The 135,561-nt window shown below is 34.1% G+C and overlaps 5 protein-coding genes and 1 long non-coding RNA gene across 9 annotated transcripts; 3 read left to right on the top strand and 3 right to left on the bottom strand.

Annotated features, from left to right (window-relative positions):
* The first annotated feature begins 33,454 nt into the window (after positions 1-33,454).
* On the top strand, positions 33,455-35,833 carry LOC132057146 (uncharacterized). The gene is made up of 2 exons (XR_009415082.1): positions 33,455-33,797; positions 35,536-35,833. It is a non-coding gene; the product is annotated as an uncharacterized LOC132057146 (long non-coding RNA).
* A 1,070-nt stretch (positions 35,834-36,903) lies between these two features.
* On the bottom strand, positions 36,904-43,652 carry LOC132057145 (kinesin-like protein KIN-10B). The gene is given in 14 exon segments (XM_059449608.1): positions 36,904-37,185; positions 37,324-37,362; positions 37,451-37,513; positions 37,657-37,678; positions 37,775-37,821; positions 37,902-38,164; positions 39,007-39,103; positions 39,603-39,666; positions 39,742-40,052; positions 40,148-40,353; positions 40,447-40,857; positions 41,446-41,600; positions 41,720-41,977; positions 43,490-43,652. Coding segments are annotated over 13 exon segments (1,959 nt in total). The 5' UTR covers positions 41,956-41,977; positions 43,490-43,652; the 3' UTR covers positions 36,904-37,140.
* Positions 43,653-44,949: 1,297 nt separating this feature from the next.
* Positions 44,950-49,987, top strand: LOC132057144 (mitochondrial import inner membrane translocase subunit Tim9-like). Its single transcript, XM_059449607.1, has 2 exons — positions 44,950-45,136; positions 49,559-49,987. Exons 1-2 carry the CDS (start codon positions 45,042-45,044, stop codon positions 49,743-49,745), a joined length of 282 nt encoding a protein of 93 aa, XP_059305590.1. The 5' UTR covers positions 44,950-45,041; the 3' UTR covers positions 49,746-49,987.
* Positions 49,988-53,544: 3,557 nt separating this feature from the next.
* LOC132057143 (transcription factor MYB3R-5) lies at positions 53,545-60,973 on the top strand. The gene is made up of 8 exons (XM_059449606.1): positions 53,545-53,707; positions 55,186-55,237; positions 55,608-55,665; positions 57,047-57,141; positions 57,258-57,361; positions 57,753-57,881; positions 58,305-59,238; positions 60,512-60,973. The coding sequence occupies exons 1-8, from the start codon at positions 53,562-53,564 to the stop codon at positions 60,527-60,529; spliced, it is 1,536 nt and encodes a 511-aa protein (XP_059305589.1). The 5' UTR covers positions 53,545-53,561; the 3' UTR covers positions 60,530-60,973.
* A 1,103-nt stretch (positions 60,974-62,076) lies between these two features.
* Positions 62,077-87,401, bottom strand: LOC132057142 (E3 ubiquitin-protein ligase PRT6). Of its 4 annotated transcripts, none has more exons than XM_059449604.1 (20): positions 87,046-87,401; positions 78,178-79,287; positions 76,229-77,427; positions 75,966-76,106; positions 73,875-74,118; positions 73,063-73,770; positions 69,200-69,400; positions 68,407-69,071; positions 67,995-68,046; positions 67,269-67,896; positions 66,972-67,180; positions 66,317-66,855; positions 66,120-66,224; positions 65,968-66,034; positions 65,775-65,852; positions 64,243-64,311; positions 63,981-64,072; positions 63,241-63,334; positions 63,057-63,140; positions 62,077-62,446 (listed from the first exon to the last, which is right to left on the bottom strand). In XM_059449604.1, exons 1-17 carry the CDS (start codon positions 87,109-87,111, stop codon positions 64,001-64,003), a joined length of 6,153 nt encoding a protein of 2,050 aa, XP_059305587.1. In that variant the 5' UTR covers positions 87,112-87,401; the 3' UTR covers positions 62,077-62,446; positions 63,057-63,140; positions 63,241-63,334; positions 63,981-64,000. The 4 variants fall into 4 exon arrangements, with proteins under 4 accessions (XP_059305587.1, XP_059305588.1, XP_059305584.1 ...); XM_059449605.1 differs by having other exon boundaries at positions 63,254-63,334; XM_059449601.1 differs by lacking the exon at positions 63,981-64,072.
* Positions 87,402-103,478: 16,077 nt separating this feature from the next.
* Positions 103,479-108,492, bottom strand: LOC132057141 (transcription factor AS1-like). The gene is made up of 2 exons (XM_059449600.1): positions 108,424-108,492; positions 103,479-104,198 (listed from the first exon to the last, which is right to left on the bottom strand). Exons 1-2 carry the CDS (start codon positions 108,458-108,460, stop codon positions 103,816-103,818), a joined length of 420 nt encoding a protein of 139 aa, XP_059305583.1. The 5' UTR covers positions 108,461-108,492; the 3' UTR covers positions 103,479-103,815.
* Positions 108,493-135,561: the final 27,069 nt, after the last annotated feature.

Raw genomic sequence — 135,561 nt, 5'->3', positions numbered from 1 at the left:
TTCTAATTTCACGGTAGAAGTCAAATAACAAATTTTTTGTTGATTATTTAATTGAATTCAAACATAAAAGTCGATTAACATTTAGAAGATATTTTTGTCGTTTAACATTTAGCGAAAATTATTCGCCCTTTTAATACATGAAGATATAGATAAATAGTAAACGACAATTTTGTTTATTGTAGAGTCTTTTTGTTTAAACAAATAAAAAAAGAAAAGAGATAAACCTTTGTTTTTTTTCCGGCAAATAATAATTGACTGTCATCCGGTCTGCTTCATTCGTCGGTAATATGCTTGTTTCGTCCAATTTTCTGACAAATTTTTTTTTAACGGAAAGAGGAAACACGAGAAATTATCAAAAGAGGAGAATACATTGCCGATTGTTGATTTTAGCTATGCACTTACACGATTAGAGCAATTGATATAGACAAATCATCTTACTACGTCACAGTATTGATGTTAAACTATCTTATGGTAATCTCTTGTTCATTGGTTCTGACCCAGATAACAATTAATAAAAAATAATCTCTAATTATGTATAATTCATATATAATCAACTAAAAGAAATAAAGAAAAGCAGAAATAAGAACTAAGAAGACAAAAGTATCAAACCGGAAATAAGAACTAAGAAGACAAACGTATCAAAACTAAAATAAGAACTAAGAAGACATACAAGAAGCAGAAGAAGCTGTATGTTTTCAGTAAAGTATCCAAACTACTACTTAAATAGAATTGTAAAAAATCTTTTCCATATAAGGTAAAATTTTAATTTATTTAGAAGTACTAAATAATAAAATTTCTTACCAAAATTAAATAAGTAAAATTTTAGCTGATTAAAGAATCCTAAATATTAGGGAGTATTGTACACACGCAATAGTTTCGCATCAATGAGAACAAATTTTTAAAAATTATTTATGGTAGTGTTTTATTTTTTTGCTAACCAAAATATTTATGCTAGTGTTTATTTGTTTACTAACCAAAATATTTATGCTAGTGTTTATTTGTGTACTATAACAATCATGGAAGCATACTAAATTCTAATTGATTAGAAGTATAAAATAATAGAATTTTTTACCAAGATTAAATAAGTAAAATTTTCGGTGATTTCAAAGTTATAGGCACATAGTTCAAATAAGGAAAGGTTTAATAATCAAATTTTAATTGATTTTCAAATTCTAAATATTAGTAAAATTATTAAATGACTATTTTGTCTATTGCAGAATCTTTTAATGAGGACAAAATTTTTAATCAATATTTCTAAGGCCCTTCATGCTTTTAATATAGTAGCAAAAATTATTTGTGCTTTTAATACATGTAGATAGAGATAAATAGTAAACGACAATTTTGTTTATTGTAGAGTCTTTTTGTTTAAACAAATAAAAAAAGAAAAGAGATAAACCTTTGTTTTTCTTCGGCAAATAACAATTGACTGTCATCTGGCCTCCTCATTCGTCGGCAATATGCTTGTTTCGTCCAATTTTCTAATAAAAGAATTTCAACTGAAAGAGGAAACACGAGAAATTATCAAAAGAGGATAATACATTGCTAATTGTTGATTTTAGCTATGCACTTACACGATTAGAGTAATTGATATAGACAAATCAACTTACTACGTCACAGAGTTTCGAAATTCACAAACTGTGACTTCTATAATGAAGTGCAACATGTCAACACAAGTTTTGAAAGTATTGATGTTAAGCTATCTTATGATAATCTCTTGTTCATCGGTTCTGACCCCGATAATAATTAATAAAAAATAATCTCTAATTATGTATAATTCGTATATAATCAACTAAAAGAAATGAAGAAATGTAGAAATAAGAACTAAGAAGACAAACGTATCAAACCCGAAATAAGAACTAAGAAGACCAACGTATCAAAACCGAAATAAGAACTATACCTCACAGAGTTTCGAAATTCGCAAACTGTGACTTTTATAATGAAGTGCAACATGCCAACACAAGTTCTCAACGTATTGATGTTAAGCTATCTTATGATAATCTCTTGTTCATCAGTTCTGACCCCGATAACAATCAATAAAAAATAATCTCTAATTATGTATAATTCATATATAATCAACTAAAAGAAATAAAGAAAAGAAGAAATTAGAACTAAGAAGACAAACGTATCAAAACTAAAATGAGAACTAAGAAGACATACAAGAAGCGAAGAAGCTGTATATTTTCAGTAAAGTATCCAAACTACTACTTAAATAGAATTGTAGAAAATCATTTTTATATAAGGTAAAATTTTAATTTATTTAGAAGTACTAAATAATAGAATTTCTTAAAAATTTTAGCTGATTAAAGAATCCTAATACCCCGTTTTTCCATAGATACCAAAAAAAAAATTCACTTTTTTTTTTAAATTTTGGATTTGGAGTGGAGTTGGAGTTGTGTTTGGCCATAGTTTTTGAAATTGTAGTTTTTGATGAACTATAGTTGTAAAAAATTGAAAAAAGTGAAAAAAAATTTGAAAAACAATTTTTTCGAATTTTTGGTATTCCGGAATACAACTTCAAGTTGTATTTGGAATTCTCATGGCCAAACGCTGATTCCGAAAAAAGTGAAAAAAATTTCCGGAATAAAGTGAATAATTCTTATGGCCAAACGGGGGCTAAATATTAGGGAGTATTGTACACACGCAATACTTTCGCATCAATGAGAACAAATTTTTAAAAATTATTTATGATAGTGTTCTATTTTTTTACCAACCAAAATACTTATGCTAGTGTTTATTTGTTGTCACGACCCAATTTATGGGCTGTGCGGGCACCTACCGTATTACTATCTAGTAGGCGAACCCTTACCAACCAACCCAATATTAAATCCCATTTTTAATACTAGTAATGTAATTATCGATCACAACTGAAAATAAATATTCATAAGGACACTGTTATCAATACAAGAAAACTGAAAAGTTCCCGAGATCTAGTCTAGACAGGTACAAGAGCTCCTGTTAGACAAGAATAAAACCAAAATAAATGACATAGCCTCTTCCTGGTATGAGATGAGCAACGCTGTAGGAAGATGTCCGGAAATCCACTAAGAGACACTTCAAGTAATAACCTGCAACACGTCTACACCCAAAAAGGATGTAGCAAGAGTAGTATCAGTACACCACACGTACTAGTAAGCATAATAGGTCGACTAAGATTAGTTCACTCAGCACAATATAAAATCAACAAGATAAATGGATAAGTCAATGTACACTCTCAAGACTCCCAATATAGACAACTACACCGATACGATCTCACCTCTCTAACTCCTAGTTATTCCGGTTCCATTATTCACACAATAACACCGTAGCCCTGCTTCGAAATTCTTTTAGGGCCAAATAATTAGTCTTTATCTCCTCAATTCCATTAACGTCTACCCTTTTGTTATTAGCCCTAAAGTTTTCTATGCGGTTCACTCGCTACGATACGATGCATCCACGGAAACGTACTCAACACACTTTCACCAAACACTGTGACTCTCTAAATCCATCAAACTTAACATAGAAATTCTGGAACTCAGTAATTCATTCTTATGCCAACACCTTCATGCATGATCAGAAACCTTAGACAATTTAACACAATTATAGAAGATGCAAAATACAATTATAATAGAATGACAGCATATAAGTATGAGGATATGAAGGTATGTAATACAATGCAATGGCTCAATACACAAACTGTACATACATGCTAATTGGTGCCTTTTCCCAATAGTCATGACTTGCAGGGGACCCATGGTGTCCATGTACCACTCGCTTCGTAACTGACCTTGGACCACGAGCTCATAATCTGGGTCACATCCTCGCCCCCCGTCAAATGTGCCCATAATTGTCACGACCCATTTTAGGACCGCGCAGGCACCTACCTTTTCCACCTCGGTAGGCGAACCCTCTCATTGAATAACACATCAATTAATTAAAGACGATTCATTTAAACCAATAGATATTTAGAAATAACAACGGAACATCATAATATGATTAATAAACTCAAGTGTTTATGAGATTACAACAAATATAATGATTACAGACACGATCCAACTTTCCATGATCTGGTCTAGACTAGTACAAGAGCGACTAATAATTTCAGATTACCATTACATTCTAAGACTCAACCTCCATCCTGGAATGAAATGGGAGGAGGCCTTCCAAATAGGCACCGCACATTTCCGCTTCATATCACAATCAACCACCTGAAACAATCTACACCCCAAAAAGGGGTAAAGAAGTGCAATATCAGTACAATCCATGCGTACTGAGTAAGTATCATAGGCCGACAATGGTTAGAAACACATATCAGTAAAAGAATTCACAGATAAACATGATAACAACCCAATCAAGTCATACGTCTATCTACCATACACTGTACATCAATACCTTTTAATCATTAACTTCACCCCAAAAACCACCAGTCAATCTCACAACAATCTCGCAACTCACATATCATTAAATCGTTCATTTTAGTCTAGTAGTCAACTCATCATTAAGACACCCGTTATCCTACATCACATAGAGACCAAACATATAACTAATCTTATGGACGGTCTATGGGATACTTCAACAAGTTCAAGCAATAAATTCAGATCCAGGTACACGTCATTGCCTAAGTAAAGCATCTAATCCCAAATGTGCCAAGTCTGAATATATCAAGTTCGAATCCAACACCACAAGTACAACACCAAACATCTCAAAGTCAAATCATAATGTAATGCAATGCAATGCAATAATGTATGAATGCAATGCAATGCAATAGTGTATGAATGCAATGCAATGCCATGCAAATGTTGTGTATACATGTACTCCGGATGAAAATATCGACGTCTCGGTAGCACAACCCAGTGTGACTCACGAAGTCTAAGTGTCACCCGTCTCGTATCTTTGCCCAATAGACAGACAGGACCCCGGATATTTGCCCACGGGGGGTCTCACCGGCACCACTCTAGGGACCCGCGGAGTCCATGCACTATCAACGATTTCGGAACTAACATCGGATGTCGGCCGTGCAATCAATGATTCTGGAATGAACATCGGATATCAGTCATCTCACATCACTCAAGTAAAAGAGTTTCATCAAGTATCCATTTCACATAATCAACGATTCCGGAATGAACATCGGACATCGGCCATCTCACGTCGCTCAAGTAAAAGAGTTTTACCATTTTCATCAGTATTTCAACATGTATAATGAAAATGAGAGTAAGTGCAATGCATGTATCAACATCAACAATCCTGCTCAATATCACAAGTACCAACAGTGAGTATGCCAACAATATATCCGAATCACAAATACCAATAGTGAGTATGCCAACAATATATCCGAATCACAAATACCAACAGTGGTTATGCCAACATTATATCCGAATCACAAATACCAACCGTGGGTATTCCAATAATATCGTAATCAAGACGACACACAACAGGTTAATCAAATCGATATACATTATTACAACTTCCCTAAATCGCTTTTACTAGCTTAGAACAAGTGTTACACCTCGAAAAAATTTCATGTCGTTGTATGATAGCTAGACTAACACAGGGCAGAATGAATACGATGTTTTTATAAGTAAGAAAGGTTATTTAACGATTCTAATTAAGATTCCAAAGACGTTGGAAGTAAGAGGAGAAAGTTCCTTAAGGAAGGCAAAGTATATGTTGTGTTTTGGAAAAGTTTCGTAAAGTACCGAGCTAATGTTGACTTAATGATATATTAAAGAAGAGTTGTAACTCTCCTTAGATTGGTAATGAAGTGTTAAACAAGTGTCAAGAAGGTTCTATAAGGATTGCAGATCGAACAAACGACGGAAATAATTTCCGAGAGGTGGGGTTATACGACCGCTTATACGGTCCGTATAACATTATACGTTCCGTATAGGGGTCCGTATAACACCCAACAGGAAGATGTTTTCCATGATGGTGAACCACGGTCACTTATACGGACCGTATAAGTGTCCGTATAACACCCGTCATGGCCCCCTAGTCGGATCGTGACAAAAGTGGTATTAGAGCAGTTCAGTCCTAGGGTGTGTCTACGAGTCGTGTCTAGTAGAGTCTCGTTTATGGGTGTGAAGCGCGCCATATTTATAAACCAGAAGCTACGGGACATTTAGGAAAAATGACCATTCTTCTTCTTATTAGATCGTGCCATAGAGCCATGTTATAAGATTTTCTCCTCCCTAATTGTGCGTTATGATTTCAACAATCGGTAAAGAGAAAAGCTACCGCCGTCCAGAAGGGCAAGGCTATGACAGAAAGGCGGATAGAAGGAGAGCCACCAACGGACATAGAAGAAGGTGAATCACATAATGAGGCTCCATCTAACACCTCTCATACTCTACCTATTATAAAGGGACAAGAGGGGGCTTCAGTTCCAGCTCTTATGCCTACCGTTCCTCCACCAGGTGCTTCGGGTCAACAGATGACCGAAGTTATTCAGCTATTGACTCAGTTAGTTGCCGCACAGGGACAGCGGCAGAGTACTGGTCCAAGTGACAGGGCGACCAGCACTCGAGCCCGGGATTTTATGAGTTTAAACCCTTCAGAGTTTTTCGGGTCAAAGCCAGATGAAGACCCGCAAGGTTTTATTGACGAGATGTTGAGAACATTGAGAATTATTCATGCCTCCAAAACTGAATCTGTGGAATTGGCATCTTATAAACTGCAGGATGTAGCGGTTCTTTGGTATAATAATTGGATATCTTTAAGAAAAGAGAATGCATCTCCTCCAGTTTGGCAAGAATTTGTAGATGCCTTCATTCGTCATTATTTGCCACCCGAGGTTCGAACGACCCGTGCTAACAGGTTTCTGAATTTAAAATAAGGGAATATGAGTGCCTAGGAGTATAGCCTTCACTTTAATTCATTGACTAGATATGCTCCGATCATGGTGGCCGATATGGGTGATAGAGTGCATAGGTTTGTGAGAGGCTTAGGGCCACATTTGTTTAAAGATTGCTTGACAGCTTCATTGTAAGAGGGGATGGATATTTCTCATATTCAGGCCCATGCCCAAAATTTAAAAGAGCAGCAACATCCGCAAAGGGGCGAGCGTGATATTGATAGAGGGCAGAGTAAGAGGGCCAGATCTATGGGTGCCGGTAGCAACTATAGAGGGGGATTGAGGCAGTCATAATCTAGATATTCAGGCCAGTCGGCGACTAGCACACCCCCCCCCCCCCGTTTGCGGTGGTAGGAGATTTGACCGCTCCATTCATTCAGACGAGGTCGGAGTTCGAGGGTCTCGTGTTCCCGGCCTGGAGGTGATTATAGCCGATGAGACCACCGAGCCGCGATGCGTGCCCGGTGCGGTAAGTTACATTCTGGTCAGTGTCATCGAGGTTCAGACGCTTGCTATGCTTGTGGTCAGGTTGGGCATATGATGCGAGATTGTCCGTCACTGAGTGGTAGAGTTGGGGTTCAGCCCACAGGATCAGCGGTTGGTTCTTCTTCTGTGCGCCCGATAGGGCAGACTCCCGTATTCCAGCAGGTCGAGGTAGAGGCAGAGGGGGAGGGCCCAGTTTAAGTGGTACCCAACCTCGTATCTATGCTCTAGTCGGACGACAAGATCTTGAGTCCTCCCCGGATGTGGTTACAGGTATACTATCTATATTCTCTCATGAGGTTTATGCATTGATAGATCCGGTTTTCACGTTATCTTATATTACTCCTTACAATAATGGTCGTATTGGGGTGAAACCCGAGCCAATTAAACCTTTTGAGGTATCTACTCTGGTTGGTGATCCCGTGATAGCTAGAAAGTATACAAGAATTGTATAATTGTGGTATGTGATCGTCAGACTAAAGTTGATTTAGTTGAGCTGGAAATGCTAGATTTTGATGTGATTATGAGTATGGATCGGTTGGCCTCTTGTTATGCCAATGTCGATTGCCGAATGAAAGTAGTTCGATTTCAGTTTCCGGAAGAGCCCGTGCTTGAATGGAAAGGTAATACAGCATCTCCCAGAGGTAGGTTTATTTCCTACCTTAAGGCGAGAAAGATGATAGCTAAAGGCTACATTTATCACTTAGTTCGAGTTGATGATACCGAAGCAAAGCCACCAACTTTTCAATCTGTCCCGGTAGTGAATGAATTTCCGGATATATTTCCAGATGAGCTTCTCGGTCTTCCTCTAGAAAGAGAGATTGATTTTGCTATTGATGTATTGCCAGACACCAATCCTATTTCTATTCCTCCGTACCGAATAGCTCCTACAGAATTGAAAGATCTAAAGGCTCAATTAAAAGATTTGCTCGAGAAGGGATTTATTAGGCCCAGTTCATCATCGTGGGGAGCACCAGTCCTATTTGTGAGAAAGAAAGATGGTTCTTTATGAATGTGCATTGATTATAGGCAGCTGAATAAGGTGACGATAAAGAATAAATATCTGCTACCAAGAATTGATGATTTGTTTGACCAATTACAGGGTACCAAGTGGTTTTCCAAAATCAATCTAAGATCGGGTTATCATCAAGTGAGAGGCAAAGAAGAAGATATTCCCAAAACATCTTTCAGAACAAGATATGACCACTATGAATTTCGGGTAATGTCATTGGGTTAACAAATGCTCCAGCAGTGTTTATGAATTTGATGAATAATGTATTCAGGCCTCTCTTAGATTTGTTAGTGATTGTGTTCATTGATGATATTCTTGTGTACTCTCGGACAGAATCCGAGCATGCAAACCATTTACGCACTGTCCTTGGAATTCTTCGTACTTGTAAATTGTATGCAAAATTTTTAAAATGCGAATTTTGGTTGAATTCTGTGACTTTTCTGGGCCATGTTATTTCAACTGATGGCATTCGAGTTGATACTCAGAAAATTGAGGCTGTGAAGACTTGGCCAAGGCCCACAACACCTACAAAAGTCCGTAGTTTTCTGGGATTGGTAGGTTATTATAGAAGATTTATGGAAGGTTTTTCCTCTATTTCAGCACCATTGACAAAGCTAACTCAGAAAGCAGCGAAATTTCAATGGACTGATACTTGTGAACGCAGTTTCCAATAATTAAAGGATAGATTAACCCTACTGCCCGATCTTGACACTCCCGGAAGGGCCGATGGTTATGTTGTATATTGTGATGCCTGCGGTGTTGGGTTAGGATGTGTGTTAATGCAAGACGTGTAAAGTCATTGCCTATGCTTCCGTGCATTCTTGGAAACATGAGAAGAATTATCCGACCCATGACCTTGAGTTGGTAGCGGTTATTCATGCATTAAAGATGTGGAGACACTATTTGTATGGCGTTCATGTTTATATTTATACAAATCACAAGAGTCTCCAGCATATTTTCAAACAGAAGGAGTTGAATCTTCGACAGAGACGGTAGTTGAAATTATTGAAAGATTATGACGTGAGTATTTTATACCATCCTGGAAAGGCAAATGTAGTGGCTGATGCACTTAGCCTCAAATCAATGGGTAGCCTATGTGAGGTTCCCCCGGAGAAGAAAGAATTAATTCGTGAGCTCCACCAGCTAGCCAGCCTCGAAATTCGCCTAATTGACTCAGGCAGTGCAGAAATTGGTATTAATAATCCAATTGTTTCATCCTTAGATATGGAAGTGAAGGAATGTCAATATGAAGGTCCTCAGTTGAGCCACTATAGAGATACATTTCACGAGAAAGAGAAGTCTCCATTCGAAATTTCTATAGATGGAGTACTTAAATACCGAGACAGGCTATGTGTTCCAAATGTTGTGGAATTATGTCGTCGAATTCTAGAAGAAGCTCATTATTCTTAGTATTCTATTCATCCAGGGGCGACAAAGATGTACCACGATCTCAAGCTAATGTATTGGGGGGATGGAATGAAGAAAGACATAGCAGAATTTGTAGCTTAATGTCCAAATTACCAACAAGTGAAAATTGAACATCAAAAGCCAAGAGGGTTATTGCAAACGATAGAGATTCCAACCAGGAAATGGGAAGTGATCAACATGGATTTCATTGTAGGGTTACCTCGTTCCCAAAGCAAGTATGACTCCATATGGGTGATCGTGGACAGACTCACGACATTAGCTCATTTTCTTCCAGTCAGAACCACATACTCGGTAGAGGATTATGCAAGGTTGTACCTTAAGGAGATTGTGAGACTTCATGGAGTCCCGATATATATTATCACAGGTCGAGGGGCCCAATTTACAGCTAAATTCTGGAAGTCTTTCCAAGAAGGTTTGGGTACTCAGGTAAAGCTTAGTACAATATTTCATCCACAAACTGATGGGCAAGCCGAACGCACTATTCAGACCTTAGAAGATATGTTGCGGGCATGTGTGTTAGATTTTGGTGGTAGTTGGGATGACCACTTACCTCTTATTGAGTTTGCATACAACAACAGCTACCATGCCAGTATTCAAATGGCCCCGTATGAAGCTCTATATGGAAGAAAGTGTAGATCCCCAATTGGGTGGTTTGAAGTAGGAGAGGTACAACTAATAGGTCCTGAGTTGATTCAACAAGCGGTGGAAAATATCAAGGTTATTCGAGATCGGTTAGTGACAGCCCAAAGTCGCCAGAAGTCTTATGCGGACAACCGTCAGCGAGACTTAGAATTTCAAGTTGATTATTGGGTATTCCTGAAAGTATCACCAATAAAAGGCGTGATGAGTTTTGGTAAGAAAGGAAATTTGAGTCCTCGATACATTGGCCCTTACAAGATTGTCCACAAGATGGGTCAAGTAGCTTATGAATTGGACTTACCTTCGGAACTGGAATCAGTCCATCCATTTTTTCACGTGTCAATGCTACAAAAGTGTGTTGGAGATCCTACTAAGATCGTCATTAGGTAGATGATGTTCAAGTGACGAAAAAGTTGACCTATGAAGAGGTACCTATAGCCATACTAGATAGGCAAGTACGGAGACTTAGAAATAAAGAGGTAGCTTCAGTCAAAGTCTTATGGAGAAATAATAACCGAGAAGAGATGACTTGGGAAGTGGAAGAAAATATAAAGTCTAAGTACCCACACTTATTTCAACCCCCGGAAGAGATCCAAGATGAGACATCGACATTATGAGGTATGTATGATTTCTTTTCATGCTTTGGGTCGTGTGTGGCCATATTTTCTTGCCATTATGTTGTAGCCCTGTGAGGCATTATTATTGTGGGCTGTTGTGACAGGGTGGTAGAGCTATATTATAGGGGAAACTCTGGCGAAATTTTAGTAGAATCCCCGAGAACTTAACATTCGAGGACGAATGTTTTTAAAGGGGGGAAGAATGTTACACCTCGGAAAAATTTCATGTCGTCGTATGATAGCTAGACTAACACAGGGCAGAACGAATACAATGTTTCTATAAGTAAGAAAGGTTATTTAACGATTCTAATTAAGATTCCAAAGACGTTGGAAGTAAGAGGAGAAAGTTCCTTAAGGAAGGCAAAGTATATGTTGTGTTTTGGAAAAGTTCTGTAAAGTACCGAGGTAATGTTGACTTACTGATGTCTTAAAGAAGAGTTGTAACTCTCCTTAGATTGGTAATGAAGTGTTAAACAAGTGTCAAGAAGGTTCCATAAGGATTGGAAATCGAACGAACAACGAAAACAATTTCCGAGAGGTGGTGTTATACGACCGCTTATACGGTCCTTATAACATTATACGGTCCGTATAACACCCAACAGGAAGATATTTTCCATGATGGTGAACCATGGTCACTTATACGGACTGTACAATGTTATACGGACCGTATAAGTGTCCGTATAACACCCGTCATGGCCCCCTAGTCTGGTTGAGACAACAAGTAATCTCACCCTACACTCACAATCATTCGTCACAACTCAATCTAGAACTCAGTCACAATCGTTGGTGCATTTTATCCTTCCATTTATCAACTAGATCCACTATTGATGGCATAACACAAATAATCAAATATTACGGGAATTCTCATCATTAGACGCAGAAAATGGGTATCACCCGCTACTCCCAAGTCACATAAAATCCATCGATTTTCAAGAAAGCCACATCATACATCCTAAATAATCTACAGGCCATAAGCCCGAACACACAATCACACAATACCATCCTAGGATTCCATCCCAAATCTTCAATTCCTACACATGCATTCTCCGTTCCTTCTAATACACGAATATGGAAAACTAACAGGAGTCTACCGAAAAGGAAGCCACAACCTACCTGGCAGCCGAACAGGTGCCATGAACCCACATATTCGTCTCGTCCTTCGAAGCGTCGTCAAATGCTCAAACAACAGAAGTCTAGCCATATCCAAATACGGAGTTACAATCGATACGAACAAGACTCATTAACTTACTACTTATGAAGACTCTAGGAAGCCAAATTGATTTTAGAACTCAACTCAAGAAACCCATTTAAAGACCTATTAGATTCTAGGTGATTCTAAGGATTAAGAGAGGTTAAAGAACCAATAACAAGTTAGAGGAGTTACCTTCATGAAGAATCCTCTTGGAAACCCTAAAATTTGCCTCCACAAAGCTCTCCAACGAAAATAGAATAATGAATAGGGTTTTTGGGTCTCAAACTTATAAAGTAGGGTCAGTCTCAGTCAACACCGCTACAGCGGTCAAATGGCCGCCCCAGCGGCTGTGCAGACCGCTACGGCGATCTTGGCCAAAATACACACTACCGCTGCAGCGGCTAGGTCACATCGTCACCCCCCGTCAAATGTGTCTTCTCATATATATATATATATATACATGTTACTTTTAATGATCTATTATCAAGTAGTACCCCATATCCAACCCAACTCGACCATAAAACCAGGTAGTACAACTATTATTTACTCAAACTTTCCGCTCTATGCAGCATTCAATAAACACAAGCAAACATATGCAACGATGCTAATGAATAAACTCAATATCATGGAATTTTCCCTTGACGAGCGCAACACTATTGTGCCTTAGCTCCACTCACCTAATACAACCCTCTTATTGGCAAGGATGAACAACCCTACGAATATTGCAAATAACTCAACAATTTACTGCGAAAACTAAATATACCTCGGAATAATTACATTGACCTACGGGGTAACCTTCCTTAACAGCGACAAGTGATCTCTCCTTCAGTAACACACAGACATCAATAAACCTTAGAACTTAGTATCCATTTATACACTCGTCGTTACCCTAGTTACTATATATATACAACTTCCTTTAACGTATATGTAAATCCATCTGAACTCCATGTCTGAAGACCTAATCATGCTTTCTCCCGTCAATTCTACACGTATATACGACTTACTAATCAAAGTCTAACTCAAGTAAATCGTAACCTACCTCGATGATGAGCAGCTATTTGAACTTTCATGAAGTATCCACCCTCCTAGCTTTTATCCAAAATCCGTGAGAGATGATAATTGATGAAGAAGATGTGAAGAATGTTGGAGGAGAAGAGTCCTAGGGATAGACCCTTTTATTTTGCACCGAGAAGAAGATCAACGGAATCACCTAACGAATCGTCTGATACTAGATGAAGAGGTACCCCAGAAAGCAGGAATAGAGGAGGCACAGGCCTGCCATGAGAAGAAACCAAAGGCAATTAGTTCATCTTTGAATAGGTAGCCTGGTTAACCAGATGAAGATGTGAAGAATGTTGGAGGAGCCTCTTTTTTCTTGGTGTCAAGGGTTTTTCTTAATGTAAAACCTAGTAGCAGCCTTGAAGGGTCTTTTATTAAAAAGGAGGGTGAAATATAAAACTAAGTGGGGGAAAACGCGTTTACTGGTCTGCGATGTCCACTGTGGCGGACAAGGTGCTCGCTACGGCGAGACAGCTGAGGCGGTGCCCTGTTTGCTACGGTGAACCAAGCTTGCCCGGGCCCACGACTTTTAACTCTTTCCGAAACCTATTTTTTCAACTATTAATCATTTAAACACCCTATAGGGCTTATCTTTTAAGATTTTAGGGCTCGATTTGGTACGGGTTTGCGAAGTATTAAATAACGATCGGGCGGGTCGTTACATTTGTTTACTAACCAAAATATTTATGCTAGTGTTTATTTGTGTACTATAACAATCATGGAAGCATTCGAAATTCCAATTGATTAGAAGTAATAAATAATAGAATTTCTTACCAAGATTAAATAAGTAAAATTTTAGGTGATTTCAAAGTTATAGGTGCATAGTTCAAATAAGAAAAGGTTTAATAATAAATTTTTAATTGATTTTTAAATTCTAAATATTAGTAAGATTATTAAATGACTATTTTGTCTATTGCAAAATCTTTTAATGAAGGGCAAAAAGTTCAATCAACATTTCTAAGGTCTTTCGTACTTTTAATATAGTATAGATTATCTATAGATATATTTTAAATAATCTGATAGTATAAAAATTTCTTTACATTATCGATGTATATAAGTTAAATTCTTATTTTATGATGGATAAGTTGGTATTTTACCAACTTATCTCTTCTTTAATCTTATATTTTTGCTATGTTTGATTGAGAAAATAGTACATCTAATATCGTTTACATCTATTTTACAGGTTTTATGTGATCTAGAAGTGATCAGAAGAAACCAAGTGAAAATAAAGTCAAAAAGAGGCCAAATTGAAGAAATGACAAAAACTGCACAGTTTTGCAAAATCTGAAAATATGGGGTTGTTTTGATCTCAAAATGAGTGAAAAAGTTGGGGAACTATAAAAGCAAGACTTGGGGTAAACTACTATCATCTTTGGCCATTTTCAACACAAGTTTTGGAGACTGGGGTTCATCAATTCACACTTTGGAAGAGAAGATTTGAAGACTTAGATGAGAAATTTCTTACTCGTTTACTCATTTCTTCAATTCCTTGTTATGTATTGAATATCTAAGTGTGTAGTACTCCATTCCATTACTTGAATCTTGTTTATGGAAATATTCTATAATTAAAGTTTGGATGAAACTCTTGTTTTGCTTATGTATTGAATGATTTTTATTGCTAATGAAGTGAGTTAATGTTGTTTTAATTAATCTTGTTCTTTAATGTTTCTTAAGGGATTAGCTAACCCTAAGACACGCCCATTTACTTCGATTTGAGCTCGAGAGAGGAAGATTGAAGTTGGAAAGATTAATTAATAAGAATTTAGTGCTTTAAAACCCATCTAATAACTTGAGCTAGAGATAGAAAAGTTACTTGATATTATATTGATTGTGCTTAATATCACACTCTACGGCTTGAGAAAGCTTAGAGTGAAATTAATTGATTTGGTCGAGAGACTTTTGATGAGATTTTAGAGATCATTATCTAATTAGCATAAACTCACTCATAGTTGTAAAATTGTGAAATACATTGGACCGTCACTAGAGAGTAATTTCCCTTGTATCCATGCTTATGGCCATTGATCATTTTACTTGTTTTCTAGGTTAGTTTTGTCTTTGTTAATTTTTAAATCAAAAATCAAATATTGAAAAAGTGTTTGACTTAGCTTAGTTGATGATAATTTCTTACTTGTGCCTTTATATTGTTCCCTGTGGATTCGACCCCGACTCATAGTTGGGTAAATTATATTGCGACGACCGTGTACACTTTCTCTTTGAGGAGTGGATTTGGACGTTATCAATTTTGGCGCCGTTGTCGGGGAACAATTTGGCGTATTTGAGTTAGTTTGGGATTTAAGCTTACTTGCTTTGGTCCGAACTTGTGAATATTTGTGTAGTTATTTTCTTTGAATTTGTTCATTTTCTTAATTTTTGTAAATGGTATCATATAATGAAAATTGATCGGATGGCAGTTGTTCATACTTTGATAATCCTATTGTGGAGGAGCACAATCATGGCAAAATTGTTTGAATTCTCCCGCGGGAGGATTGTGCGCACAATTCCAAACTTATGAGTGGAGTATTTGTGATAGGTGTGGTGGTAAAAATGGTCATTGGGATAATTGTCCTTATTTGTCATTCCCTTCCCCGAAACCCCACTATGACGATTCTACTTTTGATTTTGATGATAATAGGGATATGGAAGGGGAAGAAGTTTCAAATGCTCAAAATGAGAGGATAACGCTCATGTTGGAGACCATTCTTGAAAAGGAGGAAAGGTTGAACTTAGACCTCGAGGACTTGAGTCAAGCAATTAGTTGCAATGACCAAGCTATTCACACCTTGGAGGATCAAATGAAATTATTGGCTGAGGCTCATAATGCTCACCAACTTGAGGGTGTTGAAAGTAGACAAGAAAGTGGCCAAAACATGAATTTCTCCAAGGGTGAATTTTTACAAACTTTGAATGACTCTCACCATGAAGAAATGGAAATTGTGAGCCAAGATTGGCTTATGACTCAAGCTCAACAACTTGGAGCCTATGGGGATCACCGTGAAGGTATTTCACGGATGATGGAAGAATTTCTAAAAATGCATGTTGAGCAAAGTTAAGAAGTGGAGCTACTTGAAATTTCTATCCGAAAATTGGAGGCCGAATTGAATGCAAAAATTGAAGCATGTGATGCTCAATATCAAAGGGCTACGGATAGTATTTTTGAGTTGGTTTTCAATGAAGAAAAGGTCAAGATTGATTTTCAAGAGCAAATGATAAATTGCCAACCGACCAACCCAAAATAATGCAAGATGCCGAGATTGAAGAAATGATACTAGAGTTGCATAAAAAAGTTCATGAAATGGTTTTTGAAGACTCTAGTTCATTTTTGGGTGAGGATGTCAAAGATGAGGCAAATTTGAAATTTGGGCGCATTGGATCACATTCCAACCATTTTTCCACATTGTGCTTGGTTGATGATATGGAAGTTGAACTAACCGAGTCTATGGAGGATTGTGGAGATGAAGAAGAAAACGCCTTTATTTTGAAATTTGCAATGCCAAGAAGACAAAATGACATTTCTTACTTAAAGGCCAAAAAGTGAAAAATGCGATTCTCGAGAGTTGGCCTCCTTGCTTTCCTACCACCACCTCACGAGCATCACCAGAATCTTAATTCAAAGTTGGGGCGAAAATTTATATCCTCTAAGTGGAGGGAAAAGTGGTAAAGCTAACTCATATCGTGTCGGGACGTTATATCAAGCACTTCGTGGGAGGCAACCCATCGTTTTAAAAAATTTAAGTCATTTTTGAAATTTTATTTTTTAGAATAGTTTATTTTATTGTTTTTAACTAATCTGCAAAGTTTCAGAATTTTTGGAGTTGTTTCGAGCAGGTCGAGGTTTCAGAGCAGCCCCAAACCAGTAGTTGCTGCTGAAATATGGGTCCAGGTAAGTTCTCAGGTACCATCACCTGCGATTCACAGGTCATGCCTGCGTCTCGCAGGTGCTGACAGTTATAAAAAAAAATTAAAAAAAATCAGGTGATTTCACCTGCGGTTCACAGGTCATGCCTGCGTCTCGCAGGTGTTGTTCGCAGGTGCTGACAGAAAAAAAAAAAATTAAAATTAAAAAAAAAAAAAAAACTAGTCTGATGCAGACTTCAGGGAGTCCCTCAAACCATCTTATGTTTTGTTTTGATTATGTGCAGTGAGGACACTGCAATGTTTGTAGTTGGGGGTGGCATGTGGTAGCACATTATATTTTGATTATGCTTGATTGTGCCCTTGCCGGGCGTTTGTCTTATGTATGGATATTGTGTGCCCTTGCCGGGCTTGTTTTGTGACTGTTGGTGTGACTGTGGATAGACGTTACAAGTGGAACTTGCTCAAATTTTTGAAAATTTCGTTCTTTTGGCATGTTGTGGATTAGTCACTTTTATTATTTTATTTCTGTTCTTAGTTAGGTAGTCTTAGGACTAAAAATGGTGTTGGGATGTGATTTTTTGCCCCTTGGCTAACTTTTGGCTTGCTTGATACCAACTTATTTAAACCTTGGTGTATGAATTCTTGATTTTTGAAAAAGAAAAACAATTGAAGTAAGGATTCTTGTTGTGACTTTTAGACTCAATTTTTGGCTCTTACTTTCACTAATTAGTCTCTTTAGGCTATGAGTGACTTTTTGAGTTCATTTGTTTCAATTGATTCTTGGATACATATTCTACTTGAGTTTTCATGTGCCATGTGTGGTGAGATTTATTTGTGAGTTCATTTGCATTATTTGTGGTCTAGAACTTGCTCGGAATAAGTTTCAAGGCGAAATCCTAGACTACACTTGGTTTGAAAAATGATGCTAGGCCTTCCTTGGACCGTTTTTGTGCCTTAAATATCCTACCCATGCATATTTTCCCTAGTCAACCCCTTCTGAGCCTTTAACCTTTTGTTCTTTATTGACCTATCTTTTGGCATCCTACCTCCCCAAGTGTTTTGAAAGTGCAAACATAGGCTAAAAGTCTAAGTTTGGGGCTGATGGTTGGAAAAAGTTATTATTTGGGAGTTAGGTGAAAAGGTGAAAGAAAAAAAAAATGGAGTAGTAGAATAGAAAAAAAAAGAAAAGGAAGGAATAATAAGAGTTGTGAATTAAGGGAAGACTGGTTGGTGAAATGAAAAATGAAGAAAGGGGTGGAAAATTTTCTAAGGACGTGTGCTTTTATTGTTGAAAATTGTAGTGCTTAGGGAGGTTTTGAGTCACTTTTACCCAAATTGTGCCCTGCCTTAACCAAAAGCCTACATTAAAACCCTTTAATTCCTAATTGATTTTGAACCAAGTGTGTCTACATTAGTGGAGAAATACATGAACGACAAGCTTATGGTACTACCTGTGTGCATTTGAACATCTTTGTGAGAGAGAGAGAGTTAATTCTTTCCATTTGATATTCCATTTGTGTTTTAAACTGCATTTTGTGAGTTGAGATTCTCTTTTGATTGTGCGGGCACATGAGAATTTGAGTTGTGAATTTGTTCCATTTTTCAATTGAGAGGAATAAACAAAAGAAAGTTGTTTTGTGATAATGAGGCAAATTTTGAAGCTTTAGTGTCATGTCTTGATTGCTCCTTTGATTAGTTTGGTATTTGAACATTAAAAAAAAAAAAGAGTTTTTGAGAAGTTGGTGATTCATATTTTTTTTGATTAATTGTTGGTACCAATCAAAGTCATGTGTTTGTGCTTAAAGTAGACTTTTTGACTTGGTATGATGTTGGTGAACTATTGAGTCGATTCCTTAGAAGGAGATTGTATGTTTTGAATTGCTTGAGGACAATCAATAGTTTAAGTTTGAGGGTTTGATAAGTTGGTATTTTACCAACTTATTTCTTCTTTAATCTTATAGTTTTGCTATGTTTGATTGAGAAAATAGTGCATTTAATATCGTTTACATTTATTTACAGGTTTTATGTGATTTAGAAGTGATCGGAAGAAACCAAGTGAAAATAAAGTAAAAAAGAGGCCAAATTGAAGAAATGACAAAAACTGCATAGTTTTGCAAAATCTGAAAATATGGGGTTGTTTTGGTCTTATTTTGAGTGAAAAAATTGGGGAACTATAAAAGCAAGACTTGGGGTAAATTACTATCATCTTTGGCCATTTTCAACACAAGTTTTGGAGACTGGGGTTCATCAACTCACACTTTGGAAGAGAAGATTTGAAGACTTAGATGAGAAATTTCTTACTCTTTTACTCGCCTTCTTCAATTCCTTGTTATGTATTGAATATCTAAGTGTGTAGTACTCCATTCCATTACTTGAATCTTGTTTATAGAAATATTCTATGATTAAAGTTTGGATGAAATTCTTGTTTTGCTTATGTATTGAATGATTTTTATTGCTAATGAAGTGAGTTAATGTTGTTTTAATTAATCTTGTTCTTTAATGTTTCTTAAGGGATTAGCTAACCCTAAGACCCGCCCATTTACTTCGATTTGAGCTCGAGAGAGGAAGATTGAAGTTGGGAAAGATTAATTAATAAGAATTTGGGGCTTTAAAACCCATCTAATAACTTGAGCTAGAGATAGGAAAGTTACTTGAGATTATATTGATTGTGCTTAATATCACACTCTAAGGCTTGAGAAAGCTTAGAGTGAAATTCATTGATTTGGTCGTGAGACTTTTGATGAGATTTTAGAGATCATTATCTAATTAGCATAAACTCACTCATAATTGTAAAATCATGAAATACATTGGATCGTCACTTGAGAGTAATTTCCCTTGTATCCATGCTTGTGGCCATTGATCATTTTACTTGTTTTATAGGTTAGTTTTGTCTTTGTTAGTTTTTAAATCAAAAATCAAATATTGAAAAAGTATTTGGCTTAGCTTAATTGGTGATAATTCTTTACTTGTTTAAATTGCCTTTATATTGTTCCCTGTGGATTCGACTCTGACTCATAGTTGGGTAAATTATATTGCGACGACCGTATACACTTTCTCTTTGAGGAGTGGATTAGGATGTTATCAATGATGAACTTCTTTAAAAATTTAATTCTGTGAAGTAAAAAGTGAGTGACACGAAAAAAGATGTTCGCCCTCATTTAGAATTAGTAAGTTAAGGTTTGATTTTTCGTTACCTTGTAATTTCTTTTTGAGGTTTTTATTCATAAAAGTCCACTCAGAGGGTTGTATTAGCTTCAAAGATTTTTTTATTTTTTTTAAATGTTGAACCATGTCTTGGTAAAAAATAGCCGAAATATGGTCCGTCTATAAATGGGAAAATTCATGGCGACCACCAATTATTAATAGTCCTATCTATGGAATTTATTAATAGGTTGTATTCTATTATGTCTCTAACATAGGTTAGAAAAGTTCAAGTGCTCCTTAATAAATTTTATATGAATAATATATTAGTGAAAATAAAAGTTGATGTATTCACAGGTGTTGTTTCTGTATACCTAGTAGAGTTCTAGTTTTGAAACTGAATATAATTTAATCGAATTTTAAAACAAATCTTGAATATCGAATAAAAAGAAAAAGAGCAGCTTCAATTTTGTTAGCCTAATTGCTATGACCAACAAAGAAAGGTCTATAAATAAGATATCCCAGGAGAATTTGATCATTAGTTTAAATTGTATTCATAAATTCTTATATTAAAAATATTTAAAACCTATAGTCAATGAACTCAATTTGATAGCACAGCCTCAGATATGGAGTAGCATATAAATTAAAAAAGACGAGGGACAATCCAATAGACTAAACTCCCGCTATGATACGGTCTGCGGAAAGGGCAGATCATACATTAAATCTATTGTGTGGAGTTTTTCTTTAATTTCTGCATAATTTTTTTTCTATAATTGTTCAATCTTGTTTTTTTAATCATTCGGAATTGTTTAATTTTACCCTTTGTTATACTTTGGGTTCATTCCGACCTTATCATTAATGAACTGTCTCGTATTTGTCTACTCCATATATCATTAACAAAATTTCAGTGTGAAATGAATGGACACCACGTGTCAAAATACTTTAAATGTCCTTATTTAACATCCTATTTTTAACAATAGATTAAAACTATCCTTTGTCCCATTTCAAGTTGAGGCTCCTCAAAGGGGCAACAATAAAAACTATTTTTTTCTTGACGGTGAAGTAAGATCATATGCCAAAGTCAACACCGAGGACAAAATTATTTAATTCCGAAAATTATATGAACAAATTTGACTGATGGGTCATTTTGAAGTGATCCAAAAACAATTGGGGTTAATCTATATCTATATATAATACAAAGTTAGATATAGATAAGGTGAGATGGCACTTCTCTATGGCCATCATTGATATTTATCTTTTTTCTCCTTTTTTTTTTGACATTTTTTCCCTCCATCTCTCTATATAATAACACAATAATCTACTAATTAAGAGCCTGTTTGAATGGGCTTAAAAAAAACAGTTTATAAGCTGAAAACAGTTTATAAGTAAAAAAAAAAAAAATGCTTTAGATAAGCTAAGCCAAACGGACTTAATTATTATTTTGGGCTTATTTTAAGCACAAAATGGTTGTGTGTGTGCAAAACAAACACTCAAAAAACCGAAAACAACTTATGTTCGAAAAATCAAGTTTTCAAGCAACTTATAAGCCAATCCAAACGGGCTCTAATTGACTAAATTAAGGCCACGTAGCTATGGCAATTAAGCACAAGTAACTGTAGTAACTGTTTGCTGCGCAGCCCACGTAGCACGGGTAGGAGCAAATAATAGCCTAATTATCCATGAATCAATATTTAAACATTTTTCTCTATTTTTTCTTATTCTTTATCATTTGTTTCATGTTGAAAAATTTCTTTCTCTCTCTCTCTCTCTCTCTCTCTCTCTCTCTCTATATATATATATATATATATATATATATATATATTAAAGGTGGGAATAAACAATCCTATGTGGTATCTCTTTATGGCCACCAAATGCATTTATCTTTTATCTCATTTTTTTTGACATTTTCCCCATCATTTTTGCCATTAACTATATTTAATTAAGACAATAAAGAATGAACAATTGTAGTAGTAATAAATTAAATAATGAAGAGGCATAGCACGAGGTTAACACCATTAATCACTTTCCCTAAAACCTTTCTCTATTCCTCCTTAATGATATTACTATATTACAATTAAGACAATTAATACCTATGTAAGTTACAATTTTATAGATTACACCATTGCTCTTTTAATTCATATGACTCAATTAAGTTACAAATTTATTGATTACTATAAATACTGAAGCATATCTTCTCCACCGCAGCAAGATTTTTTTTTTCGTTCTTCTTCCTTGATTATTTCGTCCCCTTATGTTTGAAACACTACAAAGAAAAACTATTTCTTTCTTTTTCCCATTTTTTTCGTTTATTTCTCCAGTGTTAATGTTTTTCCGTTGTTATTACTTTATGCACATGTTTTTTGCATTATTTTAATTATTTAGGGAGTGAAAGATAAGAGCATTGGGCATTATTTGTAGGCAGTTCTACTCAGAAATCTAAATTCAATCTTGATGAGCACATTATCTACTTTATGTTACTCTTCTCATTTTTGTTTGTTGCATATCCCTTATTTATAGTGTTCTTTCATATTCTTCTTCTTCTTTTTGGCTTTTTTCCTTATTGGTGGTGATTTTGCCATAATTATTAATTTAAACATATTTTTTGGAATATTTTTTATTGTTTACAGAGTGTAGAAGACAAGATGAGCGCATGCTATATTTGGGGATTCAAATTCAAGCTTGATAAGTGATCCAAATTCAATGAGTACAAAATGTATGCACATGTTTTTTGCATTATTTTAATTATTTAGGGAGTGAAAGATAAGAGCATTGGGCATTATTTGTAGGCAGTTCTACTCAGAAATCCAAATTCAATCTTAATGAGCACATTATCTACATTATGCTACTCTTCTCATTTTTGTATGTTGCATATCCCTTATTTATAGTGTTCTTCCATATTCTTCTTCTTCTTCTTGGCTTTTTTCCTTATTGGTGGTGGTTTTGCCATAATTATTAATTTAAACATTTTTTTTGGAATATTTTTTATTGTTTACAGAGTGTAGAAGATAAGATGAGCACATGCTATATTTGGGGATTCAAATTCAAGCTTGATAAGTGATCCAAATTCAATCTTGAAATATCTATTTTATGTTATTCTTCTCATTTTAGTCCGTTGCGTGTTCCTTTTGTATACTGTTCTTTCTAATTCTTTTTATTATTATTATTATTATTATTTCTCATTGTTGGGGGTTTTGCCATAATTATCATTTTGTACGTATTTTTTGTGCATAATTTTTATTGTTTACAGAGTGTGGAAGATAAGGCGAGCATAATATTTGGGGATTCAAATTCAAGTGTGATGAGTATGCTCTCAATTTATCAATACATGTATCTTTTGTTACTCTTTTCTTTTACTCTGTTACAGGATTTGTAGTTATAGTGTGAATTCAAATGTAATCATTTCACATTTTGTTTAGCATAAAATATCCTATTTTTTGGATATTAGGAATGTTGTACTAAATTTATATTTGATTTACAAAATAAAAGAAAAACAATTGAGAAAGTATGCAATTGAGAAAGTATGATTATCTTCATGCTCTCAAGGCATATGACAACTTGAGAAAATGTCATTATTTTTTCTCATCTCGAAATAATTAATATAATTTGTGTGCATAAGCCACAATAATAAATTTAAAAACAAAACTTCATAAAAGGACCTGCTACAGGCATTACGATAAAGTTTGAATAGGTTGTCTCACAAAAATAATTTCTTCAAATACGTTATATTCTCTGTGTGATTGCGGCTATGTATCTCTCAGACCTTTTTTTCTGACTTCTATCCACTGATCAATTTATAGCTGACTTATTTTTTCCTAACGTCTATTTGCTGACCAATTAATTATATATAAAGTGATAGGTATATTATAATGGTAGTTGAATTCAGTCAAGATAGAAAGTGATCTTTAGAATGTTTCATAAGATTAGTAAAAGCTGAAAGGGGAATTGATTTCAGTACTAAGGAAAAGGATAACAATTTCTGAAAGATATGAATATGAGAAAGAAAATGAAAGAAAAATGTAAAAAGAAGCTATAATATTTAGATGAAAAGAGTAATTTAGAACCATGATTGGCACTACTTGAACCACAACAAATCTTTCAGTGCTATTTTTATTTGATGAACAAGGTGGATAATTGCATTTTGATGTTCCGAGCTCTCAAAATTTAAAAGGCTACTTGATTTAATTATTTTTATTCACAAGGAAGATACAAACAAAACAAATTTGTAAAAGTCGTGTAAAACTATAAAAGCAAGATCATTAGTAACAACAAGAACTTCCGAGAAACATTAGAGTGCATTCGTTGATGCAATTTATTGACATGTGATCTTCAAAAACTAAAATAAAACAAAGAGATAGAAAAAAAAGAAGATAACCAATTATAATTAAGATTATTTAAGGTATTGTTAACCACGAGAAAATTTAATTTTGGAATTTGCCATGAGGTTGGTAGAAGGAGAAAGGTGAATTGACTTGATTATTTTAAGGAAGGATAATAATAATTACTGAAGGAATTAAATAAGCAAAGATAAATAATTGAAAAAGAGAGCGTAAAAAGGTAAGAGTCAAAAATAGTTTTGGGATGTATATAAAGAAGAGGTAGAATTACAGAAAAGGAAAATTATCAAGATGAAATATAAGAGAGAAAATGACAGAAAAGGAAAGGTAGATAAACAAGCAAAATAACAAAAAGGAAAAGAGGGAAATTTCAAAATGTCAAGAAATAAATAGGTGTATGATCAAATGATTTGTGTTCATTTTCTTAATTAAGTTCCTAAAATTGTGGGGAAAAAACTAACTTAAAAATATCTACTAGAAATCTTTATAAAATAATTAAGATAAGAATGTTTAAATTGTCAGTTTTTACTACACCAATGTCATGTGACATAGATGGGAGGGTCAAAACTAAGGAGAGTCAAGTGTTCGATGTTGTAATTTTGAGGCCACTTTTCTTTTTCCATTTGGTATTAATCTTGAAAAATAATTAGAATAATAGATAGTATTACAATTAGAGAATGGAAAAGAAAAAAAAAAAAAGATAAAATCAATCAACGAGTTAAGATTGATTTTTTCAATTAGAAAATTTAATAATAGTTATCTATCATATTTTGATTTTCTACGACCGCACGAAGCGCGACAAATTCACCAGTGGGAATATAAAGAACATGAGGGTGTAGTTTTTGGGTCACAAATTATGGTGTCTACGAAATTCTGGAGAAAAAAGTACATGAAAAATCTTGAAACGAAAACATTAACTTTGCCTCAATACTATCTTAAATATTTCATAAATATTATTCTCTTTCAATTTGTTTATCTGGTTTTGACTTGGCACGGAGTTTTGGAAAGTAAACAAGATTTTTGAAGATTGTGGTTTTAAATTAAATATAGGTGGAATGTACCAAAATGCCATTTTATTCTTTTGGTCTTAAACATGTCGTATGAAAAATTAAAATTAAAGAGTTGCCAAAAAACAGAAAGAGATATTGTTTTTTAACGGATTAAGAAGAAAAATTAGACAAATAAATTGAAACCGATGAAGTATATGACAGCTGAAACGAAGTACGTGCATGCCCATAATTTGTTCCCACACAAGAATGCCATTTCTTTGGGTAGGTAAAAAGTCAGTATTAATATGGAGTAAAAAGTCACTAGTACTAAATATCGAAAGAGAGTCACATAAATTAAGACTGAGGGAATAATATTTAGTTTTCAGCACAATATTCGATACTCATTTTATAGGGCTCTGATTTATTCCGATTCGTGTCACATAAGATCTAGGATTCTTTTCATTCTTAGAATTCCAATACGAAATAGCTATTTCAGGATGAAATGATTCTATCCATCCCACTATAATCATCGGTGCGGTTCTAACATATTACTCAATTAGTGTCAACTCACTTATACGCAGGGATAGAGTTAGAGTGTTACTTATGGCTTCGGGCAATTTCAGTAAGCTTTTGTTAGACCTTGTATTTGCATTAGAAATTCATTAAATATATATAAATACTTAATTGCGAACTCAATATTAAGATGAGCTATAAATTTGATGACAAGTTCACGGTTATAAACTTTATATCTTCATTTGGATTGAATGAGATATCTTTTCTCTTTAATTTTTGTTTTATTTGTACAAAAATCTTGCGATATTTATGTTGCCCAACATATGATTTTGTTGAACAACGCAAGAAATATGATAGATTTAGGCTTTGATGCATCAACGATGAGGTACCGCGCAACGGAAAAACTTATTTTATATCAACTCAATAAATGTATAACATGCATCTTTCACGTAAATATTGATCTCAATTGAAAATTACCTTCTCAGAATTTGATTACACAAGTTTGCAACTTGACAAATGACAATATAGAAGGCTTTTGTGATTCTGCAAAACAATAATTCACAAAAGTATAAAATAATTGGGGGCATGTTAAATCAAGAATACAAAAATAGAGATGGAATCAAACTTGCCTTAGTCATCTTATCTTCTCAGAAATTTTATTCTGAACACATAATTCATTGTGTTCCTTTAATGATTCCCTCATATTACCTAAGGTATTAGATTATATTCTCCAATAATAAAGCGATTTTATCTTAACCTGTTTGAATAGCGGCACTTCAAATTTCAACAAGCTTCAGATATCAAGAAAAATCAAATCACACGACTCTATTCTTAGAAGAAGAAAAAATAGAGAAGAGGGGGGAAGGAGAGTTCGAAATAGGATGATTGAGTGTTAAATGAAATGAGCTTGTGTCTTCGCCAAATAAATGCGCGAATAAAATAAAATAAAAAATTATTTATTCCAAAAATTAATCAATTAATCAGAATTTGAAACTGAACGATTACAACGCGATGACTTGTTTTTTTCCCAACTCTTTAAGCTAATGTAGAAGTTCTTCTTTTTGTTTATACTCAAATAATTCTTCTCTTTAGTCCAATACAGTCAGACATCTCTATAACGGCATCCACGTATAGCAGTACCTCTCTATAATAGCTAAGATTTTTTGGAATCGATTTTTAATGTTATATTTTACTTCTCTATAACAACATTTTACCTATAACAGCAACAACCAACTTTATAACAGTGCGCTCTTTGTAAAATCACCCCCCATATACCAGCTATCTGCTTTTTTTGGTAATATAATTATTAACAATCTTTATAAAAATAAAATATTTATGATTACCAATAATAAGTAGTATGGATTTTGACCAAATATTTAATTTGATACCTTAATATACTATATTTATGACAGAATATTATATATAATACATTTGTGGAGTTTGATGCAACACTTCCGATCATTGAAGTTTTCACTGATGAAGAGATTATGGCTCATGTCATTGGAGTGGGAGAACAAGCTCAAGAATATGGAAGCCGAAGTCGACAATGAAAGTGCTGACGAAGAACCTCAACCTATTGTTACTTGACTGGATTAAAGATTCAACGGTTCAACTCTTAGATTCCTTTCAAGGGAAAGCAATTGGACACCCGTTTGCTGAAAATTTAGACGCAAATCTTCGTAAATTCAAGAATTTTATCACCACTAGAGATTGGTTCTACGAAACAAGCTACAATAAAATTTCTCCCATCAATCTTGAAAAAATTTAATTTTCAAGTATTGTAGATTTAAAATGTGTGCCTTGGAGCTTAAAACTATATACATTCAGTTATGAATTTATTGAAATTGTATTAACTTTCTTTAATGTTTAGTTAGTCATAATTTTATTCATATTTTTTGCCTATAACAGCCAACTATTATTTAAATGGCAAATGTTATTATAGGTGTATAACAACAATTCTTTATAACAATAAAAAAAATTCGAACCCAACGATGTTGTTAAAGATAGGTTTGACTGTAGATCCCTTTATTTTTCATTCATAACCCAACTTAAAGGTCGGGATTCAAATCTCATTCACACCAAACTAAACCCACAAAATAATGGGTTATTGAGATATTCCGGACGGTATCATGGATGATTTATGGGTAAATAATGGATTACCTTACGTTTAGGAAAAAGTTACCCTTAACTAATTATTTTCCTTTTATATTGATCATAAACTGGTTAGCCAAATGACATGTTGATAAAGGAAAGCTGACACATCAAATTTCGATGTAAATTCAAATATATTTTAGATTTATTTTTGAGATATAATATATATAATTCGGAATGATATAAAACGAAAGCTAAATTATAAATAAATAAGTATCTTAAGAAATAATAAAATGTCATAGTACATATTTTATTTTTATTTTATTGAGCAAAATGACATTCTACTCTCAAGATACAATGAACCACTCAGTAATCTTCTAATGACGAACTCTTGAAAAGAATGAAAATGATGAAGAGTCCAAAGATCTATATATGTTGTTAATGATTTTCTGCAGTGAGATATGTATTTATAGAAATTGATCACACACCTTTTTAAGAATGGTTGTACCCCTTAAGATTGGGTGACGCATTTTCAAAATGAATAAGTGTATCCTTTAAAGAATGTGTAACACCTTTTCACAATATATTGTGTCTTTTCAAATGGTGCTTTTAAATTTTGAACCACTTGTAAAATAAATTTAGAATTAATTTTACTTCTGTAATTAATTTAATTATAGAAAAGATAGTGTCAATCAGAAAGAATTTAAAATTTATATTTTTTCTTATATACGTGAATGCTTGCTACGAAATGTTTTTATTATAATAGTTGTCATTTATTATTCTCGTCTTCAATAAGTAAACGTGATGTCACTTATAAGAAAACACAAAATTGAACCAACATTTTTTAAATTTTCATTTTACATCACATGCAAAAAGAATCACGTAATCATTCTTAAATAGGAAAATCTTTTTTTATTTTTTATATAGAAATGGGAGTTTGCGGAGGTTGTCATGGACGAACAAGGGCAAAAGTGGAATTAAGCATTTCCTCATGCTTAATAATGTTGGACTTTTTGCTTTACATTTCTTTTAATTCTTGTTTTATCCCTCTTAGTGTGGGACCAACTATCTTCGCTAAAGGTGACACGTACTTTCTTCCATTTTCTCCTTATTTTGGGACCTTCTCTTTTTTTAGGATTTGTAAGTCTTTTTTCTAATCCTTTTAAAAAGGAATTTAATTATGTGATACAATTTTTAGGAAATAGTATGCATATACTCTTATCACTAAATTGTACATGTAATTGTATATGTCAAATACTTTTTAAATTACAAGTATCTAAAGAAGAGAATAATTTAGTTAAAAATAAAATCTTTGTTTAATGATAATTATTCTTCAAAATAAAGTTGATTTCAAATTTAGAATAAAACAGGGGAACCTGATTAAAATATTTAGTTAGGTGGAAAGACTTTTGCGGATTAAAATTTGATCGCAATAATTCTAATTTACTATTTCATTCTCACATAGTCAAAGACTCAACAATGATAACTACCACATCAAGTGCAAATTCTATAATTAATCCTTTTTAAAATGTATTCTTTAGAATGTAATAAGTTAATGATGATAAAATGAACTGTAAAGTCCATACTAGAAAGAATAAACTATTTGAAAGTCTCTTACAAGAAAATTAATACTCCCTCCCATTCAAAAAGGGTGTCCACGTAACTTTTATTTTTTGGCTAAAAATGAGTGTCCACTTACCAAATCAAGAAAGAATTAATCTTATTTTTTCAAATTTTCCCTTATTAAGTGTTAAGTGATCAAATCTCAATACCTATTTAATTAGGAATAATTTAGTCAGATTACCTATTTTGTCTTAGCAATTAGTATTTTCTCAAAGGTGTTCATATGGCTAAGTGGACACTCCTTTTTAACCGGAGCGATTAATGTAAAAAGAGAGAAAAAAATTATTTCTTTCTATTTTACAACATATTGAATTAATTTTGAAATAGAAACTATGTGCATGAAATGGATGAAAAAAATATGACTACATATTCATGTACTTTATGTATAAGCATGAAACAGAAATTCATGTGTGTGTATTTATTAAGCAACTGAAAGAATTGATGATGAGGATGTATATAAATAGCAAGAATAAGTATGAGGGGATTGCAATATGCATATGCATATGTATTGTCAAAGAGTTTGAATATTTTTTCAAAAAACTTTTTTTTATTACATAGGGGGTAGGGGAGAGGGAAATGGGGAAGGGGATTACAATATGGGGATTCGAATTCTCAGCAATAAAGTGAAAATTCAGGCAACCAACCAACTGAAGTATTTGATAATGAGGAACTCAGAAAGATAGAAAAGATACATGATAATTTAATTCTAACAGTATGAGAAGACAACATACTAATTAAGTTTCCCCATTATATTACATACTTACGTTACGATTGTACGGTTTATGTTAGAATAACTTCACATGTGAAAAAGCACGAGCTAATAGGAGTAGTAGAAGAAGCGAGGCTTAGATTACCTCATCCTACACTACTTTGCGTTTTTCATTTATTTTCTACGCATTTTCCAACTCTTTTATCCTAAAGGATTTCCAGTGGCATATTGATTTGACAGTCAAGACTAAATTATGGTATGAAATACTTGAAGATGGGCTGCATCAACCTTTTAAGAATCTACTTAGTTTTATAGCTCTAATCTTACGTAAAATAAAAACTAGAATAATTATATCCGTTACTTTTGTTGAGCTGCATCATGTTGTTTGTGTTGTTATACATTCGTGACATTCAATTATGATGTTTAAGCATATTATTGTTACTTTAAGAGTCGTCAGCTTGCTAAAAATACTAGAATCAAATTGTCTAATTAAATTTTTTTTCATATTGGACTCCGTGCGCAGCATGATGATACCATACTAGTATATATTTACAATAAACACCACTTGTGTTAAGGTGCAAAAAGATTATGGGTACGCAAGCACAGATGTTATGATATTGTCCCTTTCAGTTTGGCTTTTAAGCCATAGACACATCACTATAATTATCTCTTCTCCTCTATTGTTACAATCTTATCCTTTTCTGTGCATTATCAACCAAAAATATGGCGTCCTCTCTCTTTTTTTGTCTTTTGAGGATTATATTACAAGAGTTAAGTATATGTGTAACAGATCAGCTCGTTAGTGATATTGTTCGCTTTAGGTTTAGACCCACACGATTTTAAAACGCATTATTAGGGCTCGTTTGGTTAGAAAACAAGTTATCCCGGGATAACTAATCCCGAGATTGTTATTCCACCCTCTATGTGGGATAATAAAACATTATAATTTCGGGATTAGTTATCCCGAGTTTTTATTTCAACCAAACGTGGGATAAGGCGGCACTAAATTTTTATTCCAGCACTATTTTTGCTTATCCATCATACCAAACGAGCCCTTAGGGTGTAAGGTCTGCTTACTTATCCCGCGGGTCATTTGCACGATTGTGGCACTGGTCTTTAATTTTTTGCCCTTCGCTAAAAATTCCTTGATTTCGGATTCGAATCTCCTGTCAGTCAAAAATTTTAAAAAAAATCATAAGGTAGAGTTTGGATTCGCAAGGCAGAGTTTTGCTTTCACCAGAAGGCAAAACTCTGACTTAAGGCAGAATTTTGCCATCAGGCAAAAGGCTTTTTTTTTTTTTTTTTTTTTTACTTAGATGGAATTTTACAAACCTCTGCTTTAAGGTCTAACTTTTGCCCGAATGGACCTAATTTTTGGCAAAAGTTAGGCCTTAAGGCAGAGATTTGCCTTAAGGCCTAATTTAGGGTAAAAGTTTGCCGTAAGGCCTAACCTTTGCCCGTATAGGCCTAACTTTGCTACAAACTTCTGCCTTGCGAAACCTTTTTTTTATTTTTTATTTTTTACTGAGCTTGAGTTCGAACTCCGAACCTCGGAGTATTAGGCAAAGGGCAAAAATTAAAGACCACCAATTTGTGGGGCAAAAATTAAAGACCAGTGCCTTTGAAGGGCAATCCACACAAAAAAATGTATCCCGCTTACCCGGGATTTGCCTAAACTCGCTTTGAACTCTGATACCATCTGTAACAGCCCAGCCCGCTATGTCCGATTTGGACCTAGGCCCGTACGGCTTTAAAACGTGTCACTAGGAGGTAGGCATGCTTACTTATGTACCCATCACCTCTCTTGTGTTATATGCCGATGTGAGACTTTCCAAATAAATTGGGGTGTCAATAGATTTTAGTGAAATTAGTTGCATGAGTACTATTTTGTTTTATTTCATTTTATTTATGTAGTATTATTTTTTAAAAATATTTTTATATTTAACCACTTTTTAATTTTAAAAATTTATTTACTACTACTAACATCTTTTTATAATCACATAAATATTATGATAAATTTTATATCATACTTCACTTAATTAAATATTTATTTTACTAAATTACTCATATTTACAATACTTTAAAAATTTTAAATTTGAATTCTGATTCTCACTAAATTTGACAAAAGGTCGCTTAATAATGATAATCAAATTGAAAGAAATATTATTAATTTTTTACCGATTGGATAAAGAGAACATGTAAAAGAAAAATCTTGATATATACTCAATGCATAAAAGGGAATAGAGGGGAGTTGTTCTTGAATTAGATTACGTTAAAAATTTACCTCCAGAGAATATTTATACCAACAAATACATACACGAGATGTGTTGTGTACATATCACCTAATTATTACTCCTTTTGTCTCAATTTATATAATACAGTTCGAATTTCAAAAGTTAAACGTTTTTATTTTGATCATAAATTCGGACATACAATCTTTAAGTCTTTGAAAAAAAATTATAAATTTAGAAACTACTAGTAGAAATCACAATAATTAACATTTTAAAATATTTAAAGGGCATACGAATAAATCTTTGTCAAAGATTTTCTTTGTTTGACTCTCGAAATCCGATCAGATAAATTGGATTGGAACAAAGGGAGTATTAATTAATACTCCTGCATCCCAATTTAATTATCTTAGTTTTACTGAACACAAAGTTTAAGGAATAAAAAAGAAACTTTTGAATTATATGGTCCTAAAGATGTGTGTAATGTATTAAAAATGTTATTTGAATTTTGTGATTTAAAGATTACTAACAAAAAAAGACACACTCTTTTTGACACAGATTCAAAAAGGATAAGACACTTAAATTGAGACGGATGAAGTACATATTTTCATTATATTAAATTATTTTAATTAATACATTGAGTTAATTTAGTGCAAATATCTGATGATGCAGATAAATATTCACCTGAAATTGACCCCTAGAGAAGGACGTACATTTCTATAGTTTCTAGAAAATACGAGCGTCCCTTTCTACAGTTAGGAGGAGTTACAGTTTGATAATAGGGAACAGATTTTGAGAACACAGAAACGATACATACGTATTACGATCATGAATGGACCGACTTACAAGGATAACATATTACTCTACGATCATGGGATGTGACAGTCATCCCATCTTTCCCTTTACCTTCGTTGCGGCTATAAATAGACACTCATGGTTCTTCCATAATACTCGTACAACATCATCAAAGTTTTCTTGAATTTCAATACTTGTTTTTCTTTCATCAATCTTATCAAAAAAAAAAACATGTCTTGCTGTGGTGGATCTTGCGGGGGACCGTAAGCTTCTTTTTTTGTGGTTATTTTATGTATTTTCTTTTACAAATTTATCTGTCGTGCATTTGAATTTTTTTGTATGGAACAAATTTCTGTTCATTTTTTTGAATGATGCATGCATGGATGTCTTTTTTGTGAAAGATTTGATTTTTGGGGTTACTAACAAGTTTGTTCTCTGTTCTAGGGGTTTTTCTTACAAGATTATATTTTGATTAGACTTTGGGGTTAATTATTTTTTTTTCTTCTTGTTCTTTTTGTGTGTGGTTGTAACGGTTCTTTTAGATATTTTTGGCTCGAATTGGGCTTAGAATGATTTATATAGATGACCCCAAATTATTAGCAAGTTTGTATCTTGGATTTCTTGCAAAATTTTGAAGTGAGTGTCTTGTGGGGATGAATTTAGAATTTAGAATTTTTTTTGTTCTGCGTTTTTCCTCTCATCTATTGATAGTGACTTGTAGTTATCTTATCTTTTTTTTACATTTTGTTGTATGTAACAAATTTTTGTTTTCTTTTTTCCTTCCTTTTCTGGATGATCCATGCATGTAAGTCCTTGAAAGGTTGATAAATTTTTCTGGGGAATTTTCTTGCAAAGATTGAATTTTGATGAGAAATTATGTGTTTATGAACAAGTTTTTGGGTAATTATCTAGAAAAAATTTCATGCAGACTTTTGAGGGGTAAAAAAGTGTCTTTGTTTTTTGAGAATATTTTTTGACTTATGGAGCTTAAATGGAGAAATATATATATTTTTTTTAAAAAGAGTATTCTGCAAATCCGGATTATGAGTTTCTGGGAATTCTATGTTTTTTCTTGGGTTTTGTGCTCACCCGATAGATAGAGGGATTTGTAAGAGGTTGATAATTAATAAGAGGTTGGAACTTTGTGTAAAATAAAAACTTGATTAATGACATGAAGAGAGCTGTAGATGAACTCATGACAAATAGATTTGTAAGGATGTTGCCTTAGTTTAATCATTGTGTGATTATCTTGGTATATCGGTTCCCTTTTCCTTTTTACGGATTAAATGGGGATTAACATGAAAAATTTAGTATTTTATTAAATAAGATCACAGTTTTTGAGTGTAGAAGAAAATGGAGATCCTGTAATTTTATATATGTATTATTCACTTGGGAGTAGTGGCCCATGTTTAGCTTCGATGTATTTCTTATCATCGAGCCTTTTCTATATTGAACATGGGAACTTCTCTAAGTAGATAATGTAATTGTAAGACTGTTGGGTCTTCATTTATTTAGTTTTTGCACTTAGAACGTGTATTTCTATTTTAATAAAATATTAACTCAGCCATGTTAATTTTAATTTGTTTCCATAAATGAACCGAAATATAAGAAAAATGACTCAATGATTAGAATCAGGCAGTATTTTTGCAAATCTATTTATTTGTTCATGTTGATTTTTACTTTTTCAATTGTAACATATAGTAAAATAACTCGATTCATGTCTATTTCTTGTTAATCAAGTTTCATTTTCTTTCTGGTTATTGACTGAGATGAGTTTAAATATGAGTTTAAATGGAGCAATATGGACAGTAACGGTTTATATAATGGTGGGGAATTTTCTTTGAAAGATTGTGTTCTGATGGAAAAATCATGCGGTTATTAGCAAGTTTTCGCTTTTGGGGTTTTTTGTTTTGTTTTTTTTTTTTTTTTTTTTTTTTTGTGTGTGTGTGTGTGTGTGTGTGTGTTGACAAATTTCTAATTTTTTGTATTTGTGTTGTGAAGGGTGCTACCTCCGACTCCGAAGCTGATGGAAATGGGAGAATTCTCTGCTGAGAATGGCTGCAAGTGTGACCCTTGCACTTGTTCTAAATGAACAAACTAAAGTTTAACAGAGCAGAGATCATGGTTAAATAACTAGTCTTAAATTGTCGAGTTTATAGTTTTGTGTCTGTTGAATCAGGGAAAGGCTATGTGTTTTTTCCCTGTAATAAGAAATAGTAATGTTTATAAGTAGTAGTAATGTGGTTTGTGTAAGCGAGCATCTCTGCATCTGGTAATGTTAACATATTAGTGTTTGGAAGTTTGTTGTTATTATTATTATTATTAGTATGATTATCATTTTTGCTTCTGTCTGTTCATGATACACTTTTTTGTTTAGTTTGTTGGGTAGATCTTTTAGTTCTCAAAAAACAACAAATTACCCAGAATAAATGAATTAATGATCATGATAATTCATTCGTTTGAGACGTTTTAGTTTCAAGATCATTTTACCATACCAACTTTGGGCAATCTTCCCAAAGAGATGCTCTGGTTATTTCTCTTCCAGACTAGATGGGGTATTCTTTTTAACGTGAAGGTATTGGATCCTTTATATTCTGTGTACTTACTTTTAAGAGAAAGTCCAGTTTGATTCCTCTCTCCATTTTGCTTTTGGCACCACAGCACCACGCTCTCTTCCACTTACCATGTTTTCTAATTAACAATGGCTTTAGCCATGTTGCCTCTTGTAAGTTCATCTTAGTTTAAAAATAGAGATAAATACACAAAGTTTTCTAAGGTTTCCACTGGCGTACAAGTATTGATTCATTAGTTTAGGAAATTTCGTGGGAGGAAAGCTGTCTAGCAAAAATCATACCAGTAGTTTTCAGATTTCTTTTTTATTGATGCCATTATTTGTTGTCATGAGGCTTTTTAGAGCACATTGAGCCACAAAGATAGCACGCATCGTCTTTGATTTTCTTGCCCAGTTTAAGGTACTAGTGCACGCCATTACATTTTAAGATAATGATTAGTTTTCAGTTCAAGTGCACAGATGCTTTTATAGACATACCTCCTCCTAAAGGACACCATTAATAATAAGTAGTCCGTTGGACTTTAAATAAAGCGATGGAGCAAGTTAAAAGAAAGGAACAAAACATCACAGATCGCGTAAAACAGGAGAGATGATAGTCAGAATTGTATCAAGAGGACGTCTTTCTAGACAAAGCAGCCTTCTGGAGGAGGCAGCATGAAAATAACAAGAGGACTTCTTTCTAGACAAAGCAACCTTCAGGAAGAGCAATACTACAATGCATTGTTATGACATTTTGTGGGGGAAACATGTAAGTCGGAGAAATTTGGGGATAGCTGCAACTCAATAAAACAAGAGAATTAGCTATGAAAATGTTGAGATTCTAAAATATCTATGATTGGAAATGGAACAACATTGACTGATAAAAGTCATTTGAGGGGAAATGGTACAACATTGACTGATAAATATCTCCCCTTTTCTTTCTTCCTTAGCTCTCAAATCCAAGTATTCATAAATAATACAATATAACTAAAGTTCTAGCGAGAGACACAATCTTTACATGCTCCTAAAACAACAAGGTGTTGCAAAGAAGTTTTTCATCCCAGTACTCCTCTTGCAGCCCACCTGAATAAGTTATGTACCTAGAGAGGTATAGGAAAAACACTTCATTATCACTCCATAAATTCACAATTCCTCCATAAGAATACTACATATACTACACACAAAATAACAAAAAATTAAAACGGAAGTGTAGATAATTCATTGCATAGCATCATTACCTGCTTTGATGACAGTCCAATCTTCTCCAAGTCATCTAGCTGCATAAACCAGGTAAGTAGGCTTAGTTTTACACAGCCACAAACCAAGAATCTGTAACATCATAATCCTTAAAAAAGAGTTTCTTACTGATTTCATTGGGCTTGTTTCCCTTAGTTCAATAATGTATTCAGCCATCTTTTGTCCAATTCCCTGGATGACAATGAAAGATGCGGTCAAAACTTACAGCTAGTAGAAGCGATGACAATGTTAGAATCGTGTGAAAATGCAATCAAAACTCATTGCTTGTACAGTGATGACAATGTAAGAATCGTGTGAAGAGATCAATATCATACCTTTATTGCCACGAGTTCCTCCCTAACACAGTGTAGCACAAAATAAAGATAAGTCTCCATGCACAATGAATAAATAGAAAAAATAAAAGGGGAAATGAAGAAAAAGAACCACGCTTACTTGCTGGCTGTGTTCAATAACTCAATGTACTCCTGGACTAGAGAGTTCTGTACACTCAACAGAGATGTTAATTATAACCAGAAATGCTGAACATTTAGAAGATATTGAAAAAAAAGTCTGTGCTGACCTTCAAGTTAGAACTTTGTGCACTGAACTTATTAAGAGGAGTTCCTAACGCTGGTATATTCTCATCAAAACTGTTTAAACCAAAAGGTGACATGGGAGTCTGTTGATTGCTGACAATGTGTATTTGATCTCTTGAGGACATATTCTCATTGTTTATGTTGGAGTTGATGGGAGAAAGGACCTTCCTAGGGGTAACCTCACACGCTTTAAGGGAGCTGAAACAATCAACAATACTCACTTTCTCCTCTGCATTGGGTTTTTCATCTACACAATACCAAACAGACAGAAGTCTTCAAATTTTATTTGACTGCCTGTAAACAAGATATATCATATTGAAAAAGTTCACCAAATACAAATTTCACAGCTATCTGTAAATAGCGTCAATTAGACAAATAAACTCCAACAGAGACATTAGTCTAAATGGGTAATGGGGGTAGGGATGCTTCAAGTAGATGATTTAATAGTAGCATGAATGCCTCTCTAGTGTATGTGAAGATGAGTGCCTGATTACTTTTTTTATAGTGTAGGAGGAAACTACATGAAAGAGGGGGGAAGCGCACCGGGAGTTCAGTGGGTTTGACTTTAAAATCTTTGTGAAATGGGTCGCCTAAGATTGTGTGCCATCCGTGAACAGAAGCAAATTAAAAAGAAGAGGAACAAGTTTAAGAAAAATGACAATTTGATTATATTGAAAAGTCAGAAACTCAAAGAGCAGCTAATATCCTAAAAAATAAACCATGTTCGAAGAGGTCAAACGTTTTAGGCATTAACTGGTAAAAGCTTGCTAATAAAGCTATGCAAAGTAGCTATTCAACCACTCTCTATGAGAACATTGATAGCAAATACGGAACTAGCTTTGGCACTACATCATTGAAAAATTGTCTCATGGTTGCAGCTTAATATGAATTGCTGCAGGACAGCTATAATACTACCTCTGGAGGGAAGAATATATGGAGGAGAACACTAGAACTAGCTTTGGCACATATATAATTCAAAAAACTGTCACATGCTTGAAGCTTAATATGAGTCAGCTATATAGAATTGGATGAAGAATACCTGAAGCAGACAGTAAAAACTGAGATATGGTTATTATAATGGTCAAGTACCATGCACCGCTGTATTAGAATCAGGGACAACCCTTTAAGAGAAAACCTCAAACTTCTTTTCTTCTCTTTGTCCACCAGTATCAGCAAGGCCCCGAGCCTGCATTTGCACATGAATGCAGAAACACAACTTAAAAAGGTCTATCGATTAACTCCAAGTCAGACATAATGAAAAACGTGATCAATTATTCTGTTGTTCTTTCAAAAGATTATATTAAAATTTTAGCTGTTCACATACCAACCTAGTTATTCTCTTTGTGACAAAGATGACCAAAACATAGGAACTATTTCCTTTGAGAGCTTATTAAGCTATCAGACATTACATCAACTCAAAGTGCAGTAATCCTAGAATCAGAGGATTGAGATAGTTAAATTTCATGATTACCATTTCAACTTCATTCAAAGAAATGGAATCACATACACAGTAGTTAAGAAGTTTAAGAAAAGACCTCCCATGAATCAAGTATGTCATGGATTTTATTCAATTTAACATGAAGTGCTGCATCATAAACTCAAAATGAGCTAGGCAGAAATTATAGTTCTCATATATATATATATATATATATATATATATATATATATATATATATATATTTTACCTCCACTACTAAGTTTGACCGGTATCCATTATCAAATAGATTTCTACAAGCTCCATCTGGATCCCTGTTACAACAAAGTTAAGCAATCATCAAAATCAAAGGCAGGTACATACAACAAGATTATTGAATAATCTCTTACCTCTTTTTTATGCTTGAAGCGCCTTGTTTAATGATGGACTTTTGCTTTGAAGAGCTCTCAAACAAACCAAGCTTTCTGGTAGAGCATACAGAATTTGGAGTTTTGCTAATAAATGGAGAATCAATTGTCCCAGTTCTTTGAGTACTTTTTGTCTTGCCTTTGGATTCTAGCCATGGGCGAAGCTTTGCCTCCATGTCAACTTTGACCTTTGGAGTATCTCCTTTTTGTGCTGAGGCAATAAAATTGGATATGCATCTTGACCTTGCTGCTAAACTAACCGTATGAAGAGATTCTTGGTACTCACCAGGGTTCTATGAACAAAGAAAAGAAAACAGTTGACAATATTTCAGAATGTTGTTGCATTCGTGGTACTCAAAGGCAAGAGATGATATCTACAACATCCTACCAAGCAAGCGATCATCAAAGCACGGCTTGTTCCTCCAAGAGAGTCTTGCAATACCCTTGTCAATTTGCTTTCTCTATAGGGTATTCGTGCTTGATTGTTGTTCAATGCATAAATTACATTTGACAATGCAAATAATGACTGGTTGATCTTAGCACTCTGTTGTAAACGAATTCCAGTGTTGCAAGTTCTTCTATTGTCTTCGTTCCCTAATCCAATGACAATTGAGTTACACATGTGAGTTGCATTTCAGTTCATATTCTTACACAACAATTCATGGTTAATTCTAATAGTGTTTAAACCTGCCAAGTCAATAAGGTTCAATTTTCCAGTAACGACATTCCCAGTATCATCACAGCTAGGAGTAGAAACATAAACTGTGAGCACAGCATGGCTTCTGCTAGAGACATCATTAACACCCGTATGTGCGACTTTTCTCCTCTGAACCGCACAAGAAAACGCCTCTTGAAACTCTGACATGGAATTGACAGTAACTTGTGCAAGTCCTTTGAGATGAATCTGCCCATCTTTGTCGTCCAATATGAAAATTTCCTTCTCCTTCAGTTCAAGTAGATCATAGCACCTATCCATGTATATTTCATAGTATGATATTTCTATGGTACTTTTCCCCTTGCTCTTCAAGAAAATAGAGGACATTGCGAGTGGCATTAGACCGGGGTGGTTTTCAGTTCCCTGCATCAGCAACAAGGTATTTGCTAAACAATTCATGAACACGTGCAGGAATTAGGAAGGCCTACAGGAAACTATATAGTTCACGGACATATCTCTAAGGAGGTCAAATGGAAAAGTTCTAGACTAGGACCAACAATAACATACCCGGTATGATCCCACAAGTGGGGTCTAGGGAGGGTGAGGTGTACGCAGACCTTACCCCTACCTTGTGTGAGGTAGAGAGGTTGTTTCCGATAGACCCTCGGCTCAAGTAGGAGCAGACAAGATGCTCTAAGCTAGAACCATGCTCTCCCTCAGGAAAGAGAGAAATCGCTCTAAAGACTAGGACCAAATGGTTGCAAATATGGGATAAGTTTATGCATGGTTCAATCCGAAAAGTCTGATATCTCCTTTGCTCACTCATGGTCTATGTTATAGAAGTCGTAAAGCAGCATAAAAAAATTAAAAATAAAATAAAACAAAAAATTGAAAAGAAACATTATGTAGGTATGTTGTAACTCTGTCGTTACTTCCTAATCCATGTGCATATTTTAGCATCTTAGTCCAATTGCAGGAGTGATGGAGCAAGTTGTGTGTTACGCAGAAAAATAAAATATACCTGCATGGTTAAGTTTTGCCACTCCCTGCGCCATAAGCAAACACTGTGACATTGTGACCATGTAATATCCCAGGGATCAAAGGACTGACTTCTTTGCCAAATATTTGAATTATATTGTTGTTGTCTTGAGCAAAAAAAGCATCCAACTTTTAGCATTCATTACGACTACAGTCAAAAACAAAACGGTCCCCAGGGTAAGGTTGTGCTACTATACTAGTCCAAGACTCCAAGTAATAAAACATATTTGATCTTAGAGCATGCAAAACAATCGAGAAAATGCTTACCTACTCTCATAATCTTTGAGATGAACTGTGACATCCTCAGAAGGCTCACATTCTGCGTTGAGAACAGAAACACAAGATATTGCTTTTCCATCTATTGAGTTGATTTCTGGAGGAAGAAAGGGGCGAACTCTAACAATAACTCTAACTTTTGTGACCAGATTGGATTCTAACTGCTGTATTTTTCCAGGAGTTGAAAAGTTTTCTGCTTGACATGTTTTAGGACCATTCATTTGCATATTAAACCAGGGACAACAGAACCTGTTTATTTAACAACAATAATAAATAACATTAGCATTTAAAAATATAGTCTTGTTGAACAAAGTACTGATTTTTTCAATAGACAGCACCCCAGATTAATCTTCTGAACAAAAGTTTCTTTTTTTTGCGGAACAACTCATCTAGGTCTAAAAGGAGTATAAACAGGAAGCTTCGAACTGATCCAAGGTTTTGCAAGTGAGAGCATAAATCAATTGTATATATTTACGGTTTGCATTGTTCTATGAAGTAATTCTGTATCATGGTGTTTTTCCTTTTTCTTTTAGGGTGTGTTTGGTATGACTATGGAGGAAAACATTTTCCTGGAATTTCCAATTTTCTCGGAATTTCCAATTTTCTCATGTTTGGTTGTTGAAAACATTTCTCTAAGAAAACAAGTTCCTTAAAAAAGAGGAAAATGACTTCCCTAATAAAAGTAAGGCAAACAAGTTCTATAAGTGACATTCGAAGTTCATTGTTTCCTCCACATCCATTTCAACGCCCCCAACCCCCACCCCTTGACCATACTACCCCCTGTCACCCCCAAACCCCCACTTCCAACCTCATTCCACCCCCATTGTATTTTGCTAAGATTACATTTAAATGCTCGTGGGATAATATGCTTCACTTACTTACCAAACACTTGAAAATAAGTAAGAAACTCAAGTAAACATCTTCCTTCATACCAAACACACCCTTAATCTTTTCTTTTATCTATCTTGTCTATCTGAAACTAGTTAAACTGCAGTATAGATTCATGGTGAAATACACCTATTCAATAATGTGAATTAAAAAATAAAATCTCCTTAATTAGTTAGGTAATTATCAGTTTAACTACCTCAGAAAGTGAGGACTTTAAACTATTTACCACCAAAAACTCCCTAATTCTACAAAGAATTGAGCTCCATTAATATCAAAATGTTCCCTTTAATCAATACTGTACCAAATTCCTAGCTTAGCTTTCCATTTACATTAAGGTATAAGTTCTATTCACAAACATTGTACTTAAAAAGTAACTATAGCCAAATCTTTTTATTAAGCATGGATCAGTGACCTGAAAATAAGGTAAACAACTTATTACAATTTAAAACCTTTACATAAAATAAATCGCTCTCTAATCAGACCATAAACACAGTCCAGTAAGAATAATCAAATTCAGTAGAAGCATGATTAAGATCATTCAATTAAGTTTTTTAAGGTACTCCCTCTGTCCCAATTTACGTGATACAATTCAAATTTTAAGAGTCAAACTTCTTTATTTTGACCGTGAATTCAAACATACAATATTTTAAGTTCTTTGAAAAAAATAATTTACATATTTACAAACTACGATAAAATAATTAAAATTTTTAAAGAGCATACGAATAAATAGCTATCAAAGATCTTCATGTTTGACTCTTGAAATTCAAAGTGTATCACATAAATTGGGCCACTGAAGTAATATTTATCTGCAAAATTAAAACTGAAAATGGACTAGGCTAACACCAAAACATCAAGGAATTACTATGTACTTACTTTGAATAAAATTAACCAGCCTGTGGATCGCACTCAAAATTCAAAATTGTGTGTGTGTGTGTTGAGAGAGAGGGGACCGTTGAGATTAGTAAGTAGTTCAAATAGTGAAATGGGCGGTCTCGGGTTTCAAAGTGTTTTTGAATTAAAGTCTGTCTCGGTGCTTGGTTTGCGTGGCCCACCGCGGGGTCATTGTCCTGCAAAGGCACTGGTCTTTAATTTTTGACCCTCAAATTGGTGGTCTTTAATTTTTGTCCTTCGCGAAAAATTTCTTAGTTTCCCATTCGAATCACGCTCAGTTAAAAATAAAAGAAAATTTTAAGGTAAAGTTTGAATTCGTAAAGCAGAGTTTAGGTAGAGTTTTGCCTTCAAACTTTTTTTTTTTTTTTTACTTAGTTGCAATTTTACAAACCTTTGCCTTAAGGCTTAACTCTTGCCCGAATAAGCCTAATTTTGGGCAAAAGTTAGGCCTATTCAAACTTCGAGCTTTTTTTTTTAAGGTATTTGACGAATAGGCCTAACTTTGCTACAAACTTTGATTTTTTTTAATATTTGACTGGGCGAGGATTCGAACCCAGAACCAATGGGTTTTATGCGAAGGACAAAATTAAAGATTTCAAATTTAAGGGACAAAATTTAAAGACCAGTGCCTTTGAAGGGCATTCCGCACAAAAAAATGACCTCGTAAAGCTACTGCTCGTTTTAATTTATAGAGAATTGGATTTTTGATCGTTTATTTAGTTTTATGATCTTTTTACAAAAGATCTTCACTTTTTACACATAAGAGATCTGAAAAAAATACATAAAAAATTTTAAAAAATCATTTTCTTCTATTCAAATTGTAAGAGGGCATGAGGTCCTATTTTCACGAATTTCCCTCGGTAGCAGATTTTATACGTGCCGTTTGAATTATAACTCATTTTTCTCAAAAATTTTAAGTTGTAGTAAAGATTAGCAAACTTCAGACAAAAACGTTGTGTACCTCTGTAACTAACAAAATCTAACATTAATTGTACTGCATACTGGCAATTGAATGAAAATTGACATTCTAAACTTTTTAAGTTTATCTTGATTGATGTTGCTGATTTTTCTTTTCACTACCATCAAATTTTGTTTCGCCCTCTTTATATGAACAAGGAAGAATCATTATATTGAAAGAAATGAATTAATAAATAATAATGTGATGAACATTAATATAATTGTTAACTTCGGTCATTCATGTATCAAGCATCACCAAACTTCATAGTTGAATGTATATATGACGTTGGACTTCATTCAAATTGCAGTTCAAAATAAAACATGAGTCTAAGTAGAGACCGATGAAGTTAGGCTTAATAGTTCAAATTTCAAAGCGCTCTAACAATAAAAAAAAATTGGGGAGAAAGTGTAATTTTAGAAAGTAGGTGGGCCTAAAAAGAAACTTTAAGTGCTAACCAATTTCCCAAGTCACCACACAAGTATTAGGGTTTATAGGCCATGTAAAAGGACAAAATAAAAAAGAGAAGAAAAACAGAGCTTCATATTTGCATATTTGTGGGGATAAAATTCAAGAAAAATGGAGAAGAGTATGTTAGGTGATGTGGGTTCTCTTTCTGAAGCTGACCAACTTAGAATGACTGCTATGATTGATCAGCTTCAAGTTCGTGACAGGTTCTTTTTTCTTTTTTCTTTCCTCTTTCAATTACATGTTTACATATTTACAATTTCAATCTATTCACCAAAAAAAGATGTTGGATTCTTGATTTTCTTTCCTAAGTTGAAAATGGTGTAGCAAAGCAGAATGTAGCTTAATTGCCCCCCAAAAAGTGGTTAAAGATGTTATCTTTACTAATTTCAGTGGAAAAAAAGGAATGCTAAAAATGGTTTTTTTTTTTTTTTTTTTTTTTTTTTTTGAAACTGGTAACTGTATTATATATCTTGTGAGCAAAACAGTACATGGGTTGTACTGAAAGGATATTTACAAAAGTACTCCAAAACTCTACTGTCCTATGTCTATATAGGTTTGCTTGTGTGCTTCTGGTGATGTTGGATTGTTGATCTTCTTTGCTAAGTTGAAATTGTAAGAGGAACATTATAGTAGTATCTTTAACATGGTATAGAAGAGCAGAATATAGCTCAATTGCCCCCCCAAAAAAGTGGTAACTTGTTTACTAGTTTGATTGCTGAAAGAATCGATTTTCGTTAACATGGTTAGAAAAGCAGAATATAGCTTAATTGCCCCCAAAAATGGTTAAGAAAGGGAATGCTAAAAATGGGTTTACTTGTATGCTGCTGGTGATGTTGTATTCTTTGCTGGATTGAAATTGTAAGAGGAAAATTATAGTATCTTTAACATGGCGTAGAAAATCAGAATTTAGCTTTGTTGCCCCTAAAAAGTGGTTAAAGAAGTTGTCTTTACTAGTTTGATTGCTGAAAGAACCCATTTTTATTACTGCATTCATTGTACTTTAAAATTATGGGGTGACATCTAGTATTTGTTGAAATTTTAGTGGGTATTCACATATATATATATATCCATGCTCCTTGTCGAAAATACTGGGTTTGTAGGCTAAAAATATGTTTACTTGTTTGCTTGCTGGTGCTGTTGGATTCTTGATTTTCTTTGTTGAGTTGAAATTATAAAAGGAAAATTATAGTATCTTTAACATGGTGTAGAAAAGCAGAATGTAGCTTACTTTCCCCAGAAAGTGATTAAGAAAGTTGTCTTTACTAGTTTGATTGCTGAAAGAACCCATTTTTTTCATACACCTATCAAAAAATAAAAGAATAGCTTTTTCAGCAACATGGTATAGAAAATTATAGTATGTTTAACATGGTGTAGAAAAGCAGAATATAGCTTAATTGCCCCAAGAAGTGATTAAAGAAGTTTTCTTTACAGAACCCATTCTTTTTTCATAAAATTATCAAAGAAATAAAAGAACCGATATTATCCCCTTTCACGGAGTTTAAAGTTTAGGCTTTTTGAGAAAAAAATGTCAATTTGAGCTGGAAGTTGGCTTCTTGAAAGACATGTTCAGCCCAAAGGTGGATTTAGGATTTAACATGGATTCGGCATTTATGTTTTTTAACACTAAACTTATTGTACCTTAAAATTATGGGTTCAGCATATATATATATATATATATATATATATATATATATATATATATATATATGCTCCGTGTCGAAAATACCTGGTTTGGATGAATCCAGTATCTAGCGGCTGCATCCGCCTCTGGTTCTACCTGTGTTGATACCATGTCAAACTGTGTGAATCACACCCCCTTAAAATGTGAAGCTGTTAGAGAGAAGACACATTTATTTGTTTATTTTAGGTCTGCGACAACATTAACCTTATCTTTGCTTAACATCACACAAGCTGTCTTTCAATTGCTACTACTTCCATTTTTGCTTTGGCAACGGAAAAGAAATTTGAAAGTTTGAATGTTATAAAGCATAATTGAATGTCTTGCAATTAGCTCGCATGAGAAGAATTACAAGTCATAGAGTTTCCAAAAAAAAATAAAAAAAATACAAGTCATAGTAGCCTTCTATTCTTCAGATATATCTACATCAAAAGTAGCCTTTCATTCGTCATATTCCTCAGTTCCTATAGATTATAATTCAAGATTCCTTCATACCGAGCTCCATTTCCACCTTTTGATGGTGGGATCTCCAAGGAATTCTAAGCATGATTTACTGCCCTTGCCATGGTTTGAACTTCTACCACTAACCATTAGGCAGCTAACCTGGGATTATACTTTCCTAACGTGCATAAGATCCAAGTTGTATTGTTACTATGGAGAAGAAATGATAAATAATTTTTAAACCTCCGAACAAACTTTTACCTGGGGAGTTTCTTTTGTTCTTTCACCGGACCCCGAAAACTTCAGCAGCATATGTATGTGTATGTACCTTTAAAATGATTATATAATCAACTACACTAATAGCCTTTAGGGGACACTTGTTGAGCAGCTAGCTCAAATTTCTTTAAGCCCTGTCGTGTGAAAATTCTGGGTTTGCCTTTGGATGAGACCATGTAGGATGAGCCTCTAGGTTAGGTTCTCAAACCCAGTGGTGGAGTCAGGATTTCCATTAAGGGGGTTTTAAAAATATGAAGAAGTAAATACATCAAGAAGCCAAGCGGGTTCAACATTTACTATATATATTAAAATAATTTTAACCTTATATATACAGTGTAATTTTCCGCCGAAGGGGTTTCGGATCCCTCAACCCTACCTAGCTCCACAAACCATTGAACTCTGAGAATTGTTGGTATAATAGAAGGCTTCACAAGCTTGCATTCTTTGGATCATGTTGTTTAGTCTGTAATTAGGTTTTCATATTTGAGAACTCAAGATTGCTTTAGCTCACCTTGGGATTCCGTTGTGAAATTTAAAAGAAGTTTGAGGTTAAAGATGCCACTGTCTTTACCTAGTTTTTGTCCATGACACTGGCTGTTGAGCCATGTCACATTTTTTACAGGACCTCTTACAAGTTTTTCTTGAAGCTAAGCTGTTTAATATTTTTCGCGGGAAGCTTCTATAATTATCTCTTTTTCTACTCTATCATTTCGTATAAAAAGATTAACATACTTTACTCAAAAGAATTTCTATAGAAGTCCTTAGAAAAGCGCAACATGAGACCTCTCCTTAATAGCCTCTAATAGGTCTTGCTTAAAGAGGTGCAATATCTATGGTAAGGTGGTCCTTCTTATTGGTGCCTTAGTAAGTCATTTTAGATTTTAAAAAATAATTGGGAGACTCTGAATTTCTTGTAATTCAGTTTAATAATGGCATGTGATGTAGTTTATGTAGTAAAAGTTGTTGTCTAAATTTTTTCTCCCTAGGCGTAGAAGACAAATTTTAAGTTGTTCTCAGCATACAATTATCCGTCCCTATTTTAGGATTTCCAACTTGCAATGTTCATCCCCCTTATTTTAACTATCAAATCTGTTTTCACTGATGGATGCCCTGGCGCATGTTTTAGTATCTAGTAAATTTGATAAGAGTAAATGATTCATCATGATGATTGTAACTTGTAAGACTGTAGATTTTGGATGTAGCTGAGCACATATAGCAAGATAGTGTAAAATTTGTGCTGAACTATCTCAGAAGTATGTGATGACCCGCCACTTCATCATCACCTAGGCGCCATTTGGCGCATATCTTTGTCATGTAGGAGACTAGGAGGTTTACATGTGCAGGACAGCATAGCAGGAGCCTAGTACTTGGTGGAATATTCTAGAGTTATGGAGGGTTTTCCATGGGAAGGCTCTAGATCTTTATGGATTTTGCATGGGAACTCCATTGGAAGGCTATGAAAGAATCTAGACAGAGTCCCTTATTTGTAAGACCAGATGCAATTATTATTCACGCACTAGCTCCAAGGTGATTAGTATAGATAGGGGGCCACAAAGTAGGAAATCAAGTTCTCTATAATACAAAGCTTCCTCTAGCAATCTTTTGTGTTTTATTTCTTAGTATCTTAGGCTGGCTTGCCAAAGCAATATCATGAGCAAGTAGTGTAAGATCGTGAGCAAGTTGTCAAGTGCATCATGGTGCACTTAGTTCAGGAATAAGGACGTGACAGGGTGAGCTAAGTTTGTGACTAAAGGAATGCTGGATAGAACACGAGATTGAAAAAGGAATTTGTATTATATAGAGCTTGATTTCTTGCTTGATGAGTTACAATTGAGTGGCCCCCCTGTATATTAGTGGCTAGTGTGTTCGTAATAATTGTGTACAGGCTCCTCAACATTTACAAATGAGGGCCTCTTTAGAATTACAAGTCTAGATTCGTCAAAAGGAATCTTCCTATCAAATCCATAAGGATCTAGAGCCTTCATGAAAATAACTCTCCATAACTCTAGGATATTCCACCAAGTGATGGGCTCCTGCATGACAAAGATATGCGCCAAATGGCACCTAGGTGACATAATGAAGTGGCAGGTCATCACAACTAGCTATGTAATTGAAGTCGTGAAAATAAAGAACACGGTTTTAACTTGTTCTGGCTTAATTCGCTTCATGATTTACAGTATTACAACTTGAAAACGAAAACCTCATTTTCTGTTGTCTTAAACCACTGCAGCTTGAGAATGTATAATTCCCTGGTGGAGAGATGTTTCACGGACTGCGTAGACAATTTCAGGTCAAAAAAATTAGATAAACAAGAGGAAACCTGTGTTACGCGATGTGCTGAGAAGTTCTTGAAGCATTCGATGCGTGTTGGTTTGAGGTTTGCGGAGCTTAACCAAGGTGCAGCAACACAAGATTAAGATGATTCTGTTGTATGCATGCAGTCCAAACTTTTTACCTGAAGTATTTATTTTCTTATATGAGTTTCTTGACAAGGAAAAGGAGCAGGAGTTCCTAACACAGCCTTCATATTCTTTTTGTTTTCACACATTTCCTAACAAGAGGTATTACTGAAATGTTCTTTTTTGCTTCTCAAATCGAGGAATATTTGGAGTCAGAATGAGTTTTAGTGAACTTGAATCTAGTCTCGTGACTATGTTGATGGACACTTTGCCATTAAAATTGCATTCTTTTTGTGTCTATGTTTGAGAAATTATGTGGTAAGACCAACTTGCTCAATAATGAACTTGTTTAAACTGTTTGCACACAGATTTCACTGGTTTGCACACAGATTTCATTCTTAAGACTATTACTATCCATACGCACATTTTTGGGGCACTCGAGAGTGACCTAGTAATCAATAAAGTTGGATAGAAATAACAAAATATAGTTTAAAGTCGAACCAAGGGAAGAAAAGAGCACAAGGTGATTTTTTCCGAAGAATAGTCAAGTGTGCCTAGTTAATTTTGACACGCCATTGTTATTATATATAAAAAATAATGTATGCATGTTATAGTTAGCTTTACTTGATTTTTCTTTTTATCTGTTAAATTTGCTTAACTAGATTGAAGATGGATGACTATGTGAAAGGAACAGTTTAAGCCTTAATATACTTGTCTTGTCTTTTATTTGAAGAAGATAAAATCAATTGGAATTCAAAATGTTTTGGTATTAGGCCACATAATCAACCTCAAAGAAGTCACCAGATTATGGTTCCTCATTTTCAAGACGTTATGGTCATAGATAAATCCTAACTTTTGTCTTGATTTTTTCCCTCTCCATAGTTTCTAGATTTAACAAATTTAATAAACGCGGAAGATTGGTTAACGTCACTTGGCAGGTCATCAAAATTTCCATGTGAATGGAGAAATTATTAATATATGGAGAATTAGTTACTTTTCTTGTTTGGAATGTCTACATCTACAGTATTGTTACTTACTTTGAAAGAGATATTTATTCCTTTTGGATTGAATGACGGGATACCGAAATACGATAATTATACATCAATTTTTGTGGGTAAAGTTGGACGTCCATTTCTTAACTTTTGTAGGTAAAATGTTGTGTTCAAACTTGTACAAAAAGTTTATAATTCACAACTTTTAAACTAGATTTAGTCAGCTGGATTATTATGTGTAGCCCTTTCTTCACATTAATTAACAACTCCTATTAATACAACTTTTCAGAGAAAATGATGCTTGACTTCAATATGCTTCAGCTGCTCATGAAACGTCTGATTCTTTTAGTAATGTAAATGACACTTTACCTGTTACTACAAAACACTAATCTAATTCTTATCTAATCCAAAATCACTTATAAGCCTTGTTGCCATATAGTATCGTTCATGCTTCCATAATTATCATATACTCAACCACTAAGATTGACATTGCAATAACAAACACTATCAAGTCAAAATAAAAGATGCTAATGCGGATCAGAAAAGTACCAGCAAAATCATAACTTCTATTTTTTGCAATTGTCTCAATATAAGGAAAAGGATTTAAAAGTTTAAATGAACTGGTACAAAATATATTGCATTCGTAACCAATAAATAGTTTATGCAAAACTTTATGCCAGCAGTATCGTTTTATTGTCATAATTTAATTCGTTTATGAGTTTAAATTCAAGTCAGTGAGACTCTGATAAGACATTACTTTGTTTCAAACCAATATTTTCTTTACGTTACCTTTCAAGCAATGTCAATCTATTGTATGTGTCTCCAGAAAAAAAAATAGTGTACTTATATACATTTAAGTATAAATAAGATCTCTTCGCCTCTTACAATTTGAATAGAAGAAAATGACTTTTTCAGATCTCTTATGTATTTTTTTTCAAATCTTTTATCTGTAAAAATTGAAAATCTCTTGTAATAGGGTTATAAAACTAAAAAATGTTTGTAAAGGGTCAAATAACCATTTCTCCCTAATTCTTTTTTGCTTATCAAGTTTTGAATAATAAAACATACTTTCTCCGTATCACTTTGTATGTTTTAGTTAGGCTCAACATGGAGTTTAAGAAAATAAAGAAATTTTTGAATCTTATGATCTTAAACTAAAGATGTGTGTAATGTACCAAAACATTCTTTAAATACCGTAGTCTTAAATATGTGTTTGACGTAAAGAGCTACTAAATAGAGAAAATGGTGACTTTAGTCCCTATGTTTCTTGCACTTAATTCTATTTTGGTCCCTGTGTTAGTGGACATAGCATATTTAACCTTGAATCAACATGTAATACCAATTCTGTACAACAAAGAATATTGTTTCGTGTAATTAAAACTGGAGAAGTAAATTCCTAAAGCACCCTTGGTACCAGCAATGATCTGTTTAGCTCTATCAAGTCCTGTTAGAAATTAGACCATAAGCACTCACCTTGTTTAACTCAAGGTTAAATATGCTAAGTCTACTAACACGGGGACCAAAATAGAAATTATGTAATAACACAGGGACTAAAATCACGATTTTCCCTACTAAATATATAAAATGACATTTTTTAAAAACAGACTAAAAAAAAAAACATATTCTAAAAACAAATTGAAACGGAGAAAATATATCAGATAAATATATTTAATATTAATACAAAGTTTGAGCCAAAACCATTGGGCCTGTGATTTAAATCTGTAATATTCATTTTTAATCTAATGGTCCACATTTACCCGGGAAGAGTAAAGTAAACAAGTTGGACATTTTAATATATCAGTAGTATCTGTTTAACCAAAAAAAAAAAAAAAAGTTTGGACATTTATTAATCCCACAAAGTGTGCCGTTTGATGTTCAAACTTTTTGTCTCTTAACGTGCCCAATAAAACCGTTAACGCCGTTGCATCCCAAATAGTAAAATTGTAACGGCACCGTCAAATAACCCTTACTCCATCCATATATTCGTTATGTACAAAATATTTTTATAATATTATTATTACTATGAAGGAAACAAAATATTTATTCTTTTGCTTGTCATTCAACGGGCAAGGTTTACTCACTATAGCAACTCTTTAAGATTTTTTATAATTTATTTAGCTGAATTATTTTCACTTCTTAGCTATTACAGGTTTGTTTACTGTTGGATTCTTGAAAGTTTCGTTTTTTATTTCATTTATTTATTGACTGGTTTTGTGATCAATTTTAGCTTTAGTTTTTATCTTATTTAACTTGATTTTGGTTAATTTGAAGTGGGGTTTGATTGTTTTTTGATGAGTATAAAGTTTGGGATTGGATTCTTGAAATTTTTTCGTGAAAGTTTTGTTTTTTGTTTATTTTTTGACTGGTTTGTGATCAATTTTGAGCTTTGATTTCATCTTGTTCAACTTTATTTTGGTTAATTTTAATTGGTTTTTTTTTTTTTTTTTTTTGATTGGTTTACATTTGGGACCATTTTATAGGCTCATTCTTGAAATTTTTGTTTTTTATTCATATATTTATTGACTTGTTTGTGATCAATTTTAGCTTTGATTTCATCTTATGTAACTTGATTTTGGTTAATTTCAAGTGGGGTTTGGTTATTTTCTTGATGTGTGTAAAGTTTGAGATTGTGTTGTTTTTCTAAGTTGATAAGAAAAATGAGTTTTTGGGATCTGGGGTTGCTTATATTCCAATATTGTGTTACAAAGTTACTTATGTGGTTCATTATTGGGATTTTAGGAGTTGTACTTAGTTGGGTTTTTGTTTTCTTTGAATTTGTTGATGGTTTTATTTGTTTGCTTATTTTGCTATTGGTGATTATGAAGGCTATGGTAAGAGGAAAATGGATGAATTGAAAGTGGAGGAATGTTGTACTGAGAATAAGCAATCAGCTGTTGCTTCGAGCTCATCGGTTTCTGAAAATAGTGGTAGTGTTACTTTAAGGTCACCGGCAGTATCTAGCCCAACTCCTACATCACCAATTCACAGGTATTGTTTAACTTTGGTTCTTAATTCTGTAAGTTCAATGAGTAATTCATGTTTACTTAACCCTCGGGGTTGGCTCGTAACGTTGGTTCTTAATTCTCGTAAGTTCATATTTGGTTTTAACAAAATTCATGTTTACTTCTTTTAGTATTCCGGCTTAAAGTTTGGGATCTTCCTAAATAGCATCTCTGTGCATGTTGTTGTATAATAAATAATTATCTTTTCACGCCTTAATTTATATATCATTTATGGATAAGATTAGAATTTAGAACTAACTATGACCACATGAGCGCACAAAGCATAGTTGATCCCCCAGAGGCGAATTCAACTTTATGGTTCTGGATTTTAGAACGATGACTTCAAGTGGTAATAAATGGATTCTATAATTAATATTTATACATGTTTAATGAATTTCTTAACACAAATACACTGTTTGAGGACCACGTGAGCGCACAAAGCATAGTTGATCCCCAGAGGCGAATTCAACTTTATGGTTCTGGATTTAGAACGGCGACTTCAAGTGGTAATAAATGGATTCTATAATTAATATTTATACATATTTAATAAATTTCTTAACACAAATACACTGTTTGAGCAAAAGTTACTTGGTCCGGCCGAATCCGTATTGCGGTAGGTTGATAGTCAATGTAGAACTGGTTAAACTATGATGAATCCTCTGAATAATGAACTTGAATAGAGCTAGTGGATGCAGGGAGATCATTAGCCCAACCTAATGAATTTGTAATGGAGGCATATTTGATTGTTGTGAACAAGAGTCAAACTGAGTTGAATCCATTTCGAGACATAAGAAAGTGATTGAACTACAGAAAGACATGTTAGGGTTTGCCCTGAATTTCCTACCTTATTTAGATTCTACCATAATTGTGTTTTACTCCAAAAAGGATTTCTTAGTAGAAAAGGTTTTCTTTGTGGAAAAGGATTCTATCATATTTATCCCTTTTCTTGGAGGAGAAGTTTTGGATTTCTATTTTTTCTCACAAAAAAAAAAAAAAAAAAAAAAAAAAACATCCACAATGTAGTCCTTAAAGAGTTTTGTTTAGGGGGAGATTATTCTCTCAATAGATTTATGCTTTTATTTTTAGTTTTTCATATGTAGGCCAGTTGGCCAAATCATATAATAAATAATATTATGCTTATTTTAGTATAGTTCTTTTTGTCATCTGATTTATTGACGTTCGAGGTTTGATTATTTCGATCCCAACAAGACATTGCCTAATTTTCAAGCTTTATGTAGAAGAACTATTACTAAAAATGTCCTGGTTAGCAATATCCAATAATAGCTAACTGGTTTATGCCTTCTACTATCTCTTGCATCCCAGTAAAAAGCAGACTGACAATCATTTGATGCAAATTACTCAACGATAGGGATTCTGTGATATTATGTATTTTGTGCTAGTTCGCAAGTCCGGACTGAAAATTGAAAATTTATACTTTGTGCTTCTTTTGCGTGAATTTTGCAGGAGAACCACTGGTCCAATTAGGCGAGCAAAGGGTGGTTGGACTCCTGAGGAGGTAAATAGAATTCTTTATATTCCTAATAAATAATCTCTTCTGCAAGATATCTTAATAGCCTAAATGCCTAAGCTATAGGTTACTTGATTTTAAAAATTTCAAGTTATCGATACATTGGGTATGTTGTTGTTGACAGTGGATAATCTAATCGTTACTGGTAAAAGCTAGATTGGAACAGTTTGTTTTTGGTGTAATGAGTTGTGCATGTAGAATTGTTGATGCTTCTACAACCCTCATTATTATTGTTGTTGTACACCAGTTGGATTTTCCTTATAATTGTTTTTTTTTTTTTTGGTTAAATAGCAAGTTCAGCTTTTGGTTTTGCTTCTTGGAATTACGTTTTGATTCGATAAAATCTCCTTTGCCACAGGATGATACTTTGAAAAGGGCTGTTTCAGTTTACAGAGGGAAATGTTGGAAGAAAATAGGTATTATCTCTTAGCTAGTCTCTTTGGTAGCAATTACAAATAGGACAATATTGTGCTACAAGTGTTAGCTTCACAGGAGGCAATTTGTTTCACCTTGACATGGCCAGATGCTTTAAATTGAATAGGTGTCTGACGTGGAAATATTGCTATAGGACTTAAATGATGATGACATTCAATGTACGTGATCATTGCTTGGTCTTAGTCATGAATATATTACCATTTAAACTTTGATGGATTTTTGTCTGGGTACCATAATGATCTTAGTGCATCTTTGATGACATGCCAAGTTAATATATTCATGCATGTTGTTGCTTACATGTTTTAGTTGTTTAGATCTAAGCTTGATTTGGCATTTGTTTATGCAATTTAGATGGGGAAAAGGGTCAAATTTGCCATGCACTATTTGAAAATTCAGCAACTTTGCCCTCCGTTAGACTTTTGATTTAATATTACCCTGCCATTAGGAAAAAATTCTTATTTTTTTCCCTTGATCCATAATGAAGCTTCAAGCTAAGGGAAATTTTAAACCTTGGTAAAAAGAATGACGCTTCAATCTAAGGGAAATTTTAAATCCTGGTATAAAGATTAACATGTAATTTGGACCTTTTCTTTTGTAAAATTTGGACATGTAGAGTCCACCCATTTCACGATGGAGCTTCATTAATGACAAGGACAAATACTAAACTATTTGCTAAGTGCAAGGGTATGGATGGACCAGACTACACATGGGGCAAAATTGAGCAATTTTGAATATTACATGGGCAAATTTGGATATCATTGCAGTCATCCTCTCTCCCTCGTGCTTTTCTTTTCATGTTTCAAATTTTAGCCTTAATAGAGTTGTGTTTATAATTTGAAATAAAATTCAAAATTTGGAAATGACGAAGGCTATATCGACGTTCTTCAAGCAGATTCTTCAACTTAGATTACTAGTTAGTAGAAGGATCTTTTTTTAATTTTATTTTTATAACGGTGGTTTTCTTGTCTGCCTGTGTGTACCTAGATTATAACATCGGCTACTGCTACCTACCAGCATAGGTACCGGATAATCTGTCCACCAAGGCATAGTTAGATGGGAAAAAACCATCTAGTGTTTTTTGTCTTGGTTGGGATTTGAATCCTAGTCTCCAAAATTTGCACCCACTTCATTGATCATTAGGCAACGATCTTGGGTGCTTCGTAGCAGGAAATTATAGCTTGTATCAAAGGATAGATCTTTAACTTTGTTGAACTCTGAAGTCTTAATTTTTTGTGCAATTTGTCAGTCAGTCCAAGTGGCTATCATCTTATGTATGACGGATTCTTATTGGATTCTCGGGGTAACATACTGTATCCACTCAACTAAATGTGTTATTTTAGCCAATTATTGATTCACATGCAGCTGAGTTTTTCCCGGATAGATCAGAAGTGCAATGTCTGCATCGCTGGCAGAAGGTTCTCAATCCAGAACTTGTTAAAGGACCCTGGACTCAGGAGGTATGTTTGCTTCTACTTTAGTTGCCTTCTGCATTTATCTCATAACCTAGATTGTGCTTGGACTATCTGGATGATTTCTGATACTTTCCAACTCTTACTGGTGAACTTGTTAACAGGAGGATGATAAGATTATTGAACTGGTCGCTAAGTATGGGCCTATAAAATGGTCTGTCATAGCTAAAGCGTTGCCTGGTCGAATAGGGAAGCAATGCCGTGAGAGGTATATATATGGAATGTATTGCCTTTGCTAGGATTCCGCTGAATAAGTTGTATTAACGAAGGTTAATTGTTTTACCATCAGCTTTGCCTTCCGTTGTTGATTTATTACCCAACTTAGTAAGAGTTAATCTGCTGACAACTTTCCTTCTGTTGTTAGCTTTAATTGCTGTGGCTTCAGTAGTGCGTCCCTACCGATCTTGCTCCCAATAAGAGTACTTTTTTTTTTTTTTCCTTTTTTCACGTGGACAATTCTTAAAATTCATAGTGAATTCTTTGTTTTCATGTTCTTTTTTAGGCACTCGTCTTTGTTTGTCTGCGAGTCTGTTGGATAATAAAGCCTACTATCTGATTGATTGTTATGGGTTAATGATTATTGCTTTAAATTTGATCAGATGGCACAATCATTTGAATCCCAATATCAGAAAAGATGCTTGGACACTGGAGGAGGAACGAGCACTCGTAGAAGCGCATCGGATCCATGGTAACAAGTGGGCTGAAATTGCTAAAGTTTTGCCTGGAAGGTAATAAATTCAGCATAAAGATTGAATCTCTTTAGGTAGATTCAACAATAGCTGTAACCTAAGAGAAGAATTAGTAGTTTTTTCATTCAGCTGAATAAAGAGAAAAGATATCTGAATAGTTTCCATAGTGAAGCCTTTTTATTAGAAAGTTACTTTCTCAGTTCCATATTATGTTAGTAGTTTCTTTGAATATTGTTTAGTCAAACATTTCCTAAATAGTTTGAACTTCTAAAAACTATGGTTTATAGTACTTTTATATAGCTTGTAATATGTTAAAATTTATTTTCCGTCTTTGAGCCTTTTGTGTGTCTACAATTATAGCCTATAAAGGAATTCGCAAGAGTGTTGAATCAATTCATAGTACCAGACATGTCTCTGGTTAACTTCATTTCTTGCTCATTCCCGGACCTAAATTTTATACAGGACTGATAATGGAATCAAGAATCATTGGAATAGCTCTTTGAGGAAAAAGTTAGACTTTTATTTAGCTACTGGAAACCTTCCACCTGCTACTAGGGACGGCCTTCAAAATGGAACAACTAAAGCCGAAGAGTTACTAGTTTGCTCAAATAAAACATCAGAAGCTGCTGAAGTAGCAGAAATCAGTGCTTCAAATGGAGGTCCTCAAACTGAGTCCACTGATTCTGAAGTCGTCAGGTTGGAAGCTCAATCACCAGAAGTAAATGCAATTCAACACATCAAACCAAGTACAGAATCAGAAAACAGGCAGAGAGTAGATAGTGAAGTAGATCGATTAAAAGTTTTTGAAGCGCTGTTTCCTTGTGAAATCCCTACATGTGGTACGTTATACTATGAACCACCAAGTTCAGAAAGTCGTACTCCACTGGATTCAGATCTTCTAAATATCCGCTGGGCGGCACAATGTGAATCCGATGCAAGTCCAAGCCCATCCGCAAACGGTTTCTTCACTCCACCTAGTACAAAGGGTAGTAGCCGATGTGCACAAACTCCTGAATCTGTACTGAGAATTGCTGCTAGAAGCTTCCCAAATACGCCTTCCATATTAAGGAAGAGGAAACTTTTGACGCCAACTAATAATAAAATGGGGAAGGCAGATGGAGATTTCTGCAAGGACAAACCTACTGATGCGTGTGACGAGATCCAAGTCGACAGCTCAGAGAAATCTAGCATGCATAATGGAGTTCTTTCTAGAAATTCTTCCAATGATATTGGTCTGTGCAACGGTCAAGCATTTAATGCCTCTCCTCCCTATCGAATAAGGTCTAAACGAACATCTATCTTCAAGTCTGTGGAGAAGCAGCTTCAGTTTGCATTCAACAACGAGAAGCATGGGACAACTGCTAATGATATATCACAGGCAGCCAAGAAGGATACAGTAAGTTCCATCTTTTCCTTTTTCTTCTCTTTCTTTTTGTCCCTTCGTTTTTGGACTAGTTTGGAGTTGGGTGGCTGGGGGAAAAACAAACTAGGGATTTTTCAATTTTGACCAGTCCGCCGAAATTAACTACGGGTGCTAGCCAAAATATACAAAACATATACATTGGTTATGTATATTGTATGTATATTTATGCATACAATATGTCTATTATTGTATATTTGTACTTAATATACAAAACGTATAACCTATTATTTTTTATGATGGTACAAAAAGGTAATTATCCCAACAAACTAATTGCCATGGTATAGCTGTCCCTCTTTCTCCTTACACTCTGTGGTGTGTAGAATATCATGTTTTTCCATATTAAGAATTTTTCTCTCTCAACATTTTAGTGCCCAAATTGTCTTAAAGTGAAGAATCTGTTTCCGAAACAGTTGATTGGGTAAAATTTTGGATATCAATATGCATTTCATGTGTTTGAGTATAGGTAGGGATGTTTGGGTTGTAAGTGGGCAAAACATGGGAATTGGGAAAAAGGAAACAAGGCATAACAGTAGAAATTATTGAAATGCATCTCTTTGACACAACCTTTTTTTTTTTATAACTAAAAAATTTAATTTCCAATAAGATAGTTCACTTGACAAAGTTCGATAAATTATCATGAGTAGCATTATTTGAGATGCTATACAAAACAAGTAAAAGGATCTAAATTCCATTTTGTGAAAACAGTCAAGCATAGAGTATTCTTTACCTTTTAGCAAGTGAATGAGATATTACTTTTAGCTGATCTTTCTTTATATGCACCTGACATTCTTGTATAGCCGGCCACCAAAATAATAGCCGGCAAATGTATATTTTTTGTATATATATATTATATATATATATATATATATATATATATATAATATACACATTTTATGTATATTTTTTTTGTATATGTGGCTAGCGATTATAATTATTTTGGGCAAGCAGCCAAATGTGTAACTCTCCCTCTATTTAAAGTACGCCACATCCGGATCTTCTTTTGCTGCTTCAGCTACTGGCAGCACTAACCGAGTTTTCTGATATTCAACTTCCACATTTTGGTGCCATGTTTTCTGACATACATTCTTGTAGACTTGCCTATCTCTGAAAACAGTTCTAAGTTAGTTGTTCTTTGGATTGGACCTTCATATGTAGACAAATGGGATGCTAATAGTGTAATGCAAATTGCAAAATATTATCTCCGCATGAATGAGCTTTCTAACAATTGGATCTTTTGGTTGACCAGGATAAGGAGGTGGAATAAACGCTGACGACTCGCGATTTCTAACATTGGCTGCTAATTCGCATGGAATGGAGGTTCAGAGGCAATCAGTAAACATCAGAAGAAATTTTAGACACGTCTTGAAACGTCAAAGGACTCGATCTTCCAGATACAGTTTTGTTAATTGTTAGGTGCACAAAGATCTCTTAGCTTGCATCGGTTATGTGCAGGTTATTGGCTATTGGTTATTCATAGATGTTACAGGAGATTTCTATTGTACGTTGAAAAATTGTTATAGCTGCAATTGGTTTGTACAGAAGTGCTTGAAATAGGTATGTGGAATAGTTTTACATTGAAAATAGTTGCTTAATAAGAGCAGTTGTTTAGTTACTTGGTATATCATAGTTCATACCATTTAGAAAATAAGAGGGTTTCAGGTAAGCTTATAAGTTTGTCATACTAGCTTATAAACATTTTTTAAAACTTATTTATGCGTTTGGTAAACATCTAAATTGATTATGAGCCAAAAACCCCAACTTATGACTTTTCAATTTATAAGCACTTTTAGTTTGATCAAGTATTCTAATAATTCATCCCTTACAATTTCTCTTATTTTCAAAATATTCTTCCTATAATAGGACTCATACTCCCTCTGCATTGCATTTTCATCGTTTATTCTTGTGTACTTTTCATTTTATAATTTTTAAAAATAATTAAGGAAATATTCATCATTTTGCAAGAAAAATGCTAATCAACAATTTTTAACCGAACAATTTTTAGTACTTCTATCCAAGCGAGTGACATTTTCAATACTAAAAGGTGTTTTTAAACACTTTACTCCCTTCGTCCCATTTTTTATGACACCATTTGACTAAGTACAGAATTTTAAAAAAGTTGAAGACTTATAAAATTTGTGATCCAAAACAAACCTTAGATATTTGTGTGGTCATAAATCATCTTATGAAGTTAAATTATTTTTAAATATAGAAATGTGACATTTTTTTAGACGGACTAAAAAGGAAAGTATGACACAAACTAGAACAAAGACAATAATATTTATTAGTTCCTTGAATCAGCCAATCCAAGCAGGCTCTTTTCTTAACTCATTTAGCTTCCCTGATATTATTTTTGTTCCACCTTTGTTGGGACCTATTCACTTCATTCTTTCCAATTAAATATGATCTATTCAGATAAAAATGTTCTGCGTTTGTTGGTCACATTGAGATTCTCAGGTACTTTTCATATAGGAGGGAAGGAAGAAATTTAGGCAATGGAGTCCTTCAGACATTGTTGGGTTCTTGAAAAGTAATTTGATGCATTGAATGCACAATTCGAAACTCAGGAATAAACCCCGCACGTGAGACATCTACTTTCACTTAAATACCATGCTTTTGTTTGAGATAGTTACTAGAGCCATATTTTTTGGTTCTGGAAACCCCTATTATTTTGAGCACACACAAATCCTGGATTCCCCCCACTCTATACCACTGTTTTGTTAATTCGATCAATGAGGCACAAAACCGTTATTACCTAACATACGTACCAAGAGGGTGTATAAATTAAGCAGTTGAAGGGCAGAGCATGCAAGCTAACAAAAAAATGAGGAAGGGTATTTTACTAGTATCGCTCGTTTAGAGCATGGTGTTGTATATTGTTATTTAGGACTTTATATACACAATTCACCTACTGCTTGACGACACTTCCATCATCATAGACATCAGAACAGAGGGGAAGCCAAAGGGGAAGACCATATTGTTGTGCAAAATGACATTCCATACCAATTTAGACACTGATATACACTTGAAGGCGACATTTGCAATTATCATATTACACATGAAGCACCATATTTATTCACATTTTCTGTACAACGAGGTGCCAACAACCAGCCGCTCCACCTTCACCACTGAGTCACTTTCATGGAATACAGGCATTCCATTTTGGTGGGCAAATCCTAATCGTCTGTCACGAATGAAATTTTAATTAAATAAAGACAAGAGGAAGCAATGCATGATAAATTAGCATCTCAAGATCTCACACATGGAAGTACTCTCATGAGAAAAAGGAAAACAAAATACAAACAAGATTGTTGTTATACCTAAAAGTTGCAGTCACGTAGAAAGATCAAAACAGTCCCAAAACAAATAGGAGAGGATGATGCAACTTTGGGCAACCATTGTGAGGGTTTAAACAAAGCTTAAGCAATAATATAACAAGCGATATAGTACGGAAATTCAACAGAGAAGCTTGCAGATATGGTTGCAACTTTGCCTTTTTCTAGAACATTTTTCAATCGAGTACTTGTGCTGTAGCAGGAGTTAATTTAGTAGCTCAAAGGCATGCCATTACACCCATCAATATCTTTATAATCGATCTACATTACTGTAGAACATCTCAAACTTAAGTCCTACACATCTTCGATGCATTTGTGAATTGGAATGTATGGATGCGTTGTTGTATTAAGGGATTTGATGATGGAATAATCACAAGAACACTGGCTGATGAGACTGCTTTTATTCATAGTACATAATACATGAAGCGAAAGTATGGGGGGAAATAGTTACAGACTAACCTCAATAATCTGTACATGAACAGCACGAACCAGGGGCAACAACACAATTGTTATCATCTTTAACATATTCGAGTCAGATATAACCTGCAATTGGCGAGAGAACTAATGAAAAACAAGACCGTAGGTATAACTCAAGAAACAGACAAGCAAAATATGACTATTATCAAACTTTCATCAAACGTACACCATCACAAAATACCAAGCTATAGCATGAAGAATGCGCCAATAGTTGTCTGAAGAAGCACCTTTGAACTTCGATCTAACCCATGAGAAGCCACCTAGAATTTGCAATGAAAAAAAAATCAGCAGACAAGTACAACCTTGGAAAATAATGATTGTGATTCGATGTTCATTCAGCAGAAATGATAAAAGTTTAATTCTTTAGTAAACAAGAGGACAACTGTTTGAGGTATGGGGAAGAGGTTGTACTAAGAGATGCTTGGAAACAACTCAACCAAAAAACACTAAATTAAAAACCATAAATAGACATTTTTTTTAAGGAGCTGTAAGTCGATTGCGGAGCATCAAAAGTTCTTTTTGCTACCTTTTTTTTTTTATGGTTAAAAAGGACATCACATATTGTATGTAGTTGGATGAAAGTTTGGGGCAGATTGGAGTGATATTAGTGAGATCATTTCGACTTATCAGAAGGTAAAAAGAACCATGAATTTCTTGCAAAAATGACCAGAATACCTGCTTAATTTTTGGTAAATAGTAGATGTATTATCAAAGTGATAAAGTAGAACATGTCTAAACTCTAACCTACAGAAAGTGCCCTAAGCTGTTGACACAATGAAAAGGTGAAACTTCTCTAAAACCGCCAATTTACAAAATGTGCCCCCTAAGCCATCGCTCAATTTTTGCACTTCAAATGCACTATGTTATTAACTCTCAGCACGTAAAGTTACATGATTCTGTCATTACCACCTAAGCTTGCTTTCCCATCAAACCATTTTTTTTTTTTTTTTTTCAGTCGAGAGATCCACCTTGCTGGTGGGGGTTAGGCTGTGCCCAACCTGGTATATATATCAAAAATCATCAGTACACGGAGAAGGACATAAATCATCAAAAATCATCAAACCATTTCTTATATATTTGCTTTTATGAATTATGAAGAATTCATTTTGAATAATCAATTTTGACAAGGTTGTATCTTGCTCAAATTGATAAATAGACCTGAAGTTACCATATGAGTTAAGGCAGCGTAACGCTCCTCATTTAGATATAATGGCTTTCCTCTACGCATGTCAATATCCTGCAAGAATAAGAGGAAGTATGTAAGATCCAATATGATATGTGGACATGCTGGTTTAGAGCAGATGTCCCTTCCAAAAGACTATTACAAGAAATCAAAGCTCAAGGCACAATGCACATTAAATATTGACAATGGCTAGGAACAACTATTTGACTGAACAACGAGAAATAGAGGAAATAGAGAAAGGAAAAGGGAGGAAAAGAAAAGGGAAAACAATGACGCGCCGATCTATCTTTGAAGAAATATCAAGCGAAGTTTAATCGATACTTGTTACGAGTCATGACTGGGAAAATTGGTGAACATGTCATAACTTGCATTTAACTCGGGCAAAATTTTTACTTCCATGTTTGATGTGAAAACATATCTGTAATTGAATTGAAGACATTTGAGGACACAACTGTCTTCCTGTTGTCTTCTCTCCCTAAAACACTCATTTTCATTTTTCATAATTTTCCATCTAAATCACATAACAGGATCCTTGTAAAGCACCTTTGTTGGAAAAGAAAAGGTAAATGTCATTATTTGCTTGGATTATTTTGAGCTTAGTGACTTCAGATAGCAACAACAAACTTTAAAAAAAAAAAAAAAAAAAAAAGACTTCAAGCTGTTGCTTGACACTCTGTTGCATATCTAATTTGTAATGCTTCTAAGAGCTATGCTATTCGTATTCATTTTTAAATCACGTTTGATCTTATATAGTGCTTGGTTACATGATTATGCTCCACGACTAACCGTTATAAGGAAAATTAATAGACTAATATTTTTATGTGCATGTTTTGGTCCACAAACACGGTGCAGATTGAAGATGGTTGTTTGCACACGCCTTTTCCCCTAACAGTGATACTTTAATTTGCCAACCTGATTCAAGATGCACAAATTTGGTATGCTAAATGTACGAGTTGAATCTCAATTTGACTACCAATGATGTAAGTAACACAAAAGCTTCAATTAACATCACATCCATTATATAAACATCTATTACTCTAAAACATAGACTAGAACTAAAGAAAGAACAAGCTTATGCCAATATCAGAATGCTAGTGCTTAATTTCAAATTAGTTGTTCTAATTTGACAAGGAAACAATTGACATTTTATTGCAGAAAGGGCATTTGACCGAAAAGAGAGAAATAGAACAACAAATGATTGTAGAGAAGGAAAGAACAAGGAACTTTTCATCACATGTATATGAAGAGGTGATCCCATTACCGAACATCTCCATGCTGCTACCAATTTTCATTTTTGAGAAGGAAACTAGTTTAGAACCTTTATTGAATTGGGTTTACGGTTCAGGGTTTAGGGTAAGGGTTTCAGAATCAATTTTTAATGATTATTTCAAGCAACAAGAAATATTCCCTTTTCATCAACTCTCAGTAAATGAAAATAAAGAGACGCTTGTTTTCCCTAAACACCCTTAGTTTCTCTGAAGCTCTTCTATAATATCTATATGCAACCATTATTTTACCTCTTCTCCGAATGCGTCCAAATAAGGTGAAGGCCACGGTGCCTGACGAGCAGATCTTTGGAGCAATATAGTGGTTTTCTACAGTGAAAAGTCAAAAAATTCATTAAGCCATTCCAGGGTCCTGAAAGACAGGATTATGCAGATCGAAAGGCGAAAAGAGAAATAAGCAAAGCAAAAAAGAAACAACACTTACTCTGATCAACAAGAACACCCCAGTAACAGCACTACAGGCCATTGCATGAGTTTGGCACCCACTTTCCCTGGAGTTCAATCAAATGCGTCAGTCACAATATTAAAGATCATAAGAAGGGGAAAAAAGAGGTTCAACCCAAGTGTGTTTTGAACCTGCAACATGTCTTCCAACTTGCTGAGCACAATTTACCACATAACAAGCATAATGCAGGATCCTTCTGAACAGCTCCACAGTCTGGGCAATTCTGTTTAATATACCTGAAGGTAACATCAAAATACCTTGAGTTTTAGTTCGCCTATACAAAGAGAGAATACTAGTAATTCTATCTCTATCCATATCTAGAACCAACCTCAGCAAGAGGTCCTGATAAAGATGAGGCAAAAGCATCATTTTAAATGGGGCGGCAGGATTGGAATACAAAACACCCTTTAGACCACGAGTTTCAAACTGCTTGTAGAAATGATTTAGCCATTTTTGAACCATCAAACGAATTGTGGCATCACTAAAAACATTATCAAGTGAGGGAATCTTTAATATCTTCTCCAGCTTTTCAATCTCAATAAGCTCAGCTGCATTGTTTTCGCCACAGTCCATCAGTTCATCAGTTGAATATGCTGATCCATCTAATATGTTAGTTCCATCGTTAAATGGCATCACTCTAGAAGAATGAATCAATTTCCACAACAATGCACATCTTCTTAAGTACGGAAAGGTCAGACTTCGGATTGCATCTTTGATGTCATAAGTAGTTTCTATAAAATTAGAATCAAAATATTGGTGAGCAACTCCATGTTCTCCCATTACTTTATAGATGTCAGTAACTAGAGAATCGTTGCATCCTAACTCAAGCAAACTGCATTTCCGCTTTCTGCAATAGGTTATTATAGCCTGCAAAGAAACAACAAAGGATCTTTTAATAACTATCTCAGAGCCAATGAAGCGCAAAGAGGTCTCATCTAATCTCTACCCCAAAAAAAGATCAGAAGAAGGGAGAATTGCGTAACCTGAGTGACTGCGACTGCATAGAAAAGATGAACAAGAGACAAGAAGGCATCTTCACATGACAACAATGGACATGGAAGGCAATATATTATCCACATTAAAGAAGAAAAAGCATCATGTGCAAGAACTGGATCAGCGGACCATCTCCAGAACTGAACATCAGGATATTGATCTTCTGTTTCAGCGCATTCTAAGATGTCTTGCATATTACCTACAAAGCATATCTTTCCATGATCTCATCTTTCGATTTTACAAAGTAAAAGAAACTTAAAAGATAATTCCATGAAGCAGCAATATACCTCCAGCAGATGGATCTGAAATTTCATCTGCAGAAGTGCCAGTGCATATAGACTCTGCAAACAGCTGAATGCCTCTCAATCTCAAGAGGACAGTAAGCGAGTTCTTTGTTCGTGTGCTTTGTACAATACTTAGTAACAAAGCCAGTATAAAACCATTTGAAGATTGGAGTTCTTTGTACAAGGCACCAAGACTGTAGTTTGGAGCTAATGATGTCTTTCCAGATCGAGTAGCAATTTCAGTTGATACAAGTGTGTACTTAAGAGTGTCATACAGAATCAGAGAGTGCCCAAGTCTACCAGATACTGAAATCTTATCATTATCTGGAAAGTACTTTCCACACAATACGCGATACACAGATTCAAGGTTTACTCTCATCTGCCCAAACTGCCGAAATGGAAGTCTTTGGAAAATCTCTCTACTTCCAGCAACATCAGCAGCACTTTGTAGGAGAAATAAAGCTTTTTGAAAATAAAGTGCATCTCCCACTCCACTTGACGAGGGTGAAGGGCCAACAGCATCTGATGCACTGGAAGTTAAATGAAGGGATGTGAACCCTCCAAAATCTGCAGGTAATGCTGGCAGGACCGAGTTGGCAAGTCCACGGCATACGGGACAGAGGAACTCCCCCTGAAAAATAAAAAAATTAATAGAAATAAGAAAATCAACAAAAGAATTCAGCAATTCATTCCATCACATAGAAAAAGGTAAATCAGGATGTCCTGTACCTGATCTGGATCTACAATATGACCTCCTTCGAAAACAATTCTTCTGGTATATCTGTACAAGAGGATGAGACAGTTCATTGTTTGAACTTAATGAAAAGGACTGCCAGGCCAATTATGAACATAATATTACATGTATTTTATAAACTCTAATGCACAAACCATTTAAGCCTGAGGACATACTGGCTCCAAGCAAATTCAAGATAAGGTCAGAAAGCTATCCTAGAAAGAAGAGAACAAGAAACTCACAAGACGCTCCCTCCACCCCAACCCCTCCACCCCAAAAGATAAAAAAAAAAAAAAAGAGAGAGAGAATGGAGAACCAAAGATTAAAAATAATTCAAGTCGAATTTACTAAATGATTGGACGATAGCCTCAAAGAAAGAGGTGAAAAGGAAAGGATAACGTGTGTTACCTTTCCTTTAGAGACGATAAATAGCGGTCAAGACATCCCTGATGCACAGCGTGTCCACACGATGAAAGATAAATTCCGTCACAATCTGAGGGACCAAATCCTTCATACGCTGTAAGCGGCATTCTGGACTCTAATTGTGTCTTGTGTGCACTTTCAGATGCAGAAGGACTATCAAGATTTTCTCCTGCAAGAGCAGAAATGTACTTCCCAAGTAAACGTGACTCAATACTCCCACCATCTGCCCGTGCAGAAAGTTTCTTACCATTTCTTGAAAAATCCCAGTGCGACAAATTGGCATCCATTCTTTCCTGAATCGACGAGTACATTTGTTCTTCTAGCATCTCAAGAGAAGAACCTGCCTTTTTGTCAACATTGTTTGATGTGCAAGGCAGTTGAATCTTCAATGCTGGGAATCTTGCCCTGATATATTCACAAAATGCTCCTACTTCCTTAGGTTGCCCTTCCAGAGCAAACTTGTTTATTGCATTTTGAATCGATTGTGTCAACCAAGGAAATGAAATCACTTCTTCACTGCTTGATAAAATGCCCCTTTGAGATGAGATATTGGTCATTCTTTTAGCACATGATTCCGGTTCTTTCCCAGAATTTTGAGTTTTTTTCCATGAAGGAGGCCCTCTATTGGTGAAAGTCAAAAGCCTGGATTTCTTAATTCAAGAACCACAATAAAATAAGTAAAAAAATTAACTTTAGTAGATTCACGAAGCACAATTACTTTGATAAATCAGCAGAGATATCCGGGCACAACGAAGTGACATAAACACAAAGCACATACCTGAAGAAGAATCAGGTATGATAGAGGACTTTTAGAATTTTGATCATGGCAAAGAGAGCAAATTACTTGAGTATCCTCTTCATAATTACGTCTACCATCTGAGTCGCTTCTTTCTTTACCAAGTTTAGAATCATCCGGACCAGCTTCTGCAGAGGAATCAACGCTCTTTAAAAACTTGGACTGTTGCGCCCTCATCTTCTCCTGCGATGCAGACATGGAATATATATGAAAGTGACCGAGTCAAACCAGATCAACTAAGAATAGAAGGAACAGGGTTAGTCTGGTTCTACAATGAGTTCAACTTACAATGGCCAGGAACTACCTGAACCGTAAAATATGGAAACATGAACAGCACTAGATCCAAGTGGAGGAAACACAAGCATGTTGTAAGATGAATTATGTGCCGTTTTACATGAAATCTATATATATTGCTAGGATGGAATTTCTGTAAAATCTCTAATTTTTATTATAGCGGCTAAAGCAAAGCTGCATCCAACTGGGTGGAACTTAGATATAACTACAATGTCTTTCTAGCATGTAGCAGTTTTTATTGGGATGGTTTACTTATATAAATGTGACATGAACTTGTATAAGTTTCTTCTCTTATTTGCATCTGTCTACCTTTCAAAACACATACTTCACTCTGACATGGAAGCTTTTACATGGTTTCATTATACATACCAAACACTTCGGACTTGCTCAAGACTCAAGCAGAAAAGGCTATCTATCCTCGACGGTATCTAATGCCTAAAATAGCATCAAGTTACATGTACATTGGCTCATGAATTAATGCATCATCCTTATGATAAAGAACCATGTAATTCTTTTTCTTATGGAAAAGAAACTTTGTTGATACATGGTGAGATAGAGGAGACTGGATGTAATCATTAAGTAGTTACATCATGATTCTATTGCATCATTTACCAGCTTGAAATAAACTCTACTAAATAGTAATAGTCATTGGTGTTAAGCCCTTCAAAGACAAGAGACCAAGAAAACGCCTTGATTGTAATGGAAGCCAGCTTTCAGAATAGAAGAAGATCTCACAGAAAAACTAATCAACGGAGGAGATCTTTAGCTCATCTATGGAAGAGATCGTTTGCAATCTTTTTTTTCTATTATTTTTTTTATTAGGTAATCATTTGCTAACATAACAAATTATTTCGAGAAAGCAGTTTAGCCTTTTTTAATAAAGGTGGTGTCCTGGCCACCTCGACTATTCCACCAGTAGCAATGGGTAACACTGCCCACCAAGGCTTAGGCAGATGGGAAGTAATCAACTAGTGTTTTTTGTTTCTATTAGGATTTGAACCCTAATCTTCAACCTGATCTCCAAGGGTTGCAACCAGTTCCTTGACCATTTGGCCACACCCTGGGATGTAAATTTTGAGTTAGCTTTTTCTAATTAACATACTGTGCTTTTAGTAATAGAAGAGGAACAAAGTAGAGGAGAGATAAATGTATCTTACCCCTGTTTTAATTCCACTAACATCATCATCTTTTTGTTACATAAAAGTTTTATACAAGCACCTATTTTTCACAATGATGATACTACATTGGTACTTGAACATCTCAAATACAGAAATAATACTATTTCTAAGGGTTTTCAGTAGAATAAATGGTACAGACAATCCCCACATTGTGGGATTCCACTGGGTATGTTGTTGTTGTAAATGGTACAGACAATAAGGATCTGAAGCTGTACTACTCCTCAATCCACCTTAAAAGGAGGCTATCCTAAATTGAGTTGGATAATACAGAAATTCACATGCCTGAGATATGTAGCATTACAATATTAGATAAGTGGGACTAAAACCAAGAGATTAGGATGCACACAAAGAATTGAAAGAAATAAAAAAGAAATTAATCGGTAAATTGAAAAACAAATCAAACTTTACTGCAACAAGATAATAGACCATTCAAAAACTGAGAATGAGGTTGAATTTTGAATCTTTCAAGAGGTGTGACCTTTTTTTTTTTTTTTTTTTTTTTTTTTTTTTTTGATAAAGTAATCAAATTCAAGAGGTGTGACTGTTAACATAATATGTAAAGTATTTCCTCTGCACAAGAATTGGTCACATCCCACATTTAGTATGGAAATTTATGAACTCTATAATGCATACCACTGCAAGATATTCAAGCCATCTCCCCTTGAGCAGGGGATCTACCCATCAAAAGGTATCTCCCCTACCCACCCTAGACCCCACCTGGGGGGGGGTACGTTGTTGTTGTTGCAAGATCTATCAAAAGAGAAAAGCGCAAAAAAGCTCTCAAGGTTAGGCTTTAAGCGCAAAGCGCAAATAAGGCTTTAGTGAAAAAAAGCGCAATGGTGCAAAATTACAAATATATGTATGTTTAGTCCAAGACTTATAATAGTAAGCATGAATAACAAATATATGGACAAAGAAATTGTAAAAACATCACGATAAAGTGAAATATCAATCATCTAGTGTCACCTCTTCAAGAGAGGCTCAATGGCAAGGAAAAGTATGTCTTGGAGCCTTGATGACGACACTGAAGCGCACATAAAGCGAGGCGAAGCGCTCAACATGTTTTGAGCCTCGCTTCAGGGCTTAAGCGCGCTTTAAGCGCGCCTTTGACAACACTGCATTCAAGTATAATGATCAAAGAATAGAGGCACATCTACTAGATCGCAACTAGATTACAAGATCTCAATGAACTATTCTTCTAAGAACAGAAACAAGGTCAAGAGACTTAAGAGTAGAGAAGAAACTAAAGGATGTAAGAAAACAGAAACTTCTTCAGTTATCATATAGTGTGACTGTATCATCTGAAAATTTAAGTTGTTGGAGTGGAGAGAGTCCGAACCAAAAAGAGTGTCCACTTAGCCATTTGCACACCTCTTAAGAAAATACCAACTCCTAGAAAAATATAGGTAATTTGACTAAACTGTCCCTAATTAAATAGGTATTGGGATTTGATCACATAGCACTTAATAGGGGTAAATCTGGAAAACTAAGGTTAATTATTTCTTGATTTGATAAGTGCAGTCTTTTTAAGCCAAGAAAAAAAGGCTAAGTGGACATTCTTTTTGATCCGGTGGGAGTACTTGATTTTCAAAACCTCTTCTAATTTGCATAACAACCCCACCCCCCACAAACAAATTGAACAAGCATGCAAACTTATAACCAGAAATCCAGAAAAATTGGAAGTGAAACACTGAAACTTAGCACAAGATCTCTGATTACTCTACCACGTCAAAATATGCAGTACACCTCATCCAAAAGATTTTGCCAGAGAAGGGGAAATAAACTACATTATTTATCCTTACTGATCATATCATGTGAACGGCATGAGATGCGTTAACACCTGTAGAAGTACATGAAAGAATCACATTCTCACTAAACCTTATAAAGTGCAAGTTTTTTTTCCTAATTAGCAAAATCAAGTCACCCAACTATGTTAGCTTGACTAAATTGAGCATCTAGTCTTCCATCCTACCATGCCTCGCTCTGAACTAACATCCCAAAACTTGTGTTTTGGGATGTTTTCCGTGTATCTTTGGACCCTATACGTAAGGGAATTCTGATCTACAAGGATTTTGCTTCCATTTCCAGTGCATTTCGCTTGCATGTTTTATTTAATATGACAGCTTTTTCTATGTCCCTTTTAACCCTATACACACGGGGTATCTGATCTAAAGGGATTCTGCATCCGAGTTGGAGAAATCCCTTCCTTGCGCAGTTAGTATTTCACTTGCATGTTCCGTCTTTCACATGTTTTCCTAGAACATGTAAAAACATGTATGCTAGATAAGGAATTTCAACTTCTTGAACAGGTAGCTTACACTCGGTCATAGCAGAAACACAACACAAAAGCAACAGTTCTCTTTAAAACCATACCATTATAGCAGCTTGCCTCTCTCGAGCTTTAGCCTTGCGCTTATCACTGTCTGAAACTGATTCCAAGCTGTTAGTATCACCAGTCAAAACAGATTGCGATACTTGATTGACCATCTCAGGTGCAAGGTCTTGCATTTTTATCTTGCATTCAGATTGAAGTTCAGCAAATTTTTTCAGAAGACTTCCAATCAAAGAGGAGAGGTTGAAAATTCCAGCTTCCACAAAGTCGTTTTCTTTCCTATATTTTCTCATCAACAAAACTAGAAGAGACAACAAGCTCTGATCACCATATTTACTCAATGACAATTCCTCACTAGCTAGTGCTAAAATTGGAATAATATCATCCCTGTAGCAATTACAATCACCAGTTCCCCGATGCATATAACAAATATCTAATGCAAGAGACAACAAATGCAATGCGGTTAATAGTACACCATCTGGAGCGCGTGAAGCGTTTGGTTTATCAGAGAAAACAGCATAAAATACAGTAGCACGAACTATTTGGAGTACTGTCCTGCAAGTAGCAATTTTAGCTATTCCACCAAGAGGTGGATAAATCTTGGTCCATTTTGGAAGTTGACTGGTCAATGCCGATTCATTACAGAACCGCATATATCTATCTTCAGCAACTTGCAACTCTTTTGAGTTCCAACGAGGATGGTATAAATCTAGCTCCTTCCAATAGGGCGCCCGCAGTTTATACATACCCTGAGATAGATAGAACATTAGGATCATAGAACCAAAACTGATAACTTAGATTTCCCATGGCGATGTATGAATGTTAAAGAATAGCTAAAGTGTCAGAAACAAACCTGATTCATGCCAGAGGGATTGGAATACACTGCTATCCTATCTAAAACTTCCTGAAGTTTATCGATCTTCGACAAATCACGGGGCAGAGACTTCACCAACTGGCTACGAGTGAAATCACCAGTTGATAGTTTATATATGAATTCCCGTTGCAAACACTCAATGCGGGACAGCCCAGAAAACCGTCGTTCTTTCACTATTTGTATGATCAGAGTAAGCATCTCCTGAACTATAGTCGGCTCATACCTGGGTAAAAGTGTTAAAATAGAAGAACCCAAAAAGCAATAAGATACTCGAGAAACAGAACTTAGACAGTTCACAGCATCATATCAAATCATAAACAAGAAGGTTGAAGAAAATTAATAAACTTAAATATACGAAATCTTAAGTCCATCTAACTCAAGCATCAAAAAATGTAAAAGGCCACGAAATAACCTCAGACAACTCAGAATAAATTCTCTATCTCTGAAAAAAAGGCCACAATCATGCCATGCAATGAAACTTTAAGGTATATCTACTTAAATGCATAGCGAAGGATGGTGACATAGCACACACGTCAGACAACAGTATACACCTAGCCACTGTCTAATTTTCTTTTAACATCTAGAATTGTTGCATACAACACCACCATGAAATAACACACGTGTTAACATCTTAGTTCTGGCGAAACTACAAAATCTAACAAACAAACAATTATGCAACCAAGTAGGCCTCAATTTCCATTAGTTGGGGTCAACTAAAGGGATTATCTGCATCCACTCCACTCTATTCATGCCATTTCATTACAATACAAATTAACTTATCTTATAGGGTGAATTAGGAGTTTTCTACCGCCAGATATTCTTCAAATCGCACACTAAACCTACAAGGATATACCAGTCTGTTTCTAGGACAACTGATCCTGGGACAAACATCGAACTTAATGCAAATGAAACAGTAACAACTAACCCTAATCACAACTAGCTCGTATTGCCAATATGTCAATTATTCCGGTTATATCAGGTACTTAGTAGGTAAAATGATCCAAGAAATTGAACTACTTTCTTCTACGTAATGTTGGGACAATTCCCTTTTTGTTATCTTCACTCGTCATATTGCGTACGGAAGATTGGTGCATCTAAATATTTATGTAAAACATGATCATCTCAAGCAACCTATTCTAATTACATCATCTAAGAGTGATACACGCACCCCTCTCTAATTACATCCTCTAAGAGTGATACATGCACCCTCTATGATACATTGCAAGCATCCATCTCCTTTCATTCAGGAAAAAAGAAAAGGCAGAATACAATGACAACATTTTAAACTTGCCAATATATTTCATTTAGACACTCAAACTACGATATGTTCCAATTGAGCACCTAATACATGATAAAGTGTTCCTACTAGACACTTACGACTCAAATTTTGGAAAACCTTTTGAACGTGTTCTCAAGCGTCCATTACAAATAATAGTGCGTACTAAATAAACACATACACACACAAATTAATAGTGCATAAACAGATGTTTCGAAAAGCTAAATATGACTCAGTCACACATGTGTAACTAATGAATTTAAAAGAGTAATTGAGGAATCCATTTGGAAGATGGAAAATATAACTGGAAACTTTCAATCTATCTATCACGCCATCAACATTTATCACTTCTTCTGATCAATATATATTTGTTTCTAGACCAATCCTATCATAATTATTTAGTTAGTATTGAATGCAAATATAAGTATTGAATGCAAATATATACATCTCAATTATTAAAAAAAAAAAAAAAAATGCAAAGATATACATCTTGCGATACTGATAAAAATCATATATATATATATACACACACACATGCACATCTATGAATAACAAACTAACGACGTCATAGAATGGGAGGGAGTATATTTGTTTTGCTTAGATAGGCACATATCACAAGAAATCACCCTTTATGACATTAGCAATGTGGTAAATAAAATTTATGTACTCTGGATGTCCTGTAAAATTATACCATCAAATAAAAGAAAAAAATACCTTATGCTTAACTAGGAAGCAGCAAACAAGTAAATAGATAATGACACTCATTGAAGAGAGATAAGAGATGAGTAACATACTCATTAGAGCGTTCGAGATTCAATGATAGGTAATCTGAGAGCTCAAAACGTTCTAAAATCCTAGTAACATATTGATCAGCAGGGCCTAGTGCAGCACAACACTGGAGCAGAAATAGATCAAGCTCTAGACCCTGCTCAGACCTGCACAGAGAGTACAGAAGAAAAAAGACTTTAAGCGTTATTAGTAATCTATGAACACTAAATCTCAAGCAAATTAGCACATAAAAGAACTCCAAATCCCAAATGGGGTATTGCTTACATACCAACGAACAGAGCGAGACCACTCCCAAGATAATATAGCAGCATCACCATTCCTACGCCACATTCCAGCATGCACCTGTGCACAGAACACCTTAATTCGGAGAGCATGTTCCATAATGAAGGCAGAAAAACCAAGTGGGTGGCAGCCTCCCAATATATGGCCAAAAAAGTCATGATAGATAGCAGATGACGGATTGGAACAACTACCACCTAGGGCAGTTTCACCATAACATTGTGTGAGTGCTCTGTGTAAAACCATTGAAAGTAATCGATGCAGTGGAATATGAACTGATATATCCTGCGAACTAACTTTATATGCTATATCAGGCCAATCAGACAAACTCAACACCCGGAGAGCTTCCAACTCTAGGGCATAATCTCCTTGAAGCATACTGTTGTCACTACCACCTAAGCTTGCAGTTTCTTGGGCCAAATTTTGTCCAGAACTCAAGGTAACACCGACATCCAGTGACGAATAAGAGTTTAGCTTATTGCAACCTTCAGTTGAACTTGAGAGTCTATTGCTATCTGAGAGACTATGAGATCTAATGATTTGCCTGCCCCTACTAAACTTTGAAAGTGTTTTTTTCAGCGCAAAGAAATTATTTCCAGAACTAGAGCTTGTTTTCGGAGATAAGATGTGAAGGAGAGGTCCTGACGTGTTATCCACTCCCAAACAATTCTCAATGGCCTTCAAGCACTCAAAGGTCAACCATAGAACAGATGACGGTACCGGAGAACTATCAGATTTTGATTCAGGAGTCCTGGATGCATGTTCTGGTGGACTCCTTCCGGTCACACTACTAACAGAACTTTCCTGTGATAGCTTTCCATCTTTTGCATGTCTTTGGCTATCTTGGTCTTCAAAGTCTTGTATATGCGTGTTGAACAAAGCATCATCAGCATCTTCAGTGCTACTAATAGAGAATGCACCACCCACCAATAGAGAATGAATATTTGTAATTGTATGACCCAAAACAAAAGGCAAATGTATATTTTCACTCTCATCTTCTACATGGATGCCAGTTTCTCTCTTTTGAGGGTTCATTCCTTGTACAAAAGTCAACAGTTTCATCCACGTCCTAAGTATATCTCGCCGATCACGAGTCACATATCTGGGTACAGCAGAATGACTCATGACAAATCGTATGTCTTCAACCACACGAAGAGTAGTTTCATACAAATTTCCCCATTTAATGACCTACAATAAATAAAATGACTTCATCAAACAAGGCCATGGGGCTATTTTAAAGTCAACTGCTAAGATAGAATTAGTTAGTACACAATGCAGAAAAAATAACATGATAGTTCAGTTGTTGCAGATTAGCTATATACCATGGAAGGCATAAAGACCTCAAAAACAAAGAAACTGCTAGTAGTTTCTTTTTTAATTTAACATTGACAAACATTGAAAACTTTACAAGAGCAAGAAGTCCAAGGAAAGAACAAATTCTAAAAACTTCCTAAGCACACTTGTAGATTGTTCAGTGTTGTTCTCTTAAGTGGATATAACCCAGAAATAAACTACCACCGGTCAATTAATGTGAGTACTCGATATGAAGAACCATTTCATGCCACCGTATAACTGTATTTGTATTACAGAAATTATCGAAATTATGTAAGTATATGTATCCACTCTGAACTCATTATGCAAGCTTTTACGTTTCCATTGTTTAAAATCTGTCCATTTTTTCATATGAAAAGTCAGCGCATACACCTACCATACTAGATTTTACAAAAGGTATTATGCATTTATTTTCATTCAATAACTACAACAAAACTATTAAAGATATCTTCTACATGCCTGAAGGAAGAATGGGAGAGGATTCGAGAGACAAGCTCCAATATTCAAACATCACCAATATACTGATGTCATAATCTAACTTAGAAAAAACAGTATAATTATCCAAACTCCTTAAACAAGGATGAAACCAAATTAACATTGCAATACCTTCAATCTACCATTTTCTCCTGCACAAGATATAAATATGTCCCCTAAACAGTCCAGCAGCATGGCCAAAAGATTCATCTCCTTCACAAGACGTTGGGTCAAAGTACGCACAGTAAATATCTGCACAGAGAATGTCGAGAGAAGTGGATATTTTTTGAAGACTGTATCATTATTTTCCTTTACTGCTTCATTCACAACAGTTGGGTAATAGCTCAGAAATACTTTAGCAAACTCATGTTTGAATTGAGGTTCACCCAACATTTTCAAGAGCAATTCATGGAGCTTCCTGACAATATCACCATTGATCAAGAACTTCTCTGCCCTCACCAGAACATCTAATAAATCTTCTGAAGAGAATACCCTCCTAGAGATAAAAATAAGCAAACTTTCACTATCCTTGCAGAAACCCAAGAGCATCTCCACCACTGCTGATGTCAACTCATCTGTGATACTTTTATACTCCGTTGCATGACTATTTTGTCTTGGACTTTGTTCAGAGATGCTTTCCGCAAATAGGAGCCCTTTTCTCCAACAAGATAGCAAGGAATCAAGAACAGGACCCATCGAATTAGCGAACTCTTCCGGAAGAGGTTGTACCTGCTCCACACCTTTATGCTTGGAACAGAACCCCTCACATTTCCATGCAGTTACATCTCCACAATCACAGCAGCCACCACCTGTATATATGATTGAGTAATCATGGTCCTTGTGGTTTCCATTCAGGAAACATGGAACACATATTGCACATGTTGGATCATGCTCACATGTACGGCAACGGTACGCTATATCATTGTTCCCCCAAACAGCCCCACAAACACCACGCTGACCAATGTTAGCTAGGTAATCTAGTGCTCTTCTTGGTTCCCCTTCAAACATCAACCACTCTAACCATGTCATACTTTCTTGGAATAAATCTTTAATGGCTGAGCTGCCTGTGGATTTTGGAGAATCCATCTGCCGGTCCATAATACCGTCCATTGCTTCTTCATTACTAGGCAAAAGAGCAGAGACAAGATCTCCAATTTGAGACTTATTATTCTTCACATAAATAATTAAACCAGGTTGTCGGTGCTCCAAATTTTCGGCAGGAACTCCAAGATTCTCAAGCCTCTGACAGTAGAACAAGGGAATACAAGTCAAAATGCATTTCCAGGTTTCTCATCTTGAACCAATAATAGAAGAGTAGAGATGTGTGTATCTGTGTGTGTGAATATGTATGCGTATATTTTTGCCTATGTCTACACAATAAAACAGACAGAGTGTAAGGAGTAAAAAACTTCTCAAACTTTGTTTGACCTACTTACTATCCACCCACATTTAAAAGGTTATAAAGATGATTTAGAAATTGCAGAGCTATCAGAAATCACCATATGGATTGTTCATCTTATTCCCCATAGTTAAGACACAAATGTCGGCCAATTGATTCCTTTTCTTTTTTATTTTTAAAGGAAATAATGGGATACTTGATTGACGGGATATTTTGCAGGAATTTTTGTGCCCGGAAAGGGATAAGTGCAGTTCTGAACCATAAAGTGGGTAACATCAAAATCATGAAAACCACAAGGAAGAATTTGCATTTTGTTCCCAAAATAATGCTTCAAGAGCCACTTAAAAGATAATAAAGTATATCATCAAAAAAAAAAAAAAAAAAAAAAAAAAAGTACGCATAACCAGAGAAACAAAGAATATTGTAGTACAACACTTAGACCGTTGCATATCTTGGTGAATGAAAATAACAAATAAATATTACGTATTAGTAAGGGGGGAAATGCAACACCTTCAAAGGCAGAAGGCAGAAGATTTTCTATAGAATAAGTAATGAAGTGTGAATTCATCCTTCCCATGGACAAAGTAAAGAGTCATGAACTATTTGACTTTTAGAAGAAAATCCATTAGATGTTCTCTTAGCCTCTCTTTTATTTTCCTTTTTTGGCTTGGCGTGAGGGGCTCTATTTAGTGTTTCCCAGCACATGAAACTGCCTGGGAAGCAGAACCATAGAAGATCTATCCATCTCCTTTCATGTTCACAGATATAAGAGACTCCCCCTAAGTTCCAGGTTATTTGACATATTTTTAGGACGTTGCAAATCATTCCAGACTTCTAAGAATATTATTTATTGAACTTTCACAATTCCAAAAATTCAAATACATCTACCATGCAACTTTAAACTTCAATGTGAGACTTTCTCCATCAAACAAAACTGTTTATCTATTACTTCAATATTTCCTTCCAAAACTACTAATATCATAAAGCAGAAGTCAGAGAAAAACATTTTAAGCTCCCTAAAAAGGCCAACTGAATCATATGAAAATGAAATTGAGGAGTATAAGATATGCACAACTTTTAGATTTCAAAATTAATACAACAGCAGCAACAACAACTACGTCTCAAACTAGTCCTTAGAAAAAACAAATAACTATGGCTCAATGCTTGCATTTGATCAGAGAATGACAATTTCCACATTGTGGGTGCTTTTGTTGTAGCATTTTATAACTTGGCGACAAGACTCCTTATGTTTTCACAAATATGGAGGGGAATGGTACAGGACCACGTACAACATACTGGCAGACAGCTTTATAGAGAACTTAAGTAAACATATGGCCAGATCTATAAAGTTATCTTTAGTTTGATTGGTCCCTGGCCCATTTTAGGTAATAACTTTGAGACAGAAAAGATATATTTGTCTGGAAAAAAGAAAAATATGTCGGGTAATTTCATCAGAAATTCACTTGAATCTAGTTGAGGCTTAAATGGATGTAAATCGATCTCATCTTGCTAGTTGTTAAGATGCCAAGTAATGATACTTTATTTTTTTTAGTTAGTGAAATTTATCAGACAAGACTAAATAACAGTGTGAAAGAGAAAGAGGGAAAAAAATTCAACAAGACCATAATTCCTGACCCTAGAACATTAGTTTTAAGACTCCCTATAACATTACTCCCGTCAGATTATAAGGATATTGGGATAGTGCCAATGGAGCCTTGTAAGCTTCAATTCGTTAACCACAATCTTTGTTGTACTCTACACATTTCAGATCATCAAATACAAAATAGGCTTCTCTTATCTAGATCATACAATATTACCGGTCATCGAAATCCCACCACTAATTAATGGTCTTCCAATTCTCCTTTTCTCCAAACATAAACCAAGGGGAGGCTCAATAAATATGGTAGCCTAAAGCAAAACTTCAATGAGACACCTTCAGCTTTTTGTTTAAAAAAACAAAAAGCTTCATATATAATTTCATTTGAAAGTCTATCTTTCTAGCTTTTTGAAATGCAAAGTTATTAATAATTTTTTTATAATCGATTTCTTCTAATAATTCTTTTTAATTTCTAATATATCTAATCCATTTAATCTCTCTTAAGACATATTTTCTGATTTAGGGTTTCCTTGTTTGCTAAAAGTTTTGTTTATATAACCGTGGTGCCCAGGCCAGCAGCCAGCTTGCATGCATCTTTGTTTGCTAAAAATTTATCAAGGGCTCCTTTTCGGGATTATGTTAAAGTTTCAATCCTTGTTTTTTAAGTTGGAATAACCAAATTTATATTTTCTAGTTGACATTAAATTCTAATAAATAGCTAAAAAGATAATATATACCTATGAAGTAAAAATATGAAACACAACAAATTTTAGATGCAAGATAATAGAAATATAAATAATGGAACCTGATTCAACAAGTTGATAATTTGATATAAATTTTTGCTGCTTCAATATAAATTTTGAGAAAAAACTAAAAGGAATTGGTAATTTACTTTGGGCCAAGGAAATATAAAAGATTAATACATGTTATTTGAAGAGAGAGGTAAAAAGGAATAAAAATAACGTACGTCCATTGATGATGTTAGTTGTATCAGTAATGAGGCAAGAAAATATTTTGTGCAACTATGATTTAGGGAGTAATTTCCAATTAAAATATTTTGTTTCCCAATTTATTAATGGTTCCATCACTCCTTTTTTATATTACGAAAGTTTAGCTTTAATACACTAAATATTCCTAAAAAAACAAATTGACATATACACCTATTAGGAAAATTATGGGGCCTAAAGCAGCTGCTGCTTCACCCTTAGGCTGGCTCCTACACTGTATTTGCTCACCTCATAGCTAATACACATACACTATACTTTAAGCTGCACAATCATTCCCTAGATCAAAGAATCAGGTCAAAGCCTCCAATTTGCCTCAGCAGTTTACATCAGTCTTCACAACATCAAATCACACAGGACCTTAAATACTCTCCTTCTAGTTCAATACCCCTTTCCATAATTCAACAATCCCGAGTATAGAGATCACATGACTTTCATAACCCCATAATATAGGATCAGCTGTAAGTCAGTTTCAGCAGAATAAGTTCCACTGATTATTGATAAGACAGTGATGATTACTTTTTTTTTATTTGGGATGAGAAAGTAATCATCACTGTCTTTTTTTTTTTTTTTTTTTTTTTTACAGTTACCAGTTTCAAAAAAAAGATAGTGATGATTACTTTCTCATCCCACATCAACCATCAGTACCCTTACCTTCCTTTAAACTACCTAGGAGTGGGACTCGATCTCTCGTGAGACTCCAATTCCTATCAATTGTGCCAACCTTTATCTAGGGTCTATAGAAATATATCTCCTGCCTTAAGCAACCTTCCTTTAAACTACCTAGGAGTGGGACTCGATCTCTCGTGAGACTCCAATTCCTAACAATTGTGCCAACCTTTATCTAGGGTCTATAGAAATATATCTCCTGACTTAAGCAACAGGGACACTTCTGCAGCACTCGTGCAACTAGAAGGTCCTTTCTTGTCTTACGAATAATTAGTGATGAACCCATATTCTATAGGTGTTCAATAAAACTAAGTTGATTTAGAAATTTTCACCACAAAGGATTATGGCCTCTTCCGAGAAAAATGACAACATAAAAAATGAATCGACAAGATAAAAGACTGGACATAGTTTTGTTCTATTTCTTTCAGCAAGTTCTTTCTCCAGAAAATCTATTAGACCCACATGAAATGGAATCACCTTAATTTCAAATGCCTCAAGTTAAGTTATGGGGATTTTGTTCTAATTTTCTTTTAGGTAATAGCTTAGAACAATACTGCTTGCATCCTATATAACAAAATGATTATGTGATTCTTTACTGCTTCACTTCATTTGATTTCCTCGATCATTTCACAAATCAGTTGCTATTTTGTTTTATCTTATTACTTCTTCGTCTAATTTCTATTTGTTTGTTTCATGAAATTTCAAGCGTAGTTCTTATTTTATCTTTCCTTTATGAAGGTTTTTTTTTTTTTTTTTTTTGGGAAGGTTTGTGGGATTACACTGGGTATGTTGTTGTTGTTGTAGGGTAAGAATGAAGGTTAGTTATTTTAGTGCTCAAGATATATATTTTTTAATTTCATTTTTACTTTGTTTTTTGTGTATAATTTGCTGTCACTATTTTCTTAAAAGATAAACTACTTTTGCTAAGATTAGAATAAAATAATCAAGAAACTAAAAAGAAAAAAACGAAAATATATCTTGAGATATCTCAAAAGAAAAATCAAATCAATGAGGCGTGAACAATTCAAAAACTGTCCCACTCAATGCCACACTCAAAGTCTCCCAACCAAGCAAACTCTAGCAAGCAAAACTTGAAATCTTCACCATCCGGAGATACTTATCCCAACAACTTAGAGCAAAATTCCGATGGTTCCTGACCCATTTTACCCATTTTTATCCATTTTATTGTGGGTTGAAAATGGGTTGAACATAGATTGATCACGGGGGGTTGGGTAGGTCAAGCAAATTTTGGTTGAAATTGCCACCGCTACAGTGAGATAACTTAGCATGGTATAGACACAAAGTAACATCGAGAGCAAATACAATTTGAGATAATTCAGATTCATTGATAATTTTCTTCTATTTTTGCGTTGCCCCTCCTAAAATTCCATCAAAAAGATATCAACTTTCCAACGTCCTCTTTACCTATTCTGTAATGCACAACAGAAAATCCAATTCAACTACAACTCAATCCCAAATTAGTTGTTTTAAAAAAAAAAAGTGAATGAATCCTTATCCATTCCACTCTATTCTTCAAATTTCAAAGAGTTGCGACTATCTTTATACTAACAAGTAACAACTTTATGCTTGGGAATCTCACATAATTGGAGTTCATATACAGAAACTTAGTTCCAAAGATAGTGACAGTAAGAGTCTTATGACATAATTTCTAAAATTTCCACCACTACATTGAGAAAACTTAGCATGGTATAGACACAAAGTAACATCGAGAAGCAAATACAATGAAAGATAATTTCATCCATTTAATTTGCATTCATTGACAGTTTTCTTCTACTTTTACAGTAATGTGCTGCTCCTCGTAAAATTCCATCTATAAGAAATCAAGTAAACATTCTAATGTCTGTTTTCCCATTCTGTAATGCACAACATACAACTCAACTCAATAAAACTCAATCCCATATTAGTTGTTTTCAACGAAATGAACGAATCCTTATCCATTCCACTCTATTCTTCAAATTTCAAAGAGTAGTGACTATCTTTATACTAACAAGTACTCCCTCCGTCCCAATTTACGTAAAGGTGTTAGATTGGTTGGTGGCACGGAGTTTAAGAAAGAAATGAAGACTTTTGAAACTTGTGGTCTAAAATAAGCCATAGATACATGTGTAGCTGTAAATCATCTCATTAAGGATAATATGGGAAGTTCAAAGTCAAATTGTTACTCCCTCTGTCCCATTCTATATGAAGGTGTTTGAACGGGCACAAAATTTTAGAAATAAAGGAAGATTTTTGAAACTTGTGGTCTAAAACAAACCATAAGTTTGTGTGGGTAGGAATCATTTCGTTAAGGGTAAAAGGTAAATTTAAAGTTGAATTGTTACTAAATATAGAAAGGTATCATTCTTTTTGGGGCTTACTAAAAAGAAAAACTGACTAAAAAGGAAAGAGTGTCATATAAATTGGAACGGAAGGAGTACTAAATATAGGAAGGTGTCATTCTTTTTTGGGCTTACTATAAAGGAAAACTAACTAAAACAAAAAAAGTGTCATAAAAATTGGAACGGAGGGAGTACTAAATATAGAAAGATGTCATTCTTTTTGGGACCAACTAAAAAGGAAAAACTGTCACACAAATTGGGACAAAGGGAATAACAACCTTTATGCTTGGGAATCTAATATAATAGGAGTTCATATACAAAAAATTACTCCCTCTATCTCAACTTGTTTGTCTTACTTTTCTTTTTAGTCCGTTCAAAAAAGAATGTTTCTTTCCTTTTTTGGTAACTCTTTAATTCCAACTTTCCACATGACATATTTTAGACCACAAGATTAAAGGCATTTTCGTACATTCCACCTATCTTTAATTTAAGACCACAAAATTCAAAAGTCTTTCTTTACTTTCTTAAACTCCGTGTCAAGTCAAAACAAGACAAACAAATTAAAACAAAAGGAGTAACAAATAACAACCTTTATGCTTGTGAATCTCACATAATTGGAGTTCATATAACAAAAAATTACTCCCTCTGTCTCAACTTGTTTGTCTTTTAGTACGTTTAAAAAAGAACGGTTTTTTCCTTTTTGGCAACTCTTTAATTCCAACTTTCCACCTGACATATTTAAGGCCGCCACAAGATTAAAGGGTGTTTTGGTACATTCCACATATCTTTAATTTGAGAACACAAGATTCAAAAATCTTCTTTATTTTCTTAAATTCCGTGTCAAATCAAAACCGAACAAACAAATTGAAACCGAGGGACTACTAACAAGCAACAACCTTTTTTCTTACAGTAATGCGCTGCTCCTCCTAAAATTCCATCTATAAGAAGTCAAGTAAACATTCCAACGTCCTTTTTCCAGTTCTGTGATGCACGATATAAAACTTAACTCAACTAAACCTCAATCCTAAATTAGCTGTATTCAACAAAATGAACGAATTTTTATCCATTCCACTCTATCCTTCAAATTTCAAAGAGTTTCTGACTATCTCTATACTCCCTCTGTTTCAATTTGCTTGTCAACTTCCCTTTTTAGTCCGTTTAAAAAAGAATGCATTTTTCCTTTTCTGACAACTCTTTAATTCCAACTTTACACATGGCACATTTAAGATCACGAGATCAAAGGGCATTTTCGTACGGTCTACATATCTTTAGTCTAAAACCACAAGATTTAAAAGTCACCTTTACTTTCTTAAACTCCATGTCAAATCAAAACCAAACAAACAAATTAAAACGGATGGAATACTAACAAGCAACCACCTTTATGCTTGGGCATCTCATATAATAGGAGTTCATATACAAAAAATTACTCCCTCTATTTCAGTTTGTTGGTCTTACTTTCTTTTTTAGTCCGTTTATCTCTTCCCTTTTTTTGCAAATCTTTAATTCCAACTTTTCACATGGCATGTTTGAGACCAAAAATTTAAAAGGCATTTTGATAATTTACACATATCTTTAGTTTACGACCACAAGATTGAGACATACTATTCCCTCTGTGCCAAAAAAGTGTATCTTTCTATATTTATAGTAAGTTTGATAATTCAAACTCAAAGGACATTTTAGTACATTACACACATTTAATTTAGGACCACGAGATCTTTTTATATTACACTAAATCAGTTTTTTTATTTTTTATGATGAAGGAGTTTAGGACCACAAGATTCAAAAGTAACCTTTTATTTCTTAAACTCCGTGCTTATTCAAACTAAGACACTTAAATTCGGAGGGAGTATCTACTCCGTGTCGAGTCAAAACCAGACAACCAAATTGAAACAGAATAACAACCTTTTATACTTGGGAATCATCACATAATTAGAGTTCATATAACACAAAATTAGTACCAAAAAAGTATGATTAGTCATATAATTGAGTTACCTGAAGAATAATTTCATGGGGTGAAGGCATAATCAGCTCCGGTGAAGGCGAAGAATCAATTTCCATTCGGAATATAAACCGAATCCAATCGGCGCAATAATTACAATTATACCCCAGTGCGCTAAACCACTTTTAAACACTAATCAAAATAATTCAATTATGAAACCCTAAGCTGATGATTTCTAGAACATACGATCCTTGGTTAATTGGTGTTTGTACATTTGTAGTATACAATTGAAATGGAAATGGAAATTCTGTGATGGATTATTGGATTTTAGAAATTCCAGATGGATTCATATGTTTATGTAAATATTCCTCTGTTGCGTTTTTATATTACACTCTTTATGTTATTAGGGAGGTGCATTTACTATAAGGGAAAATAACACTTTATCCGAAATGGTCCATATTTCTAATATTAAATATTAAATGGCTCTTTTATACATTATTAGTATAGTGTACGCGCTTTATGCGTGATCAGAACGCGTACCTTATTTAATAATAAAAATTACAAAAAAATGAATTAGACTTAATTATGAACTTCGTCATTAAACCGTCGCTAAATTGCTCGTAGCTAACAAATTTTTCTGATAATTCATCGCTAATCCATTAGTATGTAGAATTAGCGGTATATAAGTATGTCAGTGTGGCTTGGATTCTACAACCAATTATGCAATACTTCTTACCTTAAACAATAAGGAAAGAATTTATAAAAAAAATAAGTAGTAGATTTTAAGTTTTTAAATATAAAAAAAATAATTAAATGGCTTATAAAGGGTAAAAAGGTGAACGATATTTCTCTAAGAGTTTTCGTGCTTTTAATAGAAAAAAAAATTAATAACAATTCACTCAAAATACATTTTGTCTTCTATTGTATAATTCTTATTGTTTCAAGTTTGTATTTTACTAATTTGACTCTCAACAATACTATACTATAACTTATTTTATCATTTATTTTGCCACCAATGCTCTTCTTATAAAAACAAATTTATCTACTCTTAAGAGTTTCGAAACTTGAAAAATAATTTTACTATATAAAGAATTTGAAATAAAAAATGGATTAGACTCTTTAGTTAGTTAGATGATTCAAAGAATTTTTGTTTAATTCCATGCACAAGTTTTATTCAAAAAGAAAATCACAGAGGTGCCTTTTAATACAAGTAGATACATGAAATTAATTTTGAAGAGAAAGTTCAAGTTAAGGGAATCAAATTACCTGCAGAAAGGCGGATTTCAGTAATAACTAGGTACGGCTTGTCCAAAGTGTGTAACATAGATTTTTCAATATGAAAAAATAAGCTATGAGAGATGATCACTTTCTTGTACAATGTACTTTATCTTTTCGACAAACATTACCAACAAATGTAGAATAATCAATTTCATAACTCACAAGTCACAACAATAATAAATAAAGCAAAGGAAAAAAGGAATGATAATTTATAATTATGAGCATGAGGATATACAAATTTTAATACAAACTACTAAAAAAAATTAGGTCATGAATGATTTTTTTACATGTAACATTAACATAAAGAATCTCAAGTGTTCAACTATCATTATATCAATCTTCAATGCAGATGCAATAACCCGGACAATATCTTCAGGCAGAGCGACTTATGAAATTTGAAGTGGAGCGTCGATGCATAATTTGCCAAGCTCGATCTTCTTGCAAAAATTAGATGAACTAAAATAACTTAAGAATACAAAAAATACATATATGTTGATGAGAGAAACCCTAGAACTTGTGATGAGAGAGAACTGAAGAATTTGTTTAATAGTTGACTTGTTAACTCTAATCTATTTATGGTTAGGAATTATTTTACTACCAAAAGAAGAAAGAGAGAAAAAACCAAATATATAGAAATTATTACACATTCACGAAAGAAGAGGGAGGAAAACCCCAAATACAAAGGAAATATTATTTATGTACATTAAAAGTCCTAAATATAAGGTAGAGTTGTGTGTTTATATTTTTTAATTTTTTTTTTTTTTTTTGGTAACTGAACAATTTTATTACCAAAAGTGTCACTGTACAGCTCAAAACAAAAGGAAAAAAGAGACATGCCTATAGCCAACTATCTAGACATGCCCAGCATCTTCACTACCCCTACTCATAACCTAAGCTAGTGAGGATAAAAAATTAGCCTATTCAAGCAGCTAGCTAGTTTCATATGCATGCTTACTCGAACAAACACCTCTTGAACAATCTTCTTCACAATAACATCTCCATTTCTTCGTGTGTTTTGGAATACTCGATTATTTCTTTCGAGCCACAATTCATAGACAGAGGCTGCTAATGTCATTCTAAAGATGGTAGCCACATTGCCTTTGCCTTTACAAACAGTTTCACACCACTGAACTTCTCCAGCCCAATTCAAGACTTGTCGGCTAATACTTTGCCACTTCAGAATTCTCCTCCAAACATAAGAGGACACGGGGCATTTGAAAAATAGGTGGTCTATATTTTCCAACTCAGTTTCACATAAAGGACATAGAGGATCAACTTGCATACTTCACTTTATTAGCCTGTCTTTTGTGTATAGTCTTTTGTGTAAGGACAGATAAAGGATGAGCAACCACTTTGGTAAACCGGGGTTATTGCAAATAATTCTTTTCCAAGAAACACTAGGCTGGTCACCTAACAACTTCTGGTACATTACTTTTGTTGAGAAGGTGTGTATATTCACCAGGTCACTTTCACACATACTTGCCTTCTCCATGTGCTTTTGAGCCTTCAATATCTTCTGAACTATCCAGCACGCCTGTTTGGGGCTGCACCCCATAGCGAACCTTCCTTATTATAGTAAATATGGACCCCTTGTATCCACAATGCATCTTTTTCCTTCAAAGATTCCAGAGAAGTCTACATAGTGCTGCTTTGTTCCATATTTGCAGGTTCAACAAGTTAAGACCCCCAGCAGCCATTAGCAAACACAATCTTTCCCAAGCCACAAGTATTTTTTGGAAATTTCTACTCCACTCGTCCACAAGAAAGTCCGACGCATACTTTCTATAATCTTCATGATCTTCTTGGGCAATAAAAACAATTGTGACCAATAGGTTTGAATAGAGAAGAGGACTGATTTTAACAACCACAACCTGCCAGCATAAGAGAGGAATTTTGATGTCCAAGAGGTCACTTTGCCTAACATTTTATCCAACAGTGGCTGACATTGCACAATAGATAGCCTTTTGGTGCTTCGAAGAACACCTAGGTATCTAATAGGTAATTCTCCTATAGGTATACCAAGAAGGGCAACAATCTGATCTTGCACTTCCTACTTGACCCCTCCAAAATAAATGGAACATTTCTGCATATTGGCTTGGAGTCACGAAGCTTGTGAAAACTGGTTAAAACATTGGAAGAGCAATTGAACTGACTGAGTGTCTCCTCTTTAAATAAAAGCAGGTCATCTGTAAAACTAAGTTGTATGATTTTCAATTTGGCACAGTTAGGGTGATAGTGAAATCTGCTTTCCTATTGCAAGGTTTTTACATCGCTAGTACAAACAAGAGTGATGACATGGGATCATCTTGCCTCAATCCTTTTCTTGCTTCAAATGGAGGTGCGGGTACACCATTAATCACTATAGAGTAGGTAACTGTAGAAATGCAAGACATGATCCATTTGACAAACATATCAGGGAATTGTAGGCTGGCCAGTATTTGCTCTATTTATTTGCTCCAAATAGGCCCATTTAAGTGAATCATATGCCTTCTGAAGATCCACCTTCAACATGCATCTTGAAGAGATGCCCTTTCTGGAGTAACCTTTAACTAATTCATGGCTGAGAATGATATTGTCTGATATGAGTCTTCTAGAAACGAAAGTAGACTGACTACTGTCAATCAAATCATTGAGTACTACACTTAATCTCTTTGTGATAACTTTTGAGATTATCTTGTACAAAACATTGCAAAAGGATATTGGTCTGTATTCCCTGATGGAAGTGGGATGTTTCACCTTAGGTATCAGTGTTACTGAAGTACTGTTCACTGGTTTATGCATGTCATTAGTTCTGAAGAAATCCAGCACAACCATCACCATATTGTCTCCTATAATGTCCCAAGATTTCTTATAAAATAGTGCATTGTAGCCATCACTACCGGGAGCTTTGCTATCATCAATATCTTTAACGGCTGCCTCTACCTCTTCTCTGGTCACAGGAGCCACCAACTTTAGTTGTTGTTGTCTGTTAAGCATTCTACCTTGCTGCATAATATCATTCCTAATGCAAGGAAGCTAGCTAGCTGCAAACCCAAGGAGCTCTTTGTAGAAACCTATAATTTCTATCTGAATATCTTCATCGTTTTGCAATAGCCTACCATCAATAGTTGTTAAGATGTTGATGTGATTCTGGGCTATTCTGTTCCTCAAGCAAGCATGAAAGAATGTTGTATTTGAGTCTCCAAATTTAAGCCAATCAATTCATGATTTCTGTTTCATGGCACACTTTTCAACTTTATTCCATTTTTCAAGTTCCAGTTTGACTAATTTCTCTTCTTCACACAATCTCTGATGATCAGTGACTATGCCCATCTGGCCTTGCAGAACTTTCAATTTGCCCCTCAGTTCATTTATCTTGTTGTTAAGTCCTTGGAATTCTTTAGTATTGAGTTGCTTCAGCTCTTTCTTCAGCCCATTCAACTTTCTCCAAACCATAGCCAAGGTACCAGCAATATTACCTCTAGACCATTCCTTTTAGATTATAACTTTAAATTCAGGATGATGTGCCAAGCAATTGAAAAACTTGAAGGGTTTGGCTCCCTTGTTTTGTCTTTCATCTAGTGACACACTCAAAGGAAAGTGGTCAGAAAATTCTAGGTCCATGACAATCACCTCAAGACAGGACCACATTTGTACCCAAGTAGCATTTACCAAACCTCTATCAATTCTGCTATATACATGATTATTAGTCCAAGTAAACTCTCTTCCCACTGCTTTAAGTTCCATCATACAAGCTGTTTGCAAAAACTATGTGAAATCACTAATTTCATTAGCCTGAACAGGAGAGCCAACCACTCTATCTTCAATATGGCATTGAAGTGTCCCATGATCAACCAGGGACTAGTCATTGAATCTGCTATGTCCAGTAGGTCATGCCACAGTTCTTTCATATCTTGAACGGTATGCAACCCATAAACTACTATAAAATAAAAATTATGATTCATACCATAGATCTTCACCAAGGCATGGATATACTGTTCATTAACCTTAACTCTAGTGAAGTCGCATACAGTAGTATTCCATAGCAACCATATCCAACCTCTATCAATTTGGTAGTTATACGCTACACCCCAACCAAGCACTACTTTTTGAACTATCTTCTGAGCTGCTTTCCTCACGACTTTGTGTTCTAGTACTGCTAATATATATACTTTATTCACTCTTAAAAGCTTTATTAGTTCTTTTTGCTTATATACTTTATTAAATCCCCTCACGTTCCATGTGACAACTTTCATCTGGATATATTAGGAATTTTGGATGGAACTGTACATCCCTTTCTAGTTTGTCCTATTTCAATTGCATTCTCCTTGGCCAACAACTTTTTATTGATTATAGCAGCCAAAGGCCTAAACGTATTTGTCATTCCTACAGTATCATCCTTCCACAACCTAGTTTTCTTAGCAGAGGAATTGTTCCTCGCTGTCTGCCAACCTATATCTTCACGTATTTGAGTTTCACCAATTATTTTGCTTTGTCCTTGAGCATCCATATTAGTCGGTATTTCATTTAACCCCTTAGTGTTGCTAGTTGAAGACCCTTAGTTTACGAACAACAGCCTGCGGGACAAGATCCTAAGGATTCCATGTAGGTTTCGAAGGTTTTGGTTTAGCAGCCTTCCCTCTAGCAGCCTGTTGAGTTGGTTTCCCTTCAGCTGGCTCCTTGCAAACGTGTACTATCTTCAAAACTTAGGATAATAACTTGGTTTCCATTCATAATCTACCTCTTGGTCATATAGTTGGCCCTCAGGGTCCTACACTTTAATCATAGTAGGTAGAACACGAGTAACATCTATCTCTACAAGGATCCGAGCATAAGAGATCCTTTCAATTCCCGTGGTACATTCATCAGCATAGATGGGACTACCCAAAACACTTCCAATCCGGCTCAGGGTCAGGGTCCGCCAGCAATTCATTGGTAAATTTGGGAGTCGCACCCATAGTGGGATCATACGAAGAACTTCCTCTCCAAAGTCAAAATTAGCATTCCATCCTCGAATTATTACCGGTTTACTGTTAATAGTATAAGGTCCTGAGCACAAAATTGTATCCTTGTTTTCAATACTATTAAAAAACACCATGAAATACCCATTGTTGTGGTAATATATCTTGGGCTTAAAAGCAAAATTCCAATTAGCAGCAATGAACCTGTCGATAGTACCAATTGAAGGAGATGCACCTACCACATATAAAATCAGAGGCGAATTCAGGATTTCAAGAGGATGGGTTTATCATTACAGGCTGCTTAGAAATTTTAAAAATAAAAAAGGACGCAAAAGTGCATTTTGTCAGGTTCGATCCCACAACCTATAAGAATTAAACCTACCACTTAACCAGTGCTCCACCGAGACTTGTTTGACCATGTGTTCCTTCAGTTAATATTAGATATATTTTAAGGATTATATACATAATATACCGAGTTTAGTCGGGTGACCATGTGTTCACGTGACCCATTTTTTAACCATAAATTCGCCCCTGTATAGAATGATGGCACGTTTCCATTTGAGAGTTTCCTCTGCTATTTCATTCTGTTGGAGCTGCGCCACTTTTTCCCCTTCAATGATAACAAGTTCGATAAATTGTGGATTCATACCTCGCGCAGTCATTCTACTACCAGCAAATAGGCTGACCTAATTCCTCCCCTTCTCTTCGACCTTCGTGGGTTGTCGATAAGTTGTGTGTTTAGTTAAAACTCTAATTATGGTTGACATAATTAAATAATAATTCGTCAAAAATAGTAAATGACAATTTTGTCTATTGTAGAGTCTTTTAATGAAGAGCAAAAAGTTCAATCAACATTTCTAAGGTCATTCGTGCTTTTAATATATATATATATATATATATATATATATATATATATATATATATATATATATATATATATATATATATATATATATATATATATATATATATATATACAAGGTTTACAGTAAATGTATAATATTATAAAATATTATATATCGTGTGCAAAAAAAATTGACTGTGCGATGTAAATTAAAAATATGACCACATGAATGTAATATTTTATTCTGGATTGTATATTATTGAAATTATGAAATTTAATTACAGGGCAAAGGTGCAAATATACCCCTCATTTTTGCAATTTAGATCAGATATACCCGTCGTTAAAAGAAGTGTTATATATATATATATATATATATATATATATATATATCCGTGCCGTTATACAAATAGTGTAGATATATCCTGTCTTAATTTATGTGATACTTTTGTTTCTCAAAATTTAAACTGGATGAACTTTGACCAACATTTTAAGATGTATGAAACATTCAATTATTGAAATTCTGAAACCCTAGCTTGATTTCTAGAACATACGATCGTTGAATTGGTGTAGTTCAGTTTTTTCATGCACATTTGTTGTACAATTGAAATAGAAACTCTGTGATGATTTATCGGATTTTAGAAATTCCAGATAGATTCATATTAATAGTTATTCCTCTTATTGCATTTTTATATTACTATTTTATTGCTTCCTCTGTCCCAAGTGAAAAATTGTTGTCTCACATTATTTGTTATTTTAGAAGTTGGCACAATTTTTTTTTTTTCTATTTTATTCTTAGAATTAATAACTTAACTTTAAGTAAAATTCTACTCGGGTCACAATATAAAGTTATTTAGAAGTCATACATGAGTTATGTTCCGCGAGTAAATATGATCCTAATAGGTATGACTGCTCGAAAGTAAGTTTTATAAGGCGAATATATACTTGAAGTTCTACTTTAAAAAAAATTGATTAGTAATCAACAATTACATGATAGATTGACCTATTAATTAACTATTTTCACACTTAAAAAAATTATAAGAATATAGTATGTTATCTACATGTTAAAACAATAAAAAAATTGCCCAAACTTTGATTTAAAAAAAAAAAGGTCCAAATATGGGGAATGACATTATTTTCTTTCTATAAAAGAGCAGAATCAACAAATCTAATATATTACTATTAATTGCATCCTCATGTATCTTCAAAATACTTTCTCTCTTCTCAATTAGTTATTTATATATACACATCCATATTTCATCCCTCAAACCACATTACTTCTCAATTATAATTCTTGAGTTTTCCTTTGAATATTTTTATTTCTCTCCATCGTCATATATACATATGGCTTCTTCAAATGATGAAGTGAACGCTTGTCGGGACATAGTTCCATATGTGCCACCAATTCTAATAATTATTAGTTCTCAAATAGTAATACATAGGATGACTTTATTCCTTTTTTTTTTTTTTTCTCTTACTTGGTGCTTTAATTTCCCTTTGTTATCATTTGGATATGTTTCGCGCTTTAATTATGTTTTGGTTTTTCTTGTGTATTACCAATAATGTGGGTGCAAATTTTTAGTTAATTTTTTTCCTTCACTAGAGATGTTTGGGCATTTATTAACACTTGGTGTTAGTTGCATTTAAACTTTGTCCTTGTGTAGTTTTAAAATAATAGAGAAATTTAAGTTGTATATCTAGGTTAGATATATGGTTCTCAAATGAATCATATTTGTATAGGCTTATTGTTTCCCTGAATTGTTTTAGTTTTGATAAGTTAATACAATCACAATATATCAGATCAAAAAAAATGTAATTTTCATTTCTATTGGATTGAAAAAAAAAAAAGGTCTATTTGTAATTAGGCTTTTTTTTTATTGTTTCAATTTTATCTTCCCCGAAGAGACTAGTTAGGGATTCTTTTCCTTTTTTACGTAGTTTCGCTAGATGTGTATCATCGAATTAATTTCAATATCAACATACAAAACTACAAGAACCTCATTAATAGATTATCTAATAAACTCTATCTTAATATTTATCGAATGTTTTTTCGAATGCCCTAACTATAAATGGTAAAAATATTATTGTTTCAAATCTATTGAAAGTGACATTGACCATCTTTTAAATGTTAATTTTCTCTTTCATTAAATCTTCAGACACAACCATGGTTATTCTCATTTTACCCCCTATTTGGATAGTGGTTTCCCGTGGTTCATTAATGTATGGTTTTCTATAAATGGTGTTCTTAAAATTATTTGGTGTTGTTGGTTATATAATAATGAAAAGTCCCAATTTTTTTAACCACGGATATTGATATTTTATTTTCCCATTATACCCCTATTATTTTTTAAAATTTCTATATTAACTAATTTTATTAATATATATAAATGTTAATTTTGCCTTCCCTTCTCCTCCAAATTTCATTAATGTTTCTTCTATTATTAATAATTGAGGAGGAAGATCAAGATTACACCGAGAAAGAATGAAGACTCATTATTATTCTCATGGATCAAAGAAGAGAGAAAGTTTTTGAAAGTTTTTTTTGGAGCGTTAGTATATTCACGCAAGATTTTTGGACATTTAACGGAAGATTTTAAAGACAGATTGATTTCAGTTTTCTTATATGAAATATTAACTCAATTGAGGGTTTGGACATTTATTAACGATTGATTTCAATTTTCTTGGAAATATTATGTGAGGAGGATATGATATCTATTTGGTAATAATAATAGATTCATTGACTAAATAGAATATTTTTGTATGCGTAGTTTCTTTTGTGGATTATTGGAAAAAATATATTTAAAAACTTTTTTTAATTTTTTTTTTTTTTACAAATATGATTGTCAAACTGAGGTGGAGATAATAATATCTTATAACAACGATGTATAAAATTCTATTGACTTACCATTCAATTCTCTTAGTTTGTCTATTAAGCAAGAATATTACTCCCTTGGTCCATTTTATGTGAACAGTAATTTCAATATCTGAAAAAATAAATTTCACATTTTACTTTTAATATCATGCTTTTATTCCCATAGAAATCTCGTGATATGTTTAAAATCACGTATTTTTAAAGTCAGATGTTCTTTTTAATTTTATGAATTCAATCAAATATTGACTTCACCCCTTTTTAAGATTGGTACCAAAAAAGCGCGTTTTAGCCACGGTTAATAACGTGGCTAAATGGTACCAAAACCGTGGCTAAGTAGGGTTAGCAACGAAAAATTAGCCACAGTCACCGCCGTGCCCATCAGGGGCGTCGCGAGTAATTTAGCCATGGTTTTATCCTCCGTGGTAACATTTTGTTAGCCACGGTTATATGTACAGTTAGCCACGGTCACTCCATGGGTAATTTGACCACAGGATTCATTCATCATATAAAATTAGCCACGGTTTAGACGTGGCAAATATATTCAATTTTTTAATCAAAAAATTTACCCACGGTTAAACCGTGGCAATAATATACAGTTATTTTTTTAAAAAAATTACCCACGGTTCAACCGTGGCAAAATATATATATTTTTTTAAAAAAAAAAATTACAATTTTTTCGTCATTTTCCTGGTATCAATACATAATCAATAAGCATTCATGAGTACACTGATCATATACACAAACCAGTGCTATAATGATCAAAGTTTTAATATCAAGGCATAAAAGAAAATCAAGAAAGTATCTAGCCAATCCACTTGCAGCAGCAGTCGTAAACTTTTGTATCATCCAAGAGTAGGTGTAATCCTGCATCTATTTTCTGCATTTTTTGGCAAAAATAAAAGGCACATGAACATTAGCAGCGGATTCAACTATAGGTTCACAAGTTCATCAGACTCGGACCCTATATCACTATAAATGTATGTGCGGAACAAAAACAAGGGTAGAGTTAAATATACATTTCAAAACTACTCTCTCAAATCAGTACTTACAACGTTTAAATTCTATGAACAGAAAGAAATGACCAAGTCTACAAGCATAACCAAGTCAAGAATACATATTCATCAAATAATTTACAAGAAGAATAAAAGAAATGCAACAACCAAGAAAGAGAAAAGAAATGCAACAGCCAAGAAAGAGAAATACAGTGCTACAACAAATTCTACATTCTTTGATTTCAGAATCTGCACATGTAGAAGATCATATTTACAACTGGTTTACTTGAAATCTTGAATTGGCATACGTATAAATTTGATATCATGCCAAACTACTGGAAAGAATCATGGAACTGGTATGTTGATGCAAATGTCAAATGTGACGAAAGAAGAAAAGAATAAACTTCTCGATGAAAGGTCTTTTATGACTTAAATTATGCTAGTTAGTTTTTTTCACTCCTTTAGTAACCTAATGTTGTTCAGGTTGGGATGGATAAATCAACTATCTTATTGTTTGATAAAAGGGTTATCAAGACAAATAGAGCCAGATCCATTTCATGTGAGAAGTCACTAGATGATAAAACAAATATTTCAGTACTACTGCCTTGATCAATCAAAGATTCAAAGTCCAGCAGTCAACAATATTCTAATATGCCAACACAAAAAGTTGATCTTTCATTTATTAGTTCAACATCGTCTGATCTCTGTTTGGACCAAAAATATGGTGCATTTACAAAAAATGCAGCCTATGTGTGTAAAAATTCCATAAAAATTAAAGTGATGGACATTAACCAAGTCTATTCAAATCATAGAATGAAATCAGATCTCATGCGTGAGGACTTGATATATGGTACTAAAAGATTAAGGTGTTTCTAAATGTTTCTTCTCTCCAAGAATATAACTGTCAAGAAAGGAAACTGGAGCTTGTCAGTAAGTGTTAGAATTATGCTTTTGGGCTGCAGTAACATTATTCTACTGCTTTAGTTTTTTGAGTAAATCCTAGTTAATAGTCTCTTAGCCAGCTATTCCTATTTTTGTAGTAATTAGTTAGTTGCAGATCTGATTCTCTAGGATTACGATCATTTTTTTACTGTTTTTTATTACTGCAAGTACTATAATGTATATCGCAACAAAGCTAAACAAAACAGTCCCCGTTGACTGCATAGCCAAAATATTTCTCGTCACTTCATTTTTGATATATTAGCTCTCTGGCAAGTAATGGTTATGAATTAGTTGAGACTTAAAGTGACCAGTCTTCCTCCTGCATCCATACAATCTCAAGCAACAAGCCCAAACAAAACCGCGAGACAACTTATGAGGCATTTTAATTTCATACCGATATGAAATCTCGACTATATCTACGAATCAATTCAATGCATATATTTTGCTGGAACAAATAAAAGGAAAAGAATTCTAACAAGCAAGTGATTCTAGAGCTACTTCATGGAAACAAAAGACCTTGCATAGTGAAAGCAGTACCTGTTTGTATTGGTGCTCGGTCAATCCAAAAATTGAGTTCCTAATGCTGCAAAGAGACAAAAACAACACTTTCAGAAGTAATTTTAACTGGATTATCACTTGAAAAGGCATGGACAAAAGGTGATTTTTAGAGAATTATAACAAGCAAATGTATGAAAGATTTGAGGGCAAGAAAATGAAGCCCTTTGTTAGCAAGTTATAAACCATCAAACACATACCACATTTGCTTTACGATAGAAAAATAGATTAAGAATCCTGTATCCGTCCCTTTGTCTTCCAAAATCATAACAGTAGTATTAAATTGCTCTAAACATTGCTTTATCTCTGAGAAGATGTTTGGTTGTTGCTTTGTTGTTTGCTGCGTGCTGCTTTTTTTTTTTCCATGTGCTGCTGCTGTTTTTTTTCTCTGCATATTTTGGTTATAAACCATCAAACACACATACCACATTTGCTTTACGATAAAGCAAAGATAGATTAAGAATACAAACCTATATCCGCCAATTGTCGCCATCAATATGAAGTGCTCCATACAACTGGTAGAGTATTAAACATCAGCTCTATTGCACAAACTTTAAATTGCTTCACCATTTTTTCCATCTACAGATGCATTCGAAAAGGCAAAGTTCAAAAATTGGACTACACCATCTGAGAATTCATCTGATCTAATTGGCTTCTTAATCCAACTCTTGTCAATCATTTTGGAATGAAACTGTTTCAATTTAAATCAATTGAATGCAATCCGAATATGGAAAATTGAAGGGCATACCGTCCAGGTTTCGTGCACCTCCAGGAATACTGTCCCCTTCTTTCTTATCTAAAGGTTTGACTTCTCCCGTCAAGTGCTCAATAGTAATAACTCAGGAAGACCAAACTTATAAGTTACTTATAGTCACTGAAAAGAGGGAGAATGCAACACTATAACTACAACTAAAATTAACTGAAACAAGCCAAATATAACAATTCCATAACAGGGGTACTAAACTAGTCCAAAATTCCTTCACCATCTCCATCATCACCATCTCCATCACTGCCACTTTCATAATCATCATGAGTTGGTTCATCTTGTTCTTGTTAAAGAAAAAAAAAAAAAAAGCGAATATCATCCCGCACTAATTGTAAGTCTTCAATATTCTCCAAATGTTGCTCACGAAAAGGTATGTCCTCCATTGATGGCTCCTCTAAATCCACATAATTCACATCTCCCATATCATATATGTCTCTAGGCTTCATATGACAAACAAAACACCAATCTTCATCAACTGGATCATCAATATAGTACATCATTCTAGCATCAGTTGCAAGTATAAAAGGTTCATCTGTTTCTTTTGCACCAGTGTGTATCAAACGTGAAAAGTTTACACTTGTTATCCCAAATTGATCTATCTTAATTCCCTTGTTAAGTGTAGTGTCTACCCAAATACATTCGAAAAAGGAAATAATGGCAGTACAAAAGTGGTATTTTGTTATGATTCAAAGAGATATTTCCTACTTTGTAACACATGCAGAGAGATAAGGAAACAGGAGAAGGGGGAAAGGGATAAAAGAGCTTACAGTGAGAGTGACAAAGAAGTCACAAAGTAGCAATTATAAGTAGGTCTTTGCTGGGAATGTTATTTGGTGTAAAAAGGTACTTTGTTGTTTTTGTCAGAGGGAGAAAGTGTTTAATGCTCCCAGTAATTTAGTCTTTCAAAGTGGGTATGCATTTTTTTCGCAGGATAATCTAAAATTGGTGATGGTGAATCAACCTCATTGCCTGCTCTATTCCTTCACTCAGTAACAAGGGGTTTTGTCCCAGTACATTGACTAACAAAGGGTGTAAAGAGCTCAATGAGATATATATACACATACCTATATCATTATCAAAAACAACTCAGCTTAGCTTCTAGTAATTCAAGTAGCAATACTCTTAAAACTACTTAGTTCATGGGGCAAGTATCATTCCTAAACTCTATCAACAACCAACTACTTTAAAAATGTGTTTGTAGTAATCAAATTAAAGGTAGAATTTCTGCTACTTCAAAACCATGTTCTCTAATGTCAAAGTGTAACGCTCCTCCTGGAATGACTTTTTTGAATTTTTTTTTAAAAGAATTTGTCTACAATGGCCACCCAATCTCCATTTTCTGTAACTACTGGCACAATGATTGAATGCCTTGAATACCTTGCAAGTTATTATCCTTACGAACTTCCCCGGCGTGTTGAAGGAAATATTCACAAATCTGGTATTGCTGCTACACAAATGTCTAGCAAGATCGAGAACAAACGTTATCAGTCTACCTAAACAATATGCTCAAAACTTCGCCAACAAGGCAATCTCCCAGTGGAGAAAGAACGGCACGGCCATAATAGCAATGTATTTTTAGAAGTCCAACAAATGTGTTCCAATTATACACAAGGATAAAAAGCAGCCCATATACCCCAAAATACCAGGGGAAAATATGAGCTACCATAACCGACCTGAATGTTGGAACTAAATGGAGCGAAATGAAAAGTAAGGATTCATATAACCAACGTCAAGCTAATTGGGATTAAGGTATCATTGTCATTGTTATACCACAATATACTAACAGTAACAACAACAACAACAACATACCCAGTTTAATCTCACGGGTGGGTTCTGGGCAGGGGCGGCTCAAATTTCATGTATAATTTTATACTAAATAATAAAAGAAAAAAAGATAAAGGGAGGTTCTTAAACTCGTCAGCCATAGATTCGCTTAAATTAGGCCTTCAAACAAAAAGGGTATCGTCATTTATGCATCAAATTCCATTAACAAATAGTAGCAATCACCAACTATTTATGTATTTCAAAAAATGCATAAATTCACACACAAGCATTCATGGCAACAAGAACCCATCTTTTATCATGCCCAGATTTACTTTCAAAACACAAAAATACCATGGACAAGTATTCAAAGAACCCCTCAAGAACGTATCAAATCTAAACCCCCATTAAAACAAATTTGAAATTTGGGTATGAAAAACGAATGATGATTAAAGAAATGAGAAAAAAACCTCTGTTTTGCTGTTGAAGAACGATTCTTGTAGCCATTACAGAGAAATTAAATCACCCAAACTCAAATGTCTTCTCAAAACTCTAAATCCCACAAAAATAACGATGAGTTAATCAACGAAATTTCGAGTACGAATCGATGGCCGAATATTGGGAGCAATCGATTTGGGAACGGTGAATTTTGGAGCTGGGTATCGTTAATTTTGGTGAAGTTTGGCTGTTGGGTTAATTTGGGTTTGTTAAAAGAGACAACATAAAAACCAAAAAAGTAAATAAATGGTGGGAAATGAAAAAGAAAAGGGAGGGAGTGAATTTTTTACCCGCCCCATTTTGCCCACGAAAAATTAGCCACAGTTTTATACATCGTAGATAACATTATAATTTTCAGTCTCTTTTGCCACGGTTTTTGAAACCGTGGCTAAAACGCGCGTTTTATAATAGTACCCCAAGAACTGGTTGGGAGGAAGAGAAGACTAGTTACTACCAAGATCATAGTCGAGGATGATGTTCGCTTTGTGATTGTACCTTGTGAAGGTGAAGCAAACCTTTACACCATTGTTAAACTAAACAGGGTTAGTACATTTGATTAATAAGATTATTTTTATGTGAAATTCACTTATACATCAAAACCTCTGAATAGCAATATGTGTTTTGTCTGGATATTTTATTTTATTCTTGTATAGTAAAGTGTTGTTATAGAGAACATATAATATAACATAACATAAAAAATTGATTCCACGGAAAATTTAATTATTATAGTGAAATGTTCTTTATAGACGATGATTGTTATAAAGAGGTATGACTATTTTAATACTTTGTGATGGACTCAAGTGGTGATAGAATGAAGAAGAACCAAGTGATCCCCACGGACTTAACCGCAAATATTATGATATGTTGCGTGGATGGACAGCTGAAAGGAGACAATGGCGAAATGAAATGTGATAAGGTAAATATAAGTTCTTTTATCATATATTACTTCCATCTGATTGTCGAACCTTGTTAGTTTTTTAAAATACACCCTCATTTATCTATCTATCTATCTGTGCCCTTCAGAAGGAAGGTTTGAGGTTTACATTCATTATGTATGATATTTTTTTTTCTTCATGTCATACTTGGAAATTGATATTCACCGAAAGCCAATACCAAGTAGATCCTCAACTTAGTTTCGCTCGTTTTCTCTTTTCTTTTGTATGTCAGCCAAAAAAATAATTAAAGTGTGATTCGTTTTATGCGTGTTGCAATCATCAAACCTATTTTCTTGTTTCAAACTGGTACGAGATGAAGTTGTAACTAGTAAACTGTAACGGTAAAATCATGTTCAACTTTGTGGAGCCGGAGCTGGTGCAACTGCATGAAGGAAACCTCCATTGGAAGTAGCCATAAGTAAAACCTGGGACACTCCGCTCTTTCATAATCTTCGAAAGGTACTCTCCAGAATGTGATGGTATTTTCCCTCGTCTAATGGATCAACAACCTTATTGTTTTCTTTCTGCTCTCTCTGTTGCTTCTCTTTCGAATACTTTCCTAATTGTTTAGCAGGTCTACCTGGTACTTCAGCTGCTATATTCTTCCATTTGTTACCGTGTTTGGCTTGTAGCTGGATAACAAGACGTTGTTCCTCTTCAGTGAGTGATCCTTTTCTAATCCCTGGTTTGAGGTAGTTGAGAGATGTGTGCCATTCTTTTGGTCCATAATGTCTCACATATGCACGCAACAAAGTATCCTCTTCAGCTCGCCACCGTTGCCCCTCCCTTATTTCCAGGTGTAAACACCAGTGTCCATCGTCCCAAACTCCTCATAATTTACAAATTTAGAGTAATTTTACTTTCAATACTAAAGTAAAGAATCAGAACCATGACTTAAGCACATTATTGTTCGGGCCAAGTATCGTCATTCATCAAAGTTCATTACATGCAAGTGCTTCACATTTAATGTAGTTACTAGCATAACGTTAGAAATAATATAAAGGAAGTCACTACAGCGTCCTTAAATGAATTACCATCACAGAACAAAGGATTGTACAATAGCATTTAAACAAAGGAAAGTCGTGATGTTTCACTACTCAAGACTTTTCCGAGACAAGAACGCAACTGATTGTTCAAGTATACAAAACTCAAAACTGGTGAGACATGAGAAAAATATCAAACGCATTAGATAAATGAGAAAAAAAAAAAATGTATAGTTCATTGACATGCACACACTGAGCAAACTATTAAAGCATCCTAGCTTGTAAAGTAGATGAAATTCAGAGGTCTAAGCAAGAAAAACCTACACAGTAGATGGGAAAAAACTGGCATAAGACAAGTCATAATAGGAAGGCCAGAGCCAGTGAACAAGTATTTCCATGAGTTGGCGCGAAGGAACGACATCATAAATCATAGTAGACTGCTAGTTAAATAAGCTTTCAAAATGATCAATGAAAATTGACATTCACTTCCTCAAATATGCAGACTTAACTAACATACTTGTTCAAAGTCGAAATTAAAGAGGGTAGTCTGTAAAAAAAAAAAAAATGACGCTTTTCAATCATAAAGATACAAATGGTTGGAAGTCTTAAATTTGCAACCGCATAGGATGGAGGTATCTGCTCACAATTTACAGGTGGAACATCCCTAAATCTTGAAAGGGCTGCTATATCAATCTATGATATCAACTACTCATGACCAGTTTATAAATGTTATAGAGTTGAGTTCTAGGAAACAACATTAATCCAATAGAATTCACACTTTAATTTGGTTCTGACCCTTCAGCATTCAGATCTTTTTATCAGTAGAGACCAGACTAGCCACATTTGAAGGTCACAGCTCTCAGAGAAATGCGGAGAAAATAGTAAAGGAAAAAAAAAGTGGACAACATATGCACCCAAGCGAAGATTAATAGAAACATACGTAAATGAGAGATAGTGTGATGCAATATCACTTACTACCATGTACAGGACTTTCAAAATGCAAGGAAATATGATCAAGAGAGATCTGCATTTTGTTACACTATGCAGATCAATATCCTTCTTGACCAGCATTGAATTACAAGATTCTTGGAAGTTCTTATCATTAACATTAAGGAGTTCATACATAAAAAAGTTTAGTCTTTCACTTGAAAGAACTCAGCAGAATATGTTGATGAAAATTAACACCATTCCTCCAAGATTACTGTAACTCATGTTTATTCAGCTCAATTGCAATAACCCTTTAAAGAAGTACTGTAGTTTTCATGTCCAAATATATTTACAGGACGTCAAGCTCTGCAAACAGCAAACCTGGTGCTAAACTACTGAAATTCAGTGAATCAGATTTTCAATATACCAAGATTTAGAACAAAACTAGCAAAAAGTGGGGGAATAACACAATAAAGATGGGAGCAATTTATGTAAAATGTATTTAGGTAGACACCAGAAAGTGTGGTGGTATCAAATAGAAAGATACAAAACCAACAATATACAAACAATATTTAGTAAAGATCAGAATTAGAACAAAATGGCAAAAATTTCAAGATTTTCCTATTAGTAATAGTAGCTGCAATAGTTGAAGCCAGATTGTGCAAAATGGGAGGGAAATAATGGAAATGCAGAGACCACTACAACAAAAAGAATAGATTCTTTATCTTCACCACCACATATAGGCTATAGCCATCCATATTGTAAATATATACAAAGAACAAGAAGACACAACTCAGTGAAAAATTAAGCAACTTATAAGATTTTCCCACAAACAAGAGCAACCCTGGAAAAACCGTCAACACAACACAGTAGGATACATCCATCATAACAGTTTGATCACAAACCAAAAAGGTTGATAACTATAGAAACTTACAAGAAATCTCTTAGGAAGCCCAATTCTTGCTTGACCCATTTAATCTTTTTTGTTTTTTTCAAGAAAGTATGAGCAAAAAGATAGAAGGACATCAATATTTTGCCTTGCACAGAATTTCTCTTTTCCTAGACTCAAAGAGATGTAGTGTATTGGGTTGGAAAAGAAGGGCAGATTTTATTTTACCTGAAAAGAGTGACTCTTCCATTGGCACTTATCATTGTAACTAAGGTGTAACAGAGAAGACTTGAATGCAATTAAAATTAGAATATTCATCAAAGATATATATATACAACCAATGGAAAGAAACTACTTTTAACATAAAGTCAACATTTGGTTAGAGAAACTCAAGTTTAGACGTTGAGCCCTAAGTTTCCGATGAAAATCCAGATGGAAGTGGAGAATCAATAAGAACACTCTGCAATTTCATTCAGAGCTCAAATCAAATACTGTCATTCAAATTATACTAGCATATAAGAAACAAGTTCTTACTTTATCTTTTTCTTTTTATTTCCCCTACTACCCTTGAAACGTAGGCGACACCACACAAGAAATTGAGTAAGTTATATTAATAGATGTTACTACTGAAAGATATAAGCTCATTCTGTTGTCACAAGTTGCAACTAATCCTTTAGCAGATACCAGGAATATAAGTTGCTGGGTATTATAGAATTATCATGCAGAAATGAAAACATAGTAAACCAAATAGAAGGTGATCTAACAAAATGTTTACAATAATAAAAGTCTTGGCAGTTTGAAAGAACTGTCTTAGGCGGCGAGGACACGCAAAAGAATTCTTGGTTTAGAGCAGCTTCGCTTTAGCGTCCGCCATTAGGTTCTGCAAGTCTTGATTGACATCCCATTTGCTCATAAAGATACAAATGGCGCAGGTAAATTTGGAACCCATTGCTATGGAGGTATCTGCTCACAATTTACACTTGGAACATCCCTAAATCTTGAAACCTGCTATGCTCCTTGTATTCTGCTTCAATTATAAAGGATATAGAGTTGAGTTTTGAAACAACATTCTCTAGAATTCACACTTTAATTTTTCTGACCCTTCAACATTCAGATCTTTTTATCTAGAGACCAGACTAGCCACATTTGAAGGTCACTGCTTTCTCAGAGAAATTCAGAGAAAATAGTAAAGTAAAAAAACCCTGGACCTTAACACTCCAAGCTGCTTAATTTTTATGTAAATAAGAAATAGTGTGATGCAATATCAGTTCTTTGTACCAGACTTTCAAAATGCAAGCTATGATAAGAGAGATCTGGATTTTTTCTCCATCAATAGGTTGACCAGCATTGAATTACAAGATTGTGGAAGTGCTTATCATTAACATTGGAGTTCATGGAATGCCAGTTTAGTTTTACTTGAAAGCACTGTTGAATATGTTGATGAAGATTAAGTAACACGGATGGAGATTCCATCTGGCAGTTGAAGTAACTCATGTTTATTCAGCTCAAAGCAATATGGAGGAAGAAGAGTTTTCATGTCCAAATATATTTGCATCAGCTCTGCAAACAGCAAACCTGATGCTAAACTACTGAAATTCAGTGAACCAGATTTTCAATATACCAAGATTTAGAACAAAACTAGCAAAAAGTGGGGGATAACACAATAAATATGGGAGCAATTTTCTCTGTATTTAGGTAGACACCAGAAAATGTAGTGGTATCAAATAGAAAGATACAAAACCAACAATATACAAACAATATTTAGTAAAGATCAGAATTAGAACAAACTCAAAGATTTCAAGATTTCTCTTTGAATACTTCCCACTATAGTTCCCAATCTTTTAGAGAAATAATTGCAGAGACCTGGTACAACAAAAAGAATAGATTCTTTTCTTCACCACCACATATTGTATAGCCATGTTTGCTAAATATATGCTGGATAACAAGAAGACACAACTCAGTGAAGAAGTGATCCTTTTTTAATCCACAAACGAGCAACCATGGAAAAGTTTTTCAACACAACACAGTAGGATACATCCATCTTAACAGTTTGATCACAAACCAAAAAGGTTGATAACTATAGAAACTTACAAGAAATCTCTTAGGTGCCATTCTTTTGACCCATTTAATCTTTTTTTCTCAAGAAAGTATGAGCAAAAAGAAGACATCTCTTTTGCTTGCACAGAATTTGCCTTTCCCTCAAAGAGATTTGTAGGTTGGAAAAGAAGGCCAGATTTTATTAACTCCCAAACTCTTCCATAATTTACCTGAAAGAATATTTAGCACCATTTTATATCAAAACTAAAGAATCAAAGATATATATATATATATATATATATATATCCAAACATGGAAATAACTACTTTTAACATAAAGAACATTTGTTAGAGAACCTCAAGTTTAACGTTGAGCCAAATCACGATGAAAACAAAGTGGAGAATCAATAAGAGCATTTTTAAACAAAGCTCAAATCAAATGCTATGTCATTCAAATTATCAAGTCTAGCATATAAGACAAGTATGCAACTTTATTGTTCTTTTTATTTATACTAAACTCAAACTGGTAACACACACAGGAAATTGAAAGTTATATTAATAGATGTTAATGAAAGAAAAGGATCTGTTGTCACAAAAAAACATTTCAGCAGATAGCAAATATTGCTGCTGGGTATTCTAGAATTATCATGCACACACAGAAAACATAGTAAACCAAATACCTGTATGTCACTCTGACAAAATGTTTACAATAATAAAAGTCATGAACAGTTTAAAAATGATATAGAGTTGAATTGCATTTCTAGAAAACAACATTAATCTGATAGAATTAAGATAGAAGAAGAATTTGCATTTAATTTGGTTCAGACCCTTCACCATTCAGATATTTTTATGAGTAACTAGACACATTTCGACCAAGGATGAAAACTTATAAATAGAAGCATACCTAAATAAGAAATCATGTGATGCAATTTCAATTACTATAGACCAGCAAACTTTATAAGATTGCAAAGATCATGTAATACTGGAAATACCAGTAGAGGATCATCAGGGTACTTTCTGCAGTAAAAGAACTCAGAAGAATATGTTGATACGAATTAAATAACACCCTTCTTCCTAGATTACTGTAACTCATGTTTATTCAGCTCAATTGCAATAACCCTTGAAAGAATTACTGAAGTTTCATGTCCAAATATAGTTAGGGCATCTCCAACCTTGTACACCATTTTTTACACCAAAATGGTGGAAATTAACTCCAACCCATTACACTATTTTTTACACCAAAAAAGAATATTCCTTTTATATTCTTCTCTCATCTATATTATATTATTTTCTTTTATTTAAATTTTATTTTTTTATTTCATGTTCTCTCCTGTTTTCTTTTTTTCTTCCACTTTTACATATTCATCCCATGTAATTCATATTCCTTTGTTATATAAACATTTAATATAAAATTATTTTATACCATAAATTTTTAAATAATATAAATTGTAAGCAAATATTATACGTTATACATATTAATGGATAATTCAAATAAAAGTGAAATCATTGATAAAATATAATTAAATAAATATTACATTATGGCAAAATTTATTTTAATTTCTACATAAATTTTCAACTTCCCAAATTAGTATGTTGCTCCGATAAATGTTCTATTAATTTATTACAAAAGTAAAAATGAGCATCTTTGTTCTTAATTTTTTTTTTGTCGAGCTAAAATTGTTCAAATCGGTAATTTTCATCTACTACCATAAAATACCATCACGGAGTTGGACCTTCCCAAGCATCTTGAATTGGTGCATTAAGATCACGACTCATCCTCGATTATCACCAATTGTTCTATAATACATGTAGTTAATATTATGCTATGTTATAATTTTAATGTATTTTCAATTCTAAATTATTATGTTATTGAACATTGTGTTATTAACAACATATTATATTTTACATTTGCTAAAAAAACTTTTCATTTTTGTGATGGTTATATTTTTTTATGCACACATTATAACTTATAATAAAATTAACTTACAATTTTATATAAAAATAATATATACGAAAATTAATTTATAAAAATTACATCCAAAATTAAGATGTAAAATTAATATGATTAAGATATTACATAAAAAATAATTAAGTATATTAGGGACCTAATTGAAAAAATTAAAATTTATAATATGTTAAATTAAAAGTGTTATATAATAAAAAAAAATTAAAAAAAAATTGATGAATAGTAATGGTGTTGATGAATAATGTTACCAAATTTGAGGCATCACTATTCACACACCAAAAGAACTCAGTAAGAAATGGATGCAATAACACCCTTCTTCCTAGATTGGTTGGAGCTCCAAAATAGGATTTGGTGCAAAAAATGGTGCAAGGTCGAAGATGGCCTTACAGGACATCAAACTCTGCACTCCTTAGGCTAACTACTGAAAATTGAGTGGACCAGATCTTCAATATACCAAGATTTATAATAAAACTAGCAAAAAGTGAGGAAAAACACAATAATGATGGGAGCAATTTATGCAAAATGTATTTAGGTAGATACCAGAAAATGTAGTGGTACTGGTATCAAATAGAAAGATACAAAACCAACACTATACTAACAATTATTAGTAAGATCTGAATTAAAACAAACATGGCAGAGATTTAAAGATTTTCCTATTAGTAATACATAGCTGTTATAGTTGAAGCCAGATTGTGCAAAACGGTAGAGAAACAAAGGAAATGCAGGGACCACTACAACCAAAAAGATAGATTCATTATCTTCACCACCACATATAGCCCATCCATAAATGTAAAGTGCAAGAACAAAAACACATAATTCAGTAAAAAAAGCAAGTAACTTTATAAGATTTTCCCACAAACAAAACCATTCCTCTAAAAACCATACACACAACAAAGTTAGAACCCCAAATCTTTACTTCGACCCTTTTGATCTTTCTTGAAAACAAGAAAGTATGAGCAAAAAGATAGATTCTTTATTTTCACCACATATAGCTATCAATACATGTAAATGCAAGAACACAAACACACAATTCAGTAACAAAGCAAGCAGCTTTATGAGATTTTCCCACAAACAAGACCAGCCCTGAAAAAACCCATATAACAGACCACACAACAAAGTAGGAAGACAAACAAACAAAGTTGGAAAATACCCATTACAGCAAAAAAGATAGATTCTTTATCTTCACCACATATAGCCATTCATATATATAAATGCAAGGAGAAAAACACACAATTCAGCAAAATGCAAGAAACATTATAAGATTTTCCTACAAACCATATAACAGAAAACACATGTAGGAAAATGCCCATCAAATCAGTGTGATCTTTTATTGTTTTTCCACAAGAAAGTATGAGCAAAAAGAGACCAAACTGTGCAGAATGGGAGAGAAATAATGGAAATGCAGAGAACATTATAGTAAAAAGATATATTCTTTATCTTCTCCACATATAGCCATCCATACATGTAACAATTCAGTTAAAAAAATAAAAACACACACATAACAAAGGTTGGAAATACCCATCAAACCAGTTTGATCACAAAACCAAAAAAAGGGGACAGCTTTAAGAGATAAAACAAATATACACTTACAAGAACCACTTAGGAAGCCCAGTTCCTGCATCAACCCATCTGATCTTTTTTGTTTTTCTTCAAGAAAATATGAGCTAAAAAGAGAAAAGATTAAGGAAAATGTGTGTGTTGCAAAGAGAGTAACTAAGAGGAAATGGTAAGAAGAGAGAAGATAGAAGAAAAGAGGTAAGATGTTTGCACGCTATAAGAGAGAAAGAAAGGGTATGGGGGTGACGTATATAGGGAATGTGATGACGAAGACTTGCAATGGAGTTTTTTAACTGCTCCCTCGCTCTCTCAAAAAGATTAGCCTCCTTTTCTTTTTTAATCTGTTTCAAAAAAATTATTCTTTTTTTATATTTAAAAATAATTTAGTTTTATGAGAGGATTTAAAATCACACAAATATTTAAGGTTTATTTTAGATCACACATTTTAATTTTTTTTTAAAAAAAAAAATTTATGCCAAATCAAAAGAGGATAATTTTTTTGAGACAGAGGGAGTACAAAGCTTATTTCTACATCCGACACACTAACCACACACGCGCACTATTATGTATGTAGTTGTATTGTACACTTGAGAGTTGAGGGTAAAGTTGAAAAGTAACTGCAGTATGAAAGATGTGGTGCAGTGGATGTGATTGTTTCTTCTTTAAGCAGAGGTTTTGAATTTGAGCCTAAAGTATAAAAAAATATTTGGTAGGGAGCGCTTCCTCCCGAATACCGGGTGAGAAACTAAAAAAGAAAAAGTTGGTAAAGAGAAAAATCTCTTCTAATTATAAGATGATGTCTGAATCAGCTTGAGGCGATATTTGTCCTCTTTTGCCGGAACAAATAATTTTGCATCAAAAATTAATAACTTACAGTAATAAAAAAGTAAGAGAGAGCTCGTGGATTAAAAGTTATAAGCCTTCAACTGCTCCGGGTTAACCGTAATTTCGAGATCAAACATCCAAGTTTAAGCTTTACATTGAAGTAAAATCAAGATTCTATAAGTACGAGTTCAAATAGATTGTGTAGTTGAATTTAAGAGCATTGTTGTTACGACAATTCTACCCACTAAAGCTTAGTCAACTTAAAAAAAGTCACTTATTTTTTTTTATTTCCGCTAAATTTGCATTCAAATATCTCATGATAGTATTAGGCTATTAGCCTATTGTATTAACGTTAGGGCTACACACTTGGATTTTAAAAAAAAAAGAGTTAGGAAATAGGGAATGAATACATGCTTTGTGGCAAAAAGATTTTGTTGTTACTCATTGTAGAAGATAGACTAGCTGTTGTGCAGAAAATGGTGTTCAGAATTGAACTAGCCTGTTAATAGTTTTAGACTGTATTTCCTAGATTGTGACCTTCAAGAATCTTTCTTTATTAGAACTAGACAAATTCATAATATGATCGAATTTAAGGCAAAAAAAATTAAATAAACAAAAGGGGGTAGTGAATTTTTTTTTCCCCGGGGGGGGGGGGGGTTTAAAGAATCAGAAAATGCAATAATGGCAAGGAAGAGGAGTTTGTGGACAGTAGTACAGATTAGCATCTGCCTAGTTCTTTGAAACTATCATCATCAAAAGTCTTGGATTAAATTTCATTTTTTTTTTTTGCTTTTAATTGGCTTTTTGAGAAGTGGGAACTGAGAACTGTTTTGAGTTTTCTTGTTTCAACTTTATTTTTAATTAATTATTTTTCTGATAAACCTGCCACCTACTAGAAGTGACTACACTCTTTGCTGCCACCCCTTTAACCCCACAGGGAAATAAAAGAGAGTAGTATCACAATATCATCTTGATGCTAGAGCCTGCTTAACAAGATCCACTATTATTTTTTCTAGCTAGAAAAAACTACTAAATTACAGTACTTGTCAAAGATTGGCTTTTGTTTGAAATATTCACTTGTCATTCTTTTGAAAGGTTAATTTTTTTTTACAGATTTATAGTTTAATTTTGTCAGTGTGAAAATATTTGACTCAGATGCGAAATTTAAACAATAAAATAAATCTATTAAATTTTGTTGTCCTAATTACAGTCGAATACAAGATTTGAATTTCACAGCGGACTCAATTTAATAGTATATAACAATAATTAGATTCATAATCAAATATTTATGAGTAATTCTTAATACAGTGCATAAATAGAATATGTGCAAAAACAACTTAATTCGCGTGAACCCACAAGAAACATTATGGATCTGCCGCTAATTTTTTAAACATGTGATAATATTTATGTAGATTTAAATAATGGTACTATCTTTTAAGGATAAAATAAAAGGCTTAAGTTTACTTTTCGTTTTTAGTAAATTGGGACAAAGGGTAGGGAGTAACTTTAAGAAATATTCGAGTTTATTTTTTAAGTTTTTTGATAATTAATTAAATCTTAAGAGGAGAATTCTGATGGGTTAATTATTTAGTATTTTTATTAGCAATGGTACTCAAATTATGCAAAACCATTGTTAATTACTATGAGTACTACTTAATAGTAACTTAAAATAAAAAAGAGAAAGAAATTCTGTTGGAACAGTAGGTTTAAAACCGAACGACGAGTATATCCTGTGGAAATGGGAAACACCGACCCGTGAAATGGTTTAATTACCCCGTCTGTTAACACTTTGTTACTTTTATTTTAATTTAGCTATAAATAATATTCTTAATATTTAATCATTTTAAATTTTAAATGTCTTATTTTATACATTTTCAAATTTCTTTATAAAAATGATATGATACATTTAAATCACAAAAATCTAAAAAAAAAAAAAATCGTTGTTATATAGATATTTACTTTAATATTATAAGATTTTTAAGAAATTATGATTGTGTTCAATTAAAATAAAACGAGGAGGCACAGATGATGATCAGTGTTGACTATGAGAGGAGGCACATATTGAATCTCAGACTCACTTGTTTTCTGAGTGCAAATGGTTCACCAGTTTGAAGGAGGATATAAAGAATTCAAAGAAAGCTCATAAATGTCTTTGCTTGATTCAACAACTTTGTAGTTAGGAAGTTTACTATATTGGCAATAGGAATTGGTAACTAGCTAGGAGTATTTCTTTTTTGGAGGCCTTAGTGCATCTCCAACCTTGTAGACCATTTTTTATAACAAAATGGTGAAAATTAACTCCAACGCATTACACTATTTTACACTAAAAAAGAATATTCCTCTTACATTTTTCTCTCTCTTTTATATTATATTATTTTCTTTTATTTTTTTATTTTATAAAACAAATCCTTTCTTACATATTCATTTCATGTAATTCATATTCCTTTGTTATATAACAATTTAATATAAAATTATTTTATATCATAAATTTTTTAATAATATAAATTGTAAGCAAATAATATTTCATTATACATATTAATGGATAATTCAAATAAAAGTGAAATCATTGATAAAATATAATTAAATAAATATTACATTATGGTAAAATTTATTTTAATTCTACATAAATATTCAACTTCCACGATTATTATGTTGCTCCCATAAATGCTCTATTAATGCATTACGAAGTGCAAAATGAGCATCTTTGTTCTTAATTTTTTTTGTGTCGATCTAAAAATTGTTCAAATCAGTAATTATTTAATGTATTTTCAATTTTAATGTTTTGAATATTATTATGTTATTGAACATTGTGCTATAATTTTAATGTATTTTTAATTCTAAATTATTATGTTATTGAACATTGTGTTATTTATTAACAACATATTATATTTTATATTTGCACTTTTTATTTTTGTGATGGTTATATTTTTTATATAATTATAACTTAGAATAAAATTAATTTACAATTTTATATAAAAATAATAAATACTAAAATTAATTTATAAAAATTACACTCCAAAATTAAGATGTAAAATTAATATTACAAAAATAATACATAAAAAATAATTAGGTATATTAGGGACCTAAATGAAAAAATTAAAATTTATAATATGTTAAATTAAAAATGTTATATAATAAAAAAATAAAAAAATATTGATGAATAGTGTTACACCAAATTTGGTGCAACACTATTCACACACCAAAATGGTGCAAGGTTGAAGCTCCAGAACACTAAATATTACATCGAAATAGAATTTGATATAAAAAATGGTGCAAGATTGGAGATGGCCTAGGAAGCTGACACTCGTTCAGGAAGGTGGATGTTTCTCTAGAATGCTCATTAGGTGAATATTTTGCTTGTCCAGTATATTAAAAGTTTATTGTCAAAAAAATAAAACGAGGAGAGTATGAAATAAACATATACTATAGGAATTTGTTGGCACTTTTTTAAAAAAGAATTAATAATATGGGCATCATATGTAGAAGAGAGAAGAATGGCTATAAAGATTGGAGATAAAATAATAGTAGTACTATTTAGGATGTTTGTATTATCTACCTGTGGTCATCATTAGCTACGGGACTTCCGAGGATCCAAATGACAACTAGCCTTGGGGCCAGAGGCAACCATATATTTCCGAATATTTCCTTTAAAGGGAATACAAATAATTGAAAGAAGAAAACATTTTATTACAAAAATATCATAAGTGTTTAATTTACTCTTTAATTTATGTAATATTAATTTTTTTAATTTTCTCTTATAAAAACATTAACTCTAAATTTTTGTTTTTTGACAAGCTTTTATAACGCACAAATACTATGGCATGATCTAACAATATAAATTTTAAAAATATATTTTTTAAAATTTTTTGTGTCTGTTGAGTCAAATAAAATCACATAAATTAAAATAAATGAAGTTTTACTAAGCTTACCTAAGCTTCATCCTGGTGATGAATAAATCACCCACGTTTGGGTCTATAAGCAGTGACAAAGACAAAGTCCTATGAGGAGACTAGTTTTCCTTACAACTCCCATGAATTTCCTTAAACAAGCCAGCCTATAAATCATTTCCTTATCCAAGCCGCGTACTCGAGTCATTTCCTTAATCAAGCCACTGCTTATGAATCGCCGGCTCATTCTCCAACAGACACGTAATTAGAGTCTCGAGCTTGCGTTTTCATGTTCTGTTTCACTTTCCGATGGGTGGTTCTTTTGTGTTTTTATACATATTTTCCATCTTCAATGAAAATGAGTATATAACTAAGAATGTTTGTAATTGATAAAAATGAGATCTCTAATGAGTAATAAAATTGTAGAAACTCACCGTGCAGCGGATGAGAATGTTTCTTTCTTAATTAAAGGTCTCATATTCGAGTCGTGAGTATAAAAAAATTCTTAATTGGAAGCGCTTTTTCCGAATGAGTCCAAATTTAATCGGACTCTTAAATAGCGGGCATTGTTGAAAAATAAAAAATAAAAATTATAGAAACTGAAAAATTAATTGATGGGGTGAGTTGGGGAGTGAGAGGGACTATAGTCCGGGTTTCGCGGCAGAAGGAGACGAAGGGTGAAAGAGACAGGACTTGACTGCCCTCTTTCTTCTCCACGGCATTTGTCAGTGTTACGTTACATCTGTTTTTTCCCCTTCCCTACCACCCTAACCCTATTACTATTACTCCTCCTATCCCCTTTTTCTGATTGCACAAACAAAGTACACTTTACAGACTTGAGTCCTCTTCTTTTTCTCTTCTACTTTCACCCTTCCTTTTCCTCCATATTCACTATCCCTTGCCCTTTGGATTATTGAGTGATTGTTTGTTACACGATATAAGGTCGGATATTTCAGTAATAATTTTATGATTAATTTTGTATCATATTAGATAGAAGATATAAATTTATTTTGAGATTAATTTATACCTTCTATCAAACAGAGTATAAAATGAAGCTCAAACTTAATGATGGGATATCCCACTTTATTCCTCTAACCTTGGAATTATTTTATAAATTAGTCTCGGCGTGTACCAAACGACCCCTGAGTGTTTGAGATCCTTAATCTGAGTGGCCGTTTGGTCATGAACATTTTTTACCTTTTTTCAGAGTTAAATTTCAGAAATTATGTTTGGCGATAAAAAAATTGTGGAAAATTCTGGAAGTCAACTTAATTCTGAATTTGAAAAGCGCCAAAAAGTTGTTTTAACTTTTTTTACTTCGAATTAATCACAAGAAATAAAAAATAACTCCAATTTGTATTCATGACCAAACATAACTCTAATTTTCACTTTTGAAACATAAACTACTATTTTCAAATACACAAAATTTTCATGGTTAAACGTTCCCTGATATTTATCGGTGTATTAGGCATAAGAAGAAATAGTAGAAAGATGGTTACATCTCAGTGTTATTAACAATATAAAAAGGTGAAAAGCAGAAAGGGGAGGGTATTTTGGAAAGGGGGAAAAATGATGTAGACAAGTCAAAGGAATTGTAAAATTGAGGAGATCCTCCCCCTAATCACAACCTGGAGCCTACAGTCAGAAAATAGCCCCCACAACCACCTCATTCTGAAAAGGAAAAAGTGTGGGCCTTTATGCCTTGTGGTAGGAATTGAAGCATCTCTTCTATCCTCTATCATCAACCATGCTCTTACTTTTTCCCCTTGCCAGTAAACCAATGAACCCAAACAAAAGTGATGAACTGCATATATACAGTACATTATATCTTAATACAATAACATGTTCAACACAATTATCTCTTAGCCTTTTATAATTTAAATTAAAAAAATAATTTTTTCAGATCTCTTATGTGCTTTCTAAATTTCTTATGCGTAAAAAATAAAAATCTATTGTAAAAAAGTCATAAAACTAAAAAAAAAAAAAAATGTGCGCATACCTTATTCCTACCTCTGAGTTCATTAATATTAATCTCTCTCAAAAAGTAAGGAATTGAAAACCTTAATTCGTAGTTGCTCATTAAGGGAGCTTTTTGAAATAACAAGAGGTGGTTTGATTGTGAACGAGTTATAATGTGAGGATTGTAATATTGATGAGAATATTTAGTAGATGTATTTTTGTTGGTATATGTTTAATTTATTGAATTAAAAATGATATATATTCAGTATAATATGAAATATGTATTTAGTTTTGCACTAGATCAACTTTTATATTTAATTTCAACTTTAGGTTTCTTAAAATGTGTCAATTGTTTTATCTTGAGATTAGTATTCCCCTAATTGTTATCTCATATAAGGGGTCACTTGGTTGGTAAAAAAGTTGTATCATAATTATAAGTTGGGATTATAACATAAGAAATAAAATATAGCGAGATTATTTAGTAAATATACTTTTATTGATATATGTTTAGTGTTGGGTTTAATATATAGGTTGAATGGGAAATGGAGGGAAAATGAGTTGTCCCCTTTTGCTATATGAAATAAGCATTTGTCCCTCATGGGTGGTGGAAAGAAAAGTTCTCCTACTTAAAAAAAGTAGAAGCACTCCTTCTTGTTGCTAAAAGGGTCAAGATGAAGGTCTCTCCTCGCGCCGTCGGCGGCGCTCGGCTTCGGCTTCGGTCAAATGATTGGATTTGGATTTGGATTTGGATTTGGTCAAATGATCTGATTGATTGATAATCTTTTTGGACCAAAATCCGGATCCGCGTGTCTGACCCGCGACCCGTTTCTTTCCCGGATTAATTTAAATTTTCCTCCGTTTTATTTTTAAAATGAATATTTTACGAAAGGTTGCAAACCTTTCGAAAAAAACTGCAAACCTCTTCCCAACCAGTGCATTAATGGCTATAAATTCCAGTTAATATTCAGATTATTACTTACGAATTTTCTAATATTTTTCTATTCTTCTACTCTCTTAAAAGTTTACTTCTGTGTGATATACTGCCGTTAAATGGTTCGCCTGACATCGGAGTTTTTGGTACCAACACACGGGTGAGTGAAATCCTTCTATCCTGGGAGGAAATATTCCACATTCAACCTCGGGTACTTGAGGGGAATAATTTCCTTAAGGACACACCGCATTCGGTGGTGGATTTGTTCCTTAAAAATATTTTTGTATACTCTTTCTGATTATTTTTTCAGATTCTGTTTTACATTGGTTTATACTTTCTGATTTTGTAAAGTTACTGATTTCTGAAAATATTGCTAAGTTACTGTTTTGTGAATACGATTGATAACAATCTTAAGGAAATTATTGCTTATATATTTTAATCTGTATTCGTTTTTGGAGACTAAAACCTTCTGGTTTTCTACTCCGTCGGAATTTTTCTAGTCCAACTTGAAGAATATAAAAACTTCATTGGATTATTAAAGTTCATAACAGTGACGCGATTTGAAGAACATAAAAACTTCGTCGTGAAACATGATTCGAAAAAAGGAAAATATATATATATATATATATATATATATATATATATCTTCTCGTTAATCGTTCGTTTCATTTGTCATTTATTAAACAGTTTGTCAATTATTGACGGTGAAGAATGGAAACGGAAAGTGATGTTAATGCTCCAATGGAACCGCAACTTATTTGGTGCGATCGGCCGGTACTACTCTTCGTTGGCGTGATGTTGGCCGACAAATGTTGCATCGTCAAGCGTCCAACCGCCGCACACGCGATGGCACCTACAGAGAAGCCAGGGGAAGTTTTTTCGGTATCAACTTCAAAGGATGGCAAGAAAGAATGTTCTTCTCGGTCGACTACTCTAGGCATGCAGAAGTTCACAAATGAAAATCCTCCTGCTACTGAAGAAGGAATGCCTGAAAACCAGCGCTTTATGATTACTGAGGCTTGGAAGTATGCAGATTTTTTGTGCAAAGGATACATCCTTAGTGCACTAGATGATGATCTGTATAATGTCTACAGCCGCAAAACTTCAAAAGAATTATGGCTTGCACTCGAAAAGAAGTATAAAGCGAAGATGCATGCTTGAAAAAATTCGTGGTTGCCAAGTTTCTTGACTACAAGATGACGACAAGAACTGTTGGAACCCAAGTTCAAGAACTCCAAGTCCTTATCCATGACCTTATTGCTGAAGGTGTGGTGATCAACGAGGCATTTCAAGTGGCTGCTATGATTGAGAAGTTGCCTCCTTCATGGAGAAACTTCAAGAACTGAAACACAAGCGTAACGAAATGTCGCTGGAAGATCTTGTGATTCGCTTGAAGATTGAGGAAGATAATAAAGTTCTTTGAAAAGAAGTCGCGTGGAAATTCAACGATTATGGGAGCGAACATCGTTGAAGCTCGCTGCCTAAAGAATAAGAAAAGGAAGAAACCTTTTGGAAAGAGTGAGGAGCGAGAACAAGAAAAAATTCAAGGGCAATTGCTATAATTGTGGGAAAGGCGAAGCCACAAAGCCTCGCATTGTCGTCTCCCGAAAAGGACAAGGAAAGGGACAAGCCAATATGGTAGAGAAGAATGATGACATGACATGGATGATCGCGTGCAATCTTTGTCGGAGTGCTATTTGGTTGGAAACCCAAAGGAGTGGTGGCTTGATTCGGTGCCACTCGACATGTTTCATACCGTGTAAAAGAAGCATTTGCAACCAATGCTCCCGCCGGACCCGAAGAGAACCGTTTATGGGAAATACCGCAATGTACCAAGGTTGAAGGATATGGGAAGATACTTCGAAGATGACTTCCGATAAGGGCCGACTCTCAACAATGTTACGCACGTTCCAACAAGTAGGAAGAATTTAGTTTCGTGGGACTACTAGTCAAAAACGGGTTTAAGTGCGTGCTGGTTAGTGAGAAAATTGTAATAAGTAAGAATGATATGTTCATAGGAAAGGGCTACCTCACCGAGGGCCTTTCCAAACTCAATGTAATGGTTGTTGACAGTATTAATAAGAATTCGACTTCGTCTTACTTATTCGAGTCAAATGATTTATGACATGTTCGTTTAGGACACGTCAACTACAAAACCTTGCGAAAATTGATTAATTTAGAAGTATTGCCTAAATTCGAGTGTAATAAATCAAAATGTGAAATCTGTGTTGAATCTAAGTTTGTTAAACATCCATATAAGTCTATTGATAGGAATTCAGATCCTTTAGACTTAATCCACACAGATATATGTGATATGAAGTCAATACCATCTTGCAGTGGGAAAAAGTATTTTATAACTTTTGTTGACGATTGCACTCGATATTGTTATGTGTATTTGCTTAATAGTAAGGATGAAGCAATTGACGCATTTAAGCAATACAAGAACGAAGTGGAAAATCAATTGAATAAAAAGATAAAAATGATTAGAAGTGATAGGGGTGGAGAATACGAATCTCCTTTTGCAGAGATATGTTTAGAATATGAAATTATTCATCAAACTACTGCCCCTACACACGACAATCAAAGGGAATTGCGGAAAGGAAAAACTGAACATTAAAGGAAATGATGAATGCTTTATTAATAAGTTCCGGTTTACCACGAGTCTTGGGAAGCTATCCTTACAAACTAATCGAATACTCAACAGTGGTGCCCCACAAAGAAAACACAATCTATTCCATATGAACTATGGAAAGGAAGAAAATCCAACTTGAAATATTTCAAAGTGTGGGGGTGTTTAGCAAAGGTCCAAGTTCCTTTGCCCAAAAGGGTAAAAATCGGGTCAAAAACTGTGGATTGTGTTTTTATTGGCTATGCTACAAACAGCAAAGCTTGTCGGTTTTTGGTTCACAAATCCGACAATCCCAAAATTCTTGTTAATACGGTAATTGAATCAGATAATGCTGAATTCTTTGAAAATATTTATCCGTAATAAAACTGAATGTGAGTCGTCAAGTGAAAGATCTAAACGACCGCGGGAAGAACCGAAGGAAAGTACACCAAGTGAAGAGGATCCAAGGCGTAGCAAATGTCAAAGGACATCTACTTCCTTTGGACCAGATTTTGTGACATTCTTACTTGAAAATGAGCCTCAAACATTTAAAGCAGCGATGTCATCTTCTGATTCAGCATTTTGAAAAGAGGCAGTCAATAGTGAGATTGAATTAATTTTGAACAACCATACATGAGAATTGGTTGATCTTCCTTCTGGAAATAAACCTTTAGGATCAAAATAAATTTTTAAAAGGAAAATGAAAGCTGATGGCACTATTGACAAATATAAGGCAAGACTTGTGGTCAAAGGTTATAGACAAAAAGAAGGCCTTGATTACTTTGACACATACTCGCCGGTAACAAGAATAACATCTATTCGGGTGTTAGTGGCGCTGGCGGCCGTATATGGTCTTGAAATCCATCAAATGGATGTCAAGACAGCTTTCTTAAATGGAGAATTAGAGGAAGAAATTTACATGGAACAACCTGAGGGTTTTGTGGTTCCTGGTAAAGAAAGGAAAGTGTGCAAACTTGTTAAGTCACTCTATGGACTTAAACAAGCACCCAAACAATGGCATGCGAAGTTTGACCAAACAATGTTGGCAAATGGATTTAAGATTAATGAGTGTGACAAATGTGTTTACATTAAAAATACTCCAAATCATGAAGTCATTGTTTGTTTATATGTTGATGACATATTGATAATGAGTAGAGATATTGCCGATGTAAATGCTACAAAGCTTATGCATGCTAGCAAATTTGACATGAAAGACTTAGGAGTTGCTGATTTGATCTTAGGAATTAGGATCCATAAAACTCCACAAGGTCTAGCATTATCACAGTCACACTCTATTGAAAGGGTACTTGACAAGTTTAAGTATTTAAATTTCAATGTTGCAAAGACTCCAATTGATGTAAGTTTTGCATTTCAAAAGAATGAAGGTGAAAGTGACTCACAATTGGACTATACACGAGTTTTGGGAAGTTTGATGTATATTATGAATTGCACACGGCCAGATATAGCATGTGCTATTAGCAAGCTGAGTCGATTCACGAGTAATCCCAATCAAACTCATTGGATGGCAATGAAACGAGTCTTGGGGTATTTGAAACACACCCAAGACTATGTTTTGCATTATAACAAATATCCCGCCGTGATTGAGGGATATAGTGATGCAAATTGGATCACCGGATCATCTGAAGTTAAATCCACAAGTGGATATGTTTTCACAATTGGGGGTGGAGCAGTGTCTTGGAAATCATCCAAACAGACGTGCATCTCCCGTTTCACAATGGAATCTGAATTTATAGCTTTAGATAAGGTCAGTGAAGAAGCTGAATGGCTCCGGAATTTCTTAGAAGATAGTCAAGCAGCAATAGGTAGGGCAGGGAGCGTTATGTACAACGGAAAATCTCGTCATATACGACGGAGACATAATACCGTGAGACAACTACTCTCTAGTGGAATTATCACTATTGACTATGTAAAGTCTAGAGATAATGTGTCGGATCCACTTACAAAAGGCCTAACTAGAGGCGGTTGAAAGATCATCTAAGTGGAATGGGTTTAAGGCTTAGACAAGTCATCGTGGCGGTAACTCTACTTAGCAGCATCGGAGATCTCAAGAGCTAGGTTCAAGGAGATCAAACAAAGTTGTGACTGACGGTTCGGCATTGTCAAATAACTCAATCCATTCTCGTGATGAAAACAATGTTCAGGAACAAGGATAAAATATTAAGGCTTTTTAACGAGTTAATAAAGCTTAAGTTTTTTAATGGTTTCTAAGTTTGGGTGTTGGATCAAATAGTGTATCAACAAGATAACATGTTTAGGAATCACCTATGTGAGTGTGAAGTGTAAGCCGCTTCAAAGAGGATGATTGTAAAAAGCCCATTCTCTATACACTCATGAAACCAGGAGGTGTTCATGGCTGAAACGAACACAACCGTAAGAACCATAGACGGTTGAGGGTTAATTGTGTGACTTATGTTGTCTAGGTATACAACAAAGTTCGACGGTTCAAAGATATCACATTTACCGATTGATCGAGTATATCCGATATAAGTTCACTACGGAAAGTTCAAAGGGAAACCTACTTATCCAGATGCAATTAGTCTTCGCATGTATATCACACGATTGTCCGCGCATTCCTTTATCTTATAGCCATTCCCCATTCATGTGGGGGATTGTTGGGTTTAATAGATAGGTTGAATGGGAAATGGAGGGAAAATGAGTTGTCCCCTTTTGCTTTATGAAATAAGCATTTGTCTCTCATAGGTGGTGGAAAGAAAAGTTCTTCTACTTAAAAGTAGAAGCACTCCTTCTTGTTGCTAAAAGGGTCAAAAAGAGGGTCTCTCCTCGAGCCGTCGTCGTCGCTCAGCTTCGGCTTCGGCTTCGGATTCGGTCAAATGATCTGATTGATTGATAATCTTTTTGGACCAAAATTCCTTTAATTTTAATTTAATTAATTATTATTTATTTAATTAATTAATTAATTAATTATATTCAGATCCTGACCCGTTAGTGACCCGGATCCGCGTGTCTGACCCGCGACCCGTTTCTTTCCCTCCGTTTTATATATTTTCTGAAAGGTTGCAAACCTTTCTGAAAAGCTGCAAACCTCTTCCCAACCAGTGCATTAATGGTCAGAATTCCAATTAATATTCAGATTATTACTTACGAATTTTTCGATATTTTTCTATTCTTTTACTCTCTTAAAAGTTTACTTCGTGTGATTTCCTTAGTTAAGTGGTTCGCTTCGACATCGAGTTTTTGGTACCAACACACAGGTGAGTGAAATCCTTCTATCCTGGGAGGAAATATTCCACATTCAACCTCGGGTACTTGAGGGGAATAATTTCTTTAAGAACACACTGTGCATTCAGTGGGCTGGATTTCTGTTCCTTAAAAATATTTTCGTATACTCTTTCATTATTTTTTCAAATTCTGTTTTACATTGGTTTATACTTTCTGATTTTGTAAAGTTACTGATTTCTGAAAATATTGCTAAATTACTGTTTCGTAATACAGATTGATAACATTTAGTTCATTGGATAGAAAATGAGATATAGAGAGTATAATATAAGTATGCAATAAGGGAAAAGTGCGGAGCTCTTTCTCATTGTGCCTGATCCCCAAAGCATTGAAAAAGATAAGGGGAACGTAGTGAGAAGTTTAGAGTTTATAATCTATACATGTATTGACAATCTTTAGCTATGAAAAGCTCCAAACAGGCGCAAAATAATTTAGTTCTATAAGTTGAAATTCAATAGTCTAAGAACTAATCATCGGTGCTCCACAATATCCGATCTCGTCGACATATTTTTCGTCGTATACCCCTCCATCATTTGGAGGTGGATTTGAAAGAAAGGGTGCTCTAATTTTTATTCCAATATAGCATGCGATATAAAAATACTCTTATAATTATAGTAGTATAAACAATTCCCAAATGCTTATATAACAACAACAACAACATACCCAAGAAGTCCCACAACGAGGGGTGCAGGGAGGGGGTAAGAGTGTCTTGACCCCACTGCCAAAAGGTAGGAGGTACATTTCTAAAAGACCCTCGGGTCAAGAGAGAACAAGACAAAAGGTCAGATAGGGACAAGAATCTCAAAATATTAAAACAATATGAAAACGAGGAAGAACAAAAGCGAGAAAGTCATGATAAAACAGTCTGTGAGGAAAAGAGCAGTAGCTACCATAGATAAATAAGATAATTAAAGTACAAGACCCAACAAATATAAGCAGAAATCAAATGGCAATATACGAATGAGCAAAACTACAACTATTAGGATGAAAGAATAAGCGAGACTACCTCCTATCCTTCTATCCTAATCTGAGTCCTCCACAACCTCTTATCTAAGATCATGTCCTCGGTAAGCTGAAACTGCGTCATGTTCTGTCTAATCACCTTTCCCCAATACTTCTTTGGCCTACCTCTACCTCTCCTGAAACCGTCCATAGCCAACCTCTCACACCTCCGCACTGGGATATCTGTGTCTCTCCTCTTCACATGCCCAAACCATCTCAGCCTCGTTTCCCGCATCTTGTCCTCCACCGATGCCACTCCCATCTTATCCCGGATATCTTCATTTCTCATCCTATCCCTCCTAGTGTGTCCACACATCCACCGCAGCATTCGCAATTCCGCGACTTTCATTTTCTGAACGTGAGAGTTCTTGACTGGCCAACACTCCGCCCCGTACAATAAAGTCGGTCTAACCACCACTTACTAAAACGAAACTTCATTCAAACGCGGGATAAATAATCTTCATTTTATCTTAAGATTATTAAGCTTCATCCTTGTAACCAAATGACGCCCAATAATGTCAACGCAATAGGAGAATTTTTTTCAACTGCCTTGGAGTAAACAATTTGTATGATTTGTAGAATTCAACTTTGGATTTTTTTTCAATAAAATAATTGTGTACAACTTGTTACGTAATAAATATTACTTACAATTCTATTTTGCGCAAGCTCTGTACTCTCTGCTCTCCACCAATTTGGATTTCGTGTTAAGGCGTCACTCTCTGGCTTTTTAGATATCATTCATATCAAGAGTGGAACTTGGAATAGTTACTTGGAAAAGAATTTCGACAAACAAACGTGTTTGAATAATTATTTTGAACTTTTCTTGTTTTATTTGCAATTTCTGATAAAGGGTCTCATAATTGCCTAATCTTTTATTAAAAATTGTTTAAATAGACAAAATGAAAATAAAAAAATTAGAACATATTCCCCATATTAGGGGACTAGAGGCAGAACAATCACTCACCTACTTATGGTAGCTCAGGAATAAAAACATCATCTAGGCGTTCCCTGTTGCTTCGATCTCCCTACGCCTAAGACGTTGTCTGGGCCAAGGGCCATAGCTAATTGTTGTTTCTGATTGTTTTTTCCTCTCAGTTGATACCAGTAAGTGTTGGGCTAAACGGTTCAAAGATCTTTCTTAACATGATGTGATATTGTCCGCTTTGGGCCAAGCCCGCACCGTTTTTCCCAAAAGGCCTCACATCATTAAGCAGTATCCAACTCCTTATAATTAGCCTTCTTTTCTTTCCATTTCTACCAATGTGGTACTTTGTTAGACACCCAACAATCTCCCCTCGAACTAAGTTTCACATGGCTCATTATCATACTATGGATCGTAGATTCAACACGTTCGCGTGCCACCCACATCGTCGAAGCATTTACGGTCACCGAAGCCCGTGCGCCGTATATGCGTCTTCAAAGCTACGGGTAAAGGTTGTAAACCAGCCCGTAGACGGGCAAAGGCACTAAGCCGAGCCCCACGCCACACTCTGCTATCTTCATACTCGTCCCGCCAAACCATTGGCTCTGATACTATTTGTTGGGCTAAAACGGTCCAAAGATACTCTTAACATGATGTGATATTGTCCGATTTGGGCCAAACCCGCACGGTTTTTCCCAAAAGGCCTCACATCATTAAGAGTATCCAACTCCTTATAAGTAGCTTCTTTTTCTTTCCAGCTACCAATGTGGTACTTTGTTCGCACACTCAACAGTAAGACCCAACCAAATAATGTCAGTGGTTTGTAGTTAGAGGACTTTTAGTACGTGCATACCCAGCCGACGCTGTTGGTTAAAAAATAATCATTTCATTTTCTCGGCCCGATTTTCCTAAATGCCCCCACCGGCCCTTCTCCTTTACGAGTCTGAATTTTTTGCATTGTTTCAATCGTCTTGGTCGACAGGTAAGAAAGAAATGAATAAATATTCTTTTGAAAAATGTATAATCATATACCTACCGAGATGAAAGCCAAATGTGAGTTTTGTAGATGGAAACTTACAAGTCCATAGACCAGCCAAAGATAAAGAATTTCTTTGAATTAAGGGACTTATTCAATATATATCCGAAAATTCGGTTATTAAATTTCAAATTAAGAATTACTTAATAAAAGAGAATTGTATTTGCAATGAGGCCAAAGAAGCACGTCAAAGTTAAAGGGGTCCAAGGGGGGCATGTGTTGTATGCTGTAGAAGTGACAGAGGAAAGACAGGAAAAGATAACACACAAATGACAATGCAATAGCATATCAGCCCACCATTGGAGAAATTATTACTTACTATTGAAAATACAGTACAAGGAAACGAAAGGCTGCACATCTTATGGGGATCTGCAAATCAATAAGCTAGGTCCCCTCATTACGATTACACCTTTCTCTGGCTCTTTTTTTTTTTCGTTTTTTGTTTTTTATATGGTGAATTGGTATTTATTTTGAAACTTGATCCGAATTCTCATAGAAAAGTCTCAATTGTCAAGAGTGACTTCATTCCTCATTTAGTGTCTGATATGTGTTTTGTCGTACGATTGATTCGAATTTTTATTAGAAAGTCCTAATTTGAAGGTAACTATTTCGTATCAAAAGCGACTTTATTTTCATCCGCTGTTCAATGATTGTTTTGGGGTCCGACTAATTCAAATTCGCATCAGAAAATTTTATTTTGAGGGTAATCTTTTCCTATCAAAAGTGATCTCCTTATTCAATACTTGTTTGGAGTTTGACTAATTTGAATTCGCCCCAGAAAATCTCACTTTGAGATTACTATATTCTATTGAAAGTGTTCGAATTCACCCCAAGAAGTCCCACTTTGAGGATAGTACTTATTTTGCGGTCGGAGTAATTCGAATTCTTGCCGTAAAGTCCACTTAGAAGGGTGAAATATTCTTTTATCAAAATGACTCTGTTCTTAAACTCAAAATCTAAAACCTTTAGTGATCGTTTGGTGCACGGCCAAAATTATCCCGGGATTATAATCTCGGGACTAATTTATCCCATATCACTTAGAAGGGATGGTATAAAATAGTCAAATAAGTGGTATAAGAAGGTATATTGAATATCATGGGATGCATTTTATCAAAGATAATAAATTTATTCTTGATACAACAAATTAGTGTTAAGATATCCCAACTTATACCTTCTACCGAATGACCCCTTAATTAATGATAGAATACTTACTACTCCATTACTATTTTGAAAGGTCATTTCTCCTTTCACATAAAACAAAACAAGCACTATTAAGAAGTGGGGACAATTAGTTCCCTTTCAACTAAAAACAAACACAATTAAGAAGCAGGGGAAAATCAGTCTCAGATCCCTTAAAAATCACATCCAGTTATGACCCTCTCCCACTAAACGACATGAGATTTCCTGATTGCAGCGTAAACAGTCTCTCCAACCATGAACGACCCTAGTGTTTTTGCAATAGATGCTAAGATATAATATCCAACTAATGATATCTAATAGCTTTTCTGTAATAGGTTAGATTTAAAATTTAGGAATTCAGAATTATAATCTTTTTAAGTCACTGAGCTTTAAATTAATTATTATATGTATATAATCAATAAATTTTAAAGATAAATACAGGACTTGAACTAAATTAATTGAGTTCTGTCGGACCCTAGCTAGTCTATACTTGAGTCCTTAACCAAAATACCCTTAACCAAAAAACCCCAAATTAAACCAAAATATCCCAAAAAAAAAAACTGTGACAAAAGTACCTTTAATGCAGTATTTTACTGCGTTAAAGAATTTTTTTTCTATAACACAGTATTCTACTGCGTTATAGAACCCGGTAAAAAAAAAATTGGTCAACTTTTTTTTTTTTTTGCATCACTTATTGTTTTTTTCCTCCCATATTTTGACCAACGATACACACAACGATCGATCCTGAAAGACCACTCTTTCGTCTAAGGATGCCTAACCGCCGCACCGATCATTCCGGGGGAGGCGGGACACTGCGAGGTTCCTTTCTATTCCTCGGTCAGCGGACCGTGGGAGCATGGGGGGCGATATCTGCTTTTGACTGATAGAAAGCATCTCTCTCTTGTGCCTTCTGACCGAACTCGCCAAAAAAATCACGGTAATCCTTCTTTCTAAGAGTCCTCAGTCCTAGGGTCAGCGGAGGGGATTCGATTCCCCTTATACGTGATGTGTCGAAAAAGACTGATTCAACAAGATATGCCTCGCGACTTTCGGAGTTTAGCAGCCGGCTTTGATCGTTCTATTACTGGCGTTGGATCTATACACAGATAGGTCGTCCTATCCCAGCATTCCGCTTCTTGAATATAGACCAACGATAGCCGCCGTCTTGTGGTCTCTAGGAGAGTGACTGCAGCGGCGATACCGCGACACAAGAATTTGGTTCAGCTTCAAGGGTGGTGCTGTGAGGGACAAGGGTAGCAATCCTTTATTTCCGGAAAAGACCCGTATGCCCACATATCAACGAACCGGAGGGAGCAAGCTAGTGGGGCATTGATCATAGCCAAAATTTGTCGAAGGGATAAAACCAAAATAAAGAAGAGAAAGAAAAGTTTTTTCTTCGTGTGTCGAGACTTCAAAAATTCAATATTTTATATAGAACCTGATATTTTTTTCAGCGTACAATAATGTAGGCTCAATACATCAAGGATACGTAAACTTTTAGATCGTCATTTTAGGGGTTGAAAAGGTGCCCAAAGTAAGTTTTGTTTGAAAACTTTAGGTTAAGTTTTGTTTGAAAACTTTAGGTTTAAGTGTTCTATATACATAGACGTCCATTTTTGTTTAAAGACTTATTGTAATTAGCTTAAAGTTTTTTATTTTTAGGATTTAGATTTCAATGTTTTATTTTTTAATGCGTAACTTTTAGAGGTGTCAAAATGGGCTAGCCCTAAAGGGCCAAAGAATTAAATGGGCTACGACGGGCTAGCCCTTTTAATTGAAGGACACGAAAAAATGCCCAAATTTCTTAGGCAGTAGGCGGGGTTAGGACGGGTCTTCTTTAAGTTTTTCGTTTTCTGAAATAACATTTTCTAAGTAATTTTTGGTACAATTTGAACATGAAACTTTTGCCATATCAAATAAAAGAAACTTTTGCAATATAAAATAGAATCTTCTACCACCCATTCTTGCGCAAATTCATATCATAGAAGAAAAAATTTCAAGAAAACAAATATAAATTATTATTTTTAATCACTAATTCAGATCACGTTTAAAAGAAATTAAACATAATATAAATTCAAGACTAAAAAGTATTACTCCAATTTCTAATTACTAGTTAGTACTAAGTACATTCTTTTTTTTCTCATTACTTTTTATCTTTTTGTTTAATTTATTTATATTTTTTTAAAAATTAATTTATTTATTATTCTTTTCTGGCCTCAATTTGTCGACCTAACCTAACCCGCCGAGATCGGCGGCCAAGAGAGGCTGGGCTTTTGAACCTCACTTCTATATGGCCAAAGAAATCTTGGCCCAACCCTACTTAAATAAAGGGTTGGGTTGGGCCACCCTCGCTGGCCAAGACCATATTGACAACTGTAGTAACTTTATTTCGAAGACACGCGATTTTTTGCTCTCGGATGTCCGATTTATGCCATTTTTTTGCAACATATTCGAAATAAAGTTACGCATGAAAAAATAACACACTTAAAGAACATTTAGTGTTTTTTTCCATAAAAAGATCGCAATATCTTATTTTAATAAATCTTTTTTTTTGCAACACTTAGTGTTTTTTTCCATACTTTGACCAATAATTAGTCGTGTGTCAAGACTCCGAAACGTCAATATTTTATATAGAACCTGATATTTTTTTTGCGTACAATAATGTAGGCTCAATACATCAAGGATACGTAAACGTTCGGATCGTCATTTTAGGGGTTGAAAAGATACCCGAAGTAAGTTTTGTTTAGAAACTTTAGGTTTAAGTGTTTTATTTTTTAAGGTTTTGATTTAAGCGTGTTATTTTTTAATCAAGACATAACTTTATTTTGAATAAATCTAATTGAATTAGATAAAAACATATTTAAAAAATATAGGGAGAAAAGCTAGTTGTAAAGTGGTCAAACTTTAGATGGTCATAACTTTGCGCTCGGATGTCTGTTTTATGCGATTTTTTTTTTATTATGCGTATTTTTTCAAGATCTATGCATACAAACAACCACTAGGCGGTTTGGCCGAGCTGATTTTAAAAAAAAATACATGTTATTCTATTCAATTTCAATTTTCCCCCAAATTGACGTGAAGTTTTTAGTTTTCTTTACTTATAATATGATGATACGCAATAGATTTCAACGTAAAAATTTCGGGGTAATGTAGATGTGAATGTCAATCTCACTTTTGTGGTTTCAATTTTCGAAAATAAAGCTGACTAATTTTCTCGACATATAAAGTTGACTAAAATAACCTTATAAAAATAGAACACTTAAACCTAAAGTTTTCAAACAAAACTTACTTCGGGCACCTTTTTAACCCCTAAAACGACGATCCGAACGTTTACATATCCTTGATGTATTGAGCCTACATTATTATACGCGCATGACAAAATCTCGGTTTTATATAAAATATTGACGTTTTGGAGTCTTGACACACGATCAATCGTTGGTCAAAATATGAAAAAAAAACACTAAGTGTTGCAAAAAAAAAAAAATTGACCAAATTTTTTTTTTCACTGGGTACTATAACGCAGTAAAATACTGCATTATCGAAAAAAAATCTTTAACGCTGTAAAATACTGCGTTAAGGTACTTTTGTCATAGTTTTTTTTTCTGGGGTATTTTGGTTCAACCCCACTTTTTTAGGGGTATTTTGATTCTGGACTCGTTGATGCTCTAGCTTCACCCCCTTTGACAGTGTTAATATTTTTAACATTATTAGTGTAATTTGACCGATTATAAAAGTACATTATTCTGATTTCCATTTCATAATCAGTGGCGAATTCAGAGTAAGGCTGTCAAGTGAGCTGGGACATTTAAACGTGGGCCACAAGGGGCTGGGTCGGGGTCGGGCCGGGCCACGAGTTAAGGGGACGGGCTTGGAGAGGGAAAAGGGTGTCCGGCCCAGCCCTACCCGGATAGGAGCTACACTCGGGCTATCGGGCCGGGCTACGCCCGTTATAGTTAGTGGGTCGGGCCTTTTTTTTTTTTTTTTTTTAAAGTTCTAATACAAAAATAGACATTTACATTTACTACTACTAATAATAAAATTAACATTTACAACTAATGATAAAATTGCTAAATTAAAAAAAAATTTAGTCGTCGTCAAATTCAAAAAGCTAGCCGTTGTAAATTTAAAAAACTAGTCGTTACTAATTTTATTTGAACCCCTAAATTTATGAATAACTGCACTTTAGTCATATTTTCAAACTATAAATACCTCTGCATTCTTCTTCATTTTCACACAATTCTTCCATAATTCTCTCTTTATCTAAATTTGCTATTCAAGTAGTGTACATTACTTCACCTCCACCTTCTCCTCGAGTTTGAAGATCAACTTCAAGTGCGGTGTGGATGCATTTTGAGCAAGTAAATGAGGAACATGTTAAATGTCAACATTGTGGTGACATATATCTCCACAAGTCCAGAGCATCGGGTATTAGCCTATTAGGGGGGTGGGGGTGGAGGGGGCACCGGTGTGTTGCGTAGACACTTGTGAAAAAGCACGAAATTGAACTTTGAAGTTTATCTCTTCTTTAAATTTCCATCGATGTTAGCCGTTTAATTTGTATGTTTTGAACTTTTGATTTGCAATATTTCGCCGTTCAAGTTTGTATGTTTTGAATTTGCAATGTTATCAATTTAAGTTTTAAGTTTTATTTTAAATTATTTATGTAGATGTTGATATGTCTATTTGTTGGACACGAAGTTTAAGAAAGAGAAGACTTTCAAACTGTGGTGTTCAATGAGTCAAATATATTTTGTGTGGCTATAAATCATTGCATAAAAGTAAGTTATTTCCAAATATAGAAAGGTCATTCTTTTTATCACGTACTAATAAAGAAATAGGTTCACGTAAATTGAAACGGAAGGAGTATTATATTTGATATAATCTACGTATTCACAAACATTTATGACATGCTAATGAAATTTTACTTTTATATAAAACTATCACAATCTAATATATACTATACACCGAAAATGTATCAAATGTATATTTGTTGAGAAAACAAGATTGTCTAGCTTTAAAATACAATTTTAAAGAAAACTAAAGTGCTGTCGAAAAAAGAGAGACTCTAATTTATTGGGACACAATGTTTTTAAAATACTTATCATTAGTAATAAATGTAGTACTTACCTTTTTTTTTTTTTTAATTTGGAAGTGGGGCCGGGCCGGTGCCCCGGGCCATCATTTATCGGGCTCGCGGCCGGGTGAATGTCCACCTTGTCCGGCCTGCCCCCTAATAAAATCTCACCAGCCAAGCCCCTTACACCTCTTAGTGGGTCCGGGCCGGCCAGGTGTGGCTCCAAGCCACGGCTAGCCCGACCCACTTGACAGGCTTAATTCAGAGTGTAACCTACGGATTTAAGGGAACCAATAGCTTTTACACAGATCATGTATATGTACTAAGCTACTAAATATCTATAAATAGTTGATGGTAAACATAGTTATTATATTGTTGTATATCAATTGAAATGGTTGTAGCCCGTAGGATTCATAAACTTTAAATCGCGAATCTGGCTCCGGTCACAATATCACATTTAATAGGGATAGATTTATGTTAATTTAAGTATTAATTGATAATGCGGTAAAAATATAAGTAATTATAGTTTAAACTACACTTTTAATTTTAATTCTTTTTTTGCGCCATCAGCGAATCTTATATTCACAAATATATTAGTAAAGGTTGAGGGCTAGTTCACTTGGTAAGCTCTTTATCTTCCGCAATTGAGTTGGAGAGTTTAAATTTCATCAGTAGCGTAGCATTTCCTTTTCCTTCTCCTTCTCCTTCCCCTCCCCTGATGTAACAACAAAAAAAAAAAAATTAAAATTCAAACATATTTGAATGGATCACAATATGCCAACTTCTTAATGCCTAGTCTTAATAGGCATTTGGCCATGAAAATCAAATATTTTTCACTTTATTTGGTATTTTGGAGTTGGAGTTGTGTTTGGTTATAGTTTTTGCAAAGAATATTCGGTTGTTTGAATGTATTGAAAGTAAAGAAAGTGAAAATGAGTTTTTGGTGTTTTCCAAATTCCAAAGCCAGATGTTGAAATTTTCGCTAAACGTTAATTTTTAAATAAAGTTGAAAACGTTTCAAAAAAAAAAAAGTGAAAAAATATTGTGTGGCTTTAAACGTTTTAATAATGGGGCAAAACATGAAATATACTTTGTCGCATTTGAAACTCGTGCATTTTCCTACTGAATTACATTTGCTTTGCATGATCCG

This window comes from Lycium ferocissimum, chromosome 5, assembly GCF_029784015.1.
Source record: "Lycium ferocissimum isolate CSIRO_LF1 chromosome 5, AGI_CSIRO_Lferr_CH_V1, whole genome shotgun sequence".
Lineage (NCBI taxonomy): Eukaryota > Viridiplantae > Streptophyta > Magnoliopsida > Solanales > Solanaceae > Lycium > Lycium ferocissimum.
The sequence above is the reverse complement of the archived record's forward strand: the minus strand, read 5'-3'. Positions and strand labels throughout refer to the sequence as shown.

Excerpts from the sequence above, each read along its gene's own strand:
- LOC132057143 (XM_059449606.1), top strand. The coding sequence starts at position 53,562 with ATGGATGAATTGAAAGTGGAGGAATGTTGTACTGAGAATAAGCAATCA. Across the intron at positions 57,142-57,257 it reads AAGGACCCTGGACTCAGGAG|GAGGATGATAAGATTATTGA; the intron begins GTATGTTTGCTT and ends ACTTGTTAACAG. Across the intron at positions 57,362-57,752 it reads GGGAAGCAATGCCGTGAGAG|ATGGCACAATCATTTGAATC; the intron begins GTATATATATGG and ends AAATTTGATCAG.
- LOC132057141 (XM_059449600.1), bottom strand. The coding sequence starts at position 108,460 with ATGGTGCTAAATATTCTTTCAGGTAAATTATGGAAGA. Across the intron at positions 104,199-108,423 it reads TTCAGGTAAATTATGGAAGA|TTTGGGACGATGGACACTGG; the intron begins GTTTGGGAGTTA and ends AATTATGAGGAG.
- LOC132057142 (XM_059449601.1), bottom strand. The coding sequence starts at position 87,111 with ATGGAAATTGATTCTTCGCCTTCACCGGAGCTGATTATGCCTTCACCC. Across the intron at positions 76,107-76,228 it reads TGGTCTCGCTCTGTTCGTTG|GTCTGAGCAGGGTCTAGAGC; the intron begins GTATGTAAGCAA and ends CTCTCTGTGCAG. Across the intron at positions 69,072-69,199 it reads CATACCTGATTCTTCTTCAG|AAATCCAGGCTTTTGACTTT; the intron begins GTATGTGCTTTG and ends TCTTGAATTAAG.
- LOC132057144 (XM_059449607.1), top strand. The coding sequence starts at position 45,042 with ATGGAGAAGAGTATGTTAGGTGATGTGGGTTCTCTTTCTGAAGCTGAC. Across the intron at positions 45,137-49,558 it reads CAGCTTCAAGTTCGTGACAG|CTTGAGAATGTATAATTCCC; the intron begins GTTCTTTTTTCT and ends AAACCACTGCAG.